At 48.4% G+C, this 143,353-nt stretch overlaps 2 protein-coding genes across 14 annotated transcripts; both read right to left on the bottom strand.

The window, feature by feature from the left end:
• Window positions 1-24,775: 24,775 nt before the first annotated feature.
• On the bottom strand, window positions 24,776-31,650 carry AAR2 (AAR2 splicing factor). The gene is made up of 3 exons (XM_062589182.1): window positions 30,851-31,650; window positions 28,530-28,759; window positions 24,776-25,728 (listed from the first exon to the last, which is right to left on the bottom strand). Exons 1-3 carry the CDS (start codon window positions 31,605-31,607, stop codon window positions 25,561-25,563), a joined length of 1,155 nt encoding a protein of 384 aa, XP_062445166.1. The 5' UTR covers window positions 31,608-31,650; the 3' UTR covers window positions 24,776-25,560.
• A 1,005-nt stretch (window positions 31,651-32,655) lies between these two features.
• On the bottom strand, window positions 32,656-139,109 carry EPB41L1 (erythrocyte membrane protein band 4.1 like 1). Of its 13 annotated transcripts, XM_062589052.1 has the most exons (26): window positions 124,268-124,344; window positions 114,826-114,875; window positions 76,134-76,258; window positions 71,187-71,394; window positions 69,548-69,712; window positions 65,550-65,654; window positions 65,416-65,458; window positions 63,981-64,056; window positions 63,323-63,541; window positions 63,093-63,180; window positions 62,443-62,595; window positions 61,581-61,678; window positions 60,762-60,937; window positions 59,957-60,105; window positions 59,033-59,068; window positions 56,616-56,807; window positions 46,863-49,634; window positions 46,195-46,302; window positions 44,522-44,920; window positions 42,798-42,884; window positions 42,177-42,257; window positions 41,847-41,909; window positions 40,358-40,453; window positions 38,883-38,963; window positions 37,651-37,767; window positions 32,656-35,929 (listed from the first exon to the last, which is right to left on the bottom strand). In XM_062589052.1, exons 4-26 carry the CDS (start codon window positions 71,373-71,375, stop codon window positions 35,921-35,923), a joined length of 5,502 nt encoding a protein of 1,833 aa, XP_062445036.1. In that variant the 5' UTR covers window positions 71,376-71,394; window positions 76,134-76,258; window positions 114,826-114,875; window positions 124,268-124,344; the 3' UTR covers window positions 32,656-35,920. The 13 variants fall into 13 exon arrangements, with proteins under 13 accessions (XP_062445036.1, XP_062445033.1, XP_062445037.1 ...); XM_062589049.1 differs by lacking the exons at window positions 76,134-76,258; window positions 124,268-124,344 and adding an exon at window positions 138,964-139,109; XM_062589053.1 differs by lacking the exons at window positions 76,134-76,258; window positions 124,268-124,344 and adding an exon at window positions 138,964-139,109 and having other exon boundaries at window positions 71,187-71,389.
• Between the last annotated feature and the right edge of the window lie 4,244 nt (window positions 139,110-143,353).

The raw sequence follows: 143,353 nt of genomic DNA, 5'->3' as shown, positions 1-143,353 counted from the left end.
GGTGGGGTCCTGTGTCATGCTGTGCTCTGTTGATGGCCCTGGAAGCAGCTCAGCTTGAGAACTTTGATCCAAACTCAGACCTCAGCTGCCTGCCTGCCGCTCATCCCAACTTTCCTGACATGAGACAGTTAGATGAGCAACGCCGTGCTCTATCATGGCTGGGTGCTTGTGCTCCAAGGCTGGGAGATGCTGTCTTCAGTGCAGGCAGGTAGAGAATTGCGGTGACAGTAAGTGTTAGCAGTTGTGCTACACTGTCAGCCCAGCAGTCTGAAAGATTTGTTGGCTTGAGGTAGGAATAGTCTTCCTGAAGGCAAACAAAGGACAGGTAAACAAAATCCTGAGCTGGCCTCCAACTGGGCTGTAAATCATATTGGTGTCCTCAGTCACCTTCCAATGGCCATGACCCTGCTCATCCCTTCCTATTCAGGTATCTCACTGAGTGTATCAGAGCCTCTGCTACTATAATAATGAATGGGAGAGTTTCTCCTACAATACTCCCAGCTTCTGCCTTTGAAGTCTTGCCAGTCTGAACAAGACTGTTGAGAAGGGAAGGAATGAGTCCAGGGACAAATCCTGCTGCTCCCCATGCTGCAAAAAACAAGGAAAGATGGAAAGTCACTTGAGTCGGAAAAAGGACAGAGGAGACAAGCTAAGGTGCATTAACTGTGCCCAGCAGCCCACTGCTTCTGCACAGCTGTTGTACCCTACCTGGTGTGCTCCAAATACTTTGGTAGTAGACAGCACCAGATAGCTTGCAGGCTGCCTCTGAGGCAGTCTAACTACAGAATTTCTGAATGATTCCAGAACAGATTTGTACACAATGCAAAAAACAGCTAGATCTAATTTGGAAATTGAATTAGTGTAGGAGAGATAAGACAATCCACTTAGTGGTTTTGTTGAGCTGTATTCAGTTAAACCTGATTAGGAGCGGATGTTCAAACAATGTGAGGTGGCACAGTGCTGCAGGAGCCCATGACATCAGCATACTTCCTTCCCAGTAATCTATCTAGTCTTTTGGGATAGCACAATGCCAGGGCAAGAGCTGTAAAGTGACATTAAGATGGAGGAGTGGCTTAAATGGGAGATTTGGAGATAGCCTTATGTCTGTATTTATGTTTTGTATCACTCTAGGCAGCTCATGCTACCCTTCTGCACGGAGAGGTGATGCAGTGTTCAGTTGCTTTTATAAATGCTACCTTTGACATTGCTGAGCTCCTTTGGTTGTGGTATTCAGCTGAAGCTATCCACATCCCTGATTCTCATGGCTAGATTCTTGCTCTGCAGCCACAAAAAGGGACTGGGGGATAAGGGAGAAACAGTGAGAGCGTTGATATTTTGTACGTTCCTGAAACCTTGCAAATATGTCCTCTCTCCCCTACCCCTACCCCCACTCCAAGCCTTTAGAGCAAACAACCCAAATGTTATGTCATTCTCAAAAGCAAAATAAACTGCTGTGCCCCTCACCCACCTAGTTCTTCAGCCATGAGACTCTCATAATTTCTGAGTTCTCTCATGAAACACTAGACAAACTAGGAATGTAGCTTTGTAGGGTCTAGGCAATCCTGCCTTCTGGGTTCCTCTTCAGCTCCTGGGGCATGGGAGTTTGGTCTAGGAGGAGAAGGACAGGAACTCACACTTCAAAAAAATCCGTCTCTGGAGTTTCTTATTGTTTTCATTAATATCTAGTGAACAGAACTGTTTGGTCTCAATTTTCAAACAGACTTTTCTTTTTCACTTCTTTAACGTACTGCTGATTCATAGAGAGAAAGTTAAAGCAGGGAATGGGAGAATCCCATGTCTTTTTAATTCAGTCTTTACCAAAACTCCTTATAAAAGCCTCAATATCAGCACCAAAGTCAGATTATTTTCTTTCTACTTTGTCACATTTCACTTGTAGCTTAAAAAAAAAAAAAAAAAAAAAGCAAAACCAAAATCGTTCACAAGTCCTGACATAGATATGTGCATATCCATCCATCCAGCAGCCACTTCCACATGGACTTGACCCTTCTAAGGCACAGCAAAAGTGCACTGGACATCAGAGATTGTGGGATGAATGCCTTCCCTGCAGCACATTATACCTGCTCAGAGCAGCCCAGAGGCTTGCCCTGGGTGGGCACAGAGCCCTTCAAAACACAGGGAGATGCACGTTCCCGTGCCGCATTGCTTCTCACTGCATGAGACTTACCAAAAAGGGCATATTGTTGCCCTAAAAAGGACAAATCATTGCTCTGTGGGGGAAGAGGGTGTGCAGCTTCTCACACAACCATAGTTTACCTTCACTATCATTAACATGTAACTGAGAGCAAGACCGTTCTGCTGGGCAGGATGTACAGGCACCAAGTCTGAGACAATACAGGCCTAGAATAGGGGGAAATGGTGACAGCACCTTTCCAGGGAAGGAATGGCTTGTCCAGCACTCAGCACTGTGGGCACACAGGATCAGTCAGGAGCCCTTGGCAAACACAGATAATATATCCTGCTGGCCATGTCTCCCCAAAGATCTCATGATTTTTTTCCCTGTGTTCTGAGTTGCGGTTGTTTCTCCTCTATCTTAACTCACTGCTTTTATACATCTACAGGAAGATGGAAATCAAAACCTGGCAGGTTCTAGGTAGCAGCCAACCAGTCACAAGGAAAGATTAGAATGATCCTATCTGTGCACAAGTCCCAGGCAAGTACAAAGTACAGGGGAGGTGGCATACCCAGCAAAGACACACATCCCATCCACCTCGTAATCCCTTGTGATCTCCTCCCCCCCCACCCCCGGATGGAGCAGCCTCCCTTCCTCTCTCTTCAGGTGAGTCAGTAGCTGAGCATGCCAACAGTCTTGCTACCACAACTCTGCGCTGCGTCATGTTCATGCTGCAGAGTGCAGCCAGGGAGCCTCAACGTGGCTGTTACATTTGAAGACAGCTTTTCCAGTGAGTCACAGTGCAGTGCAATGCTCATAGTGTTTGCTTGCTAGGTGAGCGCTGCTATTTTCTCCCTCACAGAAGGCACGCATGAGACACATAGGCTCCAGGTGGCACGTTTGCAGCAGATAATAGCAAAGGGAAAGGTAATGCCCTGAGCAAGCACCCAGCACATCAGCACCCAGCAAAGGCTGTTGCGGCCACAGCTACATGCTTTGAGCAGAGTTTGTTCAGTGAATGAATGAGGCAGCTGATGAATATTCAAAATTGGCAAAGCAGATCGCTTTCAGCTAAATTTGATCATAATACAGGATAAATTAAGCCACAGGATGAATGCATTTAAAATGAAGATTAAAAGAACACACTGTACAAAGTCAGGAAAGTAGGTTTAGCCAAAATCTGACAATGTACACAAACAGATGAAAATAAAGTTCCCTTCACTGAGCAAATAATAAAGCTGGGATCAGCCTCTCACCAAGTTCCTATGGAAACATCTCTTTCTTTTTCCTTTTAATTTAAAAATGGAGGGGACGGGGAAATGAAAGATGCTCAAAAGATCCAAGAATAGAGGGAAGTGCTCACTATGGATGATATCTAATGTGAAAAATAACCTTGCATCATGGGAGGCCTGATGAGAAAAGAATGGCTCAAGGTGGCAATGGGGGCAAGGCTGGCTGACTGAGTGCACAGCCAGCCCTTAGTGCTGCCACCAGCCCTGGGTGTCTCAGGGCTGGGGCAGCACTTGCCATCACCACTCTTGCCCTTCCCCAGCACTGGTACATGAGCAGAGCGCATCCTATGCCACCCCATGTGGCACGGAAAAGTTTCACTCACTGAGTCTCTGCCCACCCAGGAGTGCTACTCAGGTCCCAGAGAAACTCTGGTATGCTGGTGCAGCCTTCACCTGCAGAAAGTGAGGCAGGAAGCCCAAAAGGTGCGAGAGAGCAGAAACTGTCAGCCCAGCTCTCTGAGGCATGGGTAGGCCTTGCACCATGTTTCATTTGAAAGACTGTGAGAAAGTCAGGCACAGATCCAGACCCTGTGTCTTTACCTCACATCACGCAGACAATTCTGTGCTACAGGGAGCGAGAGCAAGCAAGATGGACAGTGGGAACTCACTGCTATGGAGGGAGCAGGCTACATTTGGGAATGGTTTCATCCCCTTCCGGCAGGTCTAGCAACAGGAGGGAAAACCATCCTGCTGGGAGCAGCACGAGGAGAGATGAAGGCCCTTACAGAGCTTAATCTGGTCACTACTTGGATGTCCGCAGGGCTTAAAGAAAGGTGCCCACAAGAAGGCATCATCCCACTCCGGGCAGCGGAAGTGCTGTAGGGCCATGCAGATCCCTCAGCTGCTTCCACCAGCCACCTCAGGGCCCCTAGAAGCAATGATCTTGTACCAACCTTATTCCTGTGTGCTACCCCATGTGAAGGGACCAGGCCCAACAGTGTGGAATGGGAGTTTACTTCCTCCTTTCTTGCTGCTAGGCAAGGCTGGCACTGCACAGGGCTGCAATGGTCAATGACAGGGTACCAGGGCCATGTCTTACCTCATCCTACTCTAGACCAGGCTGTTTCAGGCTGCACAGGAAATCCCTCTGCTTGCCTAGCTGTGGGAGAGAGAAAAGGCTCAGGGGAGCCACAGTGCTTAGTCCAACTCCAGAGTACAGTCCTAGCACCAATCTGCTGAAAAAAGGCAAAGCATTGGCTAGGCAGAGCTACAAATCCACCAGTTAGTAAAAAACAGCCTCCCAATCTCCCCAGCTTCACAGTGGGGACAGACCAGGCACAGTGGCACTGGGCACAGTAGCATTTGCATAAGACCACCAAGCACCAGAGCTCATGTCCAGACTCCTGACTCCAGAGCCTCAAGCAGTTCTGAAACCCACTGGACCACAATGTTCATCCTGGCAGATGGTCTTCCTCTCCCAAAGCCTTGCAGTTTGCAGGGGGAGAAAATTAAAGGGCTGTCTATCAGGCTGACACGAACAAATCTATTAGCAGCCCTGGCAGGTGAGAGGAAAGCATTAGCATATGGAAAATGGGGGAGGAAAGGCAGAGTGTCTGGGACTGTTATGACTGAGCAGACAGGTGAAACTGGGGAGGTTATAAATAAATCCCCCGCGCACACCCCCAGCCATCCTGCTGCGAAGTCTCTAATGGGCTCAGAAACTCGGCACTGGTCCCTGGTGGCTGGAAAGGGCAGCAGGCTCTCAGCACAGGACTGGCAGGCAGGGAGAGAAGGAAGAGCAGATTTGCCATAAAACAACCTACATCTGCTGCAACAGGGCACCAGCAGCAAAGGAGTTCAGATCCTGGGCTGTGCTGCAGGATCTGAAGTCCATTCCACAAAGCCAAGGATCTGCTTATCAACTGGGATCAGTTACAGCAGAAAGACGGGGGGAATAGCTTTCTTCTCCCATCCTTTGCCTCCTATGCTAAGAAGTTTGCTGACTGGGGCAAAGCAATTCCTCCCTCTCTATCCTTCTCCCACAGCCACCAACAAGGGGATTTATTGCCACATCCCTGTCCCAGTTAACAGCTCTAATTACCAAAAAAATCAATGAATAACTCCAAAAAGCAAATAGTACTAGAGTCAATGTGAGCCACACAAGGAGTAACCCCCATGCCATACTTGGGGTAGGAGAGAGGTGGGCAGCAATGAGACTGAATCAAAGGACCATGCAGTCAGGCTGGGATTTCAGGAAAGGGACTTACAAAGGAGATGGACAATTGCATGCTGAAGAGACTGCGGGCTTTTGCTGTGTAACCTCTTGGGAAGCCACTTGGGCAGCCAAATGCTACTGTAACACAGTCAGAAAGGGCTGCACAGCCTCTCCTGTGAACCTGATCCTTGCCGCAAGTGATGCTAAGGGGGAGAGGTGGGAGAGTGCAGCCCCTCACCTGCTCATCTCCTAGCTTAAAGTATTCATCAGCAACATGCAGGTGGGATACATCTGTGGGGCCAAGATAGACAGCTGGGCCTAAAATACATAGTCCAATACCAGCACCAGCTCAGACCCTCACTGCTCTCCGTGGTGCTACCCTAGGTACTGCAGGCATGGGGATATTTTGCAGTATGCACCTGGTCACTGGTGTGCTGGGCCAGGTTCCAGGAAGGTATGTTAGCAGGCTGCAGATACTTACTGAAGAATTTGCTTCTGAGGAATAGCTACAGCAGGGGTGTGCACAGGGCATGCAGAAGGAGCTTTGCGCAAAGCTGGTTGCCTCTCATCCAGTGAACAAGATCATGAGCTTTGAAGTCATTCAGAGCTAATGTGTCCAACACCAGGTTATCACAGGGAAACTCTACCAACCACCCTGAGACAACCCCATCCATCACATTAGTACAACTAAGAAAGGAACATATTTGCAGTAGCTGAAGGATTGCTATAGGATGGCTCATACAAAGCATCTCAAGGTCTCAGTTGTGCAAATGAGAGTTTATTGCAATGTCCAGTTGTAGGGCTAGAAGAAACAGTGGTCTAAACTAGACAGCAATAAGCTCAGACAAGCAGATCAGCCTTATTATGCCATAAGAGGTTTTATTCAGTCCCTGAGAGCAAGACAGCAACAGGGTTTGTGTAGGTCTGCAGAGCTATCACACTCTCTGCACTAGCATCCTATGCAAGCAAAGAGCCTGGTTGTCTCCTCCTTCCCACTTCCCCAGGTTCTTTTCCATTTCTCCCAGCTTCAAGGCTCCTGTCTCAGAGCTTGGGCAATGGTTGTTGTACTTTGCTCAATGGGTCTCACCCTTCATTTTATATGCCCCGAAGGAGAGTTTCTTTCTGCACTTGAAATGCTGAATAAGTCTCAGAGGCACTGCAGGGGAAAACATTTGTTTTGTAGCTTTCTTTCAGGTAGAAAGCATGCAGCCAACAGCTCCTTGGACAAGGGTGCACAGCACCTAGGTTCAGCTCATCTACATGTGACACTGATGAAAATAGGGCAGTCTCCAGGTTTGAGGCAGTACTTTAGCCTCTCCTGAGGCTGGAGGGAAGATGACATTCAGTCTTAGACTCTTCCCAGGAAGCTAATTTGCATACATTGCTTTGGCTCAAGCAGGCTGAAGTGCTGACAGTCCAGCCTTCCGATTTCTGAGGGCTTTGGCACTCAGAGACAACATCTAGTATCAATGGAGGGAGCAGAAGGATGCCATAAGAAGGACACAGGCCAGTCTGAAACTGATGGGACCTTCAAGACAGCACCCTTGAGTCTCACTCTGGCACTTTCAAGAACATTTGCAAAAGTGCTGACTTGACACTGGTCACATCTCAGTGTCTGCAAGGCACCAGCTCTGCAATCACCTGCTGGACTCTTGGCATGCCAGTTCCCTCACCAACTCACATAGTGGAGGCAGGAATAAAGTTGTTACTAGCACTGGCTAGTAACAGTTCCAAGAGGAACTGGCCAGCCAGGGCTTGGTGGTGAGCGAGTGCACCATTTCCTGCTCATGTGGAAATAGAATTTACTCTGTAGTGGCTCATGCTGGGCTATGAGTGACTGCAAAGTGAGCCATCCATGTCCCATTGCCCTGGAGACACCCTCGTGAAACTGGGCATTTCCACTGCAAATTGGACATCAGGGCTTTAGCAGGGCATAAAGAGAAAGCCAGCAGTATGGTAGAAGGAGAGAAGAGAGGGTATAAGAGATGCAACACAAAGTGGCCTGCTCCAGGGTATTGGTGGCCCAGCTGGATGACAGCCCTGGCCACCAGCCCAGACATCCTCTGTCGTGTGCCCTCCTGCCTGGGCACTAGGATGGCTTCTGGAGCAGGGCACTCCAGCAGCACCAGCTCACACCCTCACCCTGCCCAGGCCCATTTGAGAAGAGTAAATGTTACTGCTGGCACTGTCGTCCCATGGGGTAGCCCTCAGTACCTGTGGGGAGTGCCTCTGCAAAGCTGTTGTTACCATGCACCATGGTATAGTCTCAGGAGCTGCGATTTTTGTGTAGAAAGGGAAGAGTGACCTTGTCCTATATTTCAAGGGCCACTTTTCATCTACAAAAAGCAGCCAAATGAGGGCAGCAGTAGGGAGGAGGAGAGATGAGGAATGCAACACAGCTGTTAGGCAGCGAGGCAATGCCCCAAAGCTCAGTAGCTGTCTCCCCGTGCCAGTCCCATCTCTACTCTCTCTCCTCTCCTGACCTGCACTCTCACAGTGAGGGCATTTGTGAGGAAGAGGAGCTGGGAGGGGCAGAGAGAAAGGCAGCAAGTCTGTGCTGAAAGGTGCAGAACTGGGCAGGGAAAATCAAGAGCATTTGAGTGTCAGCCCCACAGCTCTGAAACAAAGCCTTTGATTAGTCTCAGCAAGGGCTCGTCTCAGCTGACACTTCAGCACATCTTGCCAGGCCTGCACTGGCTACAGCTTCCCATGAGGTCCTGCATCACTGTTACAGCCTCACACAGTGTCTCAGATACTGAAGGAGTTTCAAACACCACCAGCTACCAGGGATTGAACTGGGAATATAGCATGTCTCATAGACACGCTGTTTTAGGGGCATGTGGTAGCCCTCATTTTTTGAAGAAAGGTGGAATTTCTTTGCAAGACCACAAAGGCATGCCATCACAGTCTAAACAAGCCCCTATTATCATTCATAAAGTCAGGAGGCAAATAGAGAAACCCCAAATGAATGGTTAGCTTAGCAAGGGAAGCATAAAACAGATTGAAATACAGAGTTACCTCTCTGCTCATTTCCCAAGAGCCCCCTTGGAATTTGTCCCATGTTCACGAGCAGTGCAAGCCTTAGGGAATGGAATGGCTTTTGGCCATGACCAGAAAGGACTGAGAGAGGAGTTGTTCAGGCTCTCTCAGCTGCTGGCTCAGAGCTGAGAGAGGGAGATCTCCTCCAAGCCATCTGGCCAGGCTCAGCCTTACACTGCAACTGTGAGTCTCACTCCAGGCTCTGGAAAGCACTTCAAAGACATCCTTAATGACAGCACATCACTTGGTTGGCAGGAACTGAGAGCTTATGCTTCCCTCCTCAATAGTGAGAGAGAATTAGTAGAAGAAAGGAAGGCTACATTATGGGTTGATGCTCTTCATCCAGCCTCCCATTTTCTGGGAGGAGAGATTGCTTAAGTGCAGTCATCAAAGAAGGTATTTCCTGCACTCCAACTCCAAAACTAGAAGTCTTGCACAAGTTTATGAAATTCAAGAGTTTCTGAAGGAAGATACCAAACTGCATCTGCCTCCCAGTGGTTTGCAGAGAGGAAGGGACACAGAAGGTGAAAGTAGGAGTGCCAAACAAAAAAGTTGGTGCATTGTCCTTCCCTGCAGTTTCCCTCAAACTCATCTTCTTCCACACTGCCCATCTCTCCTAAACTTTGACAATGTCACAGCCTAAATCTTTCAGGCTGCCAGGAGCCCATAATATTTGTGATGGGGGAGTTGCCAGGTAGCACTCACAAAAAAACAGAACTGGAGGGATCTTCACAAAACATGAGGGTGCTGTTTGGAAGGCAAAGAATGAAGTAGGGAAGTCAGTCCAGCAAGCTATAGTTGTTTTGTGGACCAGACTCCCTAGAGATGCTCTCAGAGAAGTTATCAGTAGCTCTTGCCTCCAGAAACAGCCACAATTTGAAGCAATTTCCAAATCAGCATACTCCTCTCAGTGGCACAACCACCAGCTCCTGGAGACAAACCTGGGCTCCACTTCCTTGCAACCATCCCCTTTGGGATAGATTCACAGCAGCAACCCATGAGTTGGGGGCCTGAATGGAGCTAAGCAGGGGAATGGAGGTTTGTATGTGAGAAACCAGTCCACTCATGGTGCCACTGCATTGATTCATGCCCTGTATAGTGCCAGTCAAGACAATTTCAGTAGTGACTACAAGAATACATACAGCTGCCACATGGTAGGGTGGGAAAGAGATATCAGGATGAGTTGGGACAAGTTGGGGTGGAGGGGCAGGTGAAATCTTAGACAACCACAGTCATTTATGCGAGTAGCTACCACATTACAAGGAAGAAAGGCAGGCCAAGGAGTCCTCAGGCTGTGCTGATCTTCAGAAGTATGGGACAAGCTCCTACAAGGCCCTGGAGAGCAGGAAGAAGCTTTTAAAGAATGCTTTGCTCTTTCTAGTTTCTCTTGAGGGAGGAGCTAGGAATCAGTGCTAGAGTGGCAGGACAGAAGCAGGAAGAAAGCCCCGCTGCTGCCTTTGGAGAATGAGACATCTATGCAGCTGCAGAAGCAGTTTTGTTGCTAATTATTTTTACAAGGGGTTAGGCTAGGTTCATCATTAATATTAATATCTCAATGCATTATGCATATTACACATTTGCATGTAGCATCCCCCAGTGATGGAGAGTGCAGTTCCCTGCATTGCTAGCTTGCTTTTCCCTGTGCACATCGTTCTCTTCAGCAGCCTGCTCACAGAATTGGTGGCTACAGGTCAAAATGCATTATCCTATAAAGAAAAAAAAATCCAGTGCAAAAATGAAAATAGTTTGGCATGGGTGGGAGCTGATCCCTTCCTGCTAATGGACACCAAACTTCAAATAAAAGGGGCAAACAAACACTGTCACCTTCCAGCAAGGGTGACAGAGTAGCCAAAGGCAGGATCTCTCTACCTGGCAGAGGAAATGGCCATCTTCAGCCAACCCATCCTCTCCCAAGGATGGATAGATTGCCAGATCTAACCTATCCTAGGCAACTATCCTGTTATAGCCTAGATCTAATCTTCCCTATCTTCTTCTCACATCTTTCTCCAGTTCTCTCATGTAACATTTGGCTCCTGTCTCTTATTACTGCTTGTATGAGCCAAAACTCTATCATCATACAATTATCAAGCCATGCACCTTATTTTCTGTGGTACACTGTGTCCTCATCAAGAAGCAGCTCCGTACAACTTAGTGCTTCATTTGGTACGAGGCAGACAAGTTGTGTTGCAATGAGCAGAACACTAACTCTTATCTACCATCTTGCCATGTGCTTTCAAACACCAGGTACATCACCACATATGTGCATGGCTGGGCCTCAGGACTGTCCACGTTGGATGCTCACTCTCAAGCCACAGAAATGGATCTACTGAGGCAGGGAGCTCCAGGTATCCTGCTGGGGCTGCCCCTTTGCTGTGTAAGCTATCTAGGCCCACGTGCCTGTGATGAATGCACTGCCACACAGCAAGGTGAAGAGCTGAAGCTCAGCCCAAGTTATCCAAGGCTGTGCTGCTGAGCTTACACCTTTATCCTCTTCCCACCATCACTATGATTGCTGCAGGGCCTAGGGCAAGGAGCATGGGCAGCACAAGCTGTCCTCCCAGAACATGCTTGCAGGGACAGGGCAGCTGTCTGATGCTTTCTGAAGCTCACCCAAGCAGCTCCATCTTTCCAGATAGAAAGCTATTTATTACCCTTACTCCCCCCTCCAGCAAGTCAGTGCTGGTCCCTGGGACAGCATGTTGTGCATAAGTCCTTTTCGCCAAGAGTCAATTCCTGACTTCAGCACATTTCCAGATGCCTTACACAGGAGAAGCAGGCTGTGGTGAAGGATATCAAGAGCTAATTAAGAAGCAGGAGATGCAGACAGCAAAGATGCAAAGTAGTGTGGGACTGACACACCTAGAAGAGGTTATTTAGTCCACAGTGGATGTTAAATGACAAGCTAGCTTCAAGAACCAGCCTTCCTTTTCCATCAGCTCCCATGAGCACAGCTAGTAGTGATGGAAGAGGACATATCACTCATCTGCAGCCTGCAGATGCCAGGCTCTTCTCCACCAGGGCCCACACTATGGAAATCAGCTGCATGCAGCATTAGCTGTCCCTGGACAGCCAGTCAGATTTTGAGGGGTTCCTGAGCCAAAGGTTGCAGATATATCACTATATTTGCTAACTTCTCTTTTAAATCTCTTTTTATAATTCTAGTCTTTACAATACCTTGGGACAAACTGTTCCACATGTAAATTGTGTGCTGGCCAGACAAAATTTTTAAAGGTCATCATACACTTCCTTGCAGTTCTGTTTAGCCTCTCCTTCTACATAACCTGTCCCATATTCTAACTCTCCTCTACACTTTTCCATTTTCTCAGGTAAGCCAGCCACCACTGAACACAGTACCTGAGACAGGTACCTCCCCACTGTCACAGAACATCATCCCATCATTGCACACAGACCTCAGAAGCCTGTCACTGCAGAGCAGCTGCATGGACAACAACACCCTTCCCTTTGCAGAGGACCAGGGAGGGCTCTGTAGCTGCAACTCACTGGACTGCAAGAACATGCTGGTGCAGTGGGGGCAGACAGAAGGGGAAAGCATCAGTGGAGTTGTGAGAGTGGTACTGGGCCCTTGCACAGCCAGCTGGCATGAGGATTCCTAGATGTAGTTAAGGACCAGTTACCAAGAGCTAAAATCCTCCAAACCTTGAGGCCGCTTGAAGTCTCCCTTGGCTCCTTTAGGATGGCTATTCACAGAATGTGCCCCAGCAGCCTGGCACAGGGATCAGATAGGCAGGATAGCCCTCGGTCTGTTCAGCAGTGGAAATGCCAGGGGGCTGCTCCCAGCAGCAGGCTCAGACAGTCCTCTTCAGCAGTTACTGGGAAGAAGGGGATTAGTCAGTACATGAAGGTCATTTGTTCATTATGTGGGTGGAACAGTGCAGCAGTTTCTTCCACAGGAGATTATGTTCTTTGCAGAAGACAGTTTTATTTTTTTTCCTTCTTTTTATGCACACTGCAATTAGTTGCTCCTCTGCTCCTCCACACCCGGGGTTGCTACATGTGGGAAAGAGACACTCAGTGTTCCCCTCACTTAGACACACAGGCAAGCATGGACCAACTCAATATGCAGGCCAGGGTCCAGAGTTCTCCTCCTATAACTGGCATGGTGCCAACGAGCGAGGGCCTCACCACATCCAATCCCTGGTAAGGTGCCTCAAGGCAGAAGCCTGCTTGGATCAAGTAGTGAGGCAGAAGTCAGGGCTTGACCACCTAGCCTCAGCCCTTAGTCACAAGCCACTCTCATCTGTACCCTGAATGGACCACGGTGCTTAGTGTGGCAAGTGCACTTGGGTGCCTTCATCAGGCTATGTACCTCAGCTCTATCAACAACTGCATTGGAGTCAGGAAAAAACAGTACTGTGCTGCTGCTCTATTCAGTCCTCATCCCACTTCATGCCTTGGCTTCCTCATCTGTAAAGGGCAAACAGCCCTTTTTCCTCTCCACTTCTTGTGCAAAGAGCTGGGGAGCCGTAAAGGGAACTGCAGGGCCAGCACAATGCCCAGCAGCAAAACTCATTTACACTATGAAGCCATCTGTAACCTAAAACCACAACAGATGGAAATTATTGCCCCTCTTTGCTTCTCAGCTAAGCCCCAAGCACAGGATTCCCTTGCGGGACCTGACAGCACAGCATGTGCAAAGCCGCAGCAAATAGCTTCCTGCCTGGCTTGTGAATTGCTGTCAGAAATTGCAGAGGAGCTCTGAACTTTATGGACAAACAGACCTAGGAGACATTTGACCAGGAAGGATTGCTCTATTCTAAATTTAATCAGAGCCCCTTTAGAGACATGGAGTGAATGTCTTTTACCCCTGCCTTAGCTGCCATGAAACCAGGATGCGCAGAGAATTTTCTCTCTTCCTCCAGCAACAAAGAACATCTGATCCTCCAGCAGTTCCTGGAGAACATGGGTATGACTGCGCACAGGGACATGAGTCTGTCAGTCAAGCCATCAGCTTCCCACCTCAAAGAAGGCTCAGCATCTTCTTGGCCCCACCGAGTTACCAGATCCTGCAGGTGCTCTACCATGTCCAGTTGAGGTACATGAGCCCAGCAGCCATGGACCAAAAGACATATGACAGACTGTGGTGGGCTCTGACAGGAAATGAAATGTCTGCCCCTAGTCCCCTTGAGTTTCCCCACGAGAGGCCAGTCTGTGGGGATGGCAGGCTGCCCACGGCTGGCCAGGGCCGACATTCTCTCTGTGGGACACACAAAACAAAATCATGCACAAACCTGCCTCAACTGCCTCTTCCAATTTCATCAGAAAAATACTAAGAACCCTGACTCTTAAACAGAGAAGCTCTACCAGACAGTAACAAATCTGCCAGCATGAGGATGGTCAACAGCATTTTCATCTCCACCTGGTTGCTTCAATTTAGGACTGTTTGGCAGGTGTTAAGGTCTAGAGATTCTGCAAGACTGTAATTAGAGCCTGATTTGCCTTGCATATGGTACCAAAGTCCTCTCCCAAGCCATGGGCCTCACAGGCAGATGCATAACATGTTCTGCATATGTACGGTATGGCCCTGGTTGAGGATGGCAAAGTCCAGAGATATCTGTAACCTGAACAAAACCCATTGATTTCCTGTATCCCAAGCCTAAGGGGAAGAGAGAACCTTCATATCATCTCATCCAAAATCACTGACAACAGATAACTCTCTGTGCTTCCCATCACCTTCTCTGCAAAGAGGGATAGATATATTCAAAGAATCCTAAGGGCTGTTCTTGGCTCTGCTGTGCTCTCACTGCCCAATCTTGAGGTCAGTTCACCTTTGCAGTTTACCCAGTTGAAATGCAAGCCTAATTCCTGGCCAGCTACAGAAAAGAAATGCTAGTTTTAGTGCCTGGACTACTCTAAAAATGCTTTCCAAGTGTAGCTGTGAACACAGGTGCTGCATCCACCCAACAGCACACACAGCAGCTGGTGACAGCTCATCAGATCTACTGCTGGCTTGTTAGGGGCAACAGCCTCCACCACACTCCCTCTCTTAAGTACTTCTGCAGGACTTTAGCCCTAACCATGCAGAGAGGGCTACTGTCACCTTCCCAGTGCTGCCAAGTGCTGCTTTCCCTGGCACTAGCATTCAGACTGACAAAAGAATAAATGTACTTTTTATGTTGTTTTAGCATCTTTCCTTCCATGGCAGCACTTGCTTCACTTCACTGAAAGGACCTGGAGAATTGGCACTGTTCATAGGCTATGCTGTCCTTTGGGGAGGAGACCAGGCTGAGCACAGCATCCAACTTGCACAGTGGCTGATGCTCTGCTAAATTAGAGCTGGCTTTGATCATTGTTGTGACAGTGAAATGCAGATCCCTTCTGGTATGCATCTTCAGGCCCTGTTTCTGCTTCAAGGGATAAAGCCTGGCAGATGTTGTCCAAGAAGTATAAGAAAGTAGAACCGTTCCACAATAAGTCACCTTAAGGAAAACCTCCTCCTGTTGTCCTCCACATTAGCTCTCCTTGCTTGCAGGGACATAAGGAGAAATACTATTTCCTGAAATCTTCATTACCCATATGCTAGTGCACATCAACTATGTGGGGAACTACCATGCAAGAATATAGGCTCAAGGGAACAGCACTGCCTGCACCACGAGACTCTCATGTAGTACCCTAAGGAGTAGGGATTGCTACCCAGTAAAGAGGAGGTGTGACTGCCGGAAGGACACAGGTGAGTATCACTGCCGCCACAGGCCAACAGGAGGTGCCCAGCCCTGTGGAAGACTGCACACCTCAGATCCAGCACGGCAATCAGTCCATAAGATGGATGGGCTTTTCTTGCCTTTGCATCCATCTCCTCCCCAGTATAATCCATGAGTGGTCCAAAAGTCAGATTGATTGACTTCAACCTGCAAGAAGAACATTGAGCTGCTTGGTCCCACCCCTGGGGCAGGCCACTCTTTACTCACACTGTTACTCTCCAGCCAGGTCAGTCATAAGCACATCAAGCTGCAGAGGCGCAGGAAGGGATGGCACTGCAGCTCTCAGCCTCAGCTCTGGGCTGAGCTGTCACACAGAGCAGTACAGCCTACCAGTCATCCCTCTTCTTCCTGCTGCTCTTCTTCTGGGGTGCTCCTCCTATGAGAAGTCATTCCCACTGGTGCATTTCCAACCCATTTCAAGTGGCAACTGCCAGATGCTGGTAGGGTTACTCACTCTGGATATGGGACCTGACAGGGACACTCATGTCTCCAATCCTTGCTCTGAGCTGCAGAGACCATTCTTTTGCTCTGGTCCCTGCTAAGGGTCACCTGGGGTAGTCCTGCTGTCAGGATTCTGCCAGGGGAGTTGCAATGCACAGAATGACAGCCTGAGGGCAGGGCCCAGCTCCTGGGGACAGTGCACTCAGAGTGGTGTGCTGCCATCTGCCTACACTTCTCTGTAGTAAGCAGGGACTGCAGCCTGGCTGCATAATCACACATAGGCTTAGTGGAGCAGAGCCCAAGCAGCCTGCTTATGCCATGGAGGCTAGATGGAGAAGCTGGCAGTGTCAAGACAGAGGTCTTCCTCTTGTTCCACCTCCCCAATCCCCTAGCCGGGTCAAATTTGCTCTCTTTCCATATCATACCAGACTCAGTCTGTCTCACTTCCCTTAGTGCAGTCAGCTACCTTTCCCACCCTCAACACCCCCCATCAACATTTCCCAAAGCTGTATTCCTACTGTTTCCTTGACAAATCCAAGCAAACATTCACATTTGCATCTCCCAAAACCCAGTACTGACCCATCTGCTACTGACAAACAGGCAGCCACTCACACAGGACAAGGTCTTCAGAGCAACCCATCCTTAAACTGCACTCCACCCCAAATCTGCAGTTCAACAAACACTAGGCTCTATTGAAGATCCTACCATGTATTTAGACAAGGACATATCTATGATCCTACTCTGCACAAAACGGTGGCCAGTTATCACTGAAAGAACCTATCTGGTGGCCCAAAGTTCCTGGCACAAAGAGCCAAGCAAAAGATGCTTTTAACTGAGCAGTGATTTGAAAGAAATATGAAAAAATAAAATAAAAAACCCATTGATTTATTGCTGGCACAAGACAAAAACAGTTTTTTTCCAATACTGAAGTGTTGGGGAGGCAGTGGAATTAGTCACATTAGAATTGGACAAGGACCCCTGAAATGACAAGAGAAGTTGGCTAGTCTTTTGAAGCAGGAATGAGTGTTTTGTTATTGAAAAAGTAAAGAAAGGGAGAAAAATGTAAATCAAAGATAACATTTTCTTTGTGAGTTTAAAAGAATCTTTGTTGAAAACTGTGGATAATAAGGAAGGTGGAACATCTTTTTGCCAATGCAGGAGAGCTCTTGACCTACCTGCCTTCTTCTGCTAGGGAATAAAGTGAGTGAGAGCCCCAGAAGGAACATTAGATCACGCTGGTTATTGGTCTTGTTACAAAAATAATTCAATTAAATGAACACACTTGGGCAGTGTGAACTTCCAGCAATGATGTACATGCACAGCCCTCCCCAGTGAACTCCTACTAATGAAATAAAACTATTAGAGGCCCTGAGTGAGCACACATCACAGCTGGGTGATATGTTTAACAGGTCCCTGCTAGATTGCAAATGGAAGGTATTTTAGAAATTTGTAAAGCTCACAGTGACAATGAACAGAATCTCAAGTGATGCTTATTAAATTCTATAGCAGCTGTTTGAAAAACAAAACAAAAATACCACCAGATACGAGGTTTTGCTTAGTGCACAAGTGGAAGAATTTAGCCAGAGGGACCACTCAGCACTTCTCGTGCTTGAAACGCCTTCTCTTATTGCTATGATGTCTGTCCAAGCAGTCCACCTCTGCCCCATCACTTTCTTCTCAGAGACCAGGGAACTCACTGCAGGAAGATTTGTGATTCTCACAAACGTGATCAAGTTTGTAGGGTAAAAAACAGGCTGTTCTGTGGCAGAAAGCCATGTGGCACCTTGTATCACCACCCTAGCTCCAGATCTGAGTGAAGGCCTAGCACAGTTCATCAGGCAGAGTGCCTCACTGGCAGGACACAGCGGCATCCTTCCCTGGCTCCATTTGTCCTCACACTCCCACCTGCATGCTTGTTCATGGTCACTTGTGGATCACAAACTCCCCACACAATACTTTGCTTCTTCAGACAGTCACTGCCTTTACTGTAACAGCACGGCCTCAGAACAAGGCCCTGTACCTTCACCGATATGCACTGATGTTAAGCATTGGGCAGGGCCTCTTCACTACCAGGCAGGAACCACATCGTGTATCCGAATACACACAGATTTAACTTATTTGTGAAATGATTCACTTTAAGAAGAGGCAATTGCTCAAAGTAATCATGTTATCTGAAATCGCTCTACAAACATGCAGCCCAAAAGCAATAAGCCAAAAGGCTTCAAATTCACTTGCTTACCTGAGAAACAACGCTTGGGACTGTTATACTCTGCATCTTGACACTGGAACAAAGTGACTCTGTAATCCTGACTGCATGAAATCCTCTGCCTAGCAGTACACCACAGCCTTGTGACAACCCCAGCCCTCAAGGAGACTAGCAGCTCACTGCAGTCTGAAGGGCACAAGAATTTACATACAAAAGGAACAACAAGCAGCACTGAGTGAATATTTTTTGATGTAAATAAATAAAATCCTCAAGCAAACCTTATCAAAAGAAATAGTTCATCTTCCTGCCACTGGAAATAGCTGACCTCTGCTTGGACAGAATAACTGTCCCCAAAACACAGATTATTGCAAAAGCTTGTTCTGTTGCTCTGTGGAGAAACTAATACTGGATGCTCAAGCAGTCAGTCCCTTTCCAGGCCAGTATGTGAAGCCTTTACAGATTTTCCATCACCTTTCCAGCTGGGAAACCCAGTTCAAGCTCAGAATACATCTCTCCAGTATTCAGAGACAAGGCAGAGCTCTCAGGGATAGCTACCTGGTTTAAGCAATTCCTTAGACTAAATGCAGTAAGACAGTCTACCTAGCTGCATTAACCAAGCATGAATGCTCAGAGCTGCTGTGTGCTTAAAATGTAATGAGGATCAAACATCCAAAAGTCCTTCTTCATGGAAAACCACTTCTCTGCTACTGAGCAGCTTTCTTGACCTAAACAAGTTTCAACAGTTGAAGCTTTCTTTAAAACACAAGATGAACGCAGTGCTCCAACCAGTGAAACTGTCTTCATAATAATCGTTGCAGAAGAAAGAGTAATTCAAGAGAATACAAGTAAGGACTGCTTTTTGGAGAAGCTGTAAAAATTCACATTCTGCTCCTGGCACATTAGCTCAAAGCTTTTCACAGTTTCTGTAGTTATAAGTAATTTTCACAGGTGGAACAGTCCCACAGATAACCTTTGTCATTGCTAACCTTCCAGCTACACAATTAGCTTGGGATTCCCAACACAGGTCCCTAAAAAACAACTACCAGAAATTCCCACCGTCCAAAGGTAGTTTCAGAAAGAACAAAAACTAGGATTAAATTGACCAGATTCTCAAGGAAACCCATGTCCTTGAAGATCCTTTCCAATCATAGTCATCTCTTTGCTTGCTCAAAGGCACTTACTCAAAATTCTTGAAGAATCCTAAATTCTGCTTCCAGTCAGAAAAAAAAAATGTTCTTGTATCACAGGATTTCATACAACACAACATCCAATTCCTCCAAAGCAAAGGCAAAACAGTTCCTACTTCAATATTTAGAGGGAATGTCTTTTCCAGACATAATTTTTCAATAACAACATCCTGAATGACTCTCATTTCAAAACCCTCGACAGCCTCTTACAAAGCCACATCCACTTCTGAGTTAAGCCCTCCTGGTCTCTGCCTGCTATTCCCTATGCTTCCTTGCTCCCCAAGTAGACAGAAAACAGATCTTGGAAACCAGAACAAAACAACCTGTTTGTAAAGCAAACTAGAACAAAACAAACTTATTTGTTTACAAAACAACTTTAAATTTGAAACTTGTCATCTATATTAGAGTTTAAATTTACTGTGCTGCATAAAAATCATGGCAATTACATTTATGCTGCCCTCTCATGCCAGTCTTGTCCTAATGAATTCAGCACAGTGATCACAGCAGAGGAGGAGAGGCAACTTTTGCTTTTAAAAAAATCAACTTTAGCTTTTTATATAAATCAAATGTGGCTAAATCTGACTTTGAAAAAACTGACAAAACCCGCAGCACAGGATAAAACTCCCTCCTGTTCTGGTTAGTCCTGCATGTGTCCCAAGCAAACACTGGTTCCCAGTCTCCAACCCTGCACAGAGGCTTCCAGGGCTTCAGTGGGCCAAGGCAGCAGACAGCTACTCTCCCTTCTATTTCAGGTAAGTCCCAGACTACTCCTGCCTTTCATATACCTACTTGCCGCTAAATGCCTGATTTTTTCACCATTCTTACCTTACGTATTTCAGTTGATTTACCGAATTATTTAATGATTATGGTGGGGAGAAGTGTAATTTTTACATTATTTTTAGGAAACCTGGCAGGGAGACAGTAAGCATATGTGCAAAGGGGACAAAGCAGAGCCAGGGAGGAGCACATACTAGACACCATACTGGTACCTTTCTTTTATGAGGTCAGGCTTGCACAGCACATAGAAGTTCTTGACTGAACTACAAACTTCCAGGCCTTCACGAGCTGGGAAGAGGTGGAGGTGGATAAGGAGTGCCCTCAAGCATTATGGCTTTGCAGATCTGAAACCCAAGAAACTTTCTGGCATTTGAGACAAATGTCCCTTTTGGCTCAGGAGGTGCAGGGCACAGAAATAACCAGGCCACTGAAATAACTGTCATGACCACAGCAAGGGGCCTAAGACAAAGAATTAACCCTCTAACTCAGCTGTTTTGTGCTTCCAATCACTTTCTGCATGCACAAATTGGAGACCTGTTAGGGGCTGCCTTAACCTGCAAACATGCTGCAACAAACGCGAGCACAGTCTTTTTGCTTCAAATCCCTGCAGGACCACGTAGCACCTCAAGCTGAGGCTGACAAGTGCTGCTGAAAGTATGAGATAAGCTCTGCTGGAAGAAAGCAAGGCATAAGCCTGGCACCTCACCACCAAAGCTGCAGCTGCATGACCTATTTTTGCAGCAACTGCTAAGCCTTGACAGCAGCCTCATGAAAATGCAAAGCTCTCAGAGCAAGCTATAACACACCCACTGAGGCAGCCAAAGCAGCAAGTTAGACCAACAAATCCAAAGCAGTGGCTTTGACAGTCTGTGTTTATGGATTTTTCCTCCTATTGATTAACCCATTTGGAGTTTGTTTATTTATTTGTAGTAAGGTTGCCTTGCAGTTCATTTACTCTCTCTTAATGAGGTCCCTGAGGTGACATTCTCCCTCGGTGAGGCCCATGCACAGTCAATGCCTCCTGTGCATTAACTACAGGCTCCAGCACAATCATTCTGCATGGTGCATCCTCCCACTCATGCTCCAATTCCATGGTGTAGTTTGTGTGACACACCTCAACAGGACAAGTTCCTGCAAGGTCAAATCCTAGCCTGGCTCTGCTAGGCAGACTGCAGTTCTAACAGCCTGCAATAAGGACAAGAGGCACACGTTTATTGAGGAAGAGAAAAAATAGCTACGAAATGCCAGCTGACCACATCATGAAGGAACGACCATTCATAGCACATCCCTTTTATAGCAACAAGGATGTAGAATAAATCACTGTCACAGCTTTGTTGGACAATGAACAGCAACATCAGGGGAAGGTTTTATTTCCTTTTTCAGAGAAAGAGATAACAATGTTCTAGTCCATCCTTTTGCGTATTTCAAAAGCTCAGTGCCAGCCATTCCATCCATAGCAGCTGGTGTCCAGCTGTCAACAGCATATCTAAGCAGTAGCAGAAATAAAAGAAATCACTCCAAAGAAAGGTGCTGTATATCTACAAGACTAACAGTAATGGGAGTGAGAGATTTTTCAGAGGCATGAATGTCAATTGGGTATCTATCATTTGTATCCTTACTTTTTAAATCCAAAAATAACAATGTAAACAATAAAAAAGGCTATTAACAAAAAAAGACTTGAACTGAAACAAGACACATACTGCACACAAAGGCTAGGGTTACCATAAGCAACTATTGAGCAAATAATCAAAAGTTAAATTTAACATAAAGCAGTACAGTGAAAACACTGAGGAATTAAAGTAATTGCTGTTTCCTACAACAATTAACCCTGAGCTCACTTAAGATTATTAAAATAACAGCACTAACAATCTATGCAGTGTCAGTCTGATTGCTTTCTGCAGTATCTCCACCTACTCCTTTTTTTCTTCAGGTTGCACTTAGAGCTGTGGGACAAGAACATCTCTACACATTGTGTAGCATCTAACACTAGATGACCTCAGTGCTGTTCAAAGTCTGCAAGCATTGCTGCTGTAGAAGTTCAAGCATTGCTGAAATAGCTGCAACGGAAAAACAATTTGATCTCCCAGACTTCCTAGTGGATGTTCAGCCATGGCACAATGAAGTAATTATCAGCAATCCACCTGAGAACAGATGGAAGTGGTCCTCTTTTTGGACAGCTGGGGAGGAGGAGGTGGAAATCACAAAGGAAGCTACATAAACTGACAGGGTAAGATGTGATATTTCTCTTTTGAAAGGCATGATGATAGAAAAAGGCTGACAAGGAGAGTATCGAGCAGAAGGAAGAATAAACACTCTCTGATTGTCAGTAAAATAATGGTGTACTGCATCCATGGGAAGGAAGGGACAACCTTCCTAATGGAGTTAGCACATTCTACACCTCTGGGCTTGCAGGGATGATGAAACAGGAAGCAGCTCTCTCTTCAGTGTGGTGGTGAACACACAGGCAACCACACAAAGTAAATACATCATTGCATCTCAAAACTCCAGCTAACATTACTGTGCCCAAGAGTAAAGCAAAAACTGAGATAGCAGCACTCAGGACTGAACATAATTGCACTGGGTTTTGCATTGCAAATGTGGTGTGCAATGCATCTTTGGGGGTATTGGACGGTTAGCTCACCTTATTGTCAATCCACAAGAGACCTGCCTCACTCAAGACTGAGCAGGGTGCAAGCTCCAAACAGTTTGCAGTGAAAGTATGTCATGTGTCAGGAATGACACCAATATGACACCCACTCGCAGAACTCTAGTGGCAGGACAACTCTTCACATAAGCAGGAAGCCAACATACCTCACGCTTCAGCAGCACTTTACAACAAACGAAAAGCTGCTGGGCCTGACCCTAATTCATTGCTCAATCAATATTGCAGACACATCACCTATTACACTTCATTAGCTTGCAGTAGTGTATATTTACACATACACATGCAATCTCTCTTCTGGTTCCAGATTATTTTATCTGCCTTCGTTAGAAAGGAAGGGTAGTGTTATCATGGTCATAGCTGGCCTAAGGCAAGAAAATACTCCTTACATATTACAACTTTCCTTATACTCTCTTTCCTGCTGATTTCAACAGGAAAAATAGTTGTCCTCTCTTTCTCGCCCCCCCCCCCCAAATTTATGACCTCCCCTTTTACTAACATATCCCTTGTGCTGCCTCACATGTGCCAACTTCTTTTTTCTGTCAAAGCATCCAACTGTTTCCCACAAATAAGTTGAAATCTGAGCAACTGACTTCAATCTATATTTAGATGAAAGTTTGCTGCTTCTGTTTCACATCTATCAAAAGGACTGTCTCTCTAACAGCCTGTTTCCTTGCCAGCTATTTCATGGGTCTATGGGTCTAATAAGAGATAGTATTCCTCTCCCCGTTATAACCTTGCAAAAAAAGAGAGAGGGGAGAAAAAAAGAAAGAAAAACATAGTGGAAGGACAATTACAATCTCTTTTCTCAGTTGCGAGATGTGCAGCTTATCATGGGAACCTGACGGTTATACATTTTGGAAATTAACGTTCTGTTACTATTTCTGAGATTTAAATGAAGACACACTCAAATTAACCTATCAAGCAAAGACATGGGAGCACTGCCAGAACAGACTGTAAAACACTGACTTTGCCTACCCAGCCTGGTCTGTGGCCAGGAAAAGGCTCTCCCACAGAGCACTATTCTTCCTGCCTCCCTTCCAGACAGGAAGGCCCTTAGGCTCCTTGCTACGTTTACTATTTACATCAGTAATTGGTGTTCTGCTCCAAAGCAACAAAATCAGTCATCAGGATGGTGCAAAAAGACAGCAAGCCGAAAAGGAATCTTTCATCAAAGCTGGGAATACTGATTACAAATAATTTGTCCAAATACCAACTGCAAAGACAGCACTCTCTGTGGATATAAATAAGCAAAGAACACAAAGACAACAGAAGAACATAATGAAACTACAATACAAAAAAACTTCAAGGGTATTCAGGACAAGAAATTGTGCAAAAATTTAAGTGCAAAACATTCTGTTAACAGCTGTGCCAGTCAAATTGGAGTAATGTCCCCTAAGGGCCTGTGGTCAATATTTAAAATAGGCAAACTAAGACACTGGAGTAATGAAGCATACAGAGCCCTTGAGGAAGGGAGAAGATAGCAATAAGGCAGTAGACTACGGCTTCTGACAGCTGATTTCTCCAACAAGCACTTCATTATCTGGGAACACATCACCACATACCTTCTTCCAGAATATGCTGTATTTTGCACCATGCAATACCATGTACCATTCAACTATGAGCTGTTCTTGGATGTCATGGATATCATTGCTATGTTACTTCTGGAGTCACTGGACATTCTAATGAGAGACACAGGGCAGTACCACAGTGCTATAAGCTTTGGCTAAATAACTAACAAACAACTTGTACAGATGTTTTCTGTAGGAAAAGCTAAGAGAAGAGATTTATTTTGAACTATAAAAGATTAACAGCGTATCTTGTTAGACATGCACACAAACAAATTCCTGAAGGAGACTAATAACCTAGAAAGTAACAAGCAAGCTGAAGGACCAAATCCCTACGCAGCCAGGATTCTCCTGTGGGGGAGGGAAAAAAAGAAAAAACAAAAATAAACCAAAACTCTTAGTGATTATACACTTCAGAGTACATGTTACGAGATAACACAACAGGAATGCTGCTAATACACTGAAGTCATTCTACAATCTTTCCAAAACACTGCATGAGCACCAAGTTCTCATACAGCCTGCCTGGAGGAATGGGGAAAAAGGAGAAACTAGTGAAAACACTTAAGATTTCCCATTATAGCAAGACTGAAGGGCCTGGTTCTGCCAAAGTCTGACCTTTTATTTCGCTCTGCCTTCTGTTTTGAAACATGGATGGCTTCTGTTCAACGATTGTATTTCTTGTTACCATACTTTAATGTTATTTTACATCAGGCTAAACAGATAGTGTCAGCAGTAAACATAAAAGGCTTTAACAGAATTAGAGCAATAAGACACCTCAGTATTAGCAGTACAGAATGGGAGAAATTCTGCTGTGACTGAGTTCTCCTCCACAACATGCCATTGCAATAAATCACATTAAACAGCATCAGTATCCAAGAGTTTTGAAACAGTTCTGATTATATTCCTGTAATGCAAGCCTAGGTAGAGCAGAACTTCATGGTTCACAGTTTGGGGTTAGGCTGCAGCAAGCTGTGATGATCAGTTATGTGAGCTTACACTCCTCATTCTGGAAGCATCAACTGGATCAGCAAATGTTCCTCATCTAAAACACAGGTGTTAGAACTGGGTGTCACCTCTAGCCCAGCGAAGACAGAAGAGACCCAACGATCTAGCAGTCTGGCTAAGAACAGAATGAGGAATTTCTGCAGAAGAGTTAGAAAAAATGAGGTGTCCAAAGTAACCATTGATGCCACGCAGCAACACTAACAGATCCAATAATTCTAGTCTCACCAGTTGAGGAATGCCTCTGTGGTTTCACATCTTCTTCTACATCAGGAAGAGGAATCAGCTGGAGAAGCAAGCTCTAAAAAGCTGGTAAGGTTAGAGAGGTTGTAGAGAAAAAGTTACTTAAAACAGCTGTTTGTTTCTAAGTGAGCACTTAGCTTAGTCCACCTGTACTCCTTCAGGAAGTTCCACAACTACAGGAGCACAGTCATCAGGCTCTGCCTCAAAGTCCCATTTAAATTTCTTCGTTAGGTGAGCCTTGAATTTTTCAGCCTTCTTCCTTAGTGTCCTGTCAGTGGCAGCACTGCATATGTAGGAAAAGAACACCTAAAAAAACAGAGTAGATGTTAGTAAGACCTCTGTGGCACAAGCTGTGTCTCTTTCTTGCAAGAGTTTCATCAATAAGGTGCACCAGTTAAAATTTCAGGTTAGCCCCACCTGAAAAAAATCAGCCATCCTGGAAACCACTCTAAATATGAGCTACCTAAACAAAGCCTACACTTCCCCTTTCATCCCACAACCAAGACAGACATTCTGTCTTCATTCCAATAAGTCATCATTAGAAATATTTGTACTAAATAAGGTTAAGTCAGCTCTGTTTCAAGCAGCAGCATACATGTAACTAAATATGTATTATGATTCTGAAACATGTTTAACTGGCTGAACAGGAAAAAAAAAAAAAAAAACTAAGTGACAGATGAGAACTCTCAGTATGTCTCACAGCACGAGTCAACAAGGCCTAAAGGGAATAATACTTGATATGAATAACAACATTCTCAGCTGGATGGTCCAGGAGATCCTCCAAAGTATTCTTGTAATATAGTATCACCAACAGCTTAGGAAATATGGAGGACATTTTAAAAAAAAATAACAAACAAAAAAACAAACAAAAAAAAAAAACTTAGAGGTAAGAAAGGAATGGGAGTTCCCTAGAAAAAGTTCAGTTATCCCCAGCACAGCCACCCTCCGAAGATCCTTGAGTACAGGTTGCTGCCATCTGGAATAACTTTTAAGGAAGGGCGGTTCATTCCATCCCACTACCACTATCCAAACATACACAAATCACTAACTTTTCAAAAATTCATAGCTTTCTGTTAGCATTTTTGAGAGTTAAAGCATCCATGTCTGATTAAACAGGCCATTTAGCTTCAGAGCCCATCTCTTACGGGCCTGCTTCTATTAGTGCACCAAACTTGTAACTCAAAATTCATTTTCATAGAAAAAAACTTATGTTTCAAAGCCAAAGAAACATTCAATGCAGGGCTGAAGTGAAAGGAAACCACTTTGGGATAAAGTAAGCTCCTACTTGGAAGATGTCGACCGACAGCTGGAGAAAACACTGAAAAGGAAAAACAAAGTTTGTTGCTCTGTATATGACCATTGGCCTTTCCCCTGTTCATTCTACTGTGAAACTGCCTGAATGAATTTCATATTACATTACTTATTCATAAAACTATTTTTTTTCTTTAAACCTTGTGGAGACTGCATATTCAGTGGTAGTTATGCTGAACTTTTTCTGCCTGAAATCAAACTCCAAAAACAAAGCTGTTGCATTCAAATACACTCTTCCCACCTCAATTTTGCACTTCTTCCAATCTACCTGCCTATATCTAGCCAAGACACACTCTGCTGGCTGCACACATAAAGTGGCTCGTTACTGCAAGTCCTAGAGGTTCTCTAGCACTATTTCAAAACATAAAGAGTGGCTGGTTGACACATTATTTTCTACTGTTGTAATTTGGTAGGACAAAGTGTTGCTCTGCCAGTGTGCTAAAAACAGAGCTGAATTTTCCAGTCCTGAAACGGGATAGGAAAAAAAAAACAACCCACTACAATAAAAAAAAATAAAAAGATCAAGATTTCCGCAAATCAAATTTGAAAAAGCCCAAGGGCAGGGAGGTGGTGAAGTGAAGTCATTCTCTTGATTAAAGCAATGCTTCCCACAATTCCCCAAATTAATTTACCCAGTGAGTTAAAACAAAAAATCAAACAAAAAAAAAGTCTACAGCAATAACTTGGAATTTCAGGCACAGAAACGCAATCACTATCTTTGAGAAGGGAAAAGGTAATACACAATTTACACCAAGCACTGCAACATAACTTACTGATGGGATTTTCATTGCTGAGTTATATGGATATAACTGTTTTCATTTTTAACTGAATTTTGCTTAGCTATAAAACTTCTCTATTTGCTGAGCTGTTAGCATAATTTCAGTGAGTGGGAGTAACTGGTCTTACTAGTACTGAATTATAAAGATTTGTCATACTTGTCTCAGCGTAAGTAGAGTATTTTCTGCATTCTAGACTACCTGTAAATTCTGTCTAGATAAGAACAAACCCTAGGACCCTAGGAAATGAACGTGATCCTAAAAAAAATAGAAAAGCTTTTAATATACTATCAATGCCCTAAGCTCAAAAAGGTTTCACTGAAACTTCTCTGCATACAAAATATCATACTATTCAAGTTGACCAAAGTCAGTATCACTAATCTTTTATGACACAGAGTGTGTATACATTTATTTAGAATTAATAGCTTTTGGAAAAAACAAAACACATAAAAAGACCTGGCCTTGCACTTGCTCAGCTTCTCTCATAGCTGTTTAGCTTAATGTAGCCTAAGACTTTAGTCATTTTAGAAAAGGTATGCTGGTGCAGTTCACTTGCATTATATGCACTACTCCAGAACTCTGAAACAGATGCATGCAATGTTGATGTAATAGGCTACTTTCAGCATTATTTGCCAAGAAACCATACTAAGACACAGCCTCCATTCTGTATTGCAGCTATTTATGTTCTCACTAGTATTTCCTCTCATTGCCTCGCTTTGCTGGCCTTTCTATAGAGACTAACTTAAATTTATGCTGCATTAGACTCTTCTGGACTTAACTTTAGCAGACAAAGCTCAGAGAGGACAAGCAAGCAGCATTTCTGTGTAAAGAACAGAGGGGAAAAAATACAAGAAAATAAGAACATGCTTAGAGCACATAGACTCACTGTCTTCTATGTAGATCAATAGTAGCTTACTTCCTTTTGAAAATTTTCTCCAAATTTGCTCTGATGTCCTGTATATCCTCTCCCACTGCCCTTTTTTTTTTTTTTTTTTTTTTTAAAGTCACCCACAAACCTACCTGCAAGGTGCTGGTTAAAAAGTTGTCCTGAGAGACTATGTCCACAAAGAAATCAGCTGGGATTTCACTGAGTTGGTGATACAGCACAGAAATGAGATTTGTGTAAAGGTCTTGATACTTCCCTATGGCATCTTCGGATCGACACAGGATATTTAAGAGTCTTTTCCAGTGCTCAAATGCATCATACACATTCCCAATCAGGAAGCAGATGAAAGCAAACTGCAACTCAGCTGCACATATTCAGGAAAGGGAAAAAAAAAAAAAAAAAAACACACAAAACTAGAAACATATGTAAAGTACGCATCCTCTTGAAAGCTCTGAAAATGACTATATAAACACTGGGATTGCCTTTTACACATGAACAGCATCCTATCCTCCCAGTGACTCCGATAATAACGATCAATACTTCAAGCACTGACTATTTCCTAATGCTCTGCTATTCAGCTGGCGAAAAAGCAGAGCATGATCAAGCAGGACCCCTTATAATTGTAATGGTCAACTTTGGAGAATAACTTTACTGGTGACCAAAGTATACTGCTACCTCAGGACTTGCCTGCATTCTCAAAATCTTCCATGATGTCTAAATGAGAAAACAGAGGTTGCTATTAGTCTGCAAGCATTGTGCTCCTTTTACGCCCAAGTTTCCAAAATCATACAGCACAGCAAATCCTACCACTCTCTGAAACACAGAGGTGTGGGAACAAAGGACGATGTGAGCAACATAAAGGTTGTTTTTTCCTTCATTGAACCAGAGTTAAGTAAGCATCTTATGACAACTTCACCATTCCCCAAGACACTAAGGGAATCTTACATACCCTTGAGGTAATTAGTCTTTGTATACCCTAGAATAATTTTGATAAAGAATATAGTTTATAAAGTTAATAATGGGAAAATAGAGGCTTATTCCATGTCAGTAACCTTAAGACTCTAGCTCAGCTAGGTTCCTAAGTCCTCATTCCATCCTGCACAGGAAAAACATACTCAACGATCTTCACAAGGTTGTCACTAATTTGTACCACAAGCCATCAAAAAAGGCTGGCAAGTAATCAAGACCTGGTGAGAGAGAGATGCAGTTCGTAGTGTGCCCATGAACACTAGATACCTCACGCTCTTCCAGCAGAGCTCACAAATCCCAAACACTGCCACCGAGGGTCGCCAGCAGCCCACAGAAGAGACCTCCCATCTTCCTCCGGACCCGACACGCTGATTAGCTACTGTGGTAGGAACTGACTACTGGGAAATGTAATACCAGATTACTAAAACTCACTTAACTGACTGGCATCTGTACATTTTGGATAATTATAAATATAAATTGTCAATAATCTGTTCTAGCTATGGTTAGTACTTTCAGTGACATCTGCACAAGCTGCTACCTCCCCACAAAGTTCAACTCTCTCATGACAGCTGCATTCACCAACAGTCAAAGCAGCATTTAGTGAAAGGACCATTTTTGTTTAGTGTTTACCAAAAAGACATCAGTGGGAACAAGAGAGGGCTAGGACCAAATTAGAAGGTCCTAAGAGAGGTGAGGAGAGGAGAGGAGAAAGTTTTGAAGGAAACAGACTTTACTGAGAAGAATACAGAGGGCAAAAGGGACAACCAGAATCAGGTAAGAAGGACAGCTGCCTCCCCGGTGCAGCTGTTGATTCAGAATCCAGAAGTTGATTCTTCACCTGCTGTAAGTTACTTCACAAACCTTCGACCTTCCTTGAAAACATCAAGCCTAAAAAATAAAAATCCACGAGGCGTGGAAGCATCATTATCCCTAATCTATACAAAGGGAGGCCTACAAAGCAAACCAACTTGTCCAAAAAACCAAGGATTGAGCTGTTGGCAAAAAGGGAACAAGAATCTAAACATTAGGATATCCTGTCCCATTCAGTGGTCTCAGGACTCCCTAAGCTCTGTCATTAGATCACTTGATACACAAATCATCACGCTGGCACCACAGAACAAAACTGATTTGTATTAGAGGCAATGTGGTGTGCCTTCCATGCACAAGGGAGAATTTGCAACCACATTCCACTTCATACCCAAAATATGTTACTGCAGTATCCAGAAACAAAAGTGGCCAATGGGGCAGCCTGGTCACTCCAGACACAGAACACAAGAGTGTCCAGATTCTCATATCAGTGCAACGGGAATAAACCCTATAGCTACTCCAACTTTGTAGCTTGTATAAACTGTTTTTATATAGTCATAAGTGCACACTTGTGCACTGAGGCTTTAACTGCAGGTTTCACTTGGGGACTCTTGCTTTACTGCAAAACAACCTAATTCTTCTGAAGTGAATAAGTACTAATGGGAAACTAAGTACTCACCAAGCAAATCGTGAGGTTGGCTGGAGTACCGCTTATTAATCACTTTTTCTAGAGCATAGCTAAGGTCCATGCTATGCCTGGTTATCTCCTCTGGAGTAGCACCATCGGGGTACATCTGCTTTGGCAGCTCTGTGAATCTGATCTCAGTGCCAGCTTTCAGTTTCATCTTGGGCAGCCGGGCCATACCTTCAGCATAGCTCTTGCATTCTGCGTCGTACGGGGGCAACTTCTGTTCAGCACGGTCTTTGGTGTGCTTCCCAACCAGCACGGGGAGAACTTCAGAGAAGGCACAGATCTGCCCGCTCTCTGGTTGCAGCTTCTTCACTGCTGACTCGTTGATGAAGTTGGTGAGGGAAATCCATTTTTTCAGGGTCTCGTACGGATAAGGCCCAAGAAACTTGTCCATGCCCTGCAGATTCGCTCTCATGGCTTCGGTCTCCTCCTGGGCTGCCGGCGTTAGGTCCACTTCCTCGCTGGCGGGGTTCCAGCGCAGCACCCGCAGGTCTCGCTGCTGCAGGCTTAGGAAGAAGCCTGTGCGCGGCCCCGTTTCCCGGCTGCTGGCTCCCCGGACAGAGCTGTAGTGAAGGAAATGGACGCCCGGAGGGATCATCTTGACTCCGCGGAAGCAGGGCCCCACGTCCCAGGTGTTGTAGTCAATGCCGAACTCGGTGCCCTCGGGCACGTTCAGGATGACGACTGTGGCGCCCTCAAAGAAGAGCCTCTTGGCCAGCTCGGGGTCCAGCCGCCGTGCCGCCATGGAGCCTGCCGCACGCACGCGCCTCCTCCGCCCACGGTTCCCGGAGCACACCCCTCGCCGCGCCGCGCCTCTCCCCCGCCCCGCAGCGCCCGCCCCTGCCGCCGCCCCGCCCACCACGGCTACCCCGACAAGCGTCCGGCTTCCCCCGCAGCCGCCGCACTCGTGTTCCGGGCGCAGCGGCTGCTTCCCGCCCGGCGCCGGGGCCGTTCTGGCCAGCCGAGGGATGTCCTGGGGGCCTGTCCCTGCCCCCTGCCGCACAGCTGCTCCCCTTGGTTCCTCTCGCTGGGTGTCCTACAGCGGGTGGGCGGCCCCCCCCATGCTCCCCCCTACACCCCACAGCTGGGGCAGGCCTCCCCCTTCAGCCCCCCACAGCAGGCAGTGCTTCCCCTCGGCCCCATAGACGCCCCACGGCTAGCAGTCCCTCCCCTCAGCTGCCAGCCTAATCCTTTGTGCCTGCTCAGCCTGCAGGCGCTCAAGTTGAGCCCCAGGTGGTGGGGACGCAGCTTGGCAGCACCTTTGAAAAAATCTGAGCTGTTGTCCCTGCAAAATCGAGCGTCTGTTAGACGAAGAGATCGTCTTTGGCCCCACGCCTGCAGAAACGTCACCTGGCAGTGCAGGATCAAGAGGGCATCTCTCACTCCGGTGTCCCAGGCACCCTGCAGCAAGAGCTACCACAGCCTTCCTCTCACCTGGACTGCAAGGCTGAGAATCCCACCAGGATGCAAAGACAAAGTCAGGAGCCTCAAGGGCAAATGCAGCCCTATTCTCTGAGTATTTTAAATGTCTTCATAATCTACCTGCTGGCAATCCTGAGTCTGCTACCTCAGGCAAACAGATGATGGTTAGTGGGTACAGTGTGAAGAAGGGACTTTCTTCCACCCTTCTCCTCAGCAATATGCAATGCCCAGAACTGGTATCTGCTTCATTTTCTAAAAGAACACAGGGAAGAGTACAGTATTTTAACATGCAGAGACCTTGGTCCCAAGACCTCTCTATTAATCTGCCCATTCTCTTTATGGGAAAGTGTCCATTTCATGCCACAAGCTGGTTCAGCATCAAACACATTTATTTCACTTTTATTGAATACAAGAACAGTGAGCACACACACATACACCACCAAGCACTGAAAAGGAATATGACTGAAGGCAGGAGGGAGAAGAAGAACAAGGGAAGAGAAAAGGGGAGTTAGTGAAGGAACAACAGAACATTGCAGTTGGTTGGTAAGGTGCTTTTCAAATAAAAATAAATATTGTTATTGTTACTATCATTATTACTCATGCAACTGCAGGCCAGGTTTGAATGAATTTGTGGGATCAGGTAAAAACAGGCACTCATGTCTCCCACCCCTTTCAACAGAAAGGCCCTTGGAAGAAAACAAATGGTGATTAGCTCTTTGAAATGGCAGTAATGTGATGGGCAGGCTGGGAGAGAGCCAGGCCCCTAAGGGATGTTAGTCATTACTAAATAGCAGAATCCCACACCTTGCCAAGTGAACAAGAAGCAAACTTTTTTCTTCCTTTTTTATTTTTAAATATTGTCACCCGTTAAACAAGCTGTGGAAGGCAGGAAACTGGATCCACTCACTGAGTTTTTTTAACTTTAAATGTAAATAGCTTGAATCCAATTTCACATCAGTTCTATAACTGTGTAAGGCTACTAATTTTAACAGTGAACTTAAATTTTATAACCATATATGTGATTTCAAAACGAGCTATCCAGTTTCAAAGTGGCCTGTAGTTCAGTTTTATGAATACCAAAACCACATGGGATCTCCCAAACAATCCACATGGGGCCTTCAGCACAAAGGGTGCTGAAGAACAACCCACATGATACGTGGACCATTGCTAACAGGCAAGATGGGCTGAATGCCTTGTACAGGCACTGAGAACAGGACCCATCTTGATTGGTGTCTCTTTCAGAAAGTGCAACTGCTTTTTGCAGTTGTTTTAGGTGTATTTAAAAAGAAAAAAAAAAGAAGCCTCTTTGCAATTGCCTTAACTTTTTGGTCTGAGGTCTAGTCTCTAAAAACTGCAAGTTACAAGCAACTGAAAGCACTCGGACAGAACCTGGGGGGAGACTACATGACAGAATTGATCAGAAACCTGAAATGATCTTCATTGGCATTAGCCAGCAAGTCTATTCACTTCACAAGAAGCCTTTAATGCTTGTAGAAGAATCTTATATGCCAGAGGAAGAACAGACTTCATTGGGACATAATAGTAAGTGACTGGTGAAACAAGGCTGCCAGAGAAGAGGCTCTCTCTTAAGCAAAGTATGCTCCCATAATATTCCAACAGCTCAAGTTCTCCCCGTTTAGGATCATCCTCAGATCCATTGCTGGAACTGGTAAAATGCACCTACTCTGAGCAGCCTCTGTGAGGGGTGGAGGACTAAAGGCAAAATGGTGCAGAATTGTGGGCCCTTCTGTTTCTGCAGGAGATAAGGATAATTCCAAAAAGGAAACCCATTTATTTATTTTCCTTTCTGATTTTGGTTCCAAATCCACCCTAACTGCCTGATTCACAGTGTATGAGGCCCTGGCCTTGGCCCATAATCCCCTTACAAAGGCAGCCATAGAGGAAGCCTGTTGCTAAAGGCCAAGTTATGATGATTTCTGGGAAAGGCAGCTTCACTGACATCTTCTCAGCACAGACCTTCTTACATGGAGAGCCTGGATTCTGCCATCCAGCCTTGTACACTCAGGGCACTCTGCAGTGATTGAGATAATGTGGTCTTTCCACCGCCTGTCCATCAGCAGCACCCAGAGACAAGGATGGGGGAAGGACTGGCATCACCCCTCCCTTTGCTGTCATGTAGCCCACAGTGCCATGGGCAGCCCTTGCCATTGCACCTGGACTGTAGGGGAAGCAAGGCAGAAATGCCTCCTCTTTGCCTCCAACCAGTCCTACTACAAAGATTGAGTAACTTCATTATTGGGGTCCAGAAACAAACCAAAACAACCCCAACAATCATCACAGCTCAGTGGGCTGGAGAGGAGCTAAGACCATGCTGCCAGTTTGTTCCCAGCTGACTCTAACATCTTTGGATTGGAGCCAGGTAACATTCCTGCCTAGCATCCGGGCCACAGGAATGGCAGCCTGAACCTTCTTCCTTGCCCTTCTCAACTCGCCACTGACCAACCAATCCCAAACACAGTGTAATGCAGCACCAAACCCAGCCATCCTGCTTCCGCTTGGATCAGCCAGCAGGATGGGACCTGTATGGTCTTTCTCCCTCAGCCCTGCCCCCCCTCCCCCCCAAAACAGAAGTGGCTGGAACTGTCCCCATTTTCTTCTTGCAGGGCTAAAAGTCCCAAGTATGATCTAAGAGTCTCAAAATACACCAACCACAGTCAATCAAAATAATTAATAATTTTAAAATGTCATCATCATATTTACCAGGACTGTTGAATTATTTTAATATTGTTCCCTCCCTCCCCCCTTGTTATATATAACAATATACATAACTTAAATGCACATCCATATGAAACCCCTACAGGCTGCATTTTTATAAATGAGAAACCATATACATATAATTTGTTTTGTTTGAAATGAGATCCATTCCTAAATACCTTCAGAGAACAAGAGCTTGGACAAATGCACAGAGAAGAAGATAAAGAACAGAAGGGGCAGAATTAATGGAACCCCCCAAATGCAAAAGAACCGGCATGAAATGAGAAAAAAAGTGTAACCACACATTCCAAATTGGAAAATAACTCTAAAGTAATAAACTCAATGGTTTCTCTCTTCTTTCCAGAGGTGGGAAATGGTTTTGCTTCTGCTTGTGATTTTTATTTTGTTGCTTATTTCTTGCTTTGTTGCAAAGCAGTTTTCCTTTCCATTCAGTGTGCAATAAATGAACTCAAGATTGTGTATCCTTTTATGTAACATGCAAGACAGTGGCTTATTGTACCTTTAACAATATTATTGTTATTATCATGATTTTTTAATTTTATTTTATCACCAATCCAGTAAATTCTTCAATTTATCTGCAAAGATGGTTGGCTTTGTTTGTTGTTGATGTTGTTTGTAATTCATTTCCAGCATAGAGCAGCAGTGCAAGGATGCATTTTGTTTCCTGTTTTTTATATTTTTATATTTATATATATATATATATGAATGTATGTATGTATATATATATATAATATATTTGCTATTCTTTTTTTTTTTTTTTTTTTTTTTTTTTTTTTTTGTCTCTCGCCATGAACGTTGCAGCCAGGATGTCTATGTCTTGCTGACAAATCCAGCGTGAAGGATCCTTCTTCACTATTCCCCAGGCTTGAATACAGATGCCAACTTCTGTGAACACGGTGGTCAAGATTCCTGTACAAGGTAGATGGAAACGACTGGTCATGGAGTGATCCCTTTCTTACATCTTAGGCTCTAAAAGGGCTCCTGTTTGTCTGAGGGCACTGGACAATAAAACTGCAAACACTTTGGGGGTCACAGTTTGCCCTTGATTACCAGGACCTCCGGTAATTAGAAAATCCTCTGGATTCACTGAGCTTGTGCTGGCGCATGGGAAAGCTATCAGTGAATCACTGCTGAAGTCTCCCTTACATTAAGCCATTAAATCAAAACTGGTTGGCTCTCTAAAAGATGTAGAAATCACTGGGCTTGGTTGTTTGTACTGGGTTATGAAGGAGGTGAGATTAGACAAATTCAACAGTCTCTTCTGACCTTCCAATCCACAACAGAAGTGGTCATCTTTTCCAAGCTTAAAAGCTGCATATCAAAATCTTTGTAGGATCAAGAAACAAAACCACGTTTCCAAGAAGTGTCTGGAATCTTGGTGGGGACATAGTTCCTTAAACAACTTTTAGTAGTGAAGCTAGCTTCAAAAGCTCCCCTTCTTGTCTGCCATTCTTCTCTGCCCCTCAGTTGCTCCGATATCAAAGTCTGTTGGGTTGTGACATAGCCCTGATTAAAACCAGTGCTGTGAAAGAGCTGCAACAACCCAGCTGAGAATGAAGTGCAGCATGGAGTAAGAATAAATAGTTAAGAGTAGGGACAGGCCTCCTCAAGACAGCTTTGCCCTGCAGAAAAATGTGTGTGGAACTGTGTCCACTTTGGAACATTTGCTGGGAGATGCAAACCTTGTATGCTGTTACCCACACTTGCATGTTTATAAAAGGACAACCTGAGGAACTGGACTGGGCATTAGAAAATTCTTTTTTGCAAATATTGGTCTAATATTTGGGATTGGCCTTGCAGAACCAGTAACCAAGTTTCTCAGCCTATCCATGAAACAGGCATCACTTCTGTCGTTCCCTGCCTCAGAAGGATGAGAAAGTCCTTTGTCCTTTACATGCAAATGATTCTTACTCCTCTACTGAGCTAAGACAACAAGGGGACCACTGGAGCATTGCTTTTGCCAACACAGCCACCAGCTTTCTAACCACAATCAGGCAGCCACACCTGGGGGTCACCATCACACTGGGCTGGACTGGAATTGCTGATCCAAGAGATGCCAAGATAGTGCCCTGGGGCAGTTCTTCCTATCAGCAACTACAGCTGATGGGATTAGAACCTTAATTGTGGCCAATTGTGGAAATGTGCCTTAGCCTGTTAAAGCATGGAGGTGAATAAAGCCCATGAACTGAGGACATAACTTCAGAAGGTTACCTGGGAGGGAATCTGAAGTATTTGAGATGAAAAGAAAGCCAATACAGAAACACAGGGAGTAAAAAAAATGTGTCATGCAGTATAGCATGGGAGGAAACAGAAACAGTGCTCGCAGAACTGCTTTGCCCACCTCCAGGCACCTGTCCTTCAGGGCCCGCCAGCAAGCACATCACTCATGCTACTGTAGTGGGATGCTCTGTTGAAGTCTGCTGTGGCTGGGACATGAGGGATGCTCTGTCTGGGCAATGCTGTAACTGTCACACTGAAAACTGTGCTGCTGTCTAGGAAGAACTTGTGCAAAGAACTCCACTGTGCTACTTCATAACATACAGCACAAGGGACACTCAGAGATACTTGTACAGTTGCATACATCTCTTATACAGCATGCATAAATCCTACCTGATAATTTCTTTACCTACCTGAGGTTTCTTGTCCCTTTCCTCTGGAGAAGGTTCTGTTTCTCTGTATACCACAGCTTTGGTTACCAGCATGTCAGGATGCTGTAGTTTTGCCTCTTTGATTGCTAAAGCCAGTGCCTAGAAACCAGAATGATGAAAGCATTTATTACTACTTCCCTGAAATCTGATATGAACATTGCCAGAAAGAGTCACTGTATAAAATAATACCAGGGCTGAATGTGATTCCAGAAGAATGTGAACGGAGAGGTTCTGAACTGAACCTAAATACGATGGCCTGGAACAAAAACTCTGGAGCCTACTACTGATGTGAGGGGTTGTAGAAAAGCATTGGGATGCCTTGTGTATTGTTCTTCACTTGCTTGCTTGTTTGCATGCAGAAATGCACAGTGTTCCAGGCTTGCTAATGAACCTCAAGCAAAGGAACATCAGCAATTCTCTCTGCCAAAAAAACTGTAAAAAAAGATCTAAAATATTATTCTAAATAAATTTATTATTCTGAATAATTCTAAAAAAAAATCTAAAAATTATTTTAGATCCTGCTCAAAACAACTTTTTAAATACTTCGGACCTTTAAAAAAATTGTAAAGCAAAAAAACTTGAAGAATGAAGTCACAATGAGCCTGCAGCCCAAGAGTTTTGTGTCAGTTTCTGTTATTTCATCATAAAAGATTGTCACTTTTCATTCCTTCTCTTAAGGAAGTAAATGCAAAACACAACTATTTGAACTGAGTGAACCTGTAGTGAGACTCTGCAGGAAAGAAAAGGAGAATCCTGGGTCACTCCAGAGTATTCCAACAGAGAAATGGCAACTGGAAACATACAAGAAAAGAAAAAGGCAATCTCATAGTTGGGCTCTGTGCTTGAACATAACCCTTGCTGCAGACTCATTCCTTCAAAAGGCACTGGTGGGAGCTGAGCTGGAAGTTCTTGTTCAGTATAAATCAAATGGTCCAGCTCTTTTGCAGGCCAAATGAGTGATGATTCCTGTCACTTCTTCCAAGATGATTCCTGTCTTCCTGTCACTTCTTCCAAGATGGAGACTGGGTTTGCTGTGAGTACTGGAAGCCTACAAGAAATGGACTACCACCCTCTTCCACAGCCTGGACAAAGCCAGTAGGCTTGGGGATGTGAGAGATCGGTTTTCAGAAGGAAAGAGCAAAGAACCAAGAACACTCAGTAACGCAATCAGGGAGCAGCTACAACTCAGCAAAGCCACAGCATTCTGCTCATACCTGGTCTTGGTCCACATCTTCATCTCCTGTGATAATGATGCGCTTCTCTATCCTTGTCTCTGAAAACCCTCCTTTCACAGTCTGCAATACAAAAAAGAACAGAACTAATTTTCAGCCTGTACCCCTCCTTGCTGGCAGCAACATCCTGCCACTTACCATTGTATGGCTTGGGCATCACACCAGCCCTACAGGCTGCAGGGTTCTGGAGCAAACAACTAATGCATAGCCTTAAAACCCTATATCGTTCATGTCCTAAATACACTGCAGTGAATGTGATGCCTGCCCTCTCTCAAAGCCTTGCCTACAGTGACATTAGCCACAGGAATGCAGACTGGATGCACACCAAGAAGCAAACAAGAAGGCTGAGGGTCGCTGTAGTAGACACTTTAGGATTGAGGGATAAAAACTTGTGGCCATGTGGTCACAAGATGGACAATAAAAAGATTCAAAATCCAAGAGTCAATGATGTGCTACCTCTATTTGTGTGTAAGGAAGATTTGTTAGAGAGCATCCAAAAAACTAGAAGAAATACTAGCCACCAAAGGAAGGACAATCCCATCATCACCTCAGAAACTCCCACAATAATTTAGCATGCCTCCCATTAACCTTGATTCAGTGTATAATAAAAGTTAGCCTATAGCAAGAGAGGACATAGCTAACCCTGAGTGTGAGAGAGTGTGGATGGGAGTAACAGTGCATGAAAGAACAGTGAAAAAAAGGGCCAGGCTGCAGGTATTGAGCACCACTCTTGCCTACTCAGGTCTCTCACTGACCTTCAGCTTTCATTTGTACATTTAATTTGGGAACAAGATGGCCAGTGCTGAGGTTCTCTGGTGCAGCTCCCCCTACTTAATTTCCTGATACCTCTTCCGCCTTTCCACAGTACTCCAACTTTAATAAGTGCAGTACACCAAATCCAAACACAATAGCAGAGAGGAAGTGGAGTGCTCCGGGAAAGGGTTATTTGGGGTCTGGCTCTAAACTGGATACACACACCAGTTGCATGGACAAGGACTTTCACATGCACTGCTGGCAGCCTAAAGCAGAGTCACTTCCATCCTTGCAAGCGGCTTTAGGGTGCAGAGAGGTCAGTAATGCTGAAATCTGTTCTTCCACCTTAACCCAATGACTCTCGTCCTGAGTCACCAGTACCTACAGCTGGACTTGGCTGGCAGTCACAGTCCCAGTCCATGTGGCTAATGCTGATAAACACCCAGTGCTTGTCAAACAAAGGCTGTCTGTACCCAAAGCCTCCCTAGGTCATACCTGGCTGAACTGAACCTGCTGTACAACAGGGGTGAATTGGGCTGGGGCTTTTGGACAGCAGCATGAGGGATCGCACTGGCTGATGATCCCTCACAGGACAGCACACACGTTTTCAGCTCATAAGGAGAACAGTAGCATTTTTTTTCCAAATACCAGTGGCATCTTTCATCAGAAACCCACTGGGTTTTCATATTTGCAGATGTTCTTACCTTGGTAACATGGGTAGTGGTAGAAGTGGAGAGGGTTTCTGCGGTGGCACTGAATATGCTGGTGAGCACCTCCTTCCCAGTGGTGCTGCCAATGATCTACAGGACAGAGAACACCTGTGTCAGTAGGGACCTCTGCAGGGAAAGACACTAGTGCTGGCTCCAGGGGTAACTTTCAAAGATTTCGGATATCAAGTTTTCAACACCTGTTGTTGATATGAGCATCTTCCCCCATCTTATTCCTTCTACCTGATGAAGCCATGAATAAGAGCTTCATTCACCTACTGCAGCCTCTATCCTCCTTAGCCACCTTTCATGGGAGCAGAACATCAGTGGGGACTTGATTCTCCCTTTTTACAAGAGACTGAGAAGTAGGCTTAGTGAAGGAATAGAAGCGTAAATGGGACACGCTACATGAGGGCTATTGCTGCTCCTCCAACCAAGACAAAGCTGCTTAGCCAAGCATATGCCTGGCTTGCAGAGGGTAGACTATGGCGAGAGAAAAGACACACTGCACTGTTCAACTGGACATGGGTTTGGAGGCAGAGTTATTTTTATTTATTTATTTATTTATTGTGAGTAGCTGGGCAGAGGTATCCACAAGCTCAAGCCCAGAGAGCTGCAGAAAAGGCCCTCTCTAGCAGGGAGATGATTTCATTGCTGCATTTGATTCCTCCACTTCCATCCTCAAGGCCACGACGTGTGCAGAGCTCTCAGATTAATTCCACCCCTAAACGTGGCACTTTTGTCCGTCTTATTTTGTGTGTAGATGGCTGGAAAACCTTTGCTGGTTCCTCAGTCACATCTACTGCAAAGCACTACCTCCAGGTCAACTAGGTGACCAGTCTAGGGCAGAATAAAGCATTTAGCCAGGTTTGACTGCACCTTGAAGAAGCAATTAAGTAGAAAAGCACTTTATAAAAGGTCTGCTCTGAAGGCCTTGTCTTACACAGTGCTGAGCAGTGGGTGGGATTGTTGATGATTATCATCATTAAGAAGTTAAGAGTTTGTGACTACCAATACTACAAGATAGGAGATACTGAGCATTGCCCTGGGTATACAAATTCAGAACTTGAGGCAGGGAAGCAGGAACTCTTGGGCTAAAGAAAACTCAGCCTGCTTAAGACCTCACCAGGGACTGTCTATTTTTCAGAATCTTTCCTTCTCCAGTTGATGCTCCAAGTGAGAGTCTGGCATGGGAAAGAGGCCACAAGCATGGGAAACATAGCCTTCTTGGTCCCCAAACTTCTCCTCCTCAAACACTGATACATCCTTCCACTCTTTCCCAGTATCACCACATCAGCCAAGAGTGCTGCTGCTAGAAATGTAGGATAAGCATGCCTCCTAGGTAGCCAAGAGTGACTGGCCAAGGCAACCTAAACCCTGCACAGGCTGCCAGTCCCCAGCTCTAGTGTTCAGAAGCCAGGCTGCCTTCTGCTGGGCCTCCTCCCTGCACTGAACCTTGGGCAGTGGCACCATGTCCTCCACTCACCGGTGACATGGAACGAAGGTCTGCTGTGGGTCCTGTCCCTTTCCCAGGCTTAGTGCTGTGACCCTGAAAGAAAAGCACATGAGAGTGTTGGCATGGATAGAACATGAGGGCAAACATAGCTTGCTTTGAGAGGGCAGCACTGAAATAACAGTGGATCTCCCCCAGCCTCTGGAGCCTTTAACAGCAGGACTGAGGTCTTCCTCTTCCATCTCCCCCAGCATCACAGTCTGCTCTCAGCCTTCTCACCCAGCCCTAAGAATATAACCAAGGCAGAAGAATTGAATAGGACACTAGTGCCCTCTCGCACCCTGAGGAGTCTGCCTTGCTTACTGAGGTTGTTGATATGGTCTCTGCAGTGACAGTGTGGGAAGTGGCTATTGCGTCTTTGCTGCCTGGGGTGCCTCCTTCCACCTGCCAAAGGCAAAAGAAAACTGGTGAGTTTGAAGGTACCTTTGAGGGAGGTATACTAGCAAAATCGGTGCTTTATTTCCCTTACTGTCAAGGCATATAGCTTGGGAAGCTGTGGGATGGCTGCAGACACATGCCCAGCAACACCATGTAGCACATACAGTGCGAGTCAACCTCCAGAGACATCCCTGCACACTAGTGCTGCTCAGCAGCATGGGAGATGAGGTGAGGGAAGCATATGCAAGGGAAAGGTTCAAGGGATACTTGCATGGAAAAGTAAATGCAGAATGCATGTGGGCTTTGATTTTATGTCTTGGGGCTTACAGTGAAACCAGGACAAGCAGAGAAACCCGATGGCCTTGCTCAGCCATCTGCCTTCACAGTGTTGCTGTATGGGGGGAGGTTTTGATGAACTGAGGCTCTACAGAGCCACCAGGGAACACGGCAATGAGAAGATGAACCCAGCTCTGCTCCCTGGCCCCTAGAGCCAGTCTCATGCAGAACAAGGTGCCATATCACCTGGGTTACTTCTGTGGCACATACCCTGTGGGGAGCAGAGGTTTCTTCTTCAGGATTCTTCATGCCTGACACCAGGCCAACAGTTGCAGCATCTGTTTTCAGCACTGCCGACTGCAGAAGAAACACAGTAAGTCAGCAACTGCATCAGACTTCTATTTCCAGGGCTCAATTAGAAACAGTGCTGCCCAACTGGACATGTCTAATTCTTCCTCTTGCACTAGCCCACACAAAACTAGTGCCTCCCTGTTCTCTTACAAATGCCGTATCTTGCTGATAGCCCTGTAGGCTCAAGGCAGCCAAAATGGTCCATAAGGACACAAGCAGTGTCTGGAAAAACTGTAGAGCTCTACCCTCAAGAACATACTGCAGAGGCTAGGCTGTTACCAGCGGGCAGAGAGCCACCATGCAAACTGCCCCAAATGACAGACTTACCCCAAATTGGACTGGATGCCATCACCAGATTTTTTTGTTCATAGATTTATATATACCATAAGTTAGGGCAAACTGGTCCTCTAATGTTGAGACCCACTAAATTCATTTCACTTGTGACCTGACACAGGTTTATGAGTCTTCATTAATTCCAGGCAGTTGTGATTACATCCTTGGTGACAGATGAAGACTAAGTTGCAGGAATGGAGACATGTTTTCAGCACTTCCCTGCTATGAGACCTGGAGCTGCCTAGAGGTCCTCCAGGGGATGGTTACCTGATTCAGCCCCCAGTGAGTCCCCCACATTTCTGAGCCAATGACCATCCCTACCCAGTCTATGGCCATGGATCAACAGTATCTCACTATCCTTGGCATAGCAGCTTATGTCATAGGACACAGTTTACACAAGGGTTTCAGATTAAACACCACACAGGCTGTCTTGGAAAAAATACCTTCTATTCTTTTGCTTTTTCCTTGCTCTGGGTCTGGACTCATCCTGCTACCAGCTCATCAGGGAACAAAACAGGGACTTACCTGCCAGTAAGGGCTCACGGTTTGTACTGCAGAGCAGCTGCCTGGAGCATGTGGCCAGGCAGAGGGAGGAGATCTCCAGTTCGGATGCTACTCTAGGGGCTGGGTGCTCACACAGGGGATAGCACAGCCCTAGCCCAGCACAGAGGCAATGTTACATTCCATGCAAGATGACTGTGGCTCTACTGTCATTTCTCAGCAGTATATATCCAAATTCCATTTATACAGACATGCCACATGCAGTTTCCTCAGCCTGATTATAAGCAGTCCCCTAACAGAGACCCTCCTAGACCTTTGAGGCTGTTCCCATCAGCTGTTCCATAAATGTCTCCCATCCCCTGCACAATCAGAGAGGGGTTAGTTGGCAGTACATTTCTCTTTACTATGTAAGCTATTCATTGACTTCATGCAAAACGCAGGGACAGCGGTTGGTTAGAAAATCATGCCCTTCCTAACTACCAGCATGCTAGCATGGTGCAAGGGACAGGGAAGGAGGCCAAACACAGTGTATTAACAGAAGAAGGTCATTTCTTCGAGTTAGCAGATGCACAAAACATACAGATCATGCACCTGCCTAAATCGAAATAACCATGCAACAAAGATGACAGCTTGTGTTAGGGTGAAACAGTTACATTGGGCAAGAACATAGAGTTGTTTGAAAGCTAGCATGCTCTTCCAAACAGACGTGGGACTACATGCCAATGCAGCAACACTGGGCACCATGACAAAGAACACCGAGAGATGATGGGTACTGAGATGGTCTTGGTGGGTGGCTTCTCTTTTTGTACCTCTAGCTGAGATACTTCTGGTCTAGGCTGGGAGACCTTCTCCCCTCCTTTGACATCATCTTCAAGTACAGGAGCTATTTTTTCAGTATCCTGGGAGGAAGTCAGGCCTTCATCTTCTGTCTCACTCTTGTCTTTATCCAGCTCGGGCAGACTCCGAGATATGTCCTCAAAGGCTGTCCCATGAAAGTCACCGATCACCGTGAAGTCCACTTCTGCTTCCAGGCTGGATGTTGAACTAACTGTGATGCTGGAGCACTTGCGCTCGATGGCCAGGTGGTTGTCCTTCAGAAAGACTGAGTCCTTCTCCTGGTCCTGCTCCTCATCCCCGGTGTCACTCTCAGGAGCCCTGTGCCGAGGCGGCTTAGCTTTCTCCTCGGCACCCTCCCTCAAGCCCGCTCTCTGAATAAGACACAAGGGCAGAGAGAGACTGAGACTGTGAGCATTAGGTGGCACAACAAAGCTGGCTATGCCAATGGGAGAAAGAAGGGGAGGAAGAGGAAAAAGAAGGCTGCGGCAAACATTACAGAGTAAAGTCAAACACAACTCAAGCATGGAAACTAAAACCTTTTTGACAGCAGCAACTTTGCGGGGAGCGGAGGAGTTACCCAATCTGATTTTGTCAAAAGCCTATTGGTAATTAATCATATGAGAGAAAGAGTCAGTCCCACAGAAATGCTTGGCCAGCCTGGAGGCATGTCAGTGCACCTGGTGAAAACAGATGTGTGGAAAACAAGAAGTCTTTTAAGAGACATTTGGAAACAGTTCAGACGCTAAATCTATCACATGTCAGTAAAGTTGGGCACCAAAAGAAACAAAGGGAAAGAAAGAAAAAAAAGAAGAGTTTGAACTAAAGCAAAGGGCCTCGTCAGCCACATACGTTCAAGGAGAAGCAAAGGAGCTTGCCAATTCCACTGAGCTTGCCCCAAATGAAGTATCTGCCTTGTGCCCTGGCAGAGCATCACCCCAGCCTTCATGTGGAAGGGAGGGAGGGCCCAGCACTCACTCGCAGCCAACTGTGAGTACACCACGGCATCTGCCTGTAAAAAGGCAGTGGTGCTAAATCAGCTCCACTGACAAAACACTCCATCTCCAGAGGCCTCAGAACTAGGGATGACACCAAAGGATTGACTGATTTTATATCTAATCAGTGTAATTGACAGCACGATCAGAGCCAAGGGACAGCCTCCCTCCATTAGCTCCTCTCCAAACATGGACATACCTCTCAACTCTGCCATCAAAGGGTAAACTTCCTGTTCCCATTCTCTGCCATGAAGCAACGGGAAATCTGCATCCACGCTTCTATTTTATTTTGCATCTCACTCTATGCATTTCTCCCTTAGGATTTGCTCTAAGCCCACGGATGCCATAGAAAAACCTTCTCTTGGGCTCTGGGCCAAACATTTGCAGGCAAAGCCAGTCCTCCAATCAGCCAGGCTCTGCCAGTGCAGGTACCCTCTGTTTGTACTGCTGGGAGGTTGAGAGGTATGAAAAACAGGGCGTCAAACAAACTCCACAGAAACACACCCATACACACATATATATGTGTATATATATATAAATATATACATAACAGCTCTGCAAAGGGGAAAGAAGCTAGAAGCATATAGTCCTCAGAAGGTTAAGGTGAGCTTTCATACTATGGTAAGAAGCAGTTAATAAAACAGCACTGAGACCTGGAAGACTACTGGAATAGCAGTCTTTAAATTGTCTTCTTTCAGGCTGGATTTTACTGATGGGTCAGATAAATCCTTTTCTTCCCCACTTGGTTCCTGAGATTTGCTCTGGATTAGAGAAAAGGGTTAGTTTTAAAGAGGTGAACTCTGCAGGAGCTGATCTAGTGCTTATAAGAGCAGAAGAAAGCTATTTTATCATCCAGCCACCAGCTTGCCGAAGACAGAGGAGGATGGGTGAGGCTGGAGAGCCAAGCAAGAAGGGATATCAACGTAAGAAATGCAAGGGTGAAGCTGGAAGCGTGGAAACATTGCTGCTAGGTGTGTGTGCGCGTCTGTGACAGATTTACAGCTCTTTAAGCCACCCCCCGCCCAATATCCCTTTCTTGCTCCTGGACATGAAGCTTGGGTGCCCATTTTCGGGTTAGCAGCTGGCATTCTCCAGATAGCCAAACTGTCGGGGTTCACAAAACAAAAGCTGATGAACCAACTGGCCAGCGGATCTGCATTCAGCAAATAAGCCTGACTGCACACACATACATAAAAGGACAGGGGATGCAAAGCGACGGGTCTCAGTCAATGGATGTGTGAGGTGCCATTGAATATGATAATAAAGAGCCACACAACATGCGTATGAACTTTCCATCCGGACAGTTCATTGGAAGAGTTACCACGGCTTCTGCCAGTGTGAGTTCGCAGCCGGAGTCAGGGGAGGCAAGGTCAGCATTGTCTTCTCCTTCATGCTCCACATCAATAGAAACATCTTCCTTTAGAGACAGAGGCTGGGATGAATCTCCTGAACCAACCCCTTGCCTGAGGGCTAAAGAGCCAATACTGGACATGGACCCCACAGGAATGGCTGACACCACAGAAGATGAGAGGAGGCCTGCATCCAAAATTGTCCCCTGTGCCAGATCTATCTTCCCTCCTTTTTTTGCTGCTGTTGTAATTTCAGGCATGCGCGCTTGTCCCTCCTGCACTGTCCTTTGCTCAGCTTCACCTTGCTCAAACATCTTAATCTTAGAAGCCACTGAGGTTTTCTCATACATCTCACCATCCTGCCAGACACCTGGGAATGGGGCTGAAGCCAGTGTCACAGTGATATCTCCATGCTCTTGGGACATAGCTTCTATCCTCCCAGCAATGGACATCAGCGGCCCAGATTCTGTTTTCTGTATCCCATTGCTAGCTTGCAGCTTTACCCTGCCTTCATATCTAAAGGCAGATAGTTGGTACAAACTGCTTCCTTGACACGATTCTGTTACAGGGCAGTGGGAATACACAACATGACCATCTTCTTCAGAAGGAGACTTATCCTGCAGTGGCTGCTCTGGAGCAGGGCCCTTGTCCTTGGCGGTTTCTCGTACCATAGAGCTCCTATCCTGCAGAGCCTGACCCACATTAAACTCCAATTTCCAGTATGGCTCTTGTGCCTTGGGGATTGTAGTGTGGAGTGGCCCTCCTGCCTCAGCACCCTTTTGGTGTAGGTCTCCTATTATGGCTCCAGTTTGTAGTTCCATTTCTTTTGCCTTGGGAGGAAGCTCTTCCAGGCTAGGAGTTTTGTCATGAGACAGTTCTCCCATTTCATTATCTTTATCTTGGGACAATTCCCCTGACATAGTCTCTATTTCTTTTGACAGCTCTTTTATGATGGGCTTTTCCTCCTGGAGTGGCTCTTCTGTGGCAGGGACTTTGCTATAGGCTGCCCTCCCTGTGGAAAGGTCTGTGTCTTGAACCACCTCCCCTGGGGCTGGATCTCTGACCTGGGAGAGCTCCACTGCAGCAACATCTGTGTTTTGGGGTGGTTGTCCTACAACAGGACTTGGACCTTGCTGTGTTTCTCCTGCAGCAAAGCCCAAGTCTTGGAGCTGTTCTTCAGACTCAGGGCTCATGTCCTTGGATATCTCCATCTCTGTTACAGGGCTCATGTTCTTGAGTGCTTCTTTACCTGCTATGGGGCTTGCATCCTTGAGTGTCACCTCAGTTGTGGGGTTCACATTCTCAATTATTTCCACATCTATTAAAGGGCTGGTGCCCTGGGCCAACTCTTTGCCCTTGGGCTGTGTGTCCTGGGCTGGCCCAGTATCCTGGGCTAGTTCTGCAGAGACAGGGTCTGATCGTTGAGGTAAGGGCCCAGGGGTGGGAGCATTCATTTGCTCTGACCCTTCTGTGGCACTGGGATGGCCCTGCTGAGGCACAGCTGAAGGGGGTGGTTTAGTCTCTATATCTTCCATCTGAAGAACCACTCTGGAGCTTTCCTCCTCTTCTTCCTCTGCAGTGATCCTTTCTGAGACCTCCCACTCTGCTGTGGAGCTATCTCCCTGCTGGTCTCCTGTAGCCAATCTCAGTGCTGGGTTCTTCACCTTGCCCAGCTGCTGCGTGTCCTTAGCTCCTCTGCCTTCACCTGCCGGGGCACAGAGCTTAAATTCTCCTACTGATGTTTGCAGATGCTTTTCCTCCAATCCCACCTCTTGGGAACATGATATGGCTTCATCTCCCTCTTGTGTTTCATGGCCTGTCAGCCCAGCAGATGTTCGTTCCTGTTTTACTAACAAAACTTCCTCCTTCCCTGAGCAAGGATGTCCCAAAAGGCTTGTCATATCACAGCCTGTCTTAAGCTGGTCTGGCTCTACAGCAGGTTTTACCGCTATTGCTTTCCTTTGACTACCCACTGAGGAAGTGGGCTGGGACTGTTGTTCTGCAGGTGCTGTGGGCCCTGAGCCCTCCCCTGGTTCATTTACTCCTCCAAGCCCCTCCTCCAAGCCAAGTCTTTGGCTGGCCTCTGAGAGCAGATGCGTTTTTTTCTCTTTCTCATTTCCCTCTATATCTCCTAAGTAGATGATCCTCTGTGTAGCAGAAGTCTCAGTCTTGTCATCGCTAGATTTCACTTTAATTTTAATGACCTCTATGGCTGTGGTTGGCATTCTGGCCTCCTGCTTCCTGGAGGCTGCAGAAGCATACTCCTCCAAGCCCACCTTGCTTTCTCCCTGGTAAGAGTCTGGGTCTGAAATCTCAGGCCTTTGCCCCTCTTCAGATTTCTGACATGGCCTGGACAGACTTGGCTCTCTGATAATCACTTTGTCACTCCTCTCTTTGTACTCCTCCTGTCCACTTTCAGCTGGCAAGTGCTCTGCTTCCATGCTGGGCTCCTCCCTGGATGCTTTCTCACAGATCTCATCCTCCCAGACAGACTCAAAATCCTCTGGACTAGCAATCATTTTTGCTCTTCGACGGGTGTCCAAGGCTGTATCTGCTGGCTCTTCTGGGCCTGTAGCTTCCTTGGCTTTCCCTACAGCCATCTCCACTTTTGATATGTTCACACTCATTTTCACCTCTGACGTACCTGCACACGCTTCTTCTTTCTTGACTCCCAGAGCTTTCTTTAGAGCTACCTCTTCCAGCCTAGAAGTTTCTCTCTCTATAAATACCCAATGCTCCGAGCCCTGCATTGCAATTGGAGCAAGAAGAGTTAGCATCAAACATACTTTACCTAACAGCTGATGACTGCTTTGATAATTAACAGAAGTCTAATCTGCCTCAGACAGGGTTGACTATTATTATTCATGCAAGAATTGAAGCAGGGTCTATACTAAGAGACTAGCACCTGGTGGATGGGCAGAAGGGACTGAAAATAGTGGGGCTGATGCTGCAAAGGTGAATGAGGCCCCCCAAACTCTCCACAGCCTGGGATTGTTTGCTGTGGGTGATGGCTTTAATATCTGCAATATTTGCCACTTTGATGGACATAAAGAAGTGGGGGCAATATTCCTATCACACATATTAACAGAAGCCATCACAGCACTTCCTAAGAGGCAGTGTAGCAGAGTTGGTTAAACCAACTAGGACTCCACATTTCAACCATGCTATTAGTTGGCTCTTGTAGTTCCCAAAGGGTGAGATACCATTGTAAGCAATGGCCTGTGTTTTGACTAGCTCTCAGCTTCATCCACATACACTAACGCCATGACAAACTGATAAGAAGAGAAACCACCTTTAGGCATTGGAAAAAGCCTTTCCTGTCCTTATCAAATTCTGCAGCTCAGATGATTAACTCCAAAGTCAGTCTTTCCTTCCTAGCTTTCCCTGGAAATCTCATCAAAAGCAACTACTTAGCTGAGGTTTCTTAGCAATGCTGAAATCACATAGTTCAGAAAATATAACTGTAAAAGGTCACCTCTAAAATATAAAGGAAGATCATGGGCTTGGAAGCTGAGACAATTACAGACACTGCAGCAAGGACCAAGTGAAGTCAGTAAAGCATCCTGCAGCAAGGACACAGGGAGTATGTAATATACCACACAGCATATCTATTCTGCTGTGCAGGGGAGGATCCTAGATTACTATTACTATAATTAAAAATGTACTCTTTGTACATTCAAATGTTTGCCCTGCAAGACATCTAAAGACTTTACAAACTCCAAGCCCAAAGCACTGCTAAAATTCAGCCACTTCTGGAACAGAAGGTAGAAAATAACCCACAACAACACAACAGTAGGAAAACATCATTTGGCATTTTCACTGTCAAGAATGTTTTGCAGCCTCCTTACTCATCCCCAGGATACACACCGCCTGCGTGGAGGCGGCGGCCTTGGGCATGATCATTTAGAGCTCACGCCGGGCATCCACAGGAGGGCACGCTGGCAGGCACAGGTTGGCCTCCCTGCGCTGCTGGGTCTATCCACGATGTGGATGCCCAGGGCTCTTCCAGTAGGCAACTGAGATGCAGATCCAGCATCTCAGCTGAAAGATGGTGTTCTGTAGCATGAGTTAGACTGACCTTCCATGGCACAAGCAAGCACTTCAGCCACAGAGAGCTCAGTTGGCTGCACTCTCCCTGTACAAATTAGGAAAATAAATCAGTGCAATGAAGAGCTGAACTTGCAGTGCCCAGGACAGGGGTGTCAGGTTGATGTTTTTGCAGCTAATACAGCAGTTACACCCAAAACAGAAACCTAATAACTGAATATTGAATAAGGGGAAACTGAGGGCAGAAGGAAGCAGAAACAGAGAGAAGGGAAAAGAGGAGATTAAGAAAGAGATAGAAAGGAGGAAAAGCAATTACTGATGAAAATGCCTCCACATGGAGGTAAAGAAGGGAGATCAGAAATCAGTGAAAGCATTCAGTATACAAATGTCATTCCCCAGTTCCCATCTTTTTCACCCAGATGCCCAAGAAAGAAAGGCCTGGGGGTCCTGACAAACAGAACATCTAAAGCCATGAGCCTGGCCCCAGTTGGGCAAGATCCCCTGACAGCTCCTTTTTCATCTGGGCTCTGGCCAGAGCTTGCAGAGCTGGCAAGCACACAAGGACACAACAGTCACTGAGGCCTTGCCTAGTTATGTTAGTGATGGCTAGTGTTGGTTCTCTGCTCCTCCCTACCCAAACCATGGAGTACAAAGCAGTAAGAAGGGCACCCTTCCTCTGCAAATGCAAGCAGGATCCTTCTCTAGGACATCATACAAGACTGGACAGGCTGAGCAGAGGCTCTGCCGTGGTATCTGGCATCCCGCAGTCTGCCACAGCCAGGCAGCTGTGTGCACCAGTGCCGAGGAGCCCTGTCCTCCAGGAGACCCGTACTGAACCAGCTCTCCATTGCATCGCTTGCACAAGCCTCCTCAATATTGCTTCTAACCCTACCCCACATTCCCAAGTGCTGACTGCTCCTCAGGTCCCTTCCTCCACACTTGCCTCCATCACTAGCTCCTCATGCACATTTCATTTCTCCCGAGTCCATAGAAATCACAGTAGAGGCAGTCAATGACTTTCAGGAGCATTGGATTATGGTAGTGTCTTCATAGGCAAGTCTGACCCATAAAAGCAGCATTATCACCTACTCCCTGGCTCTCCTAGGTCTGCCAGGAAGCCTGCTTAGGTCTCTTGTCCATGAACAGCAGCCTCCCAGTTTACAAGGGATGCACAAGGTCCATTCAACCAGAGGATGGCCTACTTTCCTAAGAGTACAGCAGCTCCTACCCTGCTCCTGCATTGTGGCCTCATTGCTGAATCCTTGTACCAGTTGAGGCAAAGACACACAGATCATAGGCAGAAGCACAAGTTCCTTGAGTAAAACCCCTTTCCCCCTTTCTCTGGCTGGAAACCAGGGTCCTGTGGAGGAGTACTTCCCCAGGCAAAGAAGGCAAGCCGCATCAGGCTCTTGCTCAGAGTTACGGCTTCATAGATTGAGAGTTGTAAGACAAGCCTTCTGAAGCCTACTATAGAATGTTTATCCATGGCAGCACCTCTTAACCAGGAAGGAAGAGATCAAAAGTTCCAGATATAAATCTGAACCATCTTCCTTCTCCTCAGAGCCGAGAAAAACTTTGTTGGTATGAGCATAGTCCACTCCATGGAAACAGCAAACTACTCTGTGGAGTGGTCTGTGTTCTCTGTTCCATACAGCTCAGTCAGCTCCGGTTCCCCAGCTCTTGGCAGCCTACATAACTTTGGAGCTTGAGGATTCCTGGGGACGTTTGCTGTAGATATCTGGATAATTGAATATTTCTTCCAGGAAAGCAGAAAACTTCTGGAGCTTTGGCAGAAAGCATGCCAGAAGAAAGAAAACCTCAGAACAACAATCAGTAGGCTGGCAGGACAGTGTGTGCCAAGACAATAGCTGAGTCTAAGAAATGATGATGCTGGAAAGAGTCTGACTGTAGAACAGCCATGACTTCCCAAGGGATAGTTTACTTTCAAGCTTTTTCTTTACATCTTTCCTAATAGATTTGCTCCAAGGATCAGGAGTGGCTGGAAAGACATATGAGCTGTGGCCTACACATGTCACAAGAGATAACAAAGAGGCAGAAAAGTAAAGAAATGACTTGAAGCAGAGACAGTCAAATGCACCTGATGGCTGCAGGCAAGGCTTACATACCTTGGAGGAACCCAGGAGCAGGCAGGAGGTTTCTCCCTTTGTCATCCTCCACTATATCTGCCATTTTCCTTTGCTCCTTGGGAAGACCCAACTCGCCCAAGAGGAAAGCATTAGTCTCACAGAAAGAAGGGAAGAATGAATGACTCCTACTTCTTAAGAAAATACATTGCGTTGCTTTGTTACCCAAAGTTAAAGAGATTTCAGTCATCTCAAAACCCAGCACTCTCTTCTTCTGAGTAGAGTAAAATCCCACTGTTGCCCGCAGAGTCCATCTAAGGAAGGCCAGACTGTGCCATGAGCACAGAAACTCCATGGTGCTGGTCACACAAGGCCTGAGCAGCTCTCACCAGGGATGCAAATTCCTTGTGAAGACACAGATCACATAAGGATAAAAATCACAGTGGCTCTACATCAGCTGCTGACTCTCACTCACCAGTACATGCTGAGAAATCAAAGACGAGTCCAGCTTAGTGCCTGGGCACCCCAGTACTGACACTCTGGGTGCCTCCAGCACGTAGAGGTGCTTAACTCAAGAAAGTTAAACACCACATGCTCACCTTGCTTCTGCTTTTTCTGGCCAGGTGCTTTGGGGCTCAGCTCTGGCAGAGATTCTCTGCTGTTACAGATGTGCACAGAGCTATCATCTGGAAGAATTTTGCAGCAGCTCCCAAATACTGGCAGGCAGAAGGTCACAGTGCAGATGCTGCCACAGAACCTGAGTCTTACCAAAGGAATATCTATCCTTCCTGTTAAAGCCCAAGGCCATCCTCAAGTCCTGACTCACAACCCTGCTGCCTCTCTGCAGACATGTACTGTAGCCCAGGTTTGAGATATAGACTCTTTGGTAGGGCTCAGCTTGTCAACACCAGGCACTTTTGTGCTGGGCCAAGTACTCCTTTTAGCTATCAGAACAGGCTCAGGCCATGGGCTGGCCACCACATGGAGCCCTGATCTCAGCCTCCCTGAAGACAACAGGACTGGACCCAGAGGGATCAACAAGCCAGACCTGCCCACACTCCCTCCAGCTTGTCTCCCTCAGAACAAACACAGCCTCTGGCTTGCACAGAGAGCTTCTGGGCATCCTGCCCTGTGCACAGCTTCCCACTCAAGCTAACATCATGGGGAGCAGCAGAACAGAGGCAATCCTTCCCCTTTCCCTACAGCCCCTTCCTTGACACAGTCTTGGATCAACACTGACTTTGTGCTGTCTCTTCTGGGTGCACTTAGACAGGATATGCACGCCAGCACTGCTGTGCACCACCTTTCAATGAGGGTAGGTCCAACCACATCAGAACTAGATCTTAAGTCCATTTTTCTTCCACTGAATAATATCTTCTCTTGGCTGGCCTAGGAAACTGTTGTTCTGTAAGAGCTATAAAACCCCTGAATGCAACCAGTACTGAGGGCTCACATCCCTCAAAGCCAGGCACCACAAAAGGACAGTAAAGGCAAGGGAACCCTGCTTTACACAGGTGGAATCCAAACATTTCTAACCTATCAAGAGACTGGGTGCTTGGGCCTGAGTGACAATAACTCCAGCTGAAGTCAAAGAAAAGCAAAAGGATTTGCTAAAGACAGCCTGTAGCTAAGTGCCTGCTTGCACTTAGACAAGACAGACACATGCATAGCTCTCTGGGCCTCAGCACTGCCTCCTGGGAAACCCAGCATCAACCACCAGCTCTGCTCACTTGCTGGGCATGCAGCTACCCCTGGGCAGCTTATCCTGGCAAAACTGCACAGCACTGCTTTGCTGGAAGGTCTCTCCCAGGAAACCCTGTCTCAGAGCCTGGGAGAAATGGCCACAGGAGCAGCATTCACTGATAGCCCCATCCTGATGAGGGATCCTGCCCATCATGGGAAAGGACCTGCTAAGGGTGCCAGTGAATGGCTTGGTCTCTGCTTGCAGGGCAGGGACCACCCATTTGCCTGAGAGGCTTTATGCATGGTCCAAAACAGTGAGAGAGAGGTGTAGGGAGAGAAAGGGGATGGTGATAACCTCAGGAGAGGAGACAAGGCTTTTCTGCGTGAAAAACTCCATGGTTAGGGAAGCTCCATGCTCTGATGAAAAATCCTCTAGGGTGTCTTCTTCCATCCTCTGTGTCAGCAGGAAAACCCCAGCACCCAAGGGGAAAGAGAGAGAGAGAGAGACAGAAAGACAGAAAGACACAGAAAGAGAGAGAGAGAGAAAGAGCACATGAGAAGGAATGAAGGGACAAATGGATAGATAGATGGATGGATAAACAGAGGTCACAGATATTCCAGCTCTAGGTCTTCCACTTAGGTCTTTGAACTTTACATGTTTACATGTGAGGTAAAGCCTCTCATCCTGTTCCCAAACTCTGTGCTTTGATGAGTGGTTATGAGCTCCCTCAGCTCACCTCTGCTCCCACACTCCACGGCCCTGGCCAGGGGAATCCCAGATCAGCCAGCTCTGTACCTCCAGTAAGTACTGGAAATCAGCAAGCACATGTGCACACGACAAATCCCCTGCAGAGATCTCCTGGGTCAGCCTCTCTCCTAGGGCCAGGCACTACTCCTAGAAGTGTGTCACTGCTCAGAGAGACCTTCTCAGGACAGAGCCAGGCCATAGCACGCTCTGTGCATGGTGTCCATCCAGCTCTGGAGCCATGCCAACCATGGCCAGCACAGGGCTAGCTCCGCAGCCCTTGCAGTGGAAAGTTCGCCGAGGTGGGAAGAGCAAGCAGAGAGGTCTTGCACTCGTCAGCCAAGAAGGTAGAGAGACACCTTTGCCACACTATATGGCCTGAGCCAACCAAGAACCCACCCCTGCACTGCATCCATACCATACCACATCCAGCTCTCCTCCAGCAGTGATGTGGAGGGCTCTAAACAGCTCATCCCCTTCCTCCCTGCTGGTGGGGGAGTGTCACCAGCTCCAGCCCCCCAGCCAACTTCCCTTCATGCTCTCAGTGCAGGATATCTCATTGCAAAACCAGCCCCAAGGCAGATAAAATGCCAGGAGGGAAGGATGGGTATACAGGATCCCAGTGTAGCACCACTCACCTCACTGGCCCTCTTGGCCTGATGTGCCTGCACCTCTTACTGCTCACACCATACAGGTGCCTAGCCCATGAGGGGCACCCTTTGTGCAACACCTCCCCCCACACTCCCTGTAGGTATCTGTAGGAGAACACCTACTCTGGGCACTTCCAAGCAGGACCCCTGGTAATACCATGGTTAGAAAGAGCCTAGTCTCATAGGCCAGCATTGCCACATGCAGCCCAACTCCAGGCATTGCCAAAATAGAGGCCTTCGGAGATGGATGAGAAGTTTGACCCCACGCAGTGCCTAGACATGAGGGGAGATCAGTACCAGTAGCATGCAACCAGTTAGCTTATTACAAAACTTTGGTAACAGCCTCATTCACAGGCCCTCTCCCTTCACCCAATTATGTGTGTCACCACCACATAATTCCCATGGTCACATCCCACCGTGCTTACATTGGACATCATAGGAAATTATGCCAGCAAACTATGAACACCTCTTGATGAATAACCTGGTCCCCTCCATAAAACAAGTAGCAGAACAAACCTCTCTGGCCTTCTCTGGGGTTCCCTTTGGTGTTTCGTCTTCATGCTTGGGTGACGAAGAGGCTGGTGACGAAGGCAGCCTCCTGTCCCGATCCCTGTGGACCAGCTTGCTGTTGGGCTCCTTCAAGGTTCGTTTCAGCTCATTGATGCTGGCCTGATGCTTTAGCAAAACATCTTCTGGCTTGTCTAAAAACTTGGGGAAGGAGAGAGGAAGGTAGCTATGATTAAAGCACTGGTTAAGGCAAAGTGGAAGAGCAGGGGCACTAAGGAGGGTTTGCTTCACCCTGGGCTTGAATTTAGAGTCTCAAGACCCAACTGAACTGTGTGTCCAAGAACCCTCGTCTGTGAGTCGCACTAAGACCATTACAGGGAGCAAGAAAAAGGCGGTGAGTGGCAAAATGGACACACCTCCATGAAGGGCAACACATGCCCCTTTGGCATCTCAAGCATGCCCTGTTGAGGATAAGCTAAACTAGATGGGGGAAGAGAGCTGGTGGTTCCTTGAGATCAGCAAAGGTCTGAGCCCTACTGGAAATACCCGCAGCCTCATCTCTCTTGGCTCCCTTCAGGCTGTGCTGCTCTACAAGGCATGAAGGAAACAAAATCTCTCGCTCAGCAGGGCAGGAAAGCAGCCAGTCCTCCCAGCAAGAATTTTTGGAACTCTCTCATTGGTATTTATAACAGGGCTCCCTAGAATTGGATTCCTGTAAATCCAAAGTCAAAGATGTCTGACACAGACCCAAACCTGAATCAGCATGGACCAACTCAGGCTCAACAGCAGTCCAGGGGTGGGGTTAGATCTGGTTTGCTATAGAGAAAACAGCTCAGAGAGCTCAAATGCAAGGTGAGATGTGGGCTTTAGAATGTCCTTTTGTGATGTTACAGGCACTAGGATACCTCCCTTGTTCTGCCATAGGGGTGGGCAAAGCAGCTCAGAACAAGAACCCACTCTTGATTTCTGCCTCAAGCTCAAACCTGTTTTGAGGTTCGAAAAGAGTCAACTAAAATATCTTTCCTTCCCATTATTTCTCCTGGTTGCCACAGTAACAGACCAGAGACCCAAAGGAGTCTCGAGAAAAGCCCAGCCAAATTTTTCAGATCCTCAAGGCTCAGTAGAATTGGTGAAAAGATTCTCCATCTGCACATCTGAAGCATGTGCCCCACAGCTTGCCCACCTCTAGGCTCATGGGAGTGTTGGGGAGCACAGGACCGCAGGAAACAGCACATGTACATGCAGCGAGAGTAAGTAAATGAGGCAGACAGTGGAGGGAACACAACCAGGTGCCTGGCTCCATGGTGGATGAGAAACTAGCCTACTAGGACACCATGGCACCCACCACACTGGCTGGGTTTCCTTGCTGTGCTGAGTGGGGATGGCAAAGGCCTGTGCACTGCAAGCACACCGCTAGGGCTACATCTGTCTCTGTCAATAACTCAAGCAATTTAACGCCATCTTAAGCGAAGAAGAAACCTCCCTGATAGCAGCTATGAATTTTAGGCTGGAATGAATTGTCAGACCAGGGCCAGAGGGTCTCTGTCAGCTGTTTCTGATGGAGGGGCTACCACATACACAGGTAATTTGTGAGAGGCTCTGGAAGCCTTTGCTGAGACCTGGTGAGAGTGCAGTCTCTCTCCTCCCTGCTCTGCAACATCCCTCTCTAGCAAGACTATCCAAGCTCAGTCCAAGTGTCCCTCTACTGCACAGTGAGTAGTTATGGTTGCTTGCTTTTGACAGGTGAGTGAAGCAGGCGCTGAAGGGATCTCTGGGATTTATTTGCCCAAGGCCAGGCAAAAAGGCAGTGATTGAGCTCAGACTAGATCCCTGCCGTTCCTGGCTCTGCTGTTTGACCCCAACTCTCTAAGGAGTCAAGCCATGCAAACCGCTGCTGGAGCAAGGAATTTTTTGAAAAAAAAGAGTTTACATGCTAGGAATATGATATAGACCCCAACCCAGGAAACCCAAAAGCAGAAACCAAGCCAGGGTGTAAAGTCCCAGTGATAAGCAGGAGCAATAGGGCTATTCTGTGCCTGTGCTGCCTCCTCAGTGGGAGAGTTAGGGCCACAGTACTGGACAAAGAGACATAAGGAGAAGATATGGAAGAGTCAGTAACATGAGCAGAAGCGAGGTCTTCCCAATGGGCCAAAGACTTGGCATGGTGGCCAGTCCATTGTGTCTTGGGAAGGCTCTTGCTCGCACACACAATGAAGACTGCCTTACTTAGTGGGATAGAAGATGCTGCTGCATATGTTCTGTTGCTGGATCCCCAGCTGTTTGTCCATTGGGTTTGTCTAGCAGATCAACCCCCCGCCTTGGTGCATCTTGTATTCCAGTAAATAGGGTGACACGGAGTGTTGCTTTGAGGAGAATGGACAATATGATGCACCGACGAGAACTAAGATACTCCAGAGAAAGAATACCTCCTGCTTGTGCCTGGGGGTTGTTTCCTGCTCCGACTGGCAGCAAAGAGAGGATTAAAAGCAACCAGCAGAGTCAGTCCAGGGAATTTGTCACAAACATCACAGTCAAATTGAATTTGGATGCCTACACAGGGCCTAGTTGGGCCCCACTGCCTTCGGTCAGGACTCATAGTAGGGCCCCACTGGTATCAGCATGAATAAGCACAGAAGGACTGGAAAACCCACTCCCTGCTCAGTGTGAGAAGGGTTAGAGGTAACCTCTGAGCCAGCCCAGGTGGCCAAGGCAATATGTGGACAGGGCATGGTTGCATGCCCACCAGGATGTGAGCCTGCTCACGCGTATGTGTGTCTGGTATGCCTGGGGGAAGGGTTGCACGTGGATATGCTTCTGCAAGGATGCAGGGAATGCAGAGGAACGGACAGAAACCCAGGCAGTACTTCCTGTGGCCAGGAGCTCCTTGCCTTCACAGCAGTGACCACTGGTGCACTTGGTCCTTCCCCTTCCCACATAGTAGACTAGGGCCTGCTCCCAGACCCAGCCTGGCCACCTCTGGCTGGGGCTGAACTATGAGATAGTTTGAAGGGTCCTGCAGGAATTAAGAGTTGCTTCAGGGCACGAGGCAATAGAAAGTAGAAATGAGCCACTATGACAGTCCCACTCCCATTGGTAAGGGCAAGAGAATGCACCACACCAAGCCTTGTGGTGGAGCACTGGCTCTAGAAAACAATGCCCAGTGGTGATTCATCCTAACTGTAGCCCAACCTGAAGCTGGGATACAGATCTATGATGTCTGTGCACTGGCCTCTTGTTTGTCCTTTCTCTAGGGGCAGCCCAGAGGGGTCCAGGCAAGACTATGTCAGAAGCCACTTTGCGAGATAGCCCATTCTTTAGCCTCCAAGGTCCTATGCCCACAATGTCTGTACCTTCAACTCTTTGATTTTTGTTGGAGTAGTCACTTCCTCATCTTCCGCCTCAGATCGTCTCCTGCTGCCAGACTCACCGTCCTCATCCTGCTTCTCAGCTTCTGCCCCAGCGTCATGATTCTCGCTGACAGAGGCTGGGCGTGAGAACTCTGCACATGCAGAAGACAGCCGAGATCACAGACATGTAAGACATCAGTCCTTATTCACCCCACCTCCCCCAGCCTTCTGCCTGGCAGGTTGGCTTGAAGGCCAAGAAGCCTTGAAAGGACCTGCAGCAGGGAAGACAAGTTCTAGGCCTTGCTGACACTGTCGCAGCCCCAAAGTTAGGCCTCTTCTCCCTTCCTTTGAAGCATACACTTGTCCCCAGCCTGGCCCATTTACACCCTTTCCCACATCCTTGCACACCCAGGCTGAGCTAACACTATATCCCCAATGGAGATGAAGAGAGCCCCATCTCCCCAGCCTGGCTCAGGTCCCAGTCCTGGCTTTGTTAAGCCAGCTATGTCTGCATCCCTGCTTGTAATGCACGGACACACAAGTCTGGGCCATCACTTGGGAGGGACAGGCCCTCTGCCATGGGTACTCAGTCAGAGGCAGCCTACAAGAGTCATCCCATTGACTGCAACAACCCTGACAGATCCAGTCAGTCCTTTCCCTACAGGTATGAGCCACAGCAGGACAATGTACTGTGAGCCCACCGCAGTGAGCCCAGCTGCCCCTCACCCACCCAGCCCTTGCCTAACAGCAGCTTCATCGCTCCCATGAGCAGACCAATCTCCTCCCCCTCCCCAATTTGGGGGCATACCTCCATCAAGGCTGCGAGACATGGTGTACCGTTTGCTGGAGGAGCGCTCAAAGAAAGGGGCTGGGCGGTCAATGAGGGCACTGGCCTGCCGCGTCTGTGCCTGTGTCCGCCCACTGTAGCGGAACTTGGAGCCCATCACCAAGAAACCCTTTGGGGGTGGCTCCGGAGACACCAGCCTGGGGATGAGTTAGGCAACACACAGTTAGCAAGCCCACACATGGTACTGAGCTGGCCTCCATAGCCCTGTCCCATGTATGCATACAGACTGCACTAGTGTGGGGCAAAGTCCTGGCTCCTCCTCCCTGACAACTTCAAGATCCAAAGCAAAGGTGAGAGGTGCAGTGAGGAAGAGGAGTTTGCCTCAGCAAGGTGTCAATGGGAAAGGAGGGATGAAGGAGGAATTTAGGGTCCTGAAGAGACAAAGACCAAAATGGCAAGGTTTTCCCAGGCAGTGGCAGAGTGGGCAGATAGCCTCTGCCTTATGGAGCAGAGATGGCTCCAGATGTGGGAAAGACAACCTAGAACCATGGGGCAGAAAAGGTCTGTGGATGAGAGATGGGCAGAGTCTGCTCCTCTCTGTCCAGAAAAGGCAGAGTAGTCATTCTGACGGACATAAGACGGGATAGCCCTGTGCATGCCAGGGCAGAGAGACCTGCTCCTACACAGGCTGTGAGAGGAGGACAGCCAGCTCCTTCCAGGGCAGGGTAAAGGAAGCCCGAGGAAAGCACTAGAGGGTCTTCTGTTTCCCCCATGAACAAGCTGAGATGAGCCACAGGCAGCAGCATGTCTCCCTCTGAGACATGGAGAAGATCTCCTCACCTGAAGAAGGTGTGATGCTCTATGCAGACCTTCCACAGACGCTTGGCAGAACGGTGGTTGGGCAGCTTGAAGCCAATGGTGCTCTCAAACTGTTCATACTTGAAGGAGACAGAGACATGCCATTACGGGCAGATTCTGCCCTAAGGGATACAATGGGAAGGGACCTGCCTCACCAAGGTCCTCAGGTTCCCCTAGCAGGAGCCAAGCCATGCAATATCTTTTTCAAACCAGCACTGAGAAGGTCCATGACCAGTACTGCCGGATGAGGGGATCTGTTCTTCCACCCATACTTACAGCCTAAGCACTTTCTGCAACTGCAAATGGCTTTTCCATTCAAGAGATATTTCCTCAAGAAATAAAAAAAGTTTGTTTTGGTGAGACAGATTTATTCTCTCTACTTTAGACATACTTTCCTTGTTTTCCTCTCCTCTGCTGAACACTGAAGATATATGTATTCTCCCATCAGTGCATGTAAAAGTAAAAAGGGTAAAATTTAAGCAGGAAAAGGTTTATAGAAAATTAAAGAAAAAAATATCAAAAATTGTTCTGAAGCCCCCTTCCTGGGAAACATCCAAATGCCAAAGAGGTCACAGTGCCCAGGGAACCTGGGCAGAGGTGCGCAGGGTGCCATCAGGCCTGCTGAAGTGCTCTGACCAAAGTTACTTTTTCAGTGAGAAAATGAGAGACCTAACAAGAAAACACTTGCTGACAACTCCCATTTGCCAAAGGAGTTGTGCTTTCTTGGCTAGCCATGGCCATTAACTTGGGAACTGCTGGGGCAGAGACTGGAGCAAGGCCAAGACCACACCATCAGGCAGAACTCTGCCCTGCTCTTGGGCCACGTTAAGCCCATGGCACCCACCTCACCAGGGCGGATCTTGATGTAGAAATTGCTCCTCTTGTAGGAAATTTTGAGGATCTTGGGCCAGGCAAAGCGGTTGATTCTTAGCCTGTCCCTGTAGATGAGAAGGCCGTTGGCACAGACGCCCAGCATGATATCAATGCCCTCCGAATCCTGGAGGAGAGAAGAGAGAAAGGTGGAGACTGCTCAGTCACCCAGTAAGGACTAGTCTGGTCTGGAGTTTGCCTTACATTATGGTGTCATATTCCCTCCCATTAGGTGCTCTGATATAAGGGACTGCTCAGCTTTTGTGCTTATGCTTATGGGACACCCCAGCTGCACAAAAGGGGCTTCATGTTTAAACTCTTTTCTACATTACTGCACTGACAGTATAAAAACAACGTGGGAGCTACAGACACTACAGAAGTCCCAGACATCAGGACATTTGAGGAGACCCAGCAAGCCATGGGATGTGAATGAAGGAGGAGGAAGTGGAGAAGAGGTGTGACTGTGAGAGGAAGAGGCTGTGCAAGGATGAGTGTGCCTCCTGCCAGCAGCAAGTTTCTCCTTGGCCAAGGCGAGTGAGACAAAGCAGCTGGGGAGGGCCAGGCATGATGGTCAGTGTGCGTTCTGGCTCCAGCCTCTGTACCTCTGTCTCACACCACCAGTACCTTGGCATGGTGCAGGTCCACCCCGTACATGGAGAGCTTCTTTGCATTCTCCAGGAAGTGGATCTCTGCTTCACCTGGGGTCATGCCCCTGTGGAGAGACAGAGAGAAGAAAATGTGACCCAGAGACCCAGGGGATGTAGATGCCTCTATAGTAAAGCACTCTGGTGCCTTCCCTCACTGCCAGCTGCCAAGAGCTACCCCGGCCAACCCCATCCCTTCCTGGGGCTTACCGGTAGGTCTTGTGCAGCTCCATGATGCGCTCTTCCAACTCTCGAGTCTGGTTAGGGGCAAAGCGGAGCTCACTGACATAGTTGCCCACGTGCTCCTCAGCATCATAGTCCCCCAGCTCAGCTTGCACGGCATAGGAGCCCAGCAGGGCATGTGTGACAAAAGAGCAGGGCAGGCGCCCCGCGATAATGTCTGCACGGAGCTGCAGGCACAGGTAGTATCTGCAATAGGAGTCAGACGGTAAGAGCGGGTGAAGGCATGTGCTTTCCAGAGAGCCATGCAGACATGCTGTGCAAGCTGGAGCTCCTTAGTGAGGGCTGTTAGAAAGAAGGCACCCCACCTTGCACTGCTCCCCACAGTGACTGCCCCCTCTCACCTCCCACTGCAGCCTTCTCTGCCCCTTATCAGACCTACTCGTCCACTGCTCTGCGTGTGATATACATACTCCTATCCCACTCTCTGCACACGCGGCAGACAGCAAATCCTCCTTTAGGCCATCTTCACTGGCTTCCCACACCAACACATCTCCTTAGCGCTGCCCCTCCACACACCCAACACGTGGTCCCACTTGACCCTCCAGGAAGTCTCCCAGAGAGCCTTCCCAATGGGCCTACGTGGGTTCTGTGCAGCATGTGATGAGCTCCCACAAACTGTCCTCACCTTGTGATGTCCTCCATGAGCTGGGCAGGGTCAGGAGGGTAAAACTTAACTGTAAAGGCAAAGTTCCAGGGCCCACCTAGCAAGGGGAAGAGAGAGGTAAGGGCAGTGCACATGCCAGCTGCAAGCAGACATCAGATATCTCCTTCACTCCTGTTCATGGATATACAGGAATATCATAAGGGTCTCCTGGCTAGACCTTGTCCACCCCTGGCCAACACAGGGCAGGATAAGAGAATTCCAAAAGCTGTTAGGAGAAGGAAGATTAACCCCTGGTAGGCTGTGAACATTCAACCAGCCAGACACCAGCATGATTTCTTTAATACTCCCTAAACAGCTCGAGAGAGAAAAGCATCACAAGTCTGGGAGCTTTGGCTCAACTTCCTTCGTGAAAGACTCCCACTGCCACAGCAAAAACCTCACATGTTCCAGTAAGGTGATACTGTGGGCAATGGTCTTCCTGCTACCCCAGTGCATGGTCCATGAGACAACATCACAAGCAAAGGCCCTCTTGCACCTCAGTACTTGACCCATCAAGCCCACCTCAGCCTGTTCCACCATCCTCCTCCTCCCTGCCCAGGGCACATGAGGATGGCACCTGCAGAGGGACCAGGTGTCAGCCCCTCCATTCTCAGCTCTCTGATGGCATAGACAGGGTCCTTTGCCCCAGAGCCTGGCTCCTTGTGGCTGCCAGAAGAGCAAAAGGACAAGACGTGGACAAGACGATCCAGGTGCTAATGAGAAGCCAAATGGGCAATGACACCCCTGTGCCTAGGGCAGTTGCCACAGGTCTGGTGGGAGGGGCCATATCAGAGGGGCCTTTCCCCAAAAGCCAGTGATGCTGACAGCCTGGGATCAGAGGTTCTGGTGGCTCATCTCAGCCCATGCTCCCAGAGCGTGCTTTTGCAGAAGAGAAGGTCTTCCCTTAAAATCACTCTCGCTCCACTTTCTGCTCCTGGCACTGATGGTGGGATCTCCTGAGCACTGGAGTTCATCAGAGCCTCTCACAAGCTGATCTTCTGCAACACTGATAATTTAAATCAGCTTGTGGAAGAATCCATTGAAGGCAGAGCTGTGTGACTGGGGAGGACTGCACACCAGGGATGGGGCAAGGGACAGAAGGGGGAAGGAGCAAAGAGGGAAGATATCCTGTCACAGCAGCTAAGTCAGAGTGGTGGCCCAGTTTGCAGCCATGATCTCCCAGGCATCCTATACTCAGCCCCTTCAGAGTGCCAGGCTCCCAGGCTGTATCTCTGCCCCTTGTTTATCTACATCAGCCAGGGATCTGGGACCTACCAAGGGCACAGAGTTACTATGGTAAATGGCAGTGAGGGCTCAGCCAAGCTGCAAGCTATGGCTGGGACCAAGCAGGCTGGGAGTCCAGCGGGCAGTGAGGAGCCCCAAATCTGGGGAGGAACAACCAACCCTGGCCACTTACTGCGGATCTGCTTCTTGATCTCTTTGGAGGGGTCCAGCCAGTTCTGAAACAAGGAGACGTAACATTAGGGAGGAGGTAAAGGGCCAAGTGCTGGGGAGGGAGCAACCTGCAGAGAGATACTGTCTCATGCTCACCTTCTGGCTGTCTGAGTCGCAGAAAGTAAGGCCAAAGTAATCCTTTTCCAGAAGATTGAGGTGCTCACACACCATGTCAAAGAGGACTTGGCCTCGGGAATGCTTCTGCAGGAGAAACAGATAGGCAGGGGAGCAAGAGAGAAGCAGGGATAGGCCATAAGAAAATTTTATCCATGCTCCTTCAGATCAGGCAGGTCAAGGCAGCAGCCGCTGGGCCCAAGAAATCATCATCACCTTTCCCCAAGAGCCCCATTCATGTTTCTGGACCATGCCAGAGGAGGTAGGGAGCTCTGTCAGGGGAGGGCAGCCACACTGTGGCCCTCCCGGCTAAGGGCAGCATGGTCCCTCCAGGCCACTACTGGAAAACTGCAGAACTGCCTTCAAGAGCAGCCTTTTTTTTTTCTCCGACAGAGCTCAGCCTAGTCCTCTTCTTCACCATGGCTGGTTCCTGGAATTGCCATCCCAAACGTTAGCCCCTCAACACTCCACGCTCCTGGAGTTCCAGAGACCCTGCTCAGCCCTGCACACTCAGGCCATCTCTTGCCCACAGCCTGCAAGCAGCATCACTATGGCACAGACCTGCCTGCACACAGTGAGTTGCAGGCCCCATGTCACCTCAGGAAATGGTGATACCAAACCAGAGCGGGGTCCAGGTACATTTGGAGAGCCGAGACAAACATGCCCCAGAGCTCACGGTAAACGACAATGCCTGTAGGAGAAGATTCTTCCTGATGCTGTCCAACAGGATAGAGGAAAGGCAAAAAGAGCTTGAGCCAGGCCCCGTGATGGAGGTTGTCCTCATCATCTGGTCCTTAAAATTCTCCTGTATATCTTCCATTCATTACTTGTGGCAGTGAGTCCCAGAGATCACTTATGGAGATGCAAGAATTACTTCTTTGACTCGCCCACTTGTTTCTCCCATATTTACAGCCTCCTAGTCCATGTATTTTCAGACTAGGAGCTGCCAATCTCCCTTGTCTGAAGTATCCTATTTCACAAGTGCCTTTACCAAGCACCCTGCACACTGAGCTTCCGAGCATCACTCTCCCATTGAAATCTGTATGACTGCCTCAGAGGTCTCACTTCTAAGCTGCTCCTCATCTGGAAATCAGCAGATCCAGTCATTTCCGGATCTTCTTTTTCCTGCTGAACCAAGATTTGAAGACAGGGGTTGTACATACCACATGTGATGCATGTAGAGATCTCACATTGAATGGTTTCACTCTCTTTTTTGGCAGTTTTTTTTCCTCCAGAATTAAGCATTAGCATCCCTGTTATGTAGGTAAGGCAAAAACTCTTTCCATCAGGCCCAAGGGAAAGAAAGAACTTCAGTAGAAGCCTTTCTTTTCAAAATAATTCCTTCTTCTCTCCCCAACACCCCAAATGACTTTTTTTACAGCGCAGAAGCTCCCTGTTAGTTGAATCAATCTCTATCCTTTGCATTGCAACAACAGACAGCTTGGCTTTACTGTGAGTATAGCTCCACACATCCCAGTTTGCTGCCAATCTCATGCACTGGAAACAAAACCAGATGGGAAACAAAGCCCAACAGGAGTCAGGTCAGTCAGGAACCAGGACGGCTTTTCCTAACCTCTCTGAGGAGTATTGTTCTGCTAACAAAGCAGCCTGCAATTCTACAATATGCATTTTGATTTGCATGCAGGTTTTGCCAGACAAATACTAATGGGAGATTTGGGGGAAGGATGACAAAACCACGTGCTGTGTCAAGGCTTAGGGACATTGGTCGTTCTAGCCTTATGAGCTCATTTCAGTCACTATAGTGATGTGCTCCATTTATCGTTCAAGAGGGCTTTCATCTTTGTGACTGCTCATCTTTTCACAGTCAGTAAAGCTCTTTGTGACAAACCTCACTGTTAAAGTGACAGTTAGGGCTGCAGGAGCACTGAGATCAAAGGATCTGCTTCCAGTATGGTGATCCTGGGGCCAGACCCCCCGACTGCCAGCTGCCTTGAGGCACTCACTATTCCCATGCAGCCATGGAAAGTATACAGCCGTGCTTCTTATGTTCATTAATCTTATGCAGCTGAGACCTCTGAGAGCTGGGACCTGCATACAGATCTAGGTTTGCTCTGCACAGCCAGCTCCTGAGCCACTGCTGCTCCCACTGGGGAACAAAAATCCATTCACCTAGTCACCAATGGCAATTGCAAAGGTCTCCCTGACAAAGGCACAAGGATTTCTATTTAGAAAGAGTCTCAGCTTTTGCCTTTTTTTTGAAAAAGCCTAAAAGCCTCCTAACTGAAAAGAGCCCCCTCCCCACTAACAACATGACACAGGTCAGAGAGGTACTGTCTTCCTGAGCCTGCAGGCAGGAGATAGCAACAAGTGCTGGGGCAGAAATGGGCATTCCCAACAAACAGTCCTCTCATCCTAGCTGTCTCTCTCACCTTACCTGGGTCAGAGGATCCCTCCATCCTCTTTCAGCAGAAACTGGCCCAAAATCTAGCCTTGAATTAATCCTTGCTTTTCCCAGACCTGTTCTATGAGGGACATTGAGCTAAAAAAGTTGTCACCACACAGAGAGCAGTTGAACACTGCGGCAAGCTCCTAGCATGAACAAGGCCACTGGAAAACGCCATGGCAAGGTAGGTGCCAGAGTGGCTTCGCAATGCCATGGACGTGTTATGCGGGCAGCCAGCCTCCTTGCTCCCTGTCCCATGATGCCAGGGAAATTGGCTTGCTCATGCGAGTCCCTGCTCTGCTGCACACCCCCGCTAGACACTCACAACGCTACACAAATAGCAGGCAGCCCACGCACAGAGTGCCATGTGTCAGACCGTCTTGTGAGGCCCGCTGCACTCCATGAGGATGTGCCTATGGACACACGCATGTGTATCATCCTCATTTATGCACAAATACACAAGCACACGAGCCTGCTGCTTCCAGATGCTGATGCACCTCAACCACACGGTCCCTGGCTAGCCAGTTTTATGGGGAGGGTCAGCCAGGATCGCAAGATGAAAACAGAGAGGATGGAGCGAGGTGCAGCTTGTAACACTGCCAAAATGCATGTGTATCTTTGTGCGTGTATGCACATAAACACGTCTGTGCCTGTCCCTGGCTGTGTGAGCTGAGTCGGTCTGTGTATGTTGGCCTCTTAGCATAAACACATGCACACACATCTTTTGCCTTGGCACACAGGACAGCAAACATGCTGTGCTCTTGGGGTGTCAGCAGATACACTGGCATACACAGACGTGTCATGCATATATTTTTAGGCAGAGCTCTATCCTCCACCTATTAAGCTCTCACTTTTTAGATGCTTTTTCTATAGCTAGTCTCTAGGCTGAAATTCCCTGCTAGGTTCTGTCTTTCCAGATTTTTTTCTTTTTTTGAAAAGTTCAATTTAAATGGCCATTTCTGTGGATGAAGCTTGCAAATGGAAAATAATTTTCTCTATATTAGATTAGAATTATTTCTCTATATAGAAAACTTTCTCTGGAGGAGCCCTGACAACTGAATACTGGCTGGAAGTCAGCATAACTCCTCTTGACCTGGGCTTGGAAGGGTCCCTGGGCCAAGACTTGGCTCCAACATATCCTGAAGCTTCTGCACAGAGCAATCCGAATGCATGCATGCAGGTGTGCAAGTGCACCTTTGGCACCCGTTCTCCTGCGAGCTTGCTCCTCCATAGTCCCAAAACCTTGCAGCTGGAGCAAGGTGGCACAGGGCATGGCAGGGAAGTTCTGCCCAGCACCTCTCAGACCGCATTGATGCCTGAGCAGAGCAGGAACTATGTGCCCTATGAGGTAACGCAGCAGGGCTGCTGCAGCCGCAGCCAGATTGTCACACTGAGGAGCTTGAGGGCTCTGCATTCTTCAGATGAGCCTGCCAAAGCCTCTTCATTGGCCCAAAGCACTGAGCCTCCCCAGTGATGCCCTGATGATGAAGCATGCCAAACAAGACAGCGGCCCTTGGCCCCCCAGAAGAGAAAAGATCGAGCATCCCTGAGGGTCCTAACCAAACCTGAGACTTACCTCCACTTCGCATTCATACTCAGAGGCATCGAGCAGGGTCACTCTGCAGAGGGCACTCTTGACTTTCTTGGTGATTTTCTGGGGTGATTTCTGGGTCTTGCTGGGTGTTGTTTTATCAGAGAGCCCATCCGTTTCACTGTAATCTTTCTCCTCCGTTTCTGTGCTCTGGAAGGCAAGAGGCACACAGCATTTACCTTGCACCCACTGCCAGGATGGAGGCTGGGGGAAAGCCCTGACGACAGGCAGGGAGACAAAGGCAGCCAAGCAGGGGCATGAGCTCCCAACAGCTGATGGCAGAAAACAACCCTCTCTTTCTGCCCCTCAGGGTCATGGGAAAGAGAGAAGGGCTATGGGTCCATCTTTCCGGGCTCTACCACATAGGCCACACAAGCATAGCCCCTATGGAGTCAAGACTAGAAGCTCTCTCCATAGCTGCTTGAAGCCAGGAATGCAGGAGACCAAGGAGCTGTGGTGACATGTCCACTTTGTGAGCACTCAGCATCACTGCCACATGCCAAGGCAGGAAGGAAAAAGAGACTCTGCAGCCTGAAGAAGTCACCAGGCTATCTAGAGCAAAATCTGCCTTTAGCAGACTGTCTGGTTCAGAGAAGTGACTGAAAAAAGGACACTCATGAGCCTAGTGTCAATATAGCACCTGAGACCACCATGCTAAACTGTCTTATTCAGCAAGCAGGGACAAGAGTTCATTCCCTTCCCTTAACAGGATGGAGCTAAGTCTCCTCTGATTTGCTGGCTGCTCCAGTCTGGCAACGACAATCTTGGGATAAAGCAGCTGCTCCCAGTTCTGCCAGAGACGGTTGGTTTCTGAGACATTCAGCTACTTGCTTCTTTTTCCTTCCCTGGGTTTTGATACCATGGCAGTGCCATTTCTAGTACATTCAGGACATTAGCCTTTGGGCTCCTGCACTTTCTCATTTATCTTTCCTTCTGCTCACAAAGTGCAACCACTTTGTAAAGACTTGCCCAGTGAGCTGGGAGGTAGCCACGCTAAAGGAGCAGCTGGCAGAGCTTATCTGCAGCAACAGTCTTATGGGGCTAGTCTCTTGAAAGTGATCCTGGGGGCTATTGTAGGGCCTAAAGCACGGGACAGCACAGGACTCCCTGCAACAACTGCACAGGAGCAAGGATGTAGCAAAGGAGAGGCATCAGTGGCCAGAACCGTGGCATATCACCTCCATCTGCTGTATCCTGTAGGCTTCTTGCACATATGTACAGGCTGTATGTATAGACTCACAGCGCAGCAGGGCAAATTCTTGAGAAAGGGACCAGGCAGCTCCCCATACTCTGCTTGCAAGCACCATGGTTGGATAGCCCTGCTCCCCACTCTCTGGGAAGGGAGGGTGCATGTCATTCCCAAGGAAGAGGCTACAGAGTCAAAACACGGAGGATGGTGCTGCAGAAAGCTGTATCTTCACATGCAGGGCCTGGCACATAGTGGCCAGAGACCCACCTGGGCCCAGCATGCCCACCTTATCTCTCTGCAGGCATTTTTTTTGTGGACTAATTTAGTGATGGAACCAGGTGACTGCCTGGGGACCAAACAATTCTCCTCACAATGGTCAATCAGACCCACAATCTTTCCCTCCTCTGTTGCACAGCTTTGTTGGTGCCTACTCACCGGCTCTGCATTTTGGGAGTCAGGCTGGGCCATAGGCTTCTCATTAGCCTCAGTCTCTCCACTGTTGGCCACAGGTCCAGGGCTGGCAGCCATGGCGGTGGGGCCAGGGGTGGCTGCCTCCAGCTGCTGCTGCGCGGCCTCCTCCTGTGCATTCTTCACATCCGAATCGGGGCCCGTCTCTGTCGTCATGACGGCTACTTAGTCTGCCCTGGCACAGGTATGAGAGAGAGAGAGACAGAGAAAATGAACTACCAGTCCAGCCTTCATCCCAGCCTCTTCTGAGCTTGAAGGACTAGTACACACAGGGATGAAAAATGCACGCTATGAAGACAGAGGCTCTGGAGCCCTTTGCTGCATGCATGAACCCACTGGGGGTCCCTGGCTCATCCCTGCTGAACAGCACTGCTGGCCACCCGGCTCATGCTGCTTCTTCCCTGTGGCAGGCTGCTGCTCTGCAAAGGGCCAGCTGTAGGGACAAGGGACAGGTCTCCCCAGAGGGCTGCGGGAAGGATGCTCTGACTGAAATACCGAAAGCCTCTGATTCAGGTCAACAAGCAATGTGGGATGCCAGAATTTCATGCTCAGTTGAGCCAGAGAAGTAGAGCCCACACAACAACCAAGCCTGAAAGCATATGCTCCCTGCCCACTGAGGCCAGTTTACAGCTGGCAGGCCCAGCACATCCCCATCCGGCGTCACAGGGGCCCAGTAAGTTAGTGACTACAGCTACACCCAAAGAGGGGGATTAGCGGGTTGGAGCTCAAAGACAGCAGGACCCTCCTGCTCTCAGAGTCCACACGCAGAGCTCCACTTCACTGACAGCCAGAATGGAAAACTATCCCTGCCCTGTGCCAGCACCCACTGAACCCCTCAGGCCCGGGGCACCAAGCTGCCCCCTCCACAACACCTAAGGGTGCATGCTGCCTGCGCTGGCTGAGGCTAATCCTCTGTACTTGGTGTAACGAAGGACCAGGGACTCTCCAGTTTTAAACATGGAGCTATCAAAACACTCGCATGCATGAGCCCTTTTGGGGCAGCACCCCAAACAGGGCCACTGCCTTTTGAACAGAATTATATTTAATTCAGAGACTCTGATGACCTAAAGGTCCCTGGGACAGGAAGGATACACAAAAGTGCCACTGAATAAACACAGCTATGGAGGGGAGTTGGGCATAGCAGTGCGAGCAGAGAGTAGGGCTCACCCCCAGTGCTCCACTCACCTACCCATAGCCCCATCACTGCCAGGCAGAAGAGAAGGCTTGGCCATGCCCAGCCTGTTCCCCATCACTGTGGTCTCTGGTACCACAGTGAATTTTTACAAATGGAGGAGATTTTCTGGGAGGAAATAACAGGCTGTGAGCCAGGTAAAAAGGCTGCATTATCACAGGAATTTGAAAGCACTGACAATTCTATATATTGCATCCAAGATGGTTTGTTTTTCCACTCTGGAATTCCGACTAGAGCAAGCGAGCTGGATTCTCATGGCCTCGCAGCCCAGACCCTGTGCGGCAGGCAGGGACAACAAAAATCTGCCTCTACCGCCACTGCCTCTGCTAGAGCAATCTCACAAGAAGATGCAAAGATGCCAAAACAAGATGCCAAGGATGCACAAGATGCCAAAACAAAATCACCAGCCAGGAGCAGGGAAGGGAGATGCAATTTCAGAGCTTACGAACCCTGGGTTGGGGTGCTCATTAAAAAATACATTTTTGAAACCTTTATGCTGTCCTTGTCCTCTGCATACATTCTGCCATTTGCATTACAGCATCATCTAACCATGCAAAAGCACTTGGCAGGTTTACCAAATGCAGCCAAGAGCAAATTAAGAGAGCAAACCTGCTGGTACAGATGCCTCTAGCCAGGCCTTACCGTACGGAGTCAGAAGTGGAGAAATGGAGGCACGAAGCCCTGGGTTTTTTTTCTTCCTGCTAGTGCCACCAATGTTCCTTAACTAGGGAAGTGGCCAGCACCACTGACGGCAAAATATGATGGTGGCAAGTGAGACAGCCCCTCTGCTCATCTCCTGCCCAAATTATCTGAGTGCACGGCTCAAAGCTGTGTTATTGATGGACACAGGACGCTCTCTGCCATGGCAATCATGAAGCTACATAGCCCACACGACATCACCGGCTCTTGGCACATCCAGCCCTGCTGATCTGCAAGAGCAGCAGTGGGACTAGCAGGGGCTTGCTGGGAATGAGCCACCACACACAAGAGACATCGAGCACTCTCTGCACTTGTCACTCGTTGGTCACACAGGACTGTCACGTGCCTCCAGCTCCCTGCTGCTGGGCTCTTTGGGCCTTGTGCCAGCCCTGAGACATCAGCAGGCAGGAGTTGCAAAGTACATTTGCACTGAGCTATGGGCAGGAAGGATTCCCAAGTTCTCAATGGCTGGCCAGGGACGGGGGAGCACTTAGAGGGCTATCGCTGCTGCTGGAAGATGGAAGAGCTGGCTCAGTTGACAGCATGCTGCCCACAGTCACATCACCCACCTGTCCCACATCATAGCCACATGAACAGCATTGAACAAGTGCTTATAACAGCAAATTGGGGGAAAACCTGCACTTTGCAGCATCGGACCTTACATGGAATACTTCTGATGTTCATTTCTGAAATCACAACCCATGCCATCTGGCTGTTCAGGCCAGGAGCCTGCTTCTCCCAGGCCTCACCATCTCACAGGTTCACTTGCCAAGGAATAAGGGCTGTCGGTCAAACAACTCTAGGTTTTTACCTCAGCCACCAGTGGCACTTCCCCATAATAATGTAGAAGGGAGTGAGGTTCGCAGGGCAGCTCAGCATCAACATAGGGCCAAGCCTCCAAGGAGCTGCCTGCTCTGGGGCTGGACAAGTTGCATGGTGACATTACATCCTGCCAATGGCAGCCACCCCACAACTTCCAAGTGTTGTTCATCAGGTAGGAGAGAGGAAGAGCCTGGTCAGAACTGTGCCTCCGCTCCTCAGTCAGTCAGATATAGACTACTTTTCTTTACTAAGATTTCTCTGTCAGCTTCAAGCCACTGATTCTACCATCCAACTCAACCTGTGTGCACAGCTCTTCAGCAGCAGAGGTGCAAGGAAATGCCTCATGTAGTCCAAGGCTGCTTCTGAGCTTGCTTGCTCTGAACCATGCCCAAATGCCATGATGTGGCACACACCAGCCTGAATTCAGAGACAATCTGGGCTAGAAGAGCAGAGCAGGAGTGGGAGTATGAATGCTACAAATGGAGTTGTTGCAACAACAGGGCCAGGAAGTGAGAAGGAAAGGGGCTCAGCAAGGGCCTGAACCTTAGAGAGACATGGGCAGGCTGCAGACCGGGAGAAAGGACACAGGCAGAGCCAGGCAGGAGAGGACACCCAGGGAAGCCACAGGAACATGCCTGCATGTCAGGCATGAGGGCAGCAAGAGCAGTACATCTCACACTTCGTGTCCCACCTCTGCCTTCAGGTGTCCTCAGCACAAAGGTAAGATCTGAAGTCACACTCAGAAAAACTGTAAAATTTGGTTCAGAATCCTCTCTTCAAATGGAAGCAAATTCAAGGAAAATGACTCCCAGAGCTCATCTCCTTGGAACCACACAGCAGCTCAAACACCTCATTTTCTGTCAAGTAAAGCTTCGCAAGACCTCAGCAATGGCATCTCCTCCATGACAGTACCTTCCCACAGCATGCACATGCAGAAATGCCCTGCCTAAAGAGGCCATCAATGCTTTCCCACCCCTCCTCTGCCTCTCCAGCTACTCCCATGTATCATGCTTATTTTAGCTCAGAAGCCTGGCCTTATTCTCCTCTCCAAATGTCCCTGCACCTAACGTCAAACACAGATAGGTTCAATAATAGCCTGGCTCCTGAGAGAACAGCCTTTAAAATGGAGACACATAGAGATATGGAGGAGATTGCTGACCTCCCAGCAGAGGGATTTTATTCAAACAAGATGACGTGGTTTCTCATCCCCTTCCTGCTTTGGATGATTGGTGTAGCCACCCTCTGGCATCACCCCCACGGCAGCAAAGGACAAGCTGTACTCCAGCGCTCCAGGTGCTCGCTCCCTGGACAGGCAGGATGACCTGCCACTGTCTTTTGAGGAACATCAATTCCATCTCTCTTATAACAGATCCACATGCTTGGCAAGGGTCATGAGAAGATTTTGAACATCATCAGTGTTTTTTTCCACTGAGGAAACAGGATGAAGGATTGCTATTTTCCAGCTTTAAATTGAAACAGTTACACTATCCTCACTCAAATCTGTGTGTATATCATTTCAAAAAATTTCAGTTTTGATCTGTGTGTGCATTTTCTAATTAACATGAATTTTCTAAATGAAAATAATCACTTTGAACCAAAAAACACACTGAATTTTTCACTTGAGGTTTCAAATTTTTTTCTAAGCCCCTTTTCCCTGCAAAACAGAACACCGATTGCCTAGGAGACCTTACAGATGTGATTGGATGGGTATTTTTTCAAATATGGGAGACTAGGACTTCATTGCAGTTCTTCCAGCTAGCCTACCTTAGCAGGTTAAGCTCTGATTCAAATCCTCCAGTGATGGGAAAGGAGTTTGTTCCAGACTTGCATGCCGGGGCACCAAGTCAAGCAGGAATTCAACAGCGCTCCCAGCCAGGGCCACACAGCAGGAAGCTTGCAAGGTGCAAAAGCTGCAGGAGCAACTGCCCCAAGGCTGGTGGTGCATCCCCGCATGCACATCTCCAAAGACATGCAGCGCTTCTCCCCATCCCTGCATAGAGCCTTCCATTCCTCTGCATCAGCCGCCCATCACCAGCCACCCACAAAGGCAGCCTGAAGCAGTGCAACTGGAAAAGAAGGCCACGGGCAAGGACCAGTGGAGACAGATTACAGAATCTCCTTGCTAAACCTCCCCCTGCCCAGGGGCGTATGCAGGGGGGAATCCCAGTAGGAAAGGATGGAGGAAAGGTAGAAATACTTGCAGGAAGGGGAATCTTTGGCAGGTCCCTCTGCTCCAAGCCCCTTTCCCACACACTCTTAGGCCTCGTCCCCTTGTCCGGATCCAAGCCTGGAGACCGGCTCCCTTGTCATAGGAAGTTGCTGGCACCTGCAGAACGGGATGACGTTCACCTCCAGCACAAGGGAAGAAACTCCCCCTTCCCCAATCCCTCACTGCTACAGGAGCCAGTCTCCCATCACAGATAGGAGACTCCCTTTCTGTACTATTCCCCTTCAGCCCCCATCACCTTGCCCAGCCACCCATGTGGCCTCCAAAATCCCAGCCCTCTCTCCTCCCCTTTCTCCTTCCTGCTGCCTCTCCTGTCATCATTCATAAATCATGAGCGTCTGGCTTTTATCAGCTCCCTCCAAGCCCGGCTCAGCCCCTCTGCTCCTCAGCAGCTCTGCAATACAAGCCACAGAGTCTGGTTTGCTAGGGATGCAAAACCCAGTTTGGGAGCTCTGGTCCAGAGGCACGGTCGCATACCACACAGCAGGATCACCTCTGCTCTCTGCACATCAACCCTCACAGCAGCAGCACCACTTGCTCAGAGCCATACTGAACCCAGAGATAGGGTTTGGGGCTCTGGAAAAGCACCACAGCTAGTATGTCTGTTCCCACAATTCAAAACTCTCTAATGATTTCCTAAAGCTTTTCTAAGACAACTCCAGTAGCAGCATCTGGAGATTCATGGAGATTCACTGTTTCCTCTGCATGTGGGGCTGTGCTGGGTTTCACCAGCCTGAATCAGAACGGTCTCCAGGCTGCTGCTCTGCAGCAGAGCTGGGCCCCAGGACAGTCCCTGCCACGCCTGGGATCACTCCAGCCCTTCCTGGGACTCTCTTACATGCCCTGGCAGAGTATAGCAAGCCTGGGAGAGCTGGAACATGACAGGCACTGATGCAAAAAGGTAGGAATGGTAAGGAGGCCTCCCCGTACCTCAAAATGAAGGTTTCCTCTTCCAGACCCTCCTCTCTACCACACCTCAGCTAGTGTAGCAGTACTGGAAAGGGAAGGCACTGGTTCCAGTTGTAGCAGGCTAGTGGCGCTGCAAATGTTGGAAACCCAGCACTAAGGAGAAGGGGAAGGCAAGACACCTGCTTAGGCTGCAAGGTGGGCAGCAATGGAGCTGGCAGCCTGCAGCCCAGGTGGCATGGTGCTCACCCCCAGCTGAGCCTCGCAGATGCACATTGGCCCTGCTACCGCTGTAGATAGCACAAGCAGTGGCAAGCACAGCAAGGGCCCTGCACTGGCACGGCCACAAGGGCTGCATTCAGTGCCCAGAGTGATGTTTGTGCCACATCCAAAAGGCAGCAGCACCAGAGAAAGCCCAAGGGCTCGCTTTCTATCCTCCTCCTCCTCCTGCCCACAGCTGAGCTGAGGCAGCCACAGGTCATGGGACCACTCACAGCAGCTTGAGAAGATGTTTTATTTGCACTCGGACCCATCTGAGAGGAGCAGCCCTCTGCATAAGCTCAGCCCCTGGCCATCTGAGGATCACCAATGGGAGAAGGCCTTCGAGGCAACGTTAATGCCACTGCACAGACCACTCCGTCAAGCTTGGTGGAGCTCAGGGATACCACAGGACCCAGGATCCACCCTAGGCATGGGGCTTCAACCCACAGCAAGGGTTATTACTCCATGTGCTAGGGGCACCTTCAAAATTCAGTTACAGAGCTGAGGGTAGGTTGCACAGGCTACTTCAGTCCCTTCCCCCTGCAACATTAGGACATGGATTCCCACTACACCATCACCTATCTACCTTCCCCACGCTTCCTGCCCCACTCCACACAGATGAGCGGCACTTACGCTTCAGGTTTATTGGTAACAAGTGATACCAGCCCCGTTTTCCCCTCAAGAAATTTGACTGGTCCGTTTCCTCAGGGAAATGGAGCACCCAGGAACTTCAGAACAGAAGGTGTTTATTATCAGAGCTCTCTGTGACTTAAGCAGGAATTATCCTCATTTTTAAAGATGGAAAACCCACTTCAAGATAGCAAGAACCTGGTTGCGCAGAGCACTTAGCATTACACAGCACTTTTCAAATGCAGGACTCGGCTCCTGCAATCTTATCTTGTAGGCAAGCTCCGGACCTCTGCACAGTAGATGCCCGATGCAGGGAGCAATGGGAGCAAGAAAGGACACAGATGCCAGCAAGCTGCAAAGGCACAGCTTAAGTGATGCTTTTGCCATCACAAACTGCTAGAACAACTTTAGGCCACAACTTCAAATAAACCAATTGAGGCCAGTGGAAACGCTGTTCCAAATCATTCTATATGTTTCTAAAAATTATCTACAACAAGAGAAAGGAGAAGATTCAATTCTTCATGGCTGATAGTCCTACCATGTGACTGTCTCATTTCTCTCTCTGATTCCTAGCCTTACTCATTACATATTCCACTCTTTAGTGAAGCTGGTGGCCAGAGAGGCTCCCTCAGTAGCTAGGCCTGACACACCCAAAGCTAATGCAGCCTGGAGACTACACGCGGCAGGAATATGGCCAGAAAGAGCAAGTTCTGTCTGACCATCTGAAGGCTGGCTCCTGATTTCCATTTCAAAAGGAGACGAAAGCCAATTTGCGCAGACAAAGTAAACTCCAGTATTTCCTCCTGGTTCTTTTGAGAAGCAAAATCTTGACCCGAAGCCATCCCCCACACAGCATGCTCCTGCATGGGACCCTGACACCAGTTATGAGGAGGGCTGGATCTTCTGGGTTCACTGCTCCAAGGGAAAAGTGTCACTGATGACAAGAAGCAGGTTGCCACCATCTCTGCAGACCAGCACTCAGCAGTGCTGCAACAGGGATGACTCACAGGCTTTTCCAGTAGGTTCCACTGTCAAGCACCTCTGGGACCGCAGATCCTCCTTCAAGACAGGAATATGCTATTCTGGGTACTAAATCTTCTGCCTCTTCCAGTTCTCTAAAATCAACATCTCTCTAACTCCTCAACCAGTCTCTCTCTCCATGGTCCAGCTGCTGTTTACTTGCAAAGTCCTTCCCAGCACTACCTCAGTTGGTTCCAATCTCTACTCTCCCATACTTTGCTCCAGGCTCTCTCTGGCCATCAGCAGTCCCCACCTCTCCTAGCCTCTCTCTTCTGCTTTCAAGCTCTTGTGCTGAGGCAAACAGCATCCTGGGCCTCAGCTGGTGAAACCTGAAGGATCCCCAGATCTTGTTCCTGATCTCTTCTCTACTCAAGGCCACAATAGCTTGCAGAAGTGCTCGCTGAATGACTCCTCAGCAGGATGCAGAATGCCAAGAACAAACGGGATTTGGCCTCCAGCAAGTCACCTGTGATTTCAGATTTCTCAGAGCTTACACCACTCAACCAACTACAGTTCTTGACTAAATCAAGATCCCAGATGAACGACTCATCAATACAGAGGAATTGTTCTCACCACCATCCCACAGAGGACTTTTCCCCCTTCAAGGGGACAAAACAGCTATTTCCCCAAATATTATGCTCAGAAATGCCTGGCTCACTTCCACTGAAACCTGACAAAAAAAAAAATCAGCTAGGCAAATTTCAGGTCAAATGGCTGGAACCTGTCAGAGCTCTAAGCCACTGAAAACAGACACGTCAAAAAAGCAACTATTAAGGAAGCCTTAAAAAGACTATAGGCAGACCTGCTTGAAATACCTATAAACTCTTCCTGTATCTTCCTCACTGCTTTTCTTTTCCAGAGTGTTTTCCTCTTCACCCCCTTCAAGCTGGTGTCAGGATTCACAGGTTCCCCCAGACACTCTGCCCCCACACTTCCCCCAGCAGATTCTCAGCTCTGCAGCAGCGTAGCTGTTTCCCTCCCAAAGCCCTTCCTTCCCTGCCTCCCCACAACAGCATTTTACCCAAGCCTGCTTGCTGCTTCTACCACCACTCAGTCCTCACTGCCTTTGTTTTTAAGGGCAATTCTTCACTTTGCTGAGCTTTCCCCTTTGCTCTTAGGCTCTTCTTTCTTCCTCACACTCTCTTCTGAGGATGCCTGCCCATTCCCTAGTTGGGGTAGGAGGTTCCCCCCACTATTTCAGAAGCACCACAAACACACACACGCACACACACATATCCCTCCCTGCAAAGCTGGGAAAGTCTACTGAAGATCTGAACTTGCCAGTCCAAAACATGAGAAAAAGTGGGTTATTTTCTCCTCAGGTCCTGCAGGCCTCCACAAGGTCTAGTGCAACAGTCGTGCTTAGAGCTGTGCAAACACCAAATGGTGCCTTTTTCCCTTGCCATCACATGTGGCAGCTTCCAAGGGCCCCAGTTGCTCCTGCTGGCAAAGCTTACTAGCCCCATTGTGGGACAGACCACTGTGGCTGCAATCAGGACATGTCCTGACCATGACGCAGCTACCACAACGTTGAGCAGAGTTGGCAGAGTGCCCCTCAGATGAACATGTGGATGAACAGTGGCTACAAGAGACCACGCAGAGGGTCAAGCTGCTTTCCAAATCTCTCTGAAACAACCTACAACTTCCCAGAGCCAGGGGATAGCCCTCCAAGAAGCACCAATGAGTTTGCAAGGCCACCCCAGCACTCAGCACTGTTATGCTGATCTGCAGGCAGGCCACAGTCTTGGGACAGGGGCTGAGCTAAGAGAGGACAGGCAGGGCAAGGAACAGAGGCAGCATGCAGCATTGCCTTGTAGCCATCCTAGAAACACCAGTGAGGAACACTGAGCGAAAAACATGCTCAACCACCCCAGCTGAAAGTCCAAGACATCCTCCAGAGAAGTATAAAAGGAGAATGACGAAAGAGGTCTTCAGGCCCCTGGCACAGGCACCAAACTGTCTCATAACTCCCATCCCCTGGCACTGGGGATAGTGGGACACTTGTAAATGCCACAAGTCCCATTTGACACAAGTTCCACATTCTGCACCACAGCAGGCTGCTGAAAGAGTTGTGTCTACAGGAAACAAGCCCTCTCTCAGCCCACAGCTCTGCTGAGGACCTTGCAGCAAGGCCAAAAAAGTAAAAACCTGCCCTGCTCGTGGCGGGGCAGGGGGTGGGAGACAAAAATGTAAGGTGTCCCCAGCTCCAGGAGACTGGATATAGCTCCTCCTTATGCAGGGCTGGCAGGAAGCAGAAGGCAGAGAGCAGAACACTGGTGCCCAGAAGGAAAATTGCCCATCATCTCCCCCAAAACCCAAGCTCTAGGACCTGCATCACACCCAGGCTAATGCTCCACTGTGCTGGGCCAGATGCCGCAACTGCCTATAGGGAGACAGACAGGACCACCCAATCCCCCCAAACCACTCCAGGCAGCCTGCTCTGCCAGAAAGTATCCCATACATTTGCCCTCTCCACAGCCGGACAGTTCCTACCTTGGTGAAAGCTCCCAGGCCCCATGTCTAAAGCGTGGCTCTCCTCCGCCAGACTGCTGCTGCATGTACAAGGCACTGCTTTCTGCAGAGCAGCCTCTTCTTTAACTTGAACACCCCCGCACATTGATTGATGCGTACTGCAGCCGCAGCGGAGCTGGGAACTGGGCTCCCTTCCCGCTCCACTGCGCTGGGCTCTCTGCACGGCCCCCTCCAGCCAAGCACCCCATCTTGTGCCACAGGAGCTTTTGCAAGCCAGCTCTCACCTCGCAGGGAGCACTGCACCCAAATCGCATCCCCCCCTGCATGGAAGGGATCCCTTTGTGTGGAAGATCATTTCAGCCCATTTCGCCTCCCTCCCAGCGCTCAGTCTCTGTTGCCTGTAAACGTCTGACTCATCCTGGGTCAGGCAGCAGAGAATAGGCGCAGCCTGCAATCTTTCCCCGAATCCTTCCTTGCTGCATACACCAGCAGGGAAGAAGCTTTGCTCCTCAGCCTCAGCGCTGGCTTTTCAGCAAGGAGCTGAATCCATTATCCATTTTCATCCCAAATTAATCTGGCACCTCTCTGCCTAACCTAGATTCCTTAAACAGGTCCCAAGGCAGAACACACTGAGCTGACTCTGAAACACGCAGTCCAAATAGCCCAGTTGTACTAGCTGAACACACATCAGTGGTGAGACATATTGACAGTGAGAGCTGAATACAAGCTCTTTTATTAAAACTATCCATGCTGAAGTGTGGTCCTCACGGAGCAGAGCATGACACCCAGCCTACCTCTACTTAAAGGATGCTCCTTATGCCCCCTTGGCATGTGGGAGGAACAACAACTCAGAGTAAACACCAGGGCTGGTTGCTTCACAAGTCTCTAAGTAGGTATAGAGTAAGTGGTACCCCAATAATACAGCAGCACAAAGTGTCCAAGAGAGTATCTGTAACACACAGCACTAAGTGCTGAGGGCAGAACACAGCAGGCTGTAATACTGCCAGAGCAGAGGGACGGATGCTGCCTGCAGCAAGCAGTGGGAAAATCCAGAGCACAGGCAGTGCTGCTGCAGGACAGCAGAGGTGCTAGCCCAGCATCTGCCCACTGGGCAGCCATCAGGTGAGTGGGCACTGCGGAGCAGCAGCCAAGGATACACCGGCCCTACAGTGCTCACCCCTCCATAGGCAACGGGCTGCTCCAAAATCACCGGGCAGGTTCCACTCCAAAGGCAGTCACCTCTCAGTCACAGCTCCTCCATGTGTCACTTTTTTGCTCTTATGTCCTTCCAGCCCTGGGGCTGCCCGTGGTTTGGCAGGACCAGTGTGGTGGATGGGCAGTCTGAGAGCAGGGATGGAATAATATTTTCGCTGAACCCAAAGGAGCCAGCCACATAACCAGCGAGGAAAAGCAGTGCTTAAGTAGTACCCATCAGTTAGGACAAGTGCTGGTGAAAGCTTCAAACCACTTCGAGACAACAGAAATCCTATGTAAAAAAAGAAAAAAAAAAGTAATTGAAAAGTAGTCTATAGATGAGCTGCCAGCAGACTCCCTGTCCTCAGGGTGCTGGCACCCATTGATATGGTCCACTCAAGCAGAGCATGACTGAGAAGTTTGCAGAGAGAGAAAACCCCACCCAGCCCTGAACTGCCTGGTTGCTCACCAATTTGAGCTCCCCAAACGCTCCTCACTGCTTTGTGTCCAATGCTAACAACTCACCAGGCATCAGGACCATGTGCTCCCCTTCCTGCAAATTTCAGCCCTAGGGAAACAAACAGGAGACAGGTCTGAGAGCCCCTGAGCCAGGCAGAGGGGGGCATATCGGAGAGAAGTACAATGGTAAAGATCACCACCACCATCACGAGCAGTTTTTTGTAGCTTTCTGAAGGGACAAGGAAAGCACTGAATGCTTTGGTGGGGCTAAAAAGGCATGGACAACACTTCCAGTCTACAGTGAACCCCCTACCTGAGGCAGTACAGTCCTATACGGATACCAAGACAAACATAACTCCATGGTGCACAGATGTGGATCTCTGTGTTACATAGAGCATGCAATATGCAGGCTCTCCTCCAAAAAAGGCTAGTGAGAACGGAGCTAATTTCTACTGTGAATGCTCCGTATGACAGAGTTTGCCTCTTTGTTTTCTTATCAGGAGAGCAACGTGGCTCTGCAATCTGCAGCAATTACCCAACACTGCCTGCTGAGATTTTCATAACCTCTGGCTCACAGGCTGGGCCCTGCTCACCTGTAGAGCGAGCACAGAGCGAACGCCCTTCAGAGCCCTGCTTAGTCATCAGGATTTCCGGCACAGCTGGCAGCGTGGCAGCTCAGCAGCACAGCAAGTGCCATTTCACAGCCCGTCAGCAAATGTCCGGCTCCTGTTATCCCCAGCTGGCGAGCGTCGTGCTGAATCGAGGCACCATTCAGCCCAGCCTAGCGCGCGCAGTGCTGACAGGCAACGATTTCAACCTTGTGCAGGGACTCCTGTGCACTGTCATCAGCGGAAGACAGCGAGGAAAATAGTGACTTTCCACCCAAAACATGTCATGCCACCCAGGGGATCCAGCCATGAGCACACGAGGATCCTGGCTGATGGAAATGTAGAAACCTGGGAAGGGGGAGGGCCACCCTTGCCACACACAGTTAGGACATCTCCAAATGAAGCCACAGAAAGAGCTCCAGAAGTTTGTACGCCAGATGGACTACCACAGGCCAGGGTTAAAGTTCCTGCAAAAAGCTCTGGGATTTTAGTGACCTGAAAGTGGAAAGAGAATAGTTACAGACAGCTATAAACTGGAGAAGGGCTCAGCAGGAAATACAGTCTACCAAGTCTTCTCCCCAAAACCAACAAAACACATAGAGACAGAGCACAGTCCAAGTTCCAATCCTACAAATAGCGAGTTCTCTTCTTCCAAAATCCATGCTCACCCTTTTGAGTTCTAATTTAACACCCTGATCTCAGCAGAAGAGTTCTCACAGGTTTAACTGGCATACAGATTAGGCTCACAGCTGTCCCAAGCTCCAGCTACAAAGGTAGAGAAGCCAGACAGGCACGAATATCCACAGCTCTTGTGGGACAGGCACTGCTATGTACACATGGGGATCACAGGTCAGATGGCACCAGAAATGAGTAGCCCAAGAAATGAATAGCATTTTCAGCCTTGAACATCATCTCATCCTTACCCCCTCCTCTGCCAGTGCAGAGGCTGCAGACCATCAACACTCAGCAACATTGCTTCTGCAGTAAGAGGCTTGCAAGGGGACCAGAGATGCTCCTTCTCTCCAGGACAGCATCATCCCAAGTGTCTCTCTCATCCCACTGAATGCAGGTAGGACATGCCAGACAAGCCTCCTTCCTTTGTCCTTCAGGAAGGTAGACACACATCAGACCCTTACTCCACAGTCACTGCCTGAAGCTGCCATCTGCAACACCTCCTAGAGAAGACTCTCTAGAGGCAGCCTAGTTTTTCCCTAGTTGTGTCAGTGGGCTGATACAAGTGATTTCTTTTTCCTGCAAATCTTGCAGGATGGAGCTCTCGCTACCGACTGGACAGCTCTATTCACAAGGGAGCTCTCCCACAGCAATCAAATCCGATGTTACCCATATCCTTGCACTCACAACTGCAGAACTACCTGAGTTGTTAACAGGAGCATCTGGTGGTAGTTCTCAAGGGCTAGACACCATGCAGTACCCTGTCTGTCTGCCAGTCCTCCCAGGAAAGAGTGCCTGCTCACTGACTCAATGAGGCCTTTGCAAGGAGCCCTGAGGAAATCTGCCACCTTGCAGGTCCCAAACATGGAAAAATGTGGAGAAAAATGATGCACAAAGGAAATGAGTTCCTTGATGATCACAGCCAAAGTTCTCTTACAGCCCCAGGTCCCTAGTACCTGGCCATGACTTCAGAACCTCCCTATAATAGATGTGGGACCAGGGGAAAAAAAAGGAGCTGAAGGGACATACAGACAGGAAGAGAAGATGTAGAAAGCAGAGGAAAGAATCAAAAAAGGCCTGAAAGAGGAAACAAAATACAGCTGTGAAAATGAGGAAAAAAGGCAGAATTTAAGGCAGACAAAGGTGCTGAGTCTATAACCCCAGCTCAAATTGGATGCGACTCATGATGGGAAAGACCTAATTTATTATGTTGTGCATAACCCCCATGCCATGGCTCAGTCAAACTCACCCGCACATCAGGACTGCTGTGCAGAGAATAAGGGAGCTTGCAGTTGCTACTTCTACGCAACACTATGCCCACTGCCCATGTCTTTGCATCCTCAGAAGAATCAAATAGGTCTGGGGCAGGCAAGCAAGTCAGTCAATCAATAGCCATTAGACATACCGTCTGATCATCCCTTAACCACATGAAACATCCTTCTGTTGGCCTTCTGGGGCAGCCTGGAAAAAAAACTAACAGAAATGATCTTACTTCAGTGCCTGGCAAGAAACAGTGAACCCAACCCAAGACAGGAAAGGGTATGGGATTCTCAGGGTGTCTGCCTGGAAGGGACCAGTTGGGCCCACAGTCCAGCAGCCCAGAACACTGACAGCGATGGAGACATAAGCCAGGAGCAGGCATCAAACAGCTGCTGCCTCTCTCCGCCTTAAACACGGGGACCAGATTACTCTATTCAGCTGGACACTCAAGACTAGCAGTAAGACACTCCAAAACCTGGACCTTACAGAAAGACAGAACTCCTTAAATGCCCTACAATGGTGAGGAGTGGACCAGGGGAAAGGACCAGCTCTAGTCGTATGCTACGTAGAAGGCAAAGCCCTTGCTAGCCTGCCTTCATAAGACTCCTCTTCTTCGTCCCCAAAAACTGTAACTAGTTAGACCTGAGAGGATGTACAAGGCATACAAGAGACTTCAAGAGCATCAGAGTTTGAACTGGGTCCTACTGGTCACCTTGGCATCAGTGCCTATGCTGCTCACAAATCAAGGAGTTTCAGGCACAACTACAAAGTGGTGGGCTTCCAAACTGGACACATTTGCAAGGAGCTCTGTCACACCTATATCTCAGCTAGCACAGCACGCCCATCAATGTTCAAGGACAGCCAGCATTGCACAAGTTCAGGCCTCCCATTCAGAGGCAGAGCTCTACAGCACAAGCCCTCAAAGAGGAGGAGGAGGTAGCTGTCTCCAGGGGAGCCTCCATACCCCTACTCCAAGCCATGTTTGGGGGATGCAGCAAAGGGGAACTATACTCCGAAGACATGGCCACAATAGCCCACAAGAGGAAAGCTCCTTCTCTCCTGGGGTTGGCATCAAGCTCGCTGAAGGAGAGGATGACCGAGGCTTGCTATTTGCCCTTGTGGGCAGGACATCACAAGCTCTGGGAGGGTGAATGCAAGCAAAGCACAAGATATAGGCAGAAACATGCCTCTTACTGGACAAGCAGCTGGGCCAGAAAATGGATACGACTGGGATTTTTACACCTTTCAGTGTCAAACATCTAAATATCTGCATTGAAGTTGCAAAAGGGAGAGAGATAGTAGAGATCTGGGGTAGAAATGAGACACCAAAAGAACAGATCTGGACAACAGGGCAGCTGGAGGATAGGCCTCTGGGGTGGCAGAGAGACTGGGGAGTGGAGGCTGTGCTGAGTATTAGCGGAGGGGCAGGAAGGGAGCCCAGCTCCAACTGCCTCCACTGCCTTGACAGCCTGTTAGACCCATCACACGTGAACTGGGATCTGAGAAAGGCTGAGCCTTTTCCAAGGGCAGGACTGCCCAACTTCTCAGCTGTTACTCACAAGAGGAACAGGGAGTGTGACTTTTTCAAATAGTAAACAGAAAAGAAAAAAACCTACTTAGCAGGTTTGCTTCCATCCAGACAGGACATGCCTACTGAAGGAGGCTCAAAGGCCTTCATCAACACCATCCCTGCTGCACTCCCCAAGTGATATGGACCACAAGGTTGGGATAGCCCCAAAGAGTTTTACCACCATTAATCCCCAGGACTGCTGCTGGGAGAGGCAGGAGCAGTGGGAGAAATGAGTTCCCCCTGGGCCAATGCATGAGGCCTGTTCTTGAGAACTGCCCCTGTCAGGATGGGTACAGCAGAATGTGCAAGCACTACCATGTTCACCACAGCAACACATAGGCACTTTAGGACTGCTATTGAACCAGTCCTGCCAGTCACTACATGCCAGTCTCCAGGATTATTATCAGGTTTTTGGCTTAGGCTTTTTTGTTGTTGTTGCAAACTCATCTGTTTAACCATCCCTAAAAAAGAATCATAAACAGCATAGCCATAAGCATCACATTCAGAGGTGCTGGATGAGGGACATGTTGCAGGATCAGCACAAAGGATGTACGCAGTGGTTAGAAGAGCCCTGACAGATTATTACATTGCTCATGAGTGATAACACCTAACCCAAAGGACAAAGGACAGTCAAAAGGACATTCACCCCTGTAATGCCAAGATATGAGGCAGTTCCTGCTCTCCAGCAATGCTCAAGGAGCTCAGGGCTCACTCAGAGACAATCTCAACTTGGGGTAGCGCAGGAAAAGATGACTGCTCAGAAGAGGCCATTTGCCAAATGGTGCAGGAACTTTTCCTCAGGAGAGGACCAAAGTCACAACAGTGGTGGAAGAGAGCACATGCTGACTGGAGCAGGGGGAAGCTGCCCATGGACAAGCTCTCCAGCTTATAACTCTCAGAAGAGGCAGTTGGTCCTGTCAGGTGTCATAGGCCTGACCAGTGTGGCACATTTTTCCTGTTAAAAACAGAAGGAATGCTAAACTGCTGGCAGAGTTTGAGACACCTCCAAGTGCAGAGTCTGGGCCAGCAAAAAGACAGTAGCAAGGTTAATATCCCACAACTGAAGCCTTCCTAACTCTGTCCGAGTTCCACAACATCTCACCAGACTCACTGAGAACTCAGCTAACCATGGGCCTTCTCATGGAGATGTAATCCATAGGCTAGGCCCAAGGCAGCACCTCCTCAACCACTAAAACACCAAAATCCCTCACAGACCTCCCAGTGGGAAGGGAACAACCTAGAGACCCAACTAGCCTCAGGGGTGCAGTGGTGCTGCTCAGAGCACACACAGCCCTATGCCACATCAGTTTTGAGCTGGCTTGCTGGCCGGTCTGCCCTTGCTTTTAATGGCTCTGCTGATCCCACTGAACTGCAGCCCAATTTTCTCACATCCTTGTGATCATAACCAACGCAGGAGATGATCATTGGCATTCTCTGTTGCAACCAGAAGTGCTGTTCAGTGACTCAGATACTCTGAAACATGGCCAGCTCCCTCTGACCAGTATAGGAAGCATGTCAATTCTTAGAAGGGGTCATGGCTAAATTTGGGGTTAGGTTTAGTTCATCAACATGCTAAGTCCTTAAATCCTAATAGGAACATCTTCAGTCAGAGAAGTCTGGATAGCAGCAGCATATTGCTCTTTCTGGAAGCTCAAAGACCACTGGTGGGAGGCAGATGGGCAGCAGACTTTGCTCTCCTCGCACCCCTAGATAAGGCTTACAAACTGGCTGGAGACCATCAGTTTGGAGGCACTTATAAATCAGGAGAAGATCTGTATGTATGTACAACAGTTTCTGCTGCACGGAGTGATTTTATCTACAAGCTTGATTCAAGGTTTCCTTCAATCCCAAACAAAGCCTTCATCAGAACATTCCTGATTAATCTGGTAGAAATTAATGTTCTGAGGATGTGAAGAAAGGTAAAGACAAGGGGTGGTAAAGATGACCATTCCCCAGAAAATTCTGATGAACCAACTGAAAAACTTAATACAAACTTGCATTTTACAAAATAAGTATATTTTGATGAAAACTAATAAAAGCAACATTCTTTATGTAAGGAAGGCTTTCAGAGGATGACCTTCTGCATTTCTCACAAGGTCCATGCCTCTGAGTAGGGCTGTATCTCCCTTGCTAGAGAGAAGAGCTGGGGTACAGCCCTTGATGATCCCAGGGCTACTGCTGCACCTTTCAGCCAGCTGCAAAACCATCCATGTTCCTGCAGAAACACTGCCAGTGGCAGGGTAGTGCTCCCCACCTCCCTGCCTTCTGTCTTGGAGGAGCAATACAGGCCTGCAAGACAGGGTTCATCCCGCAGCCTTCCTCCTACCCAGAGCCTGCGTTCAGTTGTTGAACTGAAACTGACCACCACACAGACAGGCATAGAGGTATATGCACAGGAAAAAATAAGACATTAATCCTCAAAGTGCTTTAAAAGACAGATGAGCGCTAGTTGTCATTTGTAACTCCTAGTGATTGCTGCTCACACCACATGTGGCACTTGCAGGCTGAAAGACATCATCAAGTCTTACCACTTCAGACATCAGTTCCTGTCTCTTGCTCATAACATCTTACAGAATCACGCAGCAGTTGAGGTTGGAAGGGACATTTAGAGATCATCTTGTCCAATGTCCCTGCTCAAGCATGGTCACCTAGAGCAGGCCGCCCAGAACCCTTGAGGGTTTATCTCTGCCTGAGTTGAGGCAGTTCTGAAGTTTTTCTAGAAGGAAAACCAACTCTGACTTAGAGATGATTCAAAAGTCAAGGTAAATAAATGAACTGCTGTTTGGAGCTATGTAGGGTGAAAAGTCAGGGATCATCTCACTCTTGTCTCCCTCCATAGTCATCCCCAATTCAAAGCTACTCCTTCTGCAGGAAGGAATGTTCAGGGAGAAAGAGAAAGGGAGCCTGGGATCAAAATCCTGTCCTACCAGCAACAAAATCCAAAAGCCCTTTGCCTCTCTCATACCTGGCTGTGGGCCAGCTCAAATCTACAAGCACAACAGCTCTGATTTTTTTTTTTAACTAGGCTTTTCCCCCAGCTTTCTCCCAATTACAGCTGCTGGAAGCAAACAGGCAGGGCTTCCAGATCCTACTGCATGGAGAACAAACCAGATGTTGCAATCATTGCGCACACAGAGAGAGCCCACAGGGACCTGTGTCCCCACTGCCTACTACACATGCACAAACCACTATGTGGAAACAGGCACATGCTGCCTAGTTGCTCACACAGAACTACCTACATGCACCTTACCCCACAGCAATAACCAAAACTAGTGCCTGATACGCATACCTCAAGGGTCTTCACTGTGCACAAGGGGACACCTACACACACATCACCCCACAGCAAGACCTGCACCCGCTGTCTCATACATGGTCCCCGAGGATGAACAGCACAAACACTACCTAGCACAGGCACAACCAACACCTCTACCTTCTCTCTACACACCACCAGGATAAAAAACATCCTAGCATAAACACTTCCATTTTCTCAATAGGCAAGGTACATCTATGTGAACACCATGCACTGTGTGCCTTAGCTAAAAGAGCAAGGTCTGCCCTGACCCCATTAATGCTGCTTATGCTTGCTCATACCAACCACAGAACGTGCCAGCAGTCCAAACACAGGCTGGATTTGCCCAAGCCCAGCAAGCACTGGCGAATGAAGAGAAGGCAGTGCTCTTAAAAGGGTCCAAGGGCTGGGCCAGGGACACTGCCAGAGCCCAGCTCATCCAGGTACATGGCTGGGACCTCAGTACTGGGGCAGCTCAGGAATGTTATTTCTTCCAAACTGATACTCTTCCAACTGTGAGGAACTAATGTTTGGAAAATGGGAACAACCGCATCTCTGTGGAAGAGCCAGCCTCCCCGCCACGGCCTCCCACGAACTCTGCACCACAGCGTGGCGGTTCCCATGGCCCCAACTCCAACGCTGCTGCTGGAAGCAACGTGGGCTCCTGCCTGCTCTTGGTCATCACTTCTGCTTCTGAACAGGGGCTCACAGCCTGGTCCAGAGCCCCTAGGGTTATTTGCACAGCACGGCTGCAAGGGGAGCTGTGCTGATTTACCAGGATCACTTCAGCATTGCACTGCTGGCAGAGAGGGGGAAGAGGAGAGATGTGCTGGCAGAGATTTATACAAACATACATTCTGCTCCAGTTCTTTTGAAAGAGATTGGGTACCATGTCCCTATTGATGACAATGGGTCAAAAGGCTATTGGAACCCTAAAAATATCCCAGAGCATCACCAAAAAAAGAATAAATAGCAGGAGAGAAGCATGTGAAGGAAGCAGCGCACCCTGCTCACCTCTGCACTCAGCATTCCACTAAAAACAAACCCAATTTGAGGCACCAGACAAGGACAGTGCAGCTAGATGAGGATGAGCAATTAAAAACAAGGGGTTAAGCAGAAAGAGTGGGAGCAATCCAGAAAGCAGTCTATCCACAGGTGAAAACCCACAGATTGAATGGAGGAGTAGACTTGCAAAAGAGAAGAACAGTCTTGTGCAGAGCACAGAAACAACCTCCCAAATCCCCATGGGGCTGTCAGAGCCAACTCTCCATGGAAATGGCTTCTTGGGCTGCCACACAGAAGGGGCCACACACCCTCTGAATGCTCCCAGACACAGAAGAAAAGAGGTTTTAGCAGGAGAGTTGGCCTCTTTTCAAAGTAAGGACAGCTCTGAGGCCTCAGAAAAGTTCAGGCCTTGCAGGCAATTATCAAAGATAAGAGACAAATGTTTTAAAGGACAGAACACAAGGAAGAAAGGATAACAGAGTGTGGGGAGGAGAAAGGGAAAGTTAGCTCAGCGTCACTGCAGGGTGGGAGAACAACATATGTGCTTTCTGCAGCTCATCGGCCGTGACCTTCTCCACAGGGAACACCACAGCCAGTGGAAAACAGCAGGGACTCAGGGCATGTGGGCAGATCTGGGGCTAATGAGAAAAACAAAGAGGCCCAGCTCATCAGCTGGAGCAGAGGAGAACATGCTTTGGTCTTGCTGCAGCACTGCAACTACCCTGATGTGCCTGACAGGATATTGCACCTAGGAGACCTTGGCTATTTGGTGCACCTGAACTCATCCCACCTAGTGCTGCCAGCAGCCTGCATCAAAAGCAGGCACTGCAGTCCTGCCCACCTCTTGCCACTCAAGATGGCAGAATATGCTGCGCCTGCTGGGTCGGTGTGGTGCTCAGGCCATCGTGTTGCGATCATTACTGCTGGATCCATGCACACTCAGGTCACTGAGCAGTCCAAATTGAATGATGAGCGGGTGGCTGCATTTTTGGCTGACCCAACATAGCACACAATCCACCCTGTGTTGAGCCTATGTTCTGTGCCAGCTGCAAGGCAACTGGCAGCACTGATGTCAGCCCAAAGCTGGCAGAGACAAGCTTCACCCTCCAACTTCTCTAAATTAACCTTGCGAACAGCATAGGGCATTTACACCAGGGCAGCACCTCACGTTGTGCACTCCAAGCCTGGCAACCTTGAAGCTGTAGTTGAGATGGACACCAAGCTCACTATACTGGCTCAGGGAGGCAAGCGCTGAACAGATTCCTCCAGAGCATCCTGCAGCCCAACCCCTGGCTTCCAGCCCAATGCTGAGGAAGAAGCATCAGGAGGCAGCTGTTGCAGAGCACACAGCAAGAAAAGACCAGCCCTGCATCCCAGCACCCTACATAAGGCCTTATGGACAAGAGCTAAGGGCCAGGCATCTCCTAACATCCAGTTGTTAGACCCTCACTGCAGCCTCTGCTCTGACAAATTGTGCTGCTCACCCCTGGCCTGCATGGGAAACCTCCCTCAGCTTCCGGTGGGGGATGGGCCAATTCCCACATTCCTCACTTTTTCCAATTTGTCTTGGATGGTTTCCCAATGCTTGGGCTCCCTAAAGACCTTGCTGGGCCCAAACAAGCCTGACACAGAACTGACTGGAGAGGATGGGATATTTGCTGGATGGATTTTCAAGCAGACTTGCATCACAGGGGAGTGCCTCAGAGCGACGGTCCCATCTAACCAAACTGGGGCTTGTCTCTTCTCAGCAGGGGATGCCTTGAAGGTAAGGACTTGCAGGGTCACCACTAGCCCCCTTGAAGGTAAGGACTTGCAGGGTCACCACTAGCCCTCTCCTTGCTGTGGCAGAGGGTACAATAGCTCAGAGCCTGGAGGCAGGCACACAGACAGCAGCCCTGTATCACAAGGTGAGCTGTGACTCATAGTACAAGTACAGAGAGAATGGTAGCAGAGCAGCACCTCCTCACAGCTCCCCACACTGCCCCACACCTGCACCAAAGGGCACCAGGGAGGTTTGCAAGGTCTTCAGGGGCTCTTGGCCCCCATCTCCTCATACATATGCTCCCTGCTGAATCATATCCCCACGGAGATGGGATGCTGCTTGCTTTCTTCAGGCAGCTCTGCACACCATGGGAGCCCCTGGAATGCTTTCTTCCCCCATTCAAAGAGAGGTATTTATCTTTCAGCTATTCTATGATGACTCGTCTGCTTAACTGGCCCTAAGATGACGGAACCAAAGCAAACAGTAACCCATCTCATTCTTCTCCAGCAAGAGCTACCAGAGAGCAGCAGGCTCCCTAAGGATGCTCCTCTGATGCCTAGTAAGGATCTGCCTTGGCAACACCCCAAGGTGGGACAGAACTGGCCTGCAGCCTGCTGCTGAGTGGCTGGGGACCACAGCGAGGACTGCATCTGAACGCCCTGCAGTACAGGAGACGGCCTTGTGAACATGCAGATGGACTTGGACTTAGGGCCTTCCTCTTCCAAGGCCTTTCCAGGTACCTAGGACCAATCCAGGTCCCTTTTTCTCAGCTCTGGCAAGAGGTGGGAGAGCGTTTGAATCTTTGGGAATCAGCACTTACCCTTGGCTCCCCCAGTGCAGGGCTGCATTGTAGCACCCAGCAGAGGAACAGGCTTCAGTTAAATTGCTTTCTGCTCCTGCCGTCCTTGCTGCTCCCAGGAGAAATGGCATTGCTACCTGGCATGGTACCTCGGCTGACCTGTTCCACCACTCCAAGAAGACCTCTCACCTGGCCACAACCCACTCAGCAAGGGAGTCAAGCAAACCCAAGGAGTTTCACCAATGGTGCATTTGGCCCAGGCTGTAAAGATAGGCTGCAACATCACAGGAGTGCAAAGCAGGATCTAGTTTGGATGGGCTTCTTCCCCCACTGCACCTCTGCCCTGGCTCCACTTCATTAACCTGCTCCGAAGCCACATTACAAGCATGCTGGTGAGGTACATCTACACAGGCAGATGTGCTTCCTCCATCACACAACTAGCATAAAACCAAGCAAGAGGAAAACAGATGTGGCACCAGGAGTGTGAGGGTAGGACAGAAGGGGACAGCTCTCTGACCATCTGCAGCAGCAGAAGCTCTTAGCGTCAGTGCTGGTTTCCAGCCAGCTGTCCTGAGCAGTAGGGCTGGCTTTCCTCGCGGGAGCAAGTTTCCCACAGCAGCATCGCCCACAGAACCAGTCTGCGCTAGGATGGCTTTGCTGGTGTCACACAGCTATCCCTATCCAAGAAGTGCTCATATCCAGGACAACTGACTTTCAGCTGTAGGTTTACTCCAATTTCCTCCCTCTTTATCCCCTCAATCCATCCTCTGTTTGCATTTTAGAACAAATTAGTACTACCTGCGCTGCTTTCTGTGCTTGCTTTATACTCAGGACAAAAACCAAAGCCATATTCATGCAGCACTATAACCACACAGTCGAATGCACTGAACGCAAAGAATTCAAAAGATACGATTCCCAAAGCTACCACACCAGTGGCCTTTCTACATGTCTGCAGTGACTGGCACTGCAGTGCCTGCAGGTATATTGGAGTCCTAATATATACGTGCTGCATGGACAAATTACAATTGCTGTGGGAAAACTATAACTTGGAAATTTCCATGCTCTGAAGCATTTAACAGATACGAGAAAGTAGGACCAACAAGATGGCAACAAGTCACAGGAGTGAGCAGGAGCCTGAAATAGCAGCTGAAAGCCTGGGCTACAAATGCTCAGAAGGAGAAGGGAGTATGCAGCCAGGAAGATGGCCATATGCCTCCCCATCAGGCTGCACTGCAGCTGCATGAAGACAAAATTCAACCAGTTGCTTCAGTGGACATGGAAGGCAAGAGGCTCAGAGCCTTGAACAACCCTTCATATGTTGTTCCAAGTCTACTGGAACTGTGCTGACAAAATACTTCACTAGTCTTAGCAATATTTAGCAACATATTTGCAAGCAACAGCACTTGTCTCACCAGCCAAGAGAGAGCCAATCGCCACAGAGCAGAATCTGTCTATTGACTTCTAAGAGTGTCCAGACACTACAAAAACATAGACCTGGGGACAAGTGGAAAACCCCTGGGTGACTTGTGAAAGGCAACTGAAAAAAACAGTCATTAGGCTTCCGTTTGCTGCAGAGCATCTACACTTCATCTGGGAAAGTCTTTCAGGTGTCCAAAAAGAAAATCAAAGTTGGAAAGCGCTGACTTGGGCAAGCATGCTTTGAGGACACATTACTTCCAGCCTCAAACCTGGCCACACGTCTGCAGTCCTCCACACAGCAGATGCTGCCAGGTCCCAGTATGACTCTGCCCAGCACTCCATGTCACCCCCCTGTCCATGCTGTAGTCACCTGAGTATCTCACATGCTCCCAAGTACACAACTCACAAGCCACATGTCCCATGCGTGCCCCTCCACCAGTGTCACAGGTCTTGGCGCCTGCTTTGCTGAGGACATATGTCTCGACATCAGCCAACAAGTGTTTGCTTTTCATCCTAAACATTCTCAGAACAAGTTTTGCAGTGCCCTACTTTGGCTCTCACCATGTCACCAGGACAAGTGATAGATGTGCAGCAGCCTCTGGAAACATCAATAGCCAAGCTGAGCTATCACCTGTTTCGAGGACAGAGCCAAGCATCCAAGCCTCTGAGAGAATTATGTCTATGGCAATTCTGACAATTTCAAACTCAGTTTGAGGCTACCTGAGCCCAGAAAGGACACAGAAAAACGTCTGAATAATTTTCCTGAAGAATAGAAATCACACTTGTCCCTCATACTCGAGTAAGTTCAGAATAGCTCAATGGATTTACAGCAGTTTCCAGATATGCTCAAAGTTCACCTTCATGCTGCAGACAAGTCTGAGAAATTCCTACCACAAGAGACTGTTTCTTGCAAAAGTTGCTGCCTAAAAATAGATATCAATATCCTTCTTTTTCACTCCATTTGAGTAAGTGACAAACAAGAACCATAAACAAACTTCTCTCCAGCCTCATCTCCATTCAGCCACCAAACTCCTTCTGGCCATTAAAACCATTTTAACTATCTGAAAATGGGGCAGCAACTATATAGCCACAGCTCTCAGCAGATAAGTAAATGAGTTTCTGGGATTCAAGTTAACAAGGAGCTCAACACCATGGTTTTTAGGGATCAGAGATAAGTTTCTCATCACAGAAACCCACAAAGGAGAGAAATCATCTCATTCTCACCACTGGAAAGGGCAAGAGGTGTGTAAGCTTGAAGCAAAGCACTAGAAGGTCTGGCTGAACAGGCAACCAAGCCCCAGGCTTTTCTCAGATCCCAAGTTAGGACAGCAATGGCTGGACTTCAGAGCAGCGTCCACTTCACCAAGGTGCCATGGTACCAAAGCCCGCACCCAGCAGCACTAATTGCTCCTACCAGTCTGGCTGCACGATCAGGATGGGGAGGCTGAGTGGTGGAGCTCACTTTGCAGGCAGAGCACATCTCTCCCCAGCTCCCTGCAGTCCAGCTTGGTGCTCAAACACCTCATAGCTATGCTTGGGAAATGCTAATAAGATGAGAGAAAACAGCTTGTCCCTCTCTTCTTGGGCTGCCCTCATTCCAAACAATTAATTTCAGTCCTGCACGAGCCCTTGGCTGTCTTGCATTCTTGCTGTGAATCATCAGCATCTGAAATGCTGACTCACAGAGGTGAGGTTACAGATGCCACTGATGCAAAAGTCATCATTCCTGCTTACTCCTGCACACTTGGCTCTTGATAGCTCTCGTTTCATCCCTTTACTCCTCACTGCCTCCCTCTGCAAGCCCCAAGGAGATCACTGCATCCATTCACCAGCAACTCAAGTACTGCAGCACAGAGATGCTTCAAATCATTTAATCCCACCTGGCCCAACACAAGGATTAGCTCCATCTATGTGGGCCTGGCAAGCCTTTAATAGGTTCCTGCATCCCTACAATGAAAATTCTTGTCCTTCACACAGCAGCCTGCTCTGGGATTTCATCCTCTTAACATTAGAGAGGTATTCCCCAGTGTCTCACCCAAAACCTCCTCCCTTGCAGTTTAAGGCTGTGACTGCTTGCCCTGTTCTCTGGAAGCCAGGGAAGAGTTCTTCCCTCCTTTTCACAATTCTCTACCTTTTCCAGGCCACAGTAATCCCACTACTAGGAGCAGGCCCATAGAGCAGTGTGTCTTAGTGCCAAGGGCAGAGCTGACACACAGCTCTACACAGACATGGAAGGCAACATCCCCAGTACCTCACACAGCCTCACGGCAATAACTCTCTGCAGGCACTGTTCAACCTGCAGGACCTGTGTCCACCCCAAAGGGAAGGTGCCTGTTCAGATTCCATCACTGTTCCAGCTCGTGATGCTTCCAAAAAAGACCAGGCAGGTCTATGAGCCACTAAATCTAATCCCACAACAAAGACTGCTATTCAGGCAGTCATTGGGGTCGAGCCAGGGCTCCAAAACCAACCCTGGGAGATGCTCCTCTCTGCTCAACACAAAGAACAGAAAATAGCTGAACATAGCTGCGGGCAGTTAGGCATAGAACGTTGCTGTCTCCACATTGAGCAGCATTAGGTTGCTCCTCCTGTCATCAGGGACTTGTTCATGCAGTGAAGGACTAGTCCATGTGCACTGCTGCTCTTAGCTGGATGGACCCCTGGGGGTTCACCTATCATCACTGAGTAGCAAGGCTTTGCTATCGCATCACTGAAATTTACCTTCTGATATGTAACTACAGCTGTAGCACAGCAATACTTCGAGGTATTTAAGACTACTCATGCATATGCACTTGCCTCACGTCATCTGCATATCTATGCCCTCTCCTCACCTCCTGCTATCTTCTGCCTTGGAACAGTCACACAAATGGATATGTTGGCACCCAAGTCTTTCTCCAGACAACCACAAACTCTCCAGACACTCTCCAATTACAGTAAAGCAGCTCCCCCTTTGCCTTACTCCCTGGTGTCCTCCAGTTCCCCAAAACCTTATTCCTCTGCCTGGCAACCACTTAAATGTGTGCAAATTGGCAGAACAGGACTAGAATCTGAGACCACAGTTACCACATGCTACAGCCACGTTGCAGAGGCAAAAATCAGTTATCACAGAAGAAGCAGGGTTCTGGGAATCTGGGAGAAGATTTATCAGTCATCCACTCCCTGCCACTAGAATCCACCTTATCTAGGTTTCACTAGAACCATTAAGCACTCACGGCCATTATCCCTCCATCCGTCACCCATGGGCCTTGCACCACACATCCATCCATGACACTGCACACACATTCACTGTCACAGCCACATGGCCTGTAACCCACTCTTTCTCCATCACCTCTAAGCCTGCTTCCTCCCACCCACTAGCTAAACACATTTGGAAAAGAGATGTCAGATCTGATCATCCTGCCATCCAACAAGATGATCTGAACAAGAGCAGGTCTCCCTAGAAACATGAAGGGTAGTATGTGTTTTCCCTCTTCACCTCAGTCATCTTTTCCACCAGCCTATGAACAAACCTTGTATTACCCAGACTGAACTCTGGTGCCTTGTTCTGTGTTAGTCAAACCAAGGTTGGCCTATCACACAAGAGAAAAGCATCAACAGGACTGGCCCTGCCACAGCTCCTGCCTTCAGGTAGGGAGGAGCACTGAGGAAAGAGCCAGGGAGGAGACCATAACCAACTAGGCACAAGAGGATGCTCCCAGTGAAACTGCAGGGACATGTCAGCTCTCATCCATCCAGGAGAGATGACACTGGTCTATCCCAAAGACTGGTTATTGATGGAGGGAAGAATGATCTCACCGATGCTGTCCAGAACAGTCCTTTCCCCAAGGACAGTCACAAGCAAGTTGCTGCCCTCCCAGTAGGCCTTAAATCAAGGTAGGGTACAGCCACTACAGAGACCACAGGCTTTGAGATCCACTTTAAGCTACCCACACAGTACCCTTTGTGCAGCCCAGTGCTGGAAGAGGCCAGCCAGCTCCAGAATCAGAGGCTTTCTAACCTATCTGAACAGAGTTGGCAAGGCTGCTTTGATGAAATGAGATCAGACTTAATTGACACATGTTGCATTTGTGTTTGAGCAATTATGTATTTATATTATGTCAGCAGTTGCCAAGAGGCTGGACATCTGCATACTCATCACATGTAAGCCAGGCAGTGTGTAGATATGTGACTCTGGAGTATGAAGCTGTGCTTTTGCAATGCATCTGATGAACAGAAAAGTGCCTTCCCCCCCACAAACTCTACTATGCTTCCTGTGGTATCACTATCTGGAGACGGGCAGAGAACTCCCTTCCATAATGACAGCCCACAGCCCCAGTATTATTCAAACGGCTCACACTTATTTTGCTATGTGCAAATCAAAAAGCCTGTCTCAGCTTCCCTGTGGCTCAGTGGCATCATGCCACGCAGGACATAGGTCAAAAATTACTCATGAGAAAGCTAGAGCGAAAAATGCAAAGTTAAGAAGTCACTGGGTTCATGCAGAGAGGGTATGGATATCCCACAAGCCAGTCTTAAGTTTAAGGACCAATTGCAACTCAAAACTCTTTCAGCTTGAAAAGACTCTGCTCTGCTTTGGCTACCAGAGCTGACCTTGCAGCAGTCAGGTGAAAGAGCCAAACAAAAGAGACTGAAAAACATCTCTCAATTTTCTCCCTTTGTGCACGGGCCAGCACTCACCTAGCTGGTTCTGTGGCTTCTCCAACATCATTTGTCAAATTCTCTCTTGCTTTGAAAAAAGAACAGCCCTTCAGACACCACAGAAAACAGGAAACAGGAATGTGACCTCTGTCATGTGCTCAGTGCTATGGAAAGGCTCAGCCACTAATTTGAATGCCTCAGTAAGGAGGCACTGTGGACGCACATTTTCATGTCCCGGCTATTAGCACTGGCTTACAGCCTGCTCCTCTTTCAAGCCTGTCAGCATACAAAAGCAGCATTTTTTCCTTCCCTCCTTTCCAGCTCACACCAGACATGACAGAAAACAGTCATTGTTCAAGACCTGGGTATTTAGGGACATTTTAAACAGGGCTTTAGCCACCTGCTTCCTCCCCTTTGAGGTGATACCTCCCAGCCAAATATGTAAGCTCAGGAATAAATTGCTGTAACCCTTCCTGGTAGACAGCTAGGGAAGTCAAGAAATACTTTTTGCATAGCTTCATTAGCATGTAAACAAAGATCCCGCAACTGGTGGGTCAGAAGAGAGCATGATTCAACTGTGCAAAAACACCATGCAGTTCTCCAGATTAAAGAGTAGCCAAGACATCCAACAGCAAGATAAAAAAGCAGCCACAGATTTCAACATGCGATGCCTTAGCCACATTTCATCCCAGTTTGCTTCCCTCTCTGCTCTTGATGGTCCACACTGGGGACTTCCCAGGACAGGATTGTCTCCCCCAGGCCTATTAACTAAAGCATCTCCAAGGCAGAGGGCAAAACGAGCTCTTGTGTGTTTTTGTCCATGCTGTTGTTTGATACACCGCTCCAGCTCACTTTCCATCACTGCAAAACTCCCTTTACTTTCATATTTGTCATGCAACTCTGGAGAATAAAAGGCTTGCTTCCAACAAAGAAAGGGTGACCAGAGCACTGAATGCAACTGCCTTCCCTGATTGCAGGTTACCCAGCATCACACGTGCAGAGAGCCCCCTCCCTGTGCCTCATATTTACCAAGTGTGATGGTCGGCTTCTACTTGGTTGTGCTACTTGGTTTGATAAACAGTAATTTCACCAAAGCCCATAAATTTCACAGAGCTGCTGACCTCTTGGCAAATGGGTGCAGTCCATGCCAGGCTGGGACCAAAAAACTTGAGCACAGGATACTCATCATCCTGTGAAACCACTGATCAGTGATGCAGCCCAGACCTCAAAACATCACATTTTCTGCAGATCAAGGAAATCCTGCTTACTACCCCTGGGATTTATTTGCTTTTATCCACATCTGTGGATCCCTTTATTTTGATCCTGCTTCTCCATCCCCAAAAAATGGTCTATCAATCCTCCTTTGGAAAGGGCTTGGGGCCTGCCAGCACAAAGCCCCAGGTAAGGCCTGGGCAGCAGCTGGGTAGTTCTCTGGTCTTCAGAGGTGCCAAACTGTCTCCATCAAAAGGCTGATTATTATTCCAGAGCACTTGAATTTCAACTCAAATCCTTCACACTTCGATTCCCCTCCCCCTGGCGACAGCAGCCCCTTATCACAAGCAGAAATGCCTACTTGTCACCAGGCTGCTGAGAAACATCCTCTGCTCCAAGGCAGAGGCACAGGCACCCTCCTCCCTTGGCTGCCGCTCCCAGGAGAGAGATGTCTGCTCCCACTGGCCACGCTGGCCTCCCACTCCAAAGCATCTCAAGGCATTGAAGCATCTCCGCAGGCTGATGTGCACAGGCTGAGGAAGGTGGTCACGTCTGCCTCCCTGTCTCCACGTCTGGCGAGTTGATGCCTCCAGAACAGCAGAGACTCCTGGCCAGGTTGCATCATCTCAATAGCATTAAAGCAGCCCAGGGCTCACCAGCCAGTGAGAACAGATCTCACAGTAGAAATCAGCTCTTTGCTGCTCTCTGTACAGGGCCAGCCACAACAGCACGCAGCACCTTCATGGCAGATAGCTACACCAGCATGCAGAGACCCCATCTACAGCTGTACCCTCCCACACAACAGTACAGCGCATGTAGACTGGTTCAAAAAGGCATTAATGTTGCACAGACAGCGCTTTTAGGAGCCCAGGTCAGAAAGCAGCTGCGATGCAGCACCCACCCTGCCTGATATCCTGCATTCGTTTCCAAGGATGGCCAAGGGAACAACAGCCTATGCACAGGGCCTAGGGCAACCCAGCAGCTCCATAACAAGCAATGTAAAGTCCTTTACAGAGATCCTAATGCTCACTCCCAACCTGGTCCATCCACACTGCATTGAAGGCCAGCCACTTGGGTCTGAAGGGAAGGACATGGCATGTGCAGATTCTGGCAAAGCAAAGATCTGCAGAGACTACAGCCAGCAGCAGACCTGACAGACCATGAACCAGAAACCATGCAACCATCTTAGTGGCAACAACTGACCATCTCTCTTTGAGAAGCACTGGAAATTCAGCACTGATGCAGAGGGGCTGAGACCTTCCCACTGCCCATGCTGCAGTCTGGAAGGGGAACAGAGCTTTCTTCCCCCACATGGAAAAGCTGTGCTTTAGCTATTAGCGACCTTTCCACAGGATTTTCCTCCGCTGGCTGTCTGCATCCTGCCCTCTGCTCTAGGAAAAAGCACGTTGGGTGGGAGAGTTTATTAAGGCTTCTCACAAAGAGAAACATTGCACAGCTTGCATCCCTCCATGATCTGGCATGTCAGGCAGCCCTGTAAAACCAGGAATGTGCCTCTTCCAGGCAAACACATACTTTTTAAAGTATGTTTTCACTGTCAGCAGAGTTCAGGGAAGACACCAGGAGCAGAAGGACAGGTGTTTTATGGTTCAAAGGTGCAGCCAAGGCCTTCAATGCTTCCAAAGGTCCATGCACATAACCCGGTAAGAAGCACTGGCAGGGACTTCAGAATTATTACAGCAAAGGGAAGGAGAGAAAGCAGTTTACTTAACACTGAGCATAAAAAAATCCTTCATTATGATAGCACACTGGCAAAGCACACCTGCAGATGCATCCCACTGAGTGGTTTAAGCCACTATCCAAAGTGACTTCCCCTTCACCCAGCCCCAGAACAGCTCTAAACACATCAGTTTTCCTCCCTGTAGGATATCATTCGATCCAAGGTATTTTTGCTTCCAAGAGAAGACTCTCAAAAGCCTTACAACCCCCTGGGTTTGGGAGCAGATTATGAAGAAAATGGACACAAAACAATAACTTCCCCAGGCATGCTTGCAATTGCCCTGCAGGTGAACCCAGGAGTATCAGCACCTGATCAGCATAGCCGCTGAAGTCCCCAGGTGATCCAAACCCTTTGGATCTTTACCAGGGCCTGCCCATCCCTCTTTCCACATAGAGGCAACCTAAGAGAGACCACAGGTGTCCACCCCCTTCATTTGCACAACCTGTTGCTCTCTCACATGGGTAAAAAGAGCTCAGACCTGCCTCCCAACACTTCACAGCCATCTTGTCCTGCAGTGCAGCCTCTACCCTGGCCAAGAGGCTGCATCTGAGCCACCAGCGCTGGGAGATGCAGGAGCCTCATGGAGCTCTACTCTTCTCCCTGTTTTAATGCAAAAAGGAAGAAGCAGGTAGGGCATTAATGATTTTGAGCAGAGAAGCCCCAAATGCCTTGTCAACAGCGCCCAGGGGGTTGCCCCCCTGTCATGTGGGCCATTGGGGGCAGCAGCACCTCCTGCTGCCCTCTCTCCACCCCTTGCCAGGAGGATGCAGACAAATCTCTATGCAGCCAGACACAGCCTTCTCAGCAGCCCAGCAAGCTCTACCTTTGCCAGTTGCTTAGCAACCAGAATCCCATGAGACACACCTCGGCTAGCACGGCCCCACAGTGGGGCACTGGCTCCACCGGCATGGCTCAGCAGTGGAGGTGAAGCCTGAAACCTGAGCTCCTCAGTGCCTTGTGCTCCTCACCTCCATGCAACTGCCCCTCTCTCCACTGAAGCACCACCACCAAAAGGACCCAGCTTTGCAGACAGATGTACTTCAGCTGCCACCTCCTCTCCTGGCCTTCCCATGCCCCACAGCCAGAGTTTTACCCACAGGAGAATGCTGGCTTCCCATGTCACTAGCCCCAAGCCTTGCCTTGGTGTCCAAGACCCACAGGAAAGAGAACAAGGATTTGGACAAGACAGATCACCTGTTCCTAGCTGCTGCCAGAGCTGATAAATGCTGGATGGGGAAAGGAAAGGGCCAAATCAAGACCACACCAGATTAGGCCACCCATCTCAAGCAGCCAGCCTAGCACAGCAGGTACTGGTATCTCCCTCAGCATCACAAAACCTGCTTTTGCAGGGACACCAACATGGCTGAGCTCACTCCTATGGTCTGGCTGGGATTATCCTTTACAGCTCTGCTCCCTTCTCCCAAGTCCCCAGACTACAAATCACTGGGCAGACAGTCAGGCTTTTTGCATTTGCAAATCCTCGCAAATTCAAAGTGTCTACCCAAGGGAAAGAGCCTGCTTCCTAGACAGCACCTGCCTCCCCTTCCCTCTGCACACCTGGCTGTCAGCCAGCCATGCCAGCCCCCAAGGGTCTGAGCCTCTCGGACAGGAGAACCGGACTGCTCTGCTCGCAGGGCAAAACATAAATCTCAGCACTGTTACTTCCTATCTGATATAGATCAACGTCGTGGGGAAATTCCTCCAAAGGACTCAAAATTCCTTTGTAGGGAAGAAAATGCTGCAAATTCATGGTAAGAAAAGTAGCAAATCAATAAGTTAAACAGGCAAGTACTGGAGTTCAAGGAACAAAATTGCCCTTGTAAACATCCTTTTGGTGGTGCCTGCAATTTATGCTGCTGTTCAGCCCATTTCTGAGTAAAAAAATGATCAGCTGGTGGGAAAGAGGAGAAGCAAATTGCAATGTTAATCATGGAAAATACAGGCAGGAAATTAAACCTTCAGAGATTCCTTAAACCATCACCAACACTGGTGTCTACAGTAGAGACCCAGCCTGTCATGGGCACAAGCTGCTCATCAAAGTTTGAGAGCAAAGCAAACTTTTTCATTGATTTGACACCTAAAAATCTGATTAATCATCAGTGCTGTGAGATATCAGTGAGACTGCAAATCTGTTGCCCAGAGGCTTGTTCAACAGTATTAGGAGCTTCAGAAAACACTGGTTTTAAACCTGCAATGCTATCTTACTTCTAAGCTTGCAGATAGGCAGTGCATGTCACAGAATGATGGACAAAGGGCCCTTGGGCTAAAGGAGCCCAAGCAGCTCTGCAGGCAAGTCTCAGAAAAGAGATCCTGTCCACATAACCCATCTTACCACATCCTGCTCGCTCACCAGCGCTAATCAAAAAATAAAGCTTTCACACTGAAGCAGAATAGAAGATCTCAATTTTGTTGTTGTTGTTGTTGCTTTCCTTTAGGAAAAAAAAAAAAGCGTGGGAAGGAGATGCTTTGTGCAACAAGATAATTACCGTAGCCTGCTCAAAAAAAAAAAAAAAAAAAAAAATCTTTGAATGTAGGTTTAACAAAAAGCACAAAGCACTGGTCAAAGGCACCAGTGGGGCCTTGGTACCAATCAGGAGCCACAGCAGGCTCATTAGCTAATGCTGGAGTCGCCCACACCATGCCTCCCCCATGCAGCTAGGCAACCATTAAGCAAAGCAGGCAGCTTCTGCTAGAGATTGAGCCTCTGACACCTCTCCAAGTGCTGGTTTGAAGTTGTCTCAAGGCTTCAACGAACACCATCACATGGATTTCATTCCACTTGCTTTGAATTATTCCCAAACATGAATTATTTTATTTTATCTTTATTTTTAAATGAAGGCCGATGCTCAGGTAGGTTTCAAGTGTTGCCAGTCAATTTCTACCAACACTCAACCCAGGACCAGTGCTTCACTAAAGGCCTGCAGTTGGGTGGGTGCAGGTCCCCTACCTGCACTGCTGAGACATGGTGAACACTCACCCCCAGGATGCATTTGCAGACCCGTAAGAAGCTAGCCCATTTCTGACACTAAGTGTGCTGCTTGATGTTAATTCTCTTCATTTCTGATGCCGCCACATTTCCAGAAATGGGCATCAAGAACGACCATTTTGAAGTCAGATTAAAATGATTAATCTTTTAATTAATTATTAATTAATGGGGGGGGGATTAGAGACACAGACAGAAAGCTCATGCTGCAACAGATGAGCACCCATCTTTCAGAGCAAGGAGTCAAAATGCCCTGGGAGGTGGAATGAGAATGAGAAGCGGAGTCAGTTATATTATGCAGAGATACAATCCTGATAAACAGATCTAGAAACCCATGCCAGGGCTGAAACAGGAGAGATGCCCTGAGAACCCACTGCAGAACCACTCCAGCCTTGCTTCCTCCCGTACATCATCCAGGCAGGTCTAACCTGGAGAAAGCCTTTCCCTGCAGGCACCCATCACACCACTGGGCCTCCCAGGGATGGGGGAGATCATTTCTGGTAATTAAAGACTTAAAGGTTTCCCTCACTTTCATCCAACTTTTCCACTTTACCTCTTCAACAATCCTTAGCGATTGTTTTTCTTTGCTGTTTATTCCTCCAGCTCCCAAAGGATATATGCTTAGCACCTGCAGAAGTTAATCTAGCAATCTCTTTTGGTGTGTCTCAAATTTCCCCCCCTTAAGGCAAGTGACAGGAATTCAGGGAACTTGGACAAATAATGACAACAGAAGGAAGGGCTGGAGGTTTTTTTTTTTTTCTTTTCTTTTTTAAAAGAAAGTAATTAAACCTCTCCTTCTCACCACACCTAAGGGCAGAGACCCAAACTGCAAAGAGGGCAGAGTCCTCTGTGAAGGGATTATCTGTATTTTCTCCTACTGGACCCAGACAATATGACAGAAAATTGCTGTGAAATAGCACAGGTACATCAGACCAAGCAGCAAGGCACAAAATCCCACATCCAAGCACAGGACTTTTCTGTGGAGTGATCTGAACTCAGGGACTAGGAACCTTGCTCATGACCAAAGTTAAAGCATGGTGTCATCGTTGAGATGCTTCTAGAGGAGGGAATTACAGCCCAGAAGCCTGAGGCCCAAGCAAAGGGAGAAATTCATGTTTTATCACTGCAGAAATCAACAAAAAAGCTAAAGTTACACTATGCAAAAGGTGCTAGTCAAGAGAGGAGCCAGAGTTACTTCCCTAACACACATTTTCTAAACTCAGCCTAAGACCCATGGTTAAGGTCTGCAAAACTAGAAGACAGCTCTCATCCCCATCCTGGGGCCCTTGGACAGCCCAGTCGCAGATGATGGTTCTTGTGACTGAAGCACAGCCTCCCCAGCAGGAGCACCACCTCTCTGGGACTACACCAGGCAGCTGAAACGTGGTTTGTGCCAAATGGACTTAGGCACAGACTGGTGGCAATCCCTGCTCTCTCAGCTGTATCAGAGGCCAGCCTCAGCCAGGACAACACAAATTAACCCTGCAGATGTTCCTGTATGGATTTTCACTCACCTGAGTAAATCACTGAAAATAAGAAACCTCTGCCAGGTCTACAACAGCCCAGCATCTCCATCCCACGCTACCCAGCCTCGCCCTGCAGACAGCTATCTTGGCTACCGAGCAGCCTGAGCCTGTGCGGTGGGGCCAAGCACACAGCAGAGCACCAGCCTTCATCATCACACAGCATGCAGGAAGATCTAGCATGCTCTGTCAACCACAAGCACGGGGCTCCAAAGCACACAAGACTCACAGCACAAGGGGAACAAGCCAGAGATGCCTCTTATAAATGGCAGCTATCACTGATGAGTAATACCACTCTTCCCCAATGCACCTTTAGCCACATCAGGGCGACATAATGGTATTATGTGAAAGAGGTATAGGACACTTATGACAGCTATGCATCTACACAGGCATGGCCAGTGCCCTGATGGAAGATTAACAAGCTATATCCCCCTCCTGGTTTACATGAAAAGATGCACGGAGACCATGAAACCATGTGTCACAGCTGGTTGGCTTCCTAGTCATTCCTCAACCGAAGGCAGCTCTCTGATGGCTGCCTTTCAGGACAGGAGAAGTCACAAGCCTACATCTCCCAGAAAAGGGGTTTTGCACTTACCAAATGGAAAAGCTGAGGAGAAGAAGACAGATCTTCCTTCCAATATATCACCCAAAGCAAGCCTCTCACCGCCTGCCAGCACCAAATTCTCCAGGCAGGAGAGATGTCCTTGAGTCCAACACAAGAAAATTTGTTGGAGACAGCTTTGAAATGGAGGCTCCTGGATCAGCTTTCCTGAAACACTTACATTCATTTGGCCTCCCAAGAGTGTCTCTCCTCAGACTCACACAGGTTTAGAGTGTCCATCCCAGGCACCAAGGTGGCATGCCCCTGAAAGCCTGAGCCTCAGCTCATGTAGGCAGAGCTGCCCTCATGGGGTCTTCATCAACAACACAGCCACAGGCACTTTTGGACTTCCTGCTGGAATTTCCAGATACAAACACCACTCCAGTCCAACTCATCCTCTGGCAGAGATATCTAGAAACAACCATTTGGGCAGTCACACTGGCAACAGCAAAGTAGTGGGACTCCAATTCATAAAAAGCACGGCTGCAACGCCAGCAACATCTCCCTACTGGGCTGAACACTCCCGTTACCTTGGCAACATCGATAACGGTACTTTATTACTTGCAGCCAAGTGGTCTTGTGCAGAAGCAGCCATCGTGAATCCATAATAGGATTACAACAGCCTTTTCCTTTCTCTTGCCCTCCTGCCCTTTTCATCTGAAATTTATGATTCAAATATAATCCCGCAGTGAGGAAAAAGACTTATCACATCTCCACTCTGGGAAGTATATAATATTCACACTCACCCCTGCAAACCATGGCTGAGGGCATTTCCTGGCACTGCTCAGAATTTGGCGGGAGGATCGTGGGGTCTATGAAGCAGAAGCATGCGGAGCTATGAACAGTCTTGCATGTGTAGGAGTACAGTGTCAGCTCCCTCAAGCAGCCTTTGAGCCACTGCAGATACAAGAGGGCAAGACAAGTGTGCACCACATGACACAGCATTGGCAGAAGATCCGACCTCCTGCTCTCACCTCATTCCCTGTCCATGAAGACACTTCCCTGTTCTAACTAATCCTCACCACAGCGCAGAGCTGCTTCCAGGCCCCTGCCAGATGGTTTTCCCCATTGCCAAATCCAGGCGTCCTGCCTTAGTTGCAGGTGAGCAAAGACCCAAGTTCCAGGATGGCCAAGGACAGAAAATGGCCCAAACACTCCATTAATCTCTTCAGCAACAGGGATAAAGAGCAAGAAAGGAAAATCAAAAGCCTCTCGCCCAAAAAAAGGAGAGAGGAGCAAGAGCTGTGGGAGGAGCTGGGCTGCAAGAAGTCCACAGAACTGCCACCATCAGTGCTTGCCTACTGTAAAGCTGTTGCAAGCCCATGCCCAAGAGCATCCCTTTAGTGAGGCCAGAGTGGTCTCTTGCATTTAGTTGAGGCTCAACATCCACTCCTGTAAGCAAGTCCTGCAGATCTGCATCCCAGACTACACCTGCTAAAACATTGCTTAGAGCTTTCTATCCCTTGGGAGCTGCTGAAATTCTAGTCCCAGATGGCAGACACTGCTCCAGAGGAACCTGAGGATGGACAGGTCTTCCTTTTAACCCAATCTCTGTGAGATCACCAGTTGGGCAGGGCAGGAGCCTGTCCAGCCCTTCACATCTTTGGCCAAAATCCACGAACCAGATGGCGTATTACTGTCAGGTACACTAAGATCTGCCAAACCCTTAAGAGGTAAGTGCATAGCTGTCAGAGCAGCAGAGCATCAACTTCAAAGGAAGGCAGCAACTCCTGTCACTCAAAAAGATAGCACCAAAAACAATCCCAAAAGTGGGGCAAGATTACAGCCCCAGTACTGATCTCAGGCAGCTAAATCTGTAACAGCCAGCCAGAGAGGGGGCCAGAGATGGACATGCATCCCAGTTTTAACATAACGTGTGGTAAGTCTGGCTGCTAACCAACATGATACAGAAGAGGTTAGAAGTATCAGTCAAAGCAAGCAAGATATTTGGCCACAAGCCATCCTCTCCCATGCTCAGTGTGAGGGAGCTGGCAGAGTTCTCATCAACCTTCAGGGCATGCATTGCCACATATAAAACAATTTGCTCAGATGAGGCCAAAGCAGCTGGGATCGCAGAGGGCAAGTTTCATTGACCAAGGCACATACCACAGTGAGTACGAGCCCCAAATCAAGAGGGAAATGCACCAGCTGCCCTCATATGGCTGTGGGGAGCAGGCAGAACACTGAGCTCCACACCCAGTCCAGGCAGGAGTGTCACCTCTGAGCAAACATCTATGATGCCACCAGCTCCTGCAGAAGAAGCAGGGCTGCTCCCTGGGCTTCCTGCAGGCCATCCCAGGGTAAGGTGATCAGCAGTGCTCCCTGTGCCAGTCAGCTCCAAGCTAAGCTCCCATTGCTGCCTGAGAAAGTACAATAATAGCAGGGAGGCAAGAGCTGCTTCATCTTCTCAATTGATCTGTAAAATAGAGTAAGGGTGTGAAAGAGATGATTAGTGCAACGTTCTGAGCCAATTTTTACAGCAAATCCTGCCTGGGGAGCAACTTCAGCAGCTACTCTGCTCATCGGTGCTTCACTGCCATTAGAAACTGCTGTAAGCACAGTTACTGTGGCTAAATTTCTCAGTGCCAGGTCCCAGCAGTGCTGGGAGCTCTGCTTTGGGAATGGAGTTCCCTTGTGTCCTTGACAGCCTGGGTACAGAGCTGGCCTTGCCTGAATGGCCCCTGTGCCCCATCTCACAGGCCTTGGTGCTCTCACTTCCTTCCTGCTCTACGGATCACAGAGGGAAGGCAATGGAGATCAGATGCCTTATGTGCAAGGAGGACATAGGACAAGAAATCCTAGAAACTCAGGATTCAACCTATAGGTAACTCAAGTTCAACCTATAAGTAGAGTGGTGGAAGGGGAACAGGTGAAGAGAATACCTACAGCCAGATGAGCCAATAAAGGGAGCCCAGCTCAGGGACATGTTTAACTTGGCCTTCTGCTATCTTTTCTTTCTTTTTCAAGGAAGTCCCAAGCTCTTGGGCAGGTTGCCCAGAAAATGCTGTATAGCAAGAGTGCTGATCTGCTGCCCCAAAATAATCCTGTTCAGGGTCTAAAGCAGTGGATAAAAAGTGCCATTTCTTCCAAGGATAAAATCATGTCTTATGCACCATTTCCTAGGAGAATGACTATCTCCACAGAGGAAACTCTACCAAGGAGACTTAGCCTTTTCCCTTCACCTCTGCCTGCTAACATCCAATAGCAAGTCCTACGTGACATTCATGAGATAGGATACCACATCAGTGGTGAGGGAGTTGCAAAATGAACAGGAGAGATAAGAGACTCATCCACAGGATGATAAACATGTCAAGATAGGAATATCACCAGTCCTTCCAGAAGCACTGGGATACTTTCCTTAGCACAAAGTAGCAGCTAGTCCAGGCTACCTATGCTACACCAGTGACATGGGACAGGAAGGTTCTCCACCTGCCCTAACCGGAATTCATATTCTTGGCTCTGTGCTTACCCCAGCAGCTGATGCTACCTGGCTCGGTAAGTCTTCTCAGAGCTGCCTCAAGTGGACAGTGTCAAATTAGTTCTGCTCTAACATGCATGTGTTTTCTCCAAGTCACTTGAGCAAGGAAGTCTTGTTACTGAGACACAAGCAAATAGAGAAACAAGAACCCAAAGAACCCTGGACCTGGGCCACCAACCTTCTGCTGCACTTGGGGACACTGAGGTCATCAGCAAAAGCAAGGGAATCATTGGATACTGAGGCCTGACCCCCAGCTTGGCAGTCACTGCAGAGACTCACTAACATCATTAGGTGCAGCACAAAGCACAGAGAAACAGAGGTGGCTTCTTTGTGCTCTTCATCCTTCCCCCCTACCCTACTCCTCACCTCCCTTGCAGACCTCACCAATGGTACTCAACCCCCTCAGCAGCACTTCTGCTATCTGGCCCCAATGAGGGGGCATCCCTGTTGTTTATCCAGCCCCCTCAGAGCGGGGAAGAGGCAATATCCGAGGCCCAAGGCCCTCGCTGAGATAAGGCTTACCCAGCCCAGAGAATCACTACTGGGAGCCATGTGCTGCCTCTGTAATGGTAAGCAGCTTCTAGAGCTGGCAGAAGGCCAGGGACACCACAGGAATCAGCAGAGGTAAGGAAGGGCTGCTCCCCTGGCAGCAGTTTCACTTCTTTGGAGATGGCCTATGGCTTGCGAGTGCTTTGGGGACTGGCAAAGTCACCCTTCTTCACTCCCTAATGGGCAGGACCAGGCTCCCACTAGAAATGCAAGAAATCTCTTCCACTCCTGCACAGCAATAAGCTGGGGAACGCAACCCCATCACATTCATCCATCTCCTGGGTACCAAAGGGTTACAGATGAGCATCTTTCAGCTTCTCTCTTCATCAGCCACAAGAGATGATCAAAGCTTCACCTCCTTCTATCTGATTTTTAACAATCCTTCCACCTAAGACAACTTCCTCCTGGCCCTCCCAAAGCACAGCCCTGCTCAGATATGCAGTGAGACAGGGAAGAAGAGACTGCAGGGCTCTCTGGGATTTGTCAAGGAGAGCCACAAATACACAAGGAAAAAAAAATAATAAAAGAATGCCATGCAAAACAGGTACAAAATCCCCAGGAAGGGGAAAGGACATTTGCCTCCAAAGGGAGGGAGGAAAAAAGATGCTCATCCCTAGGAAGAGGGAGTGGACTCACCAACAGCTCTTGTCATATACACTGTGGAGAAACACACTCCTCATACACAGTGCAACAGAGCATCCAACAGCAGCAGGTAGGGATGTAGGGTCACACCCAAGTCAGCACTGGAGCTGAGACTACACCTCTGCTTCCCCTCCCCCTCGCCCTCCCCCTCCCCCCCCCCCAATTCCAAAACTGCCCTCCTGGCATCCCAACTTCTCTCTGGCATACAGAAAAGGGAACAGACAAGAAACTCTGTGCTTTCCTTTCTCTTATTTTCTCCAGTCAAGCCCTCCTCCTCCTTTTTCAGATCTGCTGCAGACAGAACACACCCATGGATGTGGCAGAGCTGCAGACCAGGCTGGCATTTTGTTGGATCTGCAAAGAGTCTTCCTCAAGGGATGGTCTCTTAGAAGTACTCGTGAGAAAGTGCTCATAAAAATTAAAAAAGCTGCCCCATTCAGAGTCAGAAATATCTCTAGCCCTGAGGAGCACATCTGCAGTAGCCCATTTATAGCTCCCTTCAAAGACATGGATGCTGCATCCAGAGTACAGCCTGTTTCCGCTGACAGCACTGCAGCAGCCCGAGCCCTTTGCATCGCAAGGGTAGAATTCAGTCCTCGGCTTCAGGAGCAGAAAGCAGCAGATTCAGCAAGCCCCGTTTGGTGCACAGCACCACAGCATGCTAGGCAGCAATGCACTTTTGTCATCCAGACAAGGGCTCAGAACAGGATAGTGAGGTGCAGCAGGACACACAAAAGAGCTAAAAGAAAGTACTGAGGTACCATGGGAGAGCTGCTAATCACCATCTGATACAGCACACACTGTCCAAAGGCTGGAGTTTAATGTCTGTTCCCTGAGCGGATGGAGGAATAAGGAAGTGATGAACACTGTGGAAGGCTCAGCCCCATGCAGGCACTGCGTATCACCTGGGATGCTGTAGATCACCACAAAGCAGCAAACGGCTGCAGCAGCAGCCATATCCAAAATGTCTTCAGCAAAATGCTTTCAGTTCACAACAGATGGCCCCGTCCTACAGACAATGGTACTTTACTCTCATTTTGGAGCTAGAATCTGAGGTAGTCCTGCTGTTTTGCTGACCTCCCTCCCAAGCTCAGCCTGCAGGTCAGAGACCTAGAGCAGAACCTAGATCTCTTCCTCCCAGGTAATGCTCTGTCCCTGGCACCACATTGCCCACAGGATGCACAGAAAAAGCTCACAACTGAATTCACAGAGACTGCACAAGATCTTTGCACAGCACAAATTCACTGCAAACCAACGTACCACAGAAGAGTAAAGCCACCAAGGCAGTGGGGTATCCCAAGGACTCAGAACCTTCTCCTTGAAGGCCCAGGACAAGAGGCTCTAGATACTTTCAGGCATTGCAGCAATTTAATTTTATATCTCAGATCTATTGCTTTCCTTTCCTGTCTTCTATTCTGAGCTGCCAGGTGGTATCAGCTTTCCTGGAGTAAGTCTTATGCCAATCTTGCCAAGCCCCATTCTGAAGCTGTGGAGCCTACACTCTAAATTCAAATTGCGATTTCACAAAATGCAATGACACATTCTGCTGGTTTGCAAATATGCTGCCGTCCCCAAAATTCCTTTCACAAAAAAAAAAAAAAAGGGGGGGAGGGAATGAAAATGAAACAGCGTTAAGTGCGATGTCCCAAGAACAGCTTTGTCAGCATGCAAAGATGCAGACAGCTGGTAGGAGCCTTTCTGTTGGCAAAGGGACTGTTGCTTAATTCCTAACTAAATATGAAAAACCTCAAAACACACACACGTGCGCGCACACACACACAACAGAAAAAGCCCAATCCCAGCAGTCTTGCACTTCAGCAGTTAGCAGGCCAGATTTCCAAGCCTAACAGGGGTATCCTGGTAAAAAACATTTCACCACACAAGCCTCTTTCATGTTGCAACACTACTTCCACCAGTCAGTGCAGCTCTTCTGTACTACATAAAAAAAAAAAAAGAGTGAGAAAGGATAAACTCACGCTGCTTCCAGGGGCTGCTCTCAGTACTCTGTTCAGGCACAACTCAGAACCTGAAAAGAGGAAAATCAGATGTGGTTAAAAGAAAAAAGAAAAAAGAAAAGAAATAATAAAAATCCTCCTAGGAATGATCACAGGCACACAGAAGGACATTAGCCAAGCATTTCATCACAAGATGGTGCCTTAACTGCTCAAACACTGCATTTAGATTCCACACAAATCTGCTCGCTAGAGAATTTAAGCTACAGATTACTTTATATGCAGCTTTGCTATCAAAGAGACTGATACGAAAACAGCACCTTCTAAATCAGTAGGTCTGCTCGCCGCATGTGTTTTGAGCTAGGTCTGCTAATTTGAGTGATAAAAGCAAATATTTACTACAGTGCTACAGAACCAACACACCTCCGAGAAGTGAAACAGATACTTTCTTGGCTTGCACAGCCAGTTGCTACCCAAGTTCTAATTTCAGGGCCATCTGTGCAATGCCGTTGTCTTCTGTCCCTCCACTTCACCAGCACGACCCCTCCGAAAACGATAGCCTGAGCCAGTGTCACAGAGGGCAACATCTGGTCTGCAGGATTTTTATGCTGGGTAATGATGCATGACCCGCAAGGAACCAGCCTGTCTTAACCAGCCACAAAGATACTGGCAGGTTTGGCGTATCATTCAGCAGTTTTAATGGGAACTGCTCTGCAAACTGAATTCTGCAATAGCAGTTCCAGAGCCAACTTTTTAGATTACAACTACATCAAATGACCAAAAAAAGGAAAAAAAAAATCAAGGAGAGTCTATCAAGCCCAAGGAAGTGCTGAAGCCCAATATTCATTACAGTTAAATGAAAGAAGAAGCAACATCCTACAGAGTAGCTAGGATAGATCCTGCTTTAACAACAAGAGTTAATTTTCAAATGTACCTTTAACATGCCCACAGGCCAAGCTCCTGGCTGCATCTACTGGTAAGCACAAATGTAAAGACGATAGGATGATTTGCCAACGCAAAGCACTGATGCTAAATGAAAGCCCCTCAGTGCACCCAGCCACAAGGTCCTAGATCTTGCTCGCTCCACATCTCATAGCAACTCAGTGAAATCATTTCTCTCCATTTCTCTCATCAGCTATTCGTAGCACAACACAGCTTGCCCTGCATGGAGATGCTAAGAGCAGCCTTTAGCTCCTCAGGAATGACACAGATCCACAACAACTTTCTCAAGCACTTGCTCAGTACACAAAAGCTGCCTCACTTCCACCGCGGCAGAGTCCCCAAGCAGTACAGCAACACTACATATCTTCTTGTATCATTTCCTCAAGCCTTAATGCTGTGGATCTCCAACAGCCCGCAGCTGGGCCAGCATTTGACTCTCGATCTTGCCCTTCTGAATGAGACGAGGATCCTCTGCTCTTCTGTCTGGCAGAAAATCTGATACATTAAGGCCAGGAAGGAAGTACCTGCAGGGAAACAAACTCATCTTTGAGTAGGGAGAAATTTCACCCCTGAATGATCTGCATGAGAGCTACAGCTGAAAAAGGAGGGAGATACACCCCCATTCTGATGTGCCATGCTCCTTCCTCAGCTGTCTGCCACTCTCCCACTAGGAAAAGTACCAGCTGAGTATGGCCAGAGAGCTTCTGCAAGAACCTCATTACATGCAGGAGTTCAAAAACACTCCAAGATATCCATACCCACTGGGGATAGATTCTTTTGTAGCTACTTTGTAGACCGGTTTTACTTGCTTTGCTCTCTAACCATATTCCGGACCTGGGCTGGGACGCAACATGAGGCATTCCTGAAGCCAAGACCTGGGTATCCAAACAAGGCTGGGGAGTCAGGGACCTTGGTGAGCTTGGCTCAGCCCCAGCCAGCAGGCTCCCCACAGCACTTATTGAACGCCTCAGTTGACAGAGCACAATCAGCTGTAGTAGGCTGCAAACACTGAGTAATACTCAGCTAGGATGTCAAAATCCAGGCACACCTCCTTCAATTTTGTATCCAGATGAATCACAGAATAGATGAAGTTGTAAGGTACCTCTGGAGATCATCTGGGTCAACCCCTCCTTGTTCAGCTAGAGCAGGTTGTCCAGGAGTGTGTCCAGTTGAGGTTGGGTGAAGACTGCACAATCTCTCTGGGCAGCCTGTTCCAGTGTTCAGCCACCCTGAAGATCAAGACACTTGTGGCCAGTCACAGTGCAAACAAAGCCGAACACCCCAGTTTTACCTAGACTCCCCAAAACAGCGCTGTTAGCACAGTAACAGCCTAGCTGACAACAACAGTGGCTGTACCCGCAACTCCAGCTCTCTGCCTGTTTACACCATAACAGCAGGCACCATGAGACCAATGAAGGCCAGCCCAAGAGCCTAAATGCCTTGGCACTAGAGCCCTGGATGAGATTTGAACTCAGGGCTCCAGCTAGTCTTTCAAATCTGAAAACAGTATTTCCCCGACACTCTGAAAGCACACAGACCAGCACAGAAAGCATTCCCTGCTCCAACGCAGCAAGCGCACAGCAGTCAAGGCACACATGCAGACCATGACTGGCAGCACAGGCACCTGGTGTCAGGAGCATAAGGCTGCTCTCACATGTTGTTACATACATGCCAACACATTACTGATCTTAGCTCCCACTGGGGTCCTCCCTTTACCCTTCATCTGCCTCTTCTTTTCACACAAATGCAGCTGCCCAGAGGCTAACAAGCCAAACTATAGTTCCCAGGTAAGGCTCCATGAGGATAACTGCTCAGTCCTTTCCTAGCAGGAAGGACACACAGATGCCCCAACAGGCCAAGCTGATTTTGGGAGTGGACTCGAACACTAGCAGCTCCTGCTCTCACCAAGACGAGGTTGCACAAACCTACAGAGATCTGTGGAACTCCCTCTCCAGCTGCTCCCTCCATTGGTGTTGCATGGAGGCAAGCCTCCACAGCCCTGCTACTGTTCCACCAAGCTCAGTGATTTTTGTGGGTGCTTGCAAAAAAAAGATAAAAGGCAGATGTACAGCCAGCTGTGAGAGCAGCAGGCTTTTGTTTAGACCCAGGAAAGAGGGAATCATGTTGGCAGCTCCAGGATCCAGGGCTTGCCAGGGCTGCGTTGTGTCCATCCTTTGAGGGAACACTGAGAACGTAGTCACTGAAGGCAGGGTGGTGGCACCAAACACTCCCAGCTTGCCTGTTTTACAGCACTGCTATCTACATGCTACCAAACAAAGCCACTGCACTCTCAATTAGACACAGACTTTCCTTCCTGACTTCTGCTGCTGTGTGAAGCAGTTTTTACCAAGGCTGGCTGTATTGCAGCAGTCTCTAAGGGAGAGACCCTTTGAGATCCAAGCATCACTTAGCATCATATCAATGAAGCGCTTTGAGAATATGGACACCTGGGAGCAAGACCCTTCCCCAAGCCTAAAAGCTTCCCTTGCAAACAAGCAGCTCCCCATAACACTCCCACTAGCAAAAATCTGCACTGATTGCATCAAGATCTCCTGCTGTGCATCTCCCTCCAGCGCTGTGTTGGTGTGTACACCATCTCAGCCAAAACAATTGCCTTGGGCTTGAAAACATCCCACAGTGACCCACATTATCACAACCCCATAGCAAACAGCCAGCCTAACCCTGCAGAGGGCAAGCGTGTGTGCTGGCTGTCAAAGCAGTCACTGGGATACCCGACTCCAGCCAGGAGGCTGAAACAGCTGGACAAATGGGCAGATCCTAGTCAGCAATGCTGACAGGCAAGAGTCTTTCACTGGGCTTAGGAGGAAGCTGTATGTTAAGCCTAGCTTGCTGAAATCTAGGCCAGCACACTGCAAAGATGTCAATCAATTTAACAAAGGGCAACGAAGGGGACAGGGATTCACACCATCCCCCTTGCCTGTCCACTAAAGCAGAAACATAAATGGTACAAAGCAGCATGGCAGCCCCAGTGCAGCTTGGCCGAGCATTAAGCAAGGCTAGGGAGAAGTTCAGCTGTGCACACCTCCACCCCATGCTGTGATCACATCAGCTCTGGTGAGCAGAAAAGGAGCAGCCCAGCCAACACTGGAGATCACCATGGACCACAACATCACAGGCAGCCCAGCCCCTAAGGTTAACCTGGGAAGCTATCTGCACGTACAGGGCTCCTGCAGCCAGCAACAGACATACAGGAGGTAGGACTGAGGTCCAAAGCTCTTGCAACTGCGCAAAAAGAGCTATGGTCTAAGTTGCCTCATCCCAACGAAAATACAGCATTGGCAACTGCATTTTCTCCACCTGTAATTCCTTTAGTCCTTCCAACTATGCCTGCCACGTAGCTGCAGGTGAAATGTGACAGCTGAAACGTGGACATAGTCATTGTGCAGCTAGCTGCATTTTCCTACAAAACCACCCAGAAAACAGCTGAAACAGATGTATTATACACAACACCAAGGCCACCAGCAGGGATGCACTCATGCCATACTATCAGAAAGCTCATTTTGGTGCTCAGGATAAAAGCATCAATAAACTTGCAGAGGGAACCTGCAGGTATGCATATTCCCAGAGCTAAATCAGAGCTCAAAGAATGTTGTTCTGTCCAGTCTTCTTTGCTGGAACTTCATATATCAGGACTTTCAATCAATTTGTCCTAGAAGCCAACACTACTGAAAATGCAGGCTGGAAGTTTCCCACCCCAAAGTTTGGTTTCATTGTTTGTTTTTGTATTCTTTTTCAAATCCCCCCCTCCCCCCACAGCAAGCAACAGAAAAAAAAAGAAAGAAAGAAAAAAAAGATAGCTAAAAATATCCTCTGAAAGATACCATGACAGCAATGACAGCAACAGACTCACAGCAAAATGAGGTGGGAAGGGGCAGTGAATGTGTTAAGATCCTCTTTAATCTCTTCCTAGACACCTAAAAATCCACCAAAGGCAGAAGAGATACCTCAACATTTTCTTTGTGCAGCAAGAGAGATGACTCCACCCTGTGTTTTTCTCTCCATCTGATATGCAGTGAAGGATACCAGCACACATCTCTGCTCTGCTACTAGGCAGCAAACAGAGCTGAGGCAGTGGGTTAGTAGGAACAGAGAAAAAAAGGAGGTGGGTAGGTGGAATGTGGCAAAAATATTGTTCCGTAAAAGCCTCATTCAGTATCAGTTCAAATCCAAGACTCATTCTACACTACTTCAGTACCTGATCCCAATTTTGACCTTCTTTTTAATACCTTGCAAAGGAGCATCAGTCTTGGGGACCACACAGAGAAACAGGAGCTGTATGGAACACCAAAGTCCAGCTAGATCACCATAGGGTCTGACCATAGCCAGTGGGCAGAAAGCTGGCTTCTGAAAGGGGAACAGATCAGATATTAAACTGACACCACATTTCACCTCCACAAAGAGACCAAATGGTTGAGTAAAACTGCTGACCCACGGGAAAGTGCAGATTTGCAGCTTCAGCCTCATTTGTTTTGTGTTTTGAGCACAACAGGGTCAGCCTGGTCTCCTCTGTGCCCCACTGTCTGCTCTCCACCCTGGCTGACCGCAGGAGACCTGAGATGCCATTCACTCCGACTTAGCTCCTCCCAGGGATAGTGGCTTCTGCACCAGGCAGATCCATCTGGGGCACTAAGGAGCCTCCAGGTTACCCAGTATTGCCCTTTGGAGGTGGGAAGACAAAAGCAAATTCATCTTTCAGAGCATTATCTTTCTGATTTTAAGGGCCTGTCTGCTACACTCGGGCAGCAAATCTGGGAATACGCACGTGTATGCGTATGTGCACACTCATATACTCACTATATGCAAGGCTGTTGCTAATTCTTAGCAATTCAGAGGACCCTTAGCTGTCTACTGAGTCAAGTAGTCATGAAGTAGTTGTACCAAACTGCACACCCTGGGCTCTAGAATGAGTGACCCTTTCCACATACAGTCCTGTATTTCTCTCTCTAGCACAAGGAGAGCTGGCATGCAGCTCAACCCAACAGCTCTTGGCACGACCGCTGACAAGAGAAACGAGTTGTGGGCCACAAGGGAATACTGGAACACATCCCCACCAAAGACAGCCTGCAGCCATCATCCTTCCCATCTCCTGTAACCCAGACAAGGTGATGTGCAGGAGGAAGTCTGGTCCACTTGGCAAACTACCTGCTGTCAGTAGCAGGGCTCAACTTTATAGAGCCAATTGACCCAAGGCAGGTGAATCCGTACTGCTGGAAAGGGAGTTCCCAAGAAAGACAACCCTCCTGCTCGCACAGCTATATACAACTTCTTCCAGGCTCAAGCGGGACCATGAGCCAACAGTGAGTGTGAACCAGGAATCCAGGCTCCAACCCCAACATAATGATTCAAGAACAACGGCGCAGAACTCAGGCCAGGATGGATCACCCAACTTTTCCCACACAACGCTCCAGATTTCTCCCTCTACCAGCAGAATCTCACAGGTCTCCCTGATGCTATCACCACAGCCCAGAATCAAAACCTGCTGACTCAGAGTCATCTGACTGCTCTAATGAGAGCAAAAAGCCACACAACCATCACTGTCACAGCCTCAGTGGAAACACATTTTTATATGTTGTATTAGAATCGCGTATTTATAACTGCCTAAGTCTTCCTGCACAGGAGCTTCCTGCAACAGGTCTCAAGAATCTCTGTTGTTTTGCATTTCTTCTTTTATGTCTATGCTCATAACAAAGCTTCAGACTCAGAATAGGCTCAGACCTCCAGGCAAAAGGCACTGCGTGAAAGTCGACTACATAGCTAAACACAGGCTGTGCAAATGCCAACATTGATCTGCCGCAAAGCTTAAGCCCATCCTTACCCCATCCCCTCACCAGCAGTACCCTCACTGTCATTCAGGCAGCATGTCACTACACCAAAGGCAGCAGGGAAATATCATCATTTTATACTTGAATAAAATTAAGGCCAAGGACAATTGAGTGATCTCTCAAGAAGCACAGAGAAAGCCTGGAAAAGGACAAGCCCCGCTCCCCGTACTTTTACCAACAGGCCATTCTCTGTGACTTCCTAATTTGGAAATGTTCGTTATCTGAGGGAAAGGTTTGAGAGACAAAATTAGTCAGGCGCCCAACCAGACTGTTCATTTCTGACACTTAATTAGGCAAATTATGCAATATTGCCATTATGCAAAACTGTTCAGCAATGCCGTAGCAAGGTAGTGTGTAGGCAATACAAAGAGTGGCACCTTAGTTATTCAGAAGACTAGCTGATCAGTCCTTTAAACCGAAAGCATGAAAGGCTAGTCTGCAAATCAAAGAAGAGCTTCATTTCCTCACCAGGACCAAGGGTCACCACCCAAAGCTTAAGTGGAACTCAATCTCCTGGGAAAGCAACACTAATTTTCAAAAATTTCCCCATTCTACATTGCAATGACATTGAGGCCTTTTTCAGCTCACCCTTCCACTGCACTTGGCTGCCCACCAACCATACGCCAGGAGACACTTGCCCCATGAGGTTGTTGTAATGGTAGTGATCGCGGCAGCAGTCTGGGAAACAGGAACCTACCAAACTCCTTTCTTGCCCTAGACAGGAAGCGTACCAAAACCTTCACCTCTCATGCAACACCACACTTTGGAAACCTTTCTCAGAAGCTTTGTCCAAAACAAAACATTCTTCAGAGTTTTGGAAAATGATTATTTCTCAAAATCAATAAAAATTAAAACTCTGGACAGTTCTAGCTATAACATCAACATGCAACCAAATCCATAGGGAAAAGGCACATCACCTTCAGTCAAAGACAACCTGCTGTTAGCGTAAACACACCATCTCTGCAGACCAGTATCCTTCCTGAGACACTCCTAGCACTAAGGATTGCACTCAGGGCCCTTCTCTTCACAGCGATGTCTGATTTAATGACCCCCTTACCACGTGAGGTTGCTGCTAAAGCAATAAACAGAACCCAATGATTATAAAGAGAAGAGACCTAAGTATTCTCTTCCCATCAGTGGCTCCAGCAGCAAAAGGAAGCAGAAAAAGGTAAATACTAGACAAAAAAAAAATCAGCCTCATGGAGGAGAGACAGTATTCATCCCCCGCAGGCAGCTTGCATCAAAGCCAGGGTATGTGCTGATCCCTTGACATCAAACAGTGCAAGTCCCACATGCCCTCACATAAGAAAGAAACACTTTAGGACAAGGACAGTAGATGAAGACCTGCCACACACCGCAAGAATCAAGATTTGGCCCAGAGCTTACAGAACACGTCTTGTGTCTCCTGTCAGGGCTGAATACAATGTTCAGCAGAGCCTGAAAATCCTGGGGACCTCATTGAGAGCGTGGATCTGAGTACTATGCGAGAAAGAGGCTCCATTCCAGCCAAGCTAGAAGCCAAAAAATACAATTAAAGAAAAATTCCCTTCTTGCCAAGTTCATTGCCCAAACCCAGCTTCCCCCAGTTTATGCTACTAAACCTCCAAACTTGATCGAAGGAAACACAGACATGCTACTGAAGGCCACCAAAACAACTCCCCAGCCTTCACAGCCACAGTACCATTGCACCGCCAGCCTAGACAGCTTAAGTCAATGGGATCTGACAGGTAGAGAGTCCTACAGAGGCATAAGTCTGCAAGCCAGCTCAAAGGAGCAGACTCTGGTAATAGGTTTTCCCCATCTCGAGCAGTTTGGGAGCAAAGACCACCTCGGGCAGGTCCAGCAGCAGAAAGCTGGAGGGAAAGCACCATTTAAGTGCAGGAATGAGGCCGATACATGGACCCTTCTCTATGGATGCTGGAAAAGCCACACCTTTCACAGCATTTCAGCCTAGCACAGAAGAGGGGTCTGATCAGGAGTTACCTCACACTGCCTACTGGTGAAGCTAACAGGGTTTTTCCATCATTTGCTCCTGGAACACATTGCAAATACTGAACTGCATATATCCAGACCATTGGTTTGTCCACAGAAAGGTCCGTAATGTAAGAGACCGAAAGAACAGCTGGGCATGCAGGAGGGAAACAATACCATAGTGGAAATGGCAATAGAAACTGTCTGTTTTAGAGAGAAACCACAGAGAGAGAAAAGAGAAAAGGGCCACGCAGGTCCCCTATTACAATCTCCCGGGTAACCAGGCTCTGGAGAAAATGCTGAGCTCAAGGATACCTCCAGAGCCCACCTCCTGCCGTATGACGATACTCCAAAAATAACCGCAGAAATATGCGAGGAGTCATTCCAAGTTGTTCCTGGCTCCCTGCACATTCTCCCGCTAATGTAAATCGTCTCCTTGAAATTACAGCCCCACAGTTAAGCGCTATTACAGCGACCCGGCGGCGCCGGGCTAAGCAGTCCCGGCACGGGCTCGCCCCGCCGCAGAGCCAGCGTTAGACACGAGCCGACGTTTCGCCGCATCCGCTTTCTGCTCGGCTCTGCATGGGGAGCGCGGGGTGCCCGAGCTCGATATCCCGCACCGCTGCCGGGGCTGAGGGGCTGCGGCGGGGGGCGCCGCCCCGCTGCGCGCAGATCCTCCCCACCCCCCCCCGGCCCGCATGGGCACTCACCTCGGCCCGCTCCGCGGCGTCCTCCTGGGCGCAGCGCCACGCCGCAGCGGCCGCCGCCTGCCTGCCCGCCCGCCGCGCGGCGGGAGCGGAGCGCAGCGCAGCGCAGCGCGGGGCTGGGCGGGCCGCAGCAGCGCTGCGGAGCGCGGAGGGGGCGGTGGCGGCGCCGCGCTCCCGCCCACCCGCGCCGGGGCCGCCCCCGCCCGCGGCCCCGCCCGCTCCCCTCCTCGCCGCGCCGCCCTGCGGATTGCGAAGGCGCCGCGCCGCCCGCTCGGGCGGGCCCCGGCGCGGGAGGTTCCGCCGCGCCATCCCGCGCAGAGCCTGCGGCCGGGCTAGGCAGGGCGGCGAGCCGCGGGACGGCTCCACGGGGACGCAGGGTGCGCGGCGGCTGCGTGGCCGCCCTGCCTCCCGCCGGCTCCGCTCCCTTGTAAGCCTCGGCGGAGCTCCCAGTCGTTCCTGCCGCGCCCCGCGCATTGCGGGCCCAGACTGAGATCTGCTTCCGTGAGGAAGGAGCTTAGCTTCATTCAAGGAGGAAGTTTGGGGAAGATTTTTTGGCACTTCCAGGTAGCGTGCACAACTCTCCTGGAGCTTGCATGGTCCTGCCTGGCTGCAGTGCCCCTTTGCTACCCCTCCTCCCCCACCCCCACCCCCGCCCCGCTATGTGCTACATCCTCCAGGACTTTAGTGTGGTGTTTATACAGCAGCTGCTACAAGGGCACCGTAAGCAAGGTCCTAGGTGACCTCAGTACTTGCAATTTGAGTTTTATATTTTGAGGGTGTCAGGATAGGTAGCTGCCTGCAGGAGATGTAGTTAATAAGGGGGGGCATGGGCAATTGCCCCTGGCACACGCATGCATAGGACACCAGTCTCCATCAATGGCATGCTATAGGCCATCAGAGAACCTTCTGGGGAACTCAGAAGTAGTCACAACCCAACTCTCTATGCCAAGCAGATGCTTAGGAGAGAAGAACAGAAGTGATGTGTTGCACACATTACCACTGGATCTGGTTTCCTTTTTCCCAGAGCCTGTGACTGGTCCTGATTTGTTATCAAAGGGTGATACGCGCTTGCTGCACTCGGTTCTAGCTAGATCACATAGGGCTTCAAGCAGAGTGTGTCAGGCTCCCGGATTTCCTTACATGGCTTTTGCTTTTTTTATGTTATCCAATCATATATTGCCATTAGTAACTGTATTGATCCTTTGAAGTTACAATTAAAGCGTGCAGGTCTGCTAGGGGCACCTGGAAGGGCAAGTCACCAGAAGAGCTGGAGTGGGGCAGAGCCTGTACAGCCTTCAGGGCAAGGAAGAAGGTGGTTATCTGCAGCATTTCACTGCCCTGGGAAGCAGAAGAAGCTTCTTCATAGCAAGGAGGGGAGCAGGAAAGGCCTGCCATGACTGCCTTTGCTGTCTGTTTCTTCGCAAGTCAGAGCTGGCCTCAGGGCTCAATAGCTTGTCGTGGTGTCTCACCATGGCAGCGTACCTACCTTCACCCCAGAGCCATAGCACAAGTGTTGGAGCGGTCCCTTGGCCAGCAGCAATGGGGTGTCCAGAGGTCTGCGTGTGGGCATGCTGCTTTTGGACGGATACAAGCCATGCTACCACTCGGCAGCACTTCTTCGCCAAACCTTCGGGAAATCTGCTGTTTCAGCGAATGCTAGGAGGAGCCACACACTCCGATTCTGACCCCTTCTACCACAGCCACCAGTACATGCTGGAACGAAGCAGGCTTATTTTACTGCTTTAGAAAATGCCTCTTTATTAGCCACACTGAGGTTTTTTCCTGACAAACCACATACCAGCAAAGAGTATCAGGAACAAAATGAGGCTGCATGGTCCAGTGGTCAGAGCCAAGGCAGCAATGCCAGCAGGATTGTGGGCTCTAATCCCCTGCTGAGCTGTTGACTCACTGTACAAACTCAGGCAAGTTCTGCCTCTTTGTGCCTCAGTGAAGCCCAGCTGGAAAGTTGGGTAAATAGCAGAAACCTCGTGGAAAAAAAAAAAAATCCCTGCATCAGAGCCAAGCTTGAGAGAGGGCATTCATTTACAAATAAAAGACATTTCAACTGGCTTATCAGATTCCCCTTGCAGACATGGTTTTCACCTCCAGCCCTCCACTGCTGTGCAGTGTTACCATGCGCTGTTCTATAGGTGCTATACCTCACCCCAGGGATGGCTGCTGTTTGGTACGCTTTGCTGAATGTCTGGAAAACTTCTACGGAAAAGGAATTGCACCTTATTGTTGCTGAAAATATGCTCTGTTGTAGTTGGGTACGCATAGTCCCAAGGACTATTACTGTCTGTTTTAATCTTTTAGATTGTCCAATGGAAAAGTAATGATTTCTTTAGGGTATAACAGAACCTCACCTAAACAGGTAACTTACTTAGGAAATCTGTTAAAAGTGAGTTTGGGTTTTCAAATTAGTCAGTGGGTGACCTCATTAGCATAGTTATGAGCACAGATATCTTCTATGTAGTTCCCTAGTAAACATCCCAGTGTGCATTCCTCCTGCCAAGGCAAAGATCCAGGATGTTGGAATGGGTAGAACGTCTTGCTTTGGTGCAAATGGTCCACCAGCCTGGATTATCTTCCATTTACCAGGAAACTGCAAACTGAAACTCTTCAACAATCCTGAAGATATGGAAAATGAATTCTGTGCACACACATGGCCATGCAATTTTCTTTCCACCGAAACAAGGAAAAGAAGAGCTTAATTTACAAAATAATCTCTAATGAGCTGTGGATCACTCCATCACAGCAGATTCCAGCTGACATCATTGGAGTTGTGGAGATAGCTAGCAACTAACCTGCTCAGTAGATGTGTGGCAGGCCACACATTACAGATGGGGTGGTGGGACAGGAGAGTAAGACCTTCTAATTCCCCAACAAAATAGTGAGCAAAACAAACTTTATGAGGTTTTGGTGAGGCTTAACTGAAAAAACATAAATTCAAAGCAACTGCCATTTGTTCAGTTTTCTGTACATTTTCAGCTTTCAGCTCTTCGCTTAAAAAGTTATTTCTTCAGCTAAATCAAATGCGTTTTGAGAAGAGTTACCTATTCATCAGAACAGAGCTTTTATTAAATATTGTACAGCTATTACGCAGCCGGATGGAACGGCCTCTCCATCTGCGCTTAGGATACTGGAGGCCTTTATTACCCAGCTGTGCACAAGGGAAGTCTTTAAGCCTCCTGCAACAGTGGTGTAAATGGAGGACTTTGCCAGAGTGGCCAGCTGGGGCTAGGGCTGGCCACCAGGAGGCTGCAGGCTGTGTTCTCTGCTGTCCAGCAGCTCCATCAGAGACCCCATCAGACCCCTCTCTTGGGAGTCAGGTTATGCCTTTGCAACTCAAGTGACAATCTCCTGGCCAGATTCCCACTCGACCAGAATCAACTTGGAACAACAACATCAGAAAAAACAAACATGAATACAAATAAACAAAGACTGGCAGAAATTGCAAGGGCTTGCAGACATTTGATGTTTCAGTGATGAGACAGGTTCGGTCACTGCGCTCTTACCAGATCTCCTTGAAGGCCTCCATGTTCTTCATATTCCAGCAAGTTCTCCCCTTACAATTTATGTTTAGCTTTATGAAGTAGTAAGTCTCGACTCTGTTTTTGCATGGAAACCTGCTCCAATGAAGAGCCTGCTACAGAGAATGACGTCTCCTCGGTACAGCACCCTAGCTGCTCTGGCTCTTCCACCCTTCCCATTTCCCTTCACACCCTCAGGCTAATTTTTCCCTTTCCAAAGTAAATGCAGTCCTGTGGAATTACTCCCACTTTTTATCAGTATACAGTAGGGAGTCAAATTGTGGGTCCCAATCCTGTTCTTGTTTTCTGATGCATTTCTTACCAGACATTTTCCTTTTCTCACCAAGTCTATAGAGTGCCTGAGCACGGATCTGAGTCCTTGTCTAGCAGAAATCAAAGATAACAAGTCCTCGCCCTAGCTGCACCATCCTTTATTAACCTCTCTTCTTATCACACTAATTTCCCTCTTGGAAATAATAACTGCTAGTGCTTAGCACCTTCCAAGCGCAGAGCAAACTTTATTAATTAGCCCTTGGAATATCACTGTTAGGGAAGCACTTCTCTGGTTATTAATAATTACTGCAAAATATCCATCAGACCTGCTAAACACAATGATGCCTCAAAAGTTCAGCTGTGGTTTTATTATTCCTGACTTTCAACACAAGGTGAGCATGCACATATGTGCATCCAACCCTCTGGCCCCCTCACATCCATGCACATACAGACACATTCACCCATGCTTGTGCAGTCTCAGCTCTGCCTTTCCCATCAGGAGGCACTGCAAGAGGCAAGGGTAGAACCCTGCCTTTGAGACAGCTCCCAGCTTTCCTAGGCCAGCAGAGGAGCTAAGTACACCCCAAACCTTCAATTACATTGAACCCAATAGCACAGAAAGAGAGGTGTGCAGAAAGCTCTTTATCTGGGCCCAAGTTGGGCAGGGGAGACTGAGCCCAGCCTTCCACATTGCATGCCTGTGTGTTTTGGGGAGGAGGTTATTTTGGAAATCCCCACTTGAGCTGCTGCTAGCATTGATGCTCTGCGATAACAGCCCTTCATGACTCTCGCTTGTTTATGCAGGGTATGAAAAGGCCTTTTGTGCAGTTCTGGGGGCCAGCTGCCAGTTGGGAGCAGTGAGGCACTACTCATCTCCTCATCCTTGGTGAATGCGCACTCTTGGCAAGGCACAGGGCAGTTCACTCCTGGAGCCAGGCAGCCCAGGGCTGAGAAGGGATAGCAGAAATAGCCAGCCCTGCACAAGGAGGGGTACAACTCCCTGTGTTGCCCTTCTAGGTGCTTTCTGCCTTTCATGCTTTTTGGATAATGTGAAGATACTGGTCAGCTCGGAGCTGCTTCACCTCCAGGAGCTCCAGGCAAATGTTTATGTTCAAGAAAACATTTCTAGCTCTTGGTACCCATGCAGTGCCCCAAACTGTGCCATTTCCTCCAGGCTGTTTGAGTGGGACATCTTATCACACTAATTTCCCTCAAAGCTCAAAGATGTCCCTGGGACTGAGGTGTCATCAGAGATACTCGATCAATCCCTCATTGTCCCCTCTATGTATTTTGAAGCTTTGAAATCTTGGGAAGCTGAGCAGGCCTCCCACAGTCTTCATCCTCTGCTTCCCATGTAACAGGACCAAGTACCATAATGTTGTCTATGCTTGCCTATCTTGATGTGAAGTTTGTTACTAGGTTATGTCCACCATGGAGAACTGAGAATATAAGGGGCAGGAAATGCATCTTCTTAATTAACTAGGAGAAATTTATGATCCACGTAATGGTTACAACATATCTCATCTTGACACCTTGCAGGGGTGGTAGTGCAAATAACTGTGGTATCTCTGGGAGACAGAGAGGAGGGAATATCTGTCCATTTTACAGGCAGGCAAACTGAGACCTGGAGTGGGATTAGTGTGTAGCAGAGCTCAAAGGGAATGCAAAGTAAGAAAGCATTTTCACTACCGGCATCTCAGCAGACCACAGGGGGTTATGAGGTCCCCCAATGAGTCAGTGATGGGGTCAGGAGCCACCAGCAAAGACAGAAACAACATTGGCAACCAGAGCAAACCACACCTATTACTCCTTTTTGTGTGAATTATGAGGGTAATGAGGAAGGGCCAGGCAGGTTCTGCTGTCAGCTGCAGCCCCTGCCCTCTGTGCATGTCCTACCCTATGTAGGCCAGAGAGCTGCAGGTTTCTCTCCTTCGTTAATTAGGCTTTTTTCATGAAGTAGCTAGATGTGATCCTGGAGACCCTGGAGAGCATCAGTCCCATTTAGGACTAGGTTCCCTGTTCAGGAACCTAGCAAGTCTGTGGTTCTGTCCTAGACCTCACTCACCACACTGCGGGCATGGGGCATCCTGTGTCATTCTGCCCTGAGGCTGTTAGGAAAGTATCTGTTCTCATGAGGGAAGCCCCTGGCATAGGTCTGACATGCTCTGATTAAAGGAAAGGCTCTGACAGCTCAATTAACTGCCAGCTTGAGAATGGTAGGGATTGAATAAAATCAGTCTGACACTAGCCTGCCCCACAGATAGCTACAGCTGAGACCCACCTAGCAGAAACACTTGGCACCAAAGAAAGAGAAAGCAGGCAAAGATGAAGAATAAGGCATAAACTGGGGAGTGGACACATTTGTGTTTGCTTCCTTAACCCAATCCCTATGCTGCTAAAAATCTCGCACCCAGAAGGTTAGACCCATGTGAGAGTACCTGCTGCTAACACCTGTCCTAAAGAAGCATCTCGTTCCTCTCACATAGCTCCCATATCCCTTGGCTGCCCTAGTTAGATGGATGCTCCTTAACACTGGACTTGACTCTGTCCTAAATTGCTCTGCTTTGGGGAGCCACAGAGGAGAGTGCAATGTTAATTACTGCATTGCAGCAGGAGTGCTGACTCAGGGGATTGGACCAGCAGAAAATGCTATTTCTGCTCAAGAAATTGACTTTGTGGTGCTTAATATCTAATGCTTCCCAAGCTATTACTTATCAATGTAAACATTTTGAGACTGTATGAATTTTTCTATTAAGAATCCCAGGCATAAAGGGGACACCAAAAAACAAAAAGCCATCTCTTCTGGATCTCAGATGAGCAGTTATAGCCACCAAAGTCCCAAATCTCAGAGCCAGGTGATCTTGTGAAAATTTCAGCTTCTAACATTTCTGGATACAGAAAAAAACCCAGAAAATATGACACCTAAAGGCTGAAAAATCAGGAAACAAATCAAGAGGACTCACAGGGTCAAGAATGAGCTAAGGACCTGTACAGATGGAAAAGGCACCGAATCAGATGGGACTATTATAATCACCTGGCTATCTGAACCTCCTTTTTTTGAACAGTATCTTAGCCACAATTTGAGTACCTTCCATTTCCAGCCACCTGATCTTGCTACACATGTGTCTGCTTAAAACACGCTCTATTATGCACAAGCCTCTCCCCATGCCAGTTCCTACGGCCCCCACTAGCACCCCTGGCCTTTCTCATGGAGAGACCCACCAGGCTGAAGTACTTTAATCTCCCACTGCCAGGCAGTTTTTTCTTTCCTAACTGCACTTGCTGCCATCTTCTGAACATCTTTGAACTTCATATATAATGTCAGAAACTACTGTGATTTTAAGAAACATTTGTGACTCAAGTTTCATTCAGGATGGCCACAGAGAGAATGATGCTTCCTTTACCAAAGATTCCTATGAGTCTCTGCTCCAGACTTGGGCTGAAGTTAGCTAAGAGTTGGGCACAAGCTTCTTCCCTGGTGCTGCAGAGGAACAGGGAAGTTTTTCTAGGGATGTGGGTCACAAGGAGCAGAGGCTTCTCTCCACTATCTTCAAAGCAATTAGCATACCCCATAGTTACTGTCAGTATTTTCCTGGGATGTTTTCTGACATCTCTGAATTAAGGATTCATGAAAACTTGCCGCTCGGACTGCCACTCAATCTTACCAGCTTTCTTGTGAGAGCTATTCTGCAACAAATTGCCAGGGACAATCAAGAAGGATTTAGTCCTGGGATCAGCACATGGGGAGGGCTGAGCAGCTTTCAAAACCTCTGCTGAAGCCACATTTGGTCCTAAACAGTCTGGACTGAAGTCTGGGTATCAGCTTATGGGCTTGGGTGCAGCATTCGTATAATTCCCATCTACCTCCAAAGATCCCAGTGTACATGCCATAAATTAACCCAGAGACTTTGCATTGATTAGCAGCTCAAACCTTGGAGCTCAGTGCTCAAAGTGTAGTGGGAGGGTCCCATCTTCCCTGAATAAAGAGGGCCAGATTTCCCACATTTCTCCAATAACCACAATCACACTGCTGGTCATCAACAGGTGGTAGGCATTGGAAAACCCTGGGTAGAGCACTGTGGAGGTCTTTGAGGAGAACGGCAGTGCAATCTGCATCAGCATCCAGAAACCTGTTGGCAAAGGAAGCCTTTTTACCAGCAAGCACTTCAGCAGGCCTCCTGAGCTTTCTGCTTGTTTGATCCCCATGGAGAAGACTCAAGATTCATCCTGTTTTCCAGGAGAGGCACTAAGCTGCTTACAGCCCTTGTGCTGTGAAGGTTGCCATAGCAGAGTGAGATTACGTAGATAAGATTAGATTAGATAGAGCCCAAGTTTCTTTTGGGGAGAAGGAGAGGATGTATTTCTAATTAATCTGCTCCCATCATGGCTGCTCCAGCAGTATCTCCACAAGGTACCACCTGATCCTCTTCAGCCTGGACCTGAAGCGCAGAGCACATGGTGGGCAGGGCAGATTTTGCCAGGTCCTGGTCACAGGCAGCAGGAACATAGGCAGGAGCAAATGTGCATAGGGAAGAGAGAAGATACTAAGATACGTGCTTTCCCTTTGAGTGATGCCAGCTCCTCCATACTGACTTCTGGGGACCCTGGAAGATCTGCCTGTCATTGTGCTTTGCCTTCTCTCTGGCAGGACTGGCAGCAGACAGTCTCTCCTCAGCACATCACTATCCCCCCCAGGGGTGACTGCATGTGCACACACATGCTCCTGAAGAGGCAGAAGTCAGAGCCCATATGCTTGCTTCACACTGCGTAAAGGGCCAGAGGATGAAGAGAGACCTTGTTGCTGCAGCTGTGTGGTCAACACCACCAGCACAGAGCCCTGGACCCCTGTGCATTCTGCTAAACACATGGCATACTTGTATCATCATATATGTAGATGACATATGTTTAGACTGTTGGTCCTAGAGGTCAGGCCACTCTCCCTGGAAAAAGACACTTGGCTCACTGGTGCTGGGTGGCATGGCAGATCCTTTCTTTGCCCTTAGACAGGCTGCTCAGCAGGCTGGGCTTATCCTGTACTATGGAAGCAGGGCCATCAGTTAGAGTGTCTCCCCCTGCCACTTCACACTGGGCAGGCCCAAGCCAAGCCAGCTGACAGAACCCACTTGCCTGGCTGTCTGGTTGGGGCTAGCAGCCGGTGAGGCCATCTCTCGCACTGTTCTTTATTTGGCAGATACAGACAGCACAGAGGGTTTGTGCTGGCAGCACTAAAAGCCTGTCAAAATGACAGTAAAAAGCACAAGACATTGAGCACTAGCCTGTCTCTGGCCTGTGGTGGAGAGAGGCACCTCAGGTGATGCACAATAGCAGTAGAGAAGTGGTCCATGGATACTGGAGCAAGTCTTGAAAGGTGGAGAGCACACAAGAGGCCATGGGCTGGTAGAAAAAGATCTGCACAGGAGAAATCAGGCACAAACACAGCTAAGGAAAGTGCAATGCCTCTGTCCCCGGTAAGGGTGTGATAAGCAGTCTCCGCACAGACTGCAGCCTGTTTTGGCCCACCACAAACTAGAGGAAGCCCAGAAGAGTGGGTATGTAGGAGAGAGATTCTCCAAAGCAAGGGAGGGCTCCTGCATCCCATTCTTCAGGCCTGCCTGGCCCCATGCAGCACTCTCTACAGCCAGCTTTCCTACTGTCCTGGCTGCTACCAGTGCCCGTGGGCAGCAGGAAAGCCTTGGCCCATTGCACAGGGGTAAGTGTTCTGCCCAGAGAACAGGACTCCCTACCAAGCAGCTAATTGTCTTTTCCTTTCCACTAAGAAAGCTATTGTCTTCTTATTCCTGGGGCCACCTTCTCTTGATTTTCACAGCCAAGTTCTGCTTTCCTATATTGGAAGGAGACCATGAATTTCCATGAAGACTCAGGGAGAAAGCTGGGCCATTGATGCTATTTTAGGAAGTCGCTTAGTGCCAGAAGCCAGAACCCTCTGCAGCCTCACTAAACAGGGAAGCCACCGCTTCTGTCTCGTACTTTTCCTCTTCTGTCACTCAGGGCTGGCTCCCCAATGGTCCAACCTCTCTGATTGCCAAGGATGAGCCAGCCTGGGGGGCTTCTCTGAACTGAGACCCAGCATAACCCAGTTGGCCTGAAAGCTTCCCACTATGGTGCACTTTACCCTATGAAATGGCTGGGAAATGCATGGAGAGGACAGTCCATCCCCATCGGACATGGTGGTCAGTAGCATCTGGCAGTCTGAGAGAAGTTAATAAGAAAAGCCTGAGAAAATACTGCTAGATTACAGCCGACTCTTCCACTGGAGGATTAGCAGCTAATGCCCCAGTGAGGCTTGTGGCTCTTGTACCCACTGATGCCTTTGGGTGTGGGAGGGCAGTGTGTGGACTGGACCAGAGCCTGCATACAACTGAGGCAATGAGAGAAACCAGGGCTGAGGAATCAAATTCTGTTTTGTCCTGAATTTCTGCCTCCCTGGACTCTTATCACCCTCCATAGCAACTCCTAGTGTGAGCTTCTCCCTGCCATGCCACTAAGGGCACAGGAACCATGGGACAGGCTTGCACCAGGCAGCCTCTTCGTGGGGTTGCAGGGCTTCAAGTGCTCGTCTCCCTGCATTCCACAAAAGGACTGCAAAGGACTCCACAGCCAATTTGCTTGGCCCAGGTTTCTTACACGAAACAAGATCCTAGCCTTGTTATTTCTCATTACATATGAGATTACCAATTATATCTGGGGAAAAAAAGGGCTGTGCACAACCAACCCCTGCCAAGGGCATTCAGCACTCAACAGGAGCCTCTCACAGCCACATAAGATTGAGGCCCGTGCTTGCAGCTACAACAAGGCATTTTCTGATCCAGTTAGAAGGATACTTCATTGGTCACAAGCTCATTGCAAGTCTTTCTGTGCTCCAGGCCTGCACTTGCTGACTCTCCTGAGCCAACTCAGGGACATGGGAATATTTTCATGCATAGGGTCAGGGCTGAGGCTTAGTTCCCCACTGTACCCTCACAATTCTTGGACTGTTTCTCCTAACAGTCTCCAGAACCTGCAGCTCCCACATCCCACTGTTTTCCCATGTCATCCATCAGCAGTGGCAGAGGACCTGCCATTAGCAGAGGATTTGGGTGTACAGGGCTGTTCCCAAGTGGTTTTACTGGTGTCTAATAAGTCTTGAGTACATGCCACCACCTTTCTTGCAGAGGGATCACTCACATACTCTCTCTTCTACCCTGTTTTCAAGACATTTCTATGAACTTCATCCTACTGAGACCTCCAGCGCTCTGCCAGCTTTGACTGAAGCTGGATAACAGGATCAAAAGTCAAGAGGAGGGATCAGACTCATGGGGCAGCTTGTCCCATGTGCCAAATCTGCATAGCCTGGGATGTGTCTCCCAAGCCAGAGCATCCCACAGCACCTGCAATCTCTCTTGGCCCCCTACATCCCTGCCCTGTACAGAACCAAGGCCACTGTGGCCAGGTGTCCTCAGCATTTGCTGCACCTGCTGAGCTAGAGCAAAACCCTGCTTCCTGAGTGGAGATTGGCCTCAGCCGGGGGATTCCCATCACCAGCAGCACATTCGAGCAGATGTCAGAGACATGCTTTGGAAAGCTAATTCCCAGGGCTGGAAGGAAGGTGGAGGGTGGAAGGACTGGAGCCAAAGAGGTTTCATCCCATCAGGGGGTTCCCATCCAAAGCACACTTTTGGAAGGAGCAAAAAGGCTGATGCTACTGCGTTCATCCTTGGCATGGGGGAGGATAAGCAGAGGTGTGTGCAGGCAGGGCAAGGAGGTACAGGAGAAGCCTTTCTTGCTCCCTGGTCCTTCTTCAAATGCCTTTGGTGAGGGCCTGGTGACCACCAGTGCTGGCAGCAGTAACAGTGGCCCTGGACTAGGGTGCATGCTCCAGTTAGCTGGTTTGAAGGAGAGATGCAGATACTCAGCACTTGTCTGGATCCGGCCCTTTCTGATCTCTCTTCTCAGATGCTAGAGCTGGATAGCGAGCCTAGCCAAGATGTAAAGCTGCCATGGCACCCAGATGCTGTCAGGACCACCTGTCAGTGCTGGCAGGTGGCAACTGGATGCTTTTCAGCATGCTTTCTCTCTTTTTTCCACTGTGAGGAGGGCTGGGCATCCCCAGTGCCAATGGCCAGCCAGGTCCAGGGGGACCTAATCTATACGTTGGGTATGTCTCATGCAAAGCCAACAAGACCAGCAAGATCAGGCTAAACTTTGTGGCCTTTGCAAGTGGATAGAGCTAGCAGATTTTCTGCTGAAGATGATACAGGGCACTCACAAGGTAGTTTTGCTCTGAGGCTACAGACATATCTAGTGGTCACAGGTAGGCCCCCAAAGGGTATGTGGCCACAGTATGTGGGAGAGAGTATAGTGAATGAGAGATGCTTTGCAGAGCAGAGAACTGAACAGTACCCACATCTCAGGCTCTCCAGCGGATAGCTGGCAATCCCTATGCTCTTCTGTGGAGCTGTGCACAGAGAAGCCCTGCTTGTCTGAAGCAGCCAACACAGTCCTCTGTGAAGACAGTGTCTGGCTCTGTTCAGTCCATCCCTGATAATATCTGCTTGTGGGACACTATCAAGAACAAATCCTTACCAGGCCACTGCAACCACTCAGAAGTGCAAGAAAGTGCAAAAGCCTGGAATCTGTCACCTTCATCCCCAGAACCTCTGCAGTCCTCTAGGCCTTGCAGCATACAAGGCTCCCTGGGTCCATGCTGGGTACTGTGTCCTCAGATCAGTCTGATTGGTCAGTCAGTCCTAACATGCTGTCTAAAATTGAGGTTGTTAAGCATGAGAGCTGGGCCAGACAGAAGTGTCAACACAGAAATGTTAATGATTTCTGCTTTGCATAAACCAGCTGTTTTGGTTTGTGGGAGCACTGGGAAATCCATCCTGCCCCCTTAGCTTTGGAGCTCTCCCATGGTGGCTTGCACATAAAACCCATTCTCAGCCTTTGCCACTTTGTCCACCTGGGCATCAGAGGCACCAATACCAGCCCTTCATATGTGCCAGGGATGGCAGCCCAGGCACTTTTATGGGCAGCCACATCTGCTCGGTTGTAGGCACTGATCCTTCAAGCTGATAAATCACCCAGTGGCCAGGTGAGATTCGGAGAATTCAGGCTGCCACACTCTTCTACAGTACCACCTGGCTTTTTGCTTTCCCAGCCCATTTGTCAGCACTGGCTGGGCTTGCTCACCAGCTCCAAAAGCCCTGCAGACACATTAATTTATTTGGGAAGAAGAGAAAGGTTAATGGCTGGTGATACGGAAAGCAGACAGTAAGCTGTCTTGATTCAAGGACTGTGTTTTGCAGTGCTGTAAGGGCTGGAACAGGCTGGAAAGCTCTTTAGCCAGTGCTGCAAAACATGTTGGAAAATGCCTTGCAAAAGCTCTGCAGATCTCTCTGTGTTCCTGAAACACAAGCTCCCCGGCAGCAGCTCCAGCATCCCCACTGTGGAGCCATACATGCTCTGTCCGTGTTCCCTGCTGAGCCTTTGAGCTACACGTGCTAGATCTGAAATGTGTGCTGCCAGTGTCTATGAGCAAAAAAATCACACCCTGACACACACATCATGATGGCTTAGTAGCTCATATCGTACACAGCCACAAATCAGGAGGACTTGGGGATCAAGCGTAGGCTGGGATCCAGGGGCCCACCTAGACCTGATGCATAGGAATGGGCATGTACTGGTAAAAGCCCCTTGCAGACATCCTCAAAAATACCAATTAAAATATCAGACCTTCAATACAAATCCACCCTGGCACTGGACCAGACCTGCCTCCTGGTTCCTACAATGACAAAAGCCAGATGCATCAGAGGGACTGGCAAGACATCCACCCATCAGGCAGATGTGGGAGATCCTATCTCATGGGAGAATGAGTGCCAACTTCTAAAAGCTAGATAATCTCCAAAGGAAGAATTACCTTCAAAAACACAAATTAACATTAATTCTCGTTATCCATGTAAATATGTGGTCTCTTTTTCCTGCAGAATGTGCATGTTCTCTAGCTGCATGAGCTATCTGTTGCTGTAATTGCTGGGATAAATGTAAGATGATCATTTCTATTAGGGAAAGATTTTAGGACCACAGTTAACATCATGATTTCTTACTGAAAGCTGATAACAACGTTTCTCAGGTCAGCTTTACTCCATGACAAGACACTAAGCAGCAAACAGCTCCCTGCTGTCACATTTGCAGCCCAGGCCCTGCAGCTCAGGAGCAGAGCAAAGGAACTGAAATTAGCTGGAAAATGACTCTCAACCATCCTTGCTAAATTGCCATGAAAATTTAACAATCCAAGCACAAAACCTCTGCTTGTTTGTTCTCTCCATCATGGCAGAGAGAATGGAAATGAAGTGATATTTTAGCATACCTGTCAAAAAATAGTATGTGCCACCCTGAGTGAAGGAATGAGGCATTTTGCCATGCTGCTGTCCACCAAAGAGTAGCTCCAATTGCTCTGTTCATACTGTCTAAGTCTAGCTGGTGCTGATGGTTTGTGAAGGGCCAGGAGTGAAACACAAACAAGACTGCAAAATATTTTCCCCCTGTGGTAAAATGGAGGCACTGGTAATAACTGTGAACCTCTTTTTCTTTCAAATATATAAAGTTCTGGGCAAGACTACTGCTTTTTAGAGAGAGTAAGTGGTAATTCATGCACCCATTCTTTTCTCCCATTAGAAGGGAGCTGAAGTCCATAGCCATCAGGGAGCTCCCAGCTGCTGATTCCTTAGCACAAACTATCAGCGCACTGTGGCTGTCTCACACATTTTTCTGGTAAAGGGTTTAAGGCTTCCCTGAGTACATCAGCAAGCCAATCCTTTTCCCACCTGCACTGCTCCTGTAGCAGGGGAAGAGCAGAAATTTGATTTATAGCGCAACAAGGACTTAAGGACTTACCCTGAATTATGCAGACTCTGAGGTCCCAGTCACTCACAGAGGCCATTACAGTCATCCATCTCAATGACTGTTGAGAGGAGAAGGAAAGATCTTCCCCACATTGCAGATGGGAATGGAAGTGCAGAGAAAAATTTGTCCAAGAGACATGGTGACACAAAGCTCAGAAGTCAGCTGTACTAGGGAAGTTTCTTGTCTGCCAGGCTCTGCCACCCCTCAGTCATGTGAAGTTGTGATGCATGCGACAGCTCAGAGACGGAATCCAGGCCCTCAGCACAGTGCATCTAGCCAGCTGCCCATCCCCTTCCCCCTGCCCTGGTCATATGCTGGGATGGCACCATCCCATGAGCACAGCAGGGCACAGAGCCAGACATGTGCTGGGAGCACACATCCCTGGTAGATCCCTAGAGCAAGAACACCTGCGTGGGGCTCACCTAATGGATACAGCTACATGTTGGAGGGGCCAGGGCCCCACAACCCCTCCTGGTGCTGTCTCTCTTCCTGATGGCAAACAGCCAGGTAACTACGTGGCCATAAAATACTCAGCTGCTTCTGTATCCTGCTGTTAGACTGACCTTCTATATTTTCTAAGTAAATTCAAATCCTCTCCAAACTCTCTTCTGTGTCTTGCTGCTGGTGACTGTGGTTGGCTTGTCCTATAGGCCACGCTGATCCTGTGCCTATTGCCACCATCTGCTTCCAGTCACACCAGCACAGAGACATCTGCAAAGTGGGCATGGGTTCTACCTGGCATAGAAAGACGTTCACTAGAAACCAATCAGCCCAAGAGGACATCAAGGGGTTAAAGAAAATGTCACAGGGCTCCCTGTTTGCCAGGAGGAAAACTTCTGAAAGTTAACCGTTAACCAGCACCCAACAGGGAGAAAAAGAAATATCCTATGAGGCTGGAGGCCATTTGCACATTTGTGTGCCTGGTGCCAGGGAGATAATAAATCTTAATTAGGCTGGGCTGACTGTGAGATTACAAAGCAGACAGGCAGAGCTCCATGAGGCTGAGCACCCAAATGAGTCCCAAGAGAAGAGAGAGGAAGGTGGGGAGGGTGGGCAGCCATGTCCCCCTCCCAAAATCTGCTTGAGGATGTCACATGCCTCCTAGCCAAAACGACCCCAGAGGACATAGGCCTGGGGGCAGAACTGTGGCTTGGTCTCAGGGGCTTTCACAACTGGGCCCCTTCCTATCAGCAGAGAGGTAACCCACAGGGTGGGATTTCCTATCTCTCCATAGAAGAGGTTGGCAGTGAAGAGCAAGCAGCACCCCCAGAGCTGAGCCAGGCAATAAAGTAGGATACTCAGATCAGCACAGCATCCCACAGCCCTGCTGGGAGGGAGCTAAATGAGACCCCACTGCCCCCTGTATAGCCATAGACAGCATTCAAACCCCTTGCAGCTTCAAAATAGGCTGGGTATTAAACAAATTCACAAAACCACAGGGACCCATATCCCTGTAGTGCTTCCTTCTTGCAGCATTCCTAGAGGGATCGAGCACTGAGGTAGGAGCAGCTGGCCACAAGAGACCTGTGCGAGGGCTTGGATCAGGTTATCTCACTGCCAGAGGATGCAGCAGGGAGGTGTGATGGAGCTCCAGACAGAGATTTGTGAGATCTTTCCCCATGGGTAAGTGTGAGTGGCAGGGGAAGGGGGAGAGGAAAGGATTCATTAATCTTACCCACTTCCCTGGCGGGCCTCTCTGCACTTCACCTGTGAGCACCCAAAATCACCCCAGCAAATCCCTAAGCTTCCCTGTGCAAGAGGAGGGGGCACAGAGGCCATGGGGAAGGAGCTGGGGACCCCTGGCCAAAGGCCCCAAAGAGAATAGGGAAGGCAGAAGAGCCACCCTAGTGGGTCTGATGGCCCCTCACACAATGGGGTCTGGTTCGTGATGGATGCTTGCATGTGTTGATGTGGCAGAAGTGAATTAATGGTGGCATTACACCCCCAAAACACATGGTTTGTGGCTTCCTGGAGCTGGAAACCCAAAGTAGCCTGGAAACTATTCACCATGCAGGCCCTGGGCTGCTTCAGCACACTGCCAGCTCCATCTTATTAATGCAGGGCAGCTGCTTGCAAATCCATCAGCACTAAGGCAAAGAACACTCTGTGGTCTGCCCACCTTGACCATTTGTCTTGGCAGGAGGTTGTATGGGTACAGCATCAGGTATCATGGCAGGCAGTGAACCTGCTTGCGCTGCAGCACACCTGGAGCTCCAGAGCCACTTGGAGCAAGTCCAAATGGGAAAGGCATTCAGACAGTTGCAAGAAAGCTTGCAATGCTGCGTGACCTAACCAAGTACAGAAAGCCCTGGCCACCTTTAAATGCATGTATGTGTGTGTGCTAGGTGGGCATTTGTGTGTGCAAGCACAGGGATACACACATCTCAGCCTAAAAGCCTGGCTATGGAGAGGCTGGAGGAGGAAGAGACAAGGCACATTTTGCCTCTGCTTTGGTACAGGCTTGGTGGGGCTGAGCACATAGCTGAGCAGAGCAGAGAAGAGCTCAGCAATGCCTTCCTACGCTGTCATCACATCTCACGTGCGCTACGGAAACAGGCAAGGCAGGTGTTTCTGCAGGGTGGCTCCACCAAAGCCCTCACACTGAAGTGCTGCTGCTGGTAGAAAAATAGCCTCTGCAATGCTTAACTGAAAAGAAGAGGATGGCTCTAGGAGCACAGAGCCCTCTGAGTCTGGTGACATGCTCTCCAAGAAATACACAGACTGCTTCAGTCTGGACTATGCAACAGCGATGAAAAACACAAGAAATTTAAAGGCTGCAGACAAACCACAGCAGGGCACTCATCAGACCTGAGAAAATGCAGAAAAGGGCAGGTCAGCCCCAAAGAATCTCTGTCCTCATAGAATCACAGAATGGTAAAGTTGGAAGGGACCTCTAGAAATCATCTAGTCCAACCCTCAGCATAGCCCATACAGGGATTGAACTAGCAACCTCGGCATTAGCAGCACCACGCTCTAACCAACTGAGCTAAACACGTCAGCACCCAGCTGAGCAGCAGTGGGGTGGAGAAGGCCCTTCCTTGGGAAGGACTTGACCTTGTGAGATGCTGGTGGCTAATACCTGGGCCTGTGTGAGGCTGAGGACATACCTGAGCCAGAAATGCTACTTCAAAAGCAGCCAAGCTGGGGCTAGCTCTGCACATGCAGACTGATAGAAAGACTATCTGATTGCTACTGTTGCAAAGCAGTTCTTGCATGGATCTTGGTCCTCCAGGCAGCTGCTCCTTCTTACCACACTGGTCTCCTGTCTTTGACTCGCTCCATCATTGCGTTGCCTGAAATTGGCAGCAGAGTTTGCAGGTTAGCCCACAAGAAAAGATGGGCAGAGACAGCATAAATAGGCATGCCTTTGAATCCTCAGAAATGCAGCTTGCAAACTCAGTATATCTCATGGAAATAAGGGGCTAGGGAGTAGGGAGTATTTTTTTATCCCCTTGGGATGCCAACAGGAAGCACTCAGTCTGTCTCCAGGTGGGACTCACCATCACTTTCTGTCTGCATGCAGACTAGAGTGCTGTGTATACTGTAATCCATGCTTAGCACACATTAACCAGACACCTGGGGAGCACACTGCCATGAATACAGAGTGGGCTTGCTGGTGACAGCCAGTGCCGTCCACGTGACACTAATGAATGCAGGCCTGGGACAGGATGCAGTGCCCTGGCTCAGCTCTTGTCCTAGATGGAGTCAGGAAAGCAATTCAAATGGAAATTGCTTGTTGCTGAATCAAAAAAAAAAAGTGCAGGAAGGAATGAGAATAAAGAGGGAGACTAGAAAAAAGGAGTGCAGCTGGAAGGCTGGGGAAGAGAGATATGGAGTTGGAGGAGTACAGCAGAGGAGAAACGATGTAGGAGATGCAAAAGAGAGGGACAGAGAGATGGGCAAGGAGAGGAGAGTGTGGCAGAGGGGCAGAGAGGGGAGAACTGGAGATACAGTAGGGAAATGGAGCTGTTTTTCATGTTTAATGGTGCTGCTCACCAAAGCATCTCCCACTTCTTACTGCTGGGCAAAGACTTCCTCTCATGGCAAGTGGGCAGACAAATCCTCATCAGCTGGAGCTAAAGCCCCAGCTGCCTCCTCTTCCTCCAGTCCCCTGGGTGCTCAGCAATGTCCCTGTCTAGCCTTTCTCAGCCTGGCCCTGATTTATCATAGAATTCCCTGGGATACCTGGTGCATCAGGGTCCCCACCTGGGCTAGAACTGCTACCATGACCTGGTAGTTGTGGGAGCACTGGAGCAGGGGCATGCACTAGCACCGCTGTAGATGTGCAACAGCCTCAACAGGCAAATGGGTATTTGCATGCTTCTTTGGAGCAGCTAGATCCTAGATAGCCTTTGATACCTGACCATGTGGCTTAAGGAAA

Source organism: Rhea pennata, chromosome 16 (assembly GCF_028389875.1).
Source record: "Rhea pennata isolate bPtePen1 chromosome 16, bPtePen1.pri, whole genome shotgun sequence".
NCBI classification, from domain to species: domain Eukaryota; kingdom Metazoa; phylum Chordata; class Aves; order Rheiformes; family Rheidae; genus Rhea; species Rhea pennata.
The sequence above is the reverse complement of the archived record's forward strand: the minus strand, read 5'-3'. Positions and strand labels throughout refer to the sequence as shown.

Bases quoted from the DNA above. Each gene is read 5' to 3' on its own strand.
- AAR2 (XM_062589182.1), bottom strand. From the start codon at position 31,607: ATGGCGGCACGGCGGCTGGACCCCGAGCTGGCCAAGAGGCTCTTCTTT. The intron at 28,760-30,850 runs GTGAGTACTTAG...GAATATGTGCAG, and splicing joins CCAACCTCACGATTTGCTTG to CTGAGTTGCAGTTTGCTTTC. The intron at 25,729-28,529 runs GTAGGTTTGTGG...CTGTTTTTTTAG, and splicing joins TTTTAACCAGCACCTTGCAG to GTGTTCTTTTCCTACATATG.
- EPB41L1 (XM_062589049.1), bottom strand. From the start codon at position 71,375: ATGACGACAGAGACGGGCCCCGATTCGGATGTGAAGAATGCACAGGAG. The intron at 65,655-69,547 runs GTAAGTCTCAGG...TTTCTCCTGCAG, and splicing joins AGTATGAATGCGAAGTGGAG to AAGCATTCCCGAGGCCAAGT. The intron at 60,938-61,580 runs GTGAGGAGATCT...ACTCATCCCCAG, and splicing joins GAGCATCACACCTTCTTCAG to GCTGGTGTCTCCGGAGCCAC.